Raw genomic sequence first — 144,179 nt, 5'->3', positions numbered from 1 at the left:
GTTGCGCAACCTATAGGGACGCCCGAACTCACCCCCGGCCATGCTGCACACTGCTCGCCACTCGCTGAGACCTCTGCCAGCTGCTCAACCCCACTTGCTGTGTGTGGTGGTGAGCTGCTGGTGAGCAGCACATGGCATCCCTCTCCTCAGCCAACAAGCCATCGTTCTGTGCAAAATGGCTACTTGGCCTTTTCTGTAAAGGCCAATTTTGCATAAATGGCGGCTGTAAAGAGGCCCATTTACACAACCTTACAGGCATAAATGGTCTAAACAGAGACAGGCAAGTGCAGTGGTCCATGGACCCCAGTCCAGGCAGCTGAGCTAGTGGCAATCCACTGAGCTTGAGCCCCCAACCGGGCTCTGCTGCCAACCCTAGCAACCTATTGCGAAATCCATTATGCAACCCTTTGTGCGTAACTCTTGTGCAATCCATTGTGCAACCCATTGTATAAGTGTAATGGGCAACCTCTTGCACAATGGAAAGATTCAGTGGAGCTCTGCTAGCGCTATTTGAATTTGTGGGATGATGACATCATTGGATACTGCTCTATAATTCCCAAGATCCCCTGGGAAAAGGGAACAGCAGTTTAAGTTCCTAGTATGGATGTTTCCAAAGAGGGAGTGAGTTGTTCATCCTTTTCCATAGCTTTTACATCTTGTCTGATGTTAAGCTTACCCTCATCTGGGAACACAGGGAAATGCTTACTACCCTTCAGAAAGTATTTATTTTATAACCTGCTTGTCAAAATGTTAAATACTACCTTTCTTTTTTTCTTCTTTAGAAGCTTACCTCTGAAAAGCCAACTTTAAGGACAAACTTCTCATGAGAAGAAATCACATTCTCCTGATGCTCTGGCAGGAATATGATTAATTTATATAATATATGCAGTTTATGTCAACTTATCCTTGCATCAGAAATACACAACATACATTTGCAAAGCTGCAAGTCATAGCTTAACCATGCGTTTATAATGAATGTTTCTGCAATCTAATGAGCAAGGTTTTTTTTTTTAATTTAAAAAGAACTTAGTGGCTTCTTTTAAATGTTAGAACTATGCATGAGCTGAATGCAGTGCCTCTGCCTTTGAGTTGGAGTCTGTAGCTCTATTTATTTAAATTTCTTGGGTGAAGGGATATGTTTGAAGGTTAGAAGAGAAAAAGAGAGAGAGAGAGAGAGAGAGAGAGAGAGAGATGATATAGAGATGATATTGATATAGATGCATAGATATCGATATGTATCAGTTACTGCCAAGGCTCAAAGAAAGTACATTGAAATTTCAGTGTGATCTGTTGTCTGAAATTCTGTGGGGAGAACATATTAGCCTCCAATATCTTGTGGGTTCTCCTCACAAAAAAAGGGCCCTGGAGGGGCCTTTCTGGCAGTGTGGGCCTCGACAGGACCACGCTCTATAGGAGGTGGCTATGATGTAGAGTTGTTCTGTAGTAGTTAAACAACCAACTGCTAAGTAAAAACTGACCATCCAATCTCTCTCTCTCTCTCTCTCTCTCTCTCTCTCTCACACACACACACACACTCTCTCTCTCTCTCTCTCTCTCTCTCTCTCTCTCATTCTCTCTAGTTAAACATAAATGTTTCTTTTCTTTATGAGTGAAACTGTGGGGGATTTTTTTTTATAACTACCCCTTGATTATAAATTGGTAAAAAACCAGCCAGAGGCCATATACAACTGCTCTGAGGTTGTTCACCCCTGTTGTAGCAAATTTGGCACACATGCACACACAGACAGACAAACCAAAGGTGGTTTAAAAACTCTCTTTTTAAATAAAAAAGAAGATAGATCTGTATATTTGCTCACCTATCACCAACAATGAGATTTATAGGCAAAACTTCCCTTTCCTCATTAAAATTCAAACTCAAATGAGATTTGTTGGCATGACCAACAGGCATGCTACCTTGGGTTGTGATCTTGTCAGATCTCATAAGCCAAGCAAGATTGGGTCAGGTCGACGCTCAGATGGAAGACCTCCAGGGGAAACCCAGGTGTTGCAAAAAGTGGCAGTGCTGATTCATTAGATGTCATTTTTTTCCTTGGAATCAGTGTTTGAATCAATGCACCAGCTTGGCATACAGGGATGTTTTTTCGGCAAAGCGCCACCCCCTAGATGAAATGTATAGCCAAGGTCCCGACCAGCTGTCATTAAAAGTCCAGTGGCACTTTTCATGAGAGCAAGGATGTTAACCTAGTGTCATGGCCAACTTCCAATCTCATTACATTGAGACGGTCTACATTTCTTCCTCTCACATTGGTAAGAAAAAAATAATTGTCCTCCATACAGCTCAAACTATTTAACAGTTTAACAACAGCTGTGTTCAGCACTGGTATGCTCACACGGACTTTTACTATATTAATTCAATGTCACTTATTAAAATTATAACTCTGTTGGGTATCAGATCATATAGCAGAGTAATTTGTGCTGTACAGGCACAGCAACCTTCCCCAACTTGGTGCCCTCTGGATGTTTTGGACTTCCATTCTTATGAGCCCTAGCCATCAAGGCCAATGGTCAAGAATCATGTGAACTGTAATCCCAAACATCTAGAGGGCAGGAGGTTGAAGAAGGATGCTTTATGGGCTTGCCTAGTCAACAGTCATTGTTGTTAGACAGAGAACTAACATGAAACTGTTTTCAGGGGACAAGTAAATGTATGGTGAGGCTCATTAGGTTATCATGAATAAAGGCCACAGACATATATCTATAACTTAGGGAGCAGTCCTATGGCCGCTAGATGGCGGCTAGACAGCCATAGGATAAACCATTTTCTGGGAAACAACCTCGGAGCCCACGCTCTGAGGTCAGTTCCCAGAGAACTGACTTACCCACACTTCTGCGCTGCCTCAGAAGCAGCACAGAACAGCCCCGACCTCTGAACTCACAAGAGGAGTGTGGAGCACCCAGAACGGGGTGTGGCTGGGGGCATTCCAGGGCAGGGAGAGCGCAGCTGCCTGTACAACACATCCAGTGTGTTGTACAGCAACCCCTCTCCCTGCTCCATGCTCCTGCAGTGTCAGGAGTGCCCTAGCTGCCTCTTGCAGTCCCCTCCAATAGCCAACTCAGGACACAGACGATGAGGATTCTTTCCAAGGCTTTATTCCTTTATTACTTTATGACTCTAACAGATATTAATTATTAGTGACTAAGCAAGGAACAGCACTGGGGAAAGACAGCAGAGTAGCCTAAGCTCCAGGTAAGGCAGTTGAAGGGGAACCATGGGAAGACTCTGAACTTATGGGCTATGGAGAGATCCTCCCTCTTTCCCTTGGGTCCTTGGGACGCAACCGTTGTTTGAGCACCAAACGAGCGGAACACCTCCTTTCTGCGCCCTCCATCTGTCGTCACTCCCTGCGTCTGCGCCGAACATCCAGCAAGCCCTCCTCCAGTGATCTCTCGCTGCCAGGGTCACTATCTATCCCAGGAATGCTGGCAGGAGGAATCTCTGCCAGCTGCTGTGCTTGTGAGAGATGAGCGAGCTCCTCTCCCACAGATTGCTGTTCTTTCTCAGAATCAGAACTGCTCTGGGGCTCTGTGGGCTCAGTTTCCACCCTGACATGCAGCTAGATGGCTGCAGCTGGCTGTCCAGCTGAAAAGCAGGGCAGGAGAAGTTCAAAGGGAATGATCCCCTCCGTGCTTCTCCTGCCCTGCTTTGGATAGGCAGTCATCTCCGAGTTTGGAGGCGGCCACCTATCTTGATAGGATTGTGCCCTTATACACATATACTGTATAGGTTCTCTGTTTGAGACAATTGGATGGATGTGTGGAGGTTAGGGATGGGGTCAGTGGAGGTCCCCAAAGTCCAGGGGTCGGTGGAGGTCTGTCACAGGGAAATCTAGCCAGCTTGGGCTCCAATTTCCCCAGATCCCTGTATACGTGTGCCAGATTTTGCAGGGTGCCTTTCTGGTTTTAAAGGGCAAGGTCCACAAATTGGGGACCTTGGGAAAATTGTGGCCATAAATGGCATATTGTATGCCTTCGGGGGCTGTAAAGCACTTACATCTATGTAAACCACAGCTGTAAAAGCATTACAGCCGCAAATGCAAAATTTACAGCTGTGGTTTTCCCAAGGTCTGCAAATGGCAGCTGCCATTCACAGACTGTATATTTTTAAAACCTAGAAGCTGTCCTGCTTGGGGTCTTGGGGCTGCAGAGGTAAGGGGTGCTGGTCCACTGTAGACCCTGCAGGTCAGATTCTTGGGAACCCAGCCTTATTTGAGTCCATAGTGGATTTCTGCAGTGGAAAAGAGTGCTCTACTCATTCCATGCCCCACGATGAAGTCAAAGGTTTCAACAATAGTTACATTGCCCCACTGCTGATTTGAAAAGAGTTATGATGATTCATCCACCCACGAGCACTTGTTCACTGGGGAGGTTGAAATAATAATTGTAAAACAACATTCTGAAGCAGAGCCTCTCAACAATTGTGCATCGCTAGTTTTAAAGTTCCTGGCATATAGAAGGGGAAGAAATGGAAGCAGTGACCAGTGACAGATTTTATTTTCTTGGGCTCCAAGATCACCGCAGATGGTGACTGTAGCCATGAAATTAAAAGATGCTTGCTCCTTAGGAGGAAAGCTATGGCAAACCTAGACAGCATAGTAAGAAGCAGAGACATCACTTTGCTGATGAAGGTCCGTATAATCAAAGCTATGGTTTTCCCAGTAGTAAAGTATGGCTGTGAGAGCTGGACTATAAGGAAGGCTGAGTGCCAAAGAATTCATGCCTTCGAACAGTGGTGCTGGAGAAGACTCTTACGCGTCCCCTGGACTGCAAGCACGCCAAATCAGTCCATCCTAAGGGAAATCAACCCTGAGTGCTCATTGGAAGGACAGATACTGAAGCTGAAGCTCAAATATTTTGGCCACCTAATGCGAAGAGAAAACTCCCTGTAAAAGACCCTGATGCTGGGAAAGACTGAAGGCAAAAGGAGAAGGGGACAGCAGAGGATGAGATGGCTAGATAGCATCTCCGAGGCAATGAATATGAACTTGAGCACACTCTGGAAGAGAGCAGAGGACAGGAAGGCCTGGCGTGCTATGGTCTATAGGGTCACGAAGAGTTGGACACGACTTAATGACTGAACAACAACAACAAAGTTTAAAAGTGTTATGTGGAGTTATCTATTATGCATAGCTATTGCGGAATAATATTGAACCAATAGTGATATTGCCAAAATATAACAGAAACATAATCATTTTATTCAAACAGTAATGTAGAGTTAGAACTTGCCCATAACCCGGGTCTGCGCGCACGCACATGTGTGTATTGGTTCTGCAGATAGAGTTTTATTATTCTGAAGCACTGGTAGCTGCTGCATGGTAATGAGGTCAAAGGTTTCAAAAATAGTTACACTGCATGAAGAAGAAAACCACTTTGGAATCTCATAAGCCAGAATATCATTCCTTCAGGTAATCAGAGGCATACAAAATTTATCAGTCCAAGTGAGGGCTTTGAAATGAGTATTTGACTTAGTTTGTCAAAATGCTCCTTATAATACGGAAATACTACAGACAGGGAGAAAACTGTCCTTGTACACTGGGACAACAGAGCAACAGAATATAATATTATTGGAAGTATTTTGATACACACACGGAAATAGAGAGATTTCCTGTTCCCTTCAAAAAGCAGATTTTCTAGTTTTATCTGATTTGTGTAGCATAATCGTATTGATACCTTTTTCTCCCTTGTTGTAACAATAATCCTATAAATATTTCATATGTTCTTTTTCTTTTTGTATTCTCTCAACATAAATGCCTTCATTTTTTCAGGATCACAATTTGATCTGAGTGCAAATAAGTTTTCAGCAGCAGGAGTTCAGAACAAAAAAAATATACAGTGTTGGGCTGATGAGGATACAAAGACACTTTAAACCAGTTTCTACCATTATTTGGCTGAGGACAAAAGCGCTTATGGTTTGTCGTTATATATACATGCGCATACACACAAAGGAAATAAAAATATTTTCTGTTGGATAAAATCAACATTAAATGACAGGGTTCCCACCCATCCAGCTACCCCACACCCCATACTGGCTTATCATAGCGACTCAGAATGGGAGTGTTAAGTGGAAAGAAGATTGCATTCAAGTCTTAACATATATGCATTGTTGTTGTTGTTCAGTCATTCAGTCATGTCCGACTCTTCGTGACCCCATGGACCATAGCGCGCCAGGCCTTCCTGTCCTGCGCTCTCTCCCATAGTGCACTCAAGTCCATATTCATTGCATCGGTGATGCTATCTAGCCATCTCATCCTCTGCCGTCCCCTTCTCCTTTTGCCTTCCGCTCAATTTATAAAAGCACTTTCAGATGATTTCTGAATGTGCATAGAGAGCAGTGGAGGCTGGTGTGGTGATGCAGTTTGCTAGACAGTTTTGCAGGCTGCCACGATGTGCTGATAGAGAAATGTGTGTCCTTTCATCACTGGGAGGCAATGATCGAGGTGGGCAGTTACGGGAGCTAGCACTGGTCAGACACATGATAGCTGGCTCAGTGAATGGTTCAGCACCTTGGATAGCTCCTTTAGAGTTCTGGCTGGTTCTGACTGAAACCCAGAATGGCTGATCATACCCACCAAAATTGGAGCCACCAGACTCCACTGAGGTCCCCCTCTGATGATGTCAGCAGTCTATGACCATGCTGGGGCAACCATTCAACCACCAATGGTGTGCTTGCTCGGTGCTGGTTTTGCCTCCTGCTTCCATCAATGCATTGCATTCCCAGCGATGCAATGTAAAGGTAGGAAGGTAAACACGAGCTCACTGAAGTTCTCCATTGTCCATCTTGAAGCTCATTCAATCTAACTCAAGTTCAGATCAGATTCAGAGCATTTTTTTTTCTTCTTCTTGCATGAAAATCAGTGTATTTCCATGCATATTTCCCCTCCAAAAAAATGTATGCATCAACTGTGTGCATCTTCAAACTGCACATATTCTTACCCAATTGATTAAAGTGCATTTTGTACGCATTTTTCACAAGTATGATTTTTTTCTTTCTTTCATCCACATTGTTCAAATGTATGCATGCATCTAATCATATTTTGGAGGTAGGGGGAGTGTCCATGAATCACATTGCAAGCTTGGGAATGTACGGACCTCAGCTGCATCTGAGTCCATCTTCAGTTCAGAAGGTGTGAACTGGGTAAAATCCTGATCAAAACCAAACTGAAACAAATTTCTCATATGTCCCTACTATTGCTAGTGGTTTTGCCTAGCAAACCATGTCACCAGGTACTACTGGTAGATGCGGGGACAGAACGTACATGCGTAGGATATTTCAGACATTACACTGAAAGAACATATGGAGTGGGGCCTCTGCATATCTTTAGGAAACCTCTGGGTGGACATAGAGATGATAGATTAGATGATAGATAGATAGATAGATAGATAGATAGATAGATAGATAGATAGATAGATAGATGAGAGAGAGAGAGAGAGAGAGAGAGAGAGAGAGAGAGAGAGAACAGCAGTTTCTTTTGTTATATATGTGGCTCAGGCAACACAAGCAACCTTAGAGTGCTACTTTCCCTTATGCTAGTCCTTGCCACAGAAAAGTCCAGCATACTGTGGCAGCCAGCAAAATGGCCCTCCAAATTGCATCTCCAGCCCCCACTGCTCTCTGTGCATATTCTGAAAATACCTGAAAGCATTCAGCCATGGATGCCTGGGATTATGTTCCAGTGTGGGTGGCATGGTCCAGACCCTAATCTGAGTGCCAGAAATGTCATTTCTTGGGGGAAAGAAGCAGCTACAAGAAAGCAAGAGCATCCTATGGTCTTGACATGTTGCAGTTTTGATCAGGAAGGGCTTAACACATAGGGATGGCTGTCGTGGGGAAATCCTGTTTGGTTTTGACTCGATGGATCCCCGTAGTGCCCCCAACTTGGTGAGCATTTGCAAGCTGAGTAGTACGTCAGTTCCCAAAACTTGGGAACCTTCCCGCCTTTTAAAAGAAATCCATGAGTCGTGATTTGCACAAAATTTGGGCTGTAAATAGTGCAATTAATGCAAAATTGCAGGCATAAATGACCATGTGTGCCTGAAATTCTGTGAAAATTGTGAATAGCCCCAATTTTGTGCAAAACTGTGCTTTCTGTAAATATACCTGCAATTTTGCACAAATCATGATTTACACAATGTTTTTTAAAAGCAGAAAACTGTGAGCTTGCCCGATTCAGTGCATGCCGAGTCAGGCCAGCCCGGCGATCCATAAACCAGAGTCAGGGACGGAGGGGGGACTGGATAAAACTCACTGAGTCTACCACCCAGCCGGATTCCTCCGACGTCCCTAATAACACCTGCAATTTAAGGAACATGGGAAAAGAAAAGGACAAGACACTATCAAGTTTTGAAGTTCCTCTTCCTGAGAGGCTTCTATAAGCCAAGTAATAAGAAAAGACTAGAGTAGAAGAACATACAACATTGCCTTATACTGAGTCAGACCTTTGGTCCATCTGGCCCAGTATTGTCAACACTGACTGGCAGCAGCTTTCCAGGGATTCAGGCAGGAGTTTTTTAAGCCCTACCTGGAGATGCTGGGGATCGAACCTGGGACCTTCTGCATGCAAAGCAGGGGCTCTACCAGTGAGCTAACCCCCCCCCATTATATTGTGTGACCCTCAAAATGAGTGGATGTCATATTGAGGATCACAGATTCAGAGGTAGTTCCGACAAGATGTGTTTAGGCCTTAATTCTTGGTTTGAGTTCCAGGACACCAGGACAAGTCTTCCTGAGTGATTGACTTTAATGAGACAGGACACAATATGTGTCAGTGATATACAGCTTGATCTTCCAATATCCAATTGAAAGCCTCCATTGGCATTAGGTGCGGATAGAATCTAGGGATCCGGCTTTTGGAATCTGCGGTGGAGCGGCACCACTTACCTCTGCCTCCCTCTGGAATTCTATGGAGCTGGCTCCTGTCTGCGGCGATTCCACAGACCGCAGGCCACCTCCTTATCCCTGCCGAATGGCAATACGGTAATGGCAGCCACTATTACCGTTTTGCTGTCGAATTAATACAGCTGTAGTGGACGCCACTTGCGGCCGTAAAGCTCTTAGATTAACCTAGTAAATGCAGCCAGCTCCATAGGATTCCAGTGGGGGGGGAACAGATTGCCTCCCCCCATGGGCGGATTCCCCCCGGAGCAGCAGGTAGGGAATCCACCCATCCCTATATGTTACACTCCAGCTCAGCCTCCCCCAACCTTGTGCCCTCCAAATGTTTCAACTCTAATTATCCCCAGCCACCATTGCCAATGGTCAGGAGTTACAGAAGTTGTAGTCCTGAACATCTGGAGGGCACCAAGTTGGGGAAGACTGTTCTAACCTTTCACCCCAGAGACCTGGCATTTACAATGGCAAGCAGTTAAAGTTTAACGCTGAAAGTGGCAATATGCACTCATCTGGCTCTGAACTCTCTAGCTGGGATTGAACTTGACTTTCTATGCAGATATTTGGCCCTGGATCCTGGAGGACTCTACAAGGTCCTGCTGTCCTAGGGACAGTAAGGATTCCCATTGACAGACAATGCGCCAAAGGAATTCCCTCCTGAGTAGCAGGGTAGGTTGGTGCAAGCGGCCACTGAACAGACTCCCAGAAGTGTCAATGTGTGTGCATTTTCAGAGAAACCCCAGGATTACATTTCTTAGGGGGGGACGGTCTCCAGAATATGTCCAGAATTAAACTCAGCCCGCGGGGAGGGGGGGAGGCAATCTGTGTTTGCTCATGCATCGGGTATAGAGTCATGAAACAGCAGAGAAGATATTCTCAGGTGCCTGAAAAAAAAAAACTTTTTATTTTGCATCATGTATTGAGACAGAACCTTTCTCCCCCTTTCCATGCACAGCCTATCACTACTGTTTGAAGTAAGGTGAAGATGCCTGCTTCAGGTAGCACTATGGAATAAGGGTGGGCAAAGTGGACTGTAGGAATTGCTGTTTGGATGGTGCAAGAAGACTTACTTTTAAAGTGATGGCCTTAGCACATTGGGAGGCATTTGGGCTCTGCTCCAGGCAGCAAATGCAGGTACTGCATGAATGTCAGATAGAAATAAATAGGAGATTATTTGTGTCTCTACTCTCCATGCCCACTCTTGCATCTTCTCTTTCAACCAAGCTTTCATCTGCACATCCATTTTGTATTCTCAACCAAAGTGCCCAGTCTTGGTTACAGCTCTATCTGCCTGACATCAGTCACTGGAGAATTCTTAGAAGCCATTTTAAAACTTCAATAACAAATCCCTTAGAAATGCACAGCTTGATCAACAGCCAGAGTATGGTGCTAAGTTTTTTTGTTTTGTTGTTGTTGTTGTTGTTGTTGTTTGGGTGGTACTTAAAAAGAAAATGGAGTTACTTTAAACACATTGCAGTCCTTTGAACAAACTATTGTCATGTCGGAAACCTTTAAAATGATATAACTCTCTCTCCCTCTCTCTCTCCCCCCCCCGCCCTCCAAAATGAGCTGGCTTTCAGTATTAGCAATCAGAAATTAAACAACCAAATTAAAAAAAGTTGTTAAAGGATTTAAAAAAAAAAAATACGAAGGGAAGCAAATGGCAGCTTTAACTTAAAAGGAGTTTTGTTTTTTGTTTTTTTTTTATCCAGAAGGGACCAAGAGAAGAGAGCAGAAAAAAGAGGGGAGGAATGAGATATGAAGCTCATTATTTTAAATGGGTTGACTAACATATCCATCCTTACAAAGACACAGCATCTGTCAAAGCTGATGAGAGAGGGCTAGTTTCCTTTTTAGTACGTTTATCTTCTGATGGACTTCAGATGATTAAAATAACCCCATATTCATATTTTCCCTGTGTGTTTGTGTGTGTTTCCTTTAACCTTATAATAACTGTTCCAGAAGCAGAATGGTAAGAAAGAGACAGATATATAATACAGACCTATCTTATTGCTGCAGCCCATTTGGAAGTCTACTTGCAAAATACAGCAATGTGTCATATGATAGCTCTCCCTGATACAGCCCTTAAGTGTGGAGGGGTCAGAGAGCTGGCCTGCCCTTGCTTCTCACCTGGAACCTGCTCCACCTGTAATATTTGAATAAGGCCAATCCAAGCAAAGTCCATCATTCATAGGCCAATTTGGGGTAGCTGATTTCCCAGATAAAATCCGATAATCAACCATGTCTTCTGGACTGTATGTTACAAGCACATTCTGTATTTGCATGATAGTGCTCTTCAAGTACTTCCAAGGTTGTCATAGAGAGGAAGGCCAGGATCTCTTCTTGATCATCCCAGCATGCAGGACACAGAATAATGGGCTCAAGTTACAGGAAGCCAGATTCTGGCTGAACATCAGGAAAAAAACCTTCCTGACCATTAGAGTAATACAACAATGGAACCAACTACCTAGGGAGCTAGTGGGCTCCCCCACACTGGAGGCATTCAAGATGAGGCTGGGCTGCCATCTGTCAGGGATGCTTTGACTTTGATTCCTGCACTGAGCAGGGGGTTGGACTCGATGGTCTTGTAGGCCTCTTCCAACCTATGATTCTATGATTCAATTCTATGATTCTATGACTGTATGTTACTTTTCTAGGTGGACATCTGCAAACAATAGTGGAGGGGTATGTGCAATTTTGGGAGCAGAAAGGGTGTCTGTGCTCTAGTTTCCTTTCACATGTATGTGCTAGATTGGGGAGAGGTATAATCCAATGTGGCCCTATAGTCATGAACATTGGACATGGTTTTTGCAGTGGGTGGTATTATGATGGATGGCCCAGTGAGCACCCAGCAGCCTTCTGTCCCCTTAGCGAGCCACCATTTTGTATATAAATGGCAGCTTGGGTTTTCCATAAAAGTAATGTTATGTAAATGGCAGCCATGAAGGGATGGGTGGCTGCCAGGTGCTCACAGACTATGTGGCGCTCAGCAAATGGTCTGGTAAGTGCACAGCAGCTCGGTGAATGGGGTTCAGAAAGCTGAGTGGGGGGAGTCCGCCAGACTCCAGCCCCCTCTTGGACTTCCACAACATCCTTAGTAAAGACTAACAAAGGTATTGCGGCATAAACATTTGTAGACTGGAGCCCATTTTGTCAGACGTATGTAAGTGAAAGATTACACTGGAAAGTGGGATCATGCAGTTAATTCATTGGAAGTGTATTCAAGACTGTAGCACAATCCACTGTCACACAAGATGCTCTAGCTTTAAAAGGGGATTAGGTGGTACAAATATGGCACATAGCAGGGTCATCAATGGTCTATGGGCATTTCTACACCAGCCTAAAATCCTGCATTTAAAACAGGGTTTTCTGCTTTCCTTTTAAATGAATGATCACAACTGACTCCCTTTACATATGCTTCCTCTCCGCCCCGCCCCCCCACACAGACTTCTCTCCATATCTGAGTCTCTCATTATCTAGCGCACTGTCTGCCATCTATTTAAAAATGGAACAAAGGGCATTTAGTGAACTGCCCAGAGAGCTTTGGCTATTGGGCAGTATAGAAATGAAATGAAATGAAATGAAAAAATAGATAGATAGATAGATAGATAGATAGATAGATAGATAGATAGATAGTGCAGGAGGGTCATGGGAGGGTCATGGCATCATGTAAAGAGCCCACAAATGCCAGTGAAGGAGCAATTTCAGTCTCAGGATAAAAAAGCTTCATGTGATGAAGCCCTATGTCAGCCCTTGACACACACACACCCATGAGTTCTTTCAATGTGTGTGAATGGTTATGTGAACCTCCCTCATGACAGCTAATGAATAAATAAATCACAACAGAAAAGGAAACATGAACCAGGTTAACATGTTGCCTGCACAGTCAACTGCAATAGCATTCACAGTGTCTGCTTGAATATGTTTCGCTACCTTAGCAAACAAAGCTTTTCTTAAGGACCACGATCTGCCAGTAACCAATAAATCTTCTCATAGATACTTCTACTGTGCAAAGATGCCAAAATCTGCCCCAAGAACCTCTCACTTGGGGGTTAGATATAAAGGGCAGCTCAATAAATAATGCAATAATGCAATAAATAATGCTACCTCTCCCAGAACTCAAATACAGAGCTGTAGGTTTCTTAAAATCTAACTATATCTTCTGTCCAAGAATGCTGTGGGCATGGTTTGAAAATATAGTTCTGTAAATGCAATTCTCAATGAAGCAAAAGTAAGAGTTTGCAGATATCGGGCTTTTCCACGATTGACTTTAAACAAGCATTACCATGGAGAGAGGGACAATGCAAATGTGATAAGCTCTAAGTCAGTGGTGGGGTACCTCCAGCTCCTGAGCTGAATATGGCTCATGGAGATTCCCAATTCAGCCCACGGCAGAAGGCCAAAGGTTGTAGTAGCCTGGGGGGTTGGTATAGGGCAGGGATGGAGAAACTCTTTCAGCCCCAGAGTTGACATCCATTTTTGGACGAGCTCTTGAGGTCCACATACAGAATTGCTTCTGTAAGTCAATGAGCTACTGCTGTGCTGAAAATTTCTCCCATTTTTTTTTTTTTTTACCATTCTCATTCAATTTGACAGAGGAGAAATTGCTGTCAAAAAGAAATTCAATACTGAATAATTTTTGGAAAAATTCTTAAGGGTTAGGTTTGTTTCTTGGGCTTACCTTACTTAGGCGGTGGCCGAGGAGTGAGCACACGTGCCCTGTCTTTCCCTGTACAGTCATCTATCTGGCCGCCTGTAGCCTCCTCAGCTTCCTACACTTCAAACAAAGCCCAGTTTAAGGCACCATGAGGTAATTCCTCCCATAAGGCTTTTTCAGATCAGGACATGCAGGAAGCCTGGCAGGCTAGCTGTGATTAGGTAAGCTCAAAAACACCACCAAAAGAAATTCAACATAAATTATAGACTCTCCTGAGAATGAGGCAGAACAGTGGAAACCTCTTTAATGGGGGAAGAAAACTTTCAGGAAATGGGAGGACAGATGTTGGCAAAGAACCAGCTCCACCTCATTCCTTGACACAACTTTGCCCCCCCACACACACACACACCTCAGAGACACCTGCATTGTGATGGATGCAAAATGGGGGGCACCCTGCCAACATAGTTAAGAACATCAGAACATCAGAAGAGCCCTGCTGGATCAGACCAAGGGTCCATCTAGTCCAGCATTCTGTTCATACTGTGGCCATCCAGCTGTCAATCGGGAACCCACAAGTAGGGCATGAGCGCAACAGCACCCTCCCACCCATGTTCCTCAGCAACTGGTGTACATAGGCTCACTACCTCTGGTACTGGAGGTAGCATATAGCCATCAGGACTAGTAGCCATTGATAACCCTTTCCCCCAGGAATTTGCCCAACTCCCTTTTAAAGCCATCAAAATTGGTGGCCATCACCAAAGTCCTTCCTTTTCTCTGTTCTGAATCTCCTACCAATCAGCTTCAGAAGAGATCCCATGTTCTAGTATTTTGATGAGAAAGGGAGAAAAATGTCTCCCTGTCCACATTCTCCACACCATGAATAATTTTCTACACCTCTATCATATCTCCCCTTACCCTCCTTTTTTCCAAGCTAAACAATCCCAGTTGTTTTAACTTTCTCTCATAGGGGAGATGCTCAAGCCCCTTGTCATTTGAGTTGCCCTTTTCTGCCCTTTTTCCAGCTCTACAGTATCTTTTTTAGGTGTGGTGACCAGAACTATACACCATATTCCAAGTGCGGTTGCACGATAGATTTGCATAGGGGCAGTATGATATTTGCAGTTTTATTCTCAATTCTTTTTCTAATTATGCCTAACATGAAGCTTTCCTTGTTGACAGTGTTCGCACACTGGGTTGACATCTTCATTGATCTGTCCACCACAACCCCAAGATCTCTTTCCTGGTTGGTCACCGCTAGCTCAGATCCCATCAGGCTATACTTGAAGTTGTTGTTTTTGTTTTTTTTTTGCCCCAATGTGCAAACTCTTACCAAAAAAGAAAGAAGCTGTGCTACAAGCCCTGCCAGTGGGGAGACCTACCTGTGAGAAACTGTTGAGAATTTCTCCTTCCCCTGGAGAAATTCAATGAAATTCACTCCCAAATTTCTCTGCCCACAAATAAGGTAGATAATTTTGAGAGGCCATCTGCGCACAGCTTTACAATGAGCCCTGTCAGCCATTCATCTTTTGTTGTGAATGGAGCTAATTATGTTGAGATTAACCTCAGAGAGTGATGTGGGGGGGGGGATTTACTGGGTGGACAAGGCCAATGGCATGAACAGTCTGGGTTGGGCCAAAAAACAAAACGAAGTAACAGCATAGTTCAGTTTAAAGCTCTTACTGCCAGGAACTAAGGGCACAATCCTTAGGGATGTACGAAAATCTGCCACGGATCTCGGAGAGGCCGAATGCCAGCGCATTCGGCCCCCCGAAATCAGTGGCGGAATGGCCTGCCCCCCCGCCCCCCCCCCAGGATGAGACTTACCTGGGACGGATCTTCCTGGCGGCAGCGGCTCTGGTGGCGATTCGGCGGCGGTTCGGCAGCGGCAGCAGCTGGTCTTCTGACCGGCTGCCGCCACCATTTCCAGTTAAAAAAAACACAAAAAACAAAAAAAGTGATAGGCTATGTAAAGATTTACGTAGCCTATCATGGCTAGATTTTTAAAAAGCACCGTGATAGGCTACGTAAATGTTTACGCACCGCTGCCACCGCCACCATTTACAGTTTTAAAAAAAAAGACGTGATAGGCTACGTAAAGATTTATGTAGCCTATCACGGCTAGGTTAAAAAAAAAAAACTGTGATAGGCTACGTAAATCTTTACGTAGCCTATCATGTCTGACTTTAAAAAAAAAAAAAACGCGCGTAGGCAAATGGTGGTGGCCACGGCCACCGCCATTTACGTTCCTTATTTTGGCACGTCTTAGTCTACGTAAACATGTTTTGTGTTTTTTTTAAGTCAGCTGTGATAGGTTACATAAACATTTGCGTAGCCTATCACTGCTGACTGTAGGGACGCAAACGGCGGCGGCTACAGCCGCCGCCATTTGCATCCCTGCTAGCCAGCGGCCGGATGTCTGGCTGCTGGCGGAGCCGGCCGGCGGCTCCGCAGAATCCCTGCGGAGCACAGCCAGCCGGCCAGGATTCCGGGGGGGGGGAGGAACGAAGTGCCTCCCCCCCACGAGGATTCCAGTGGGAGGGACAGAACACCTCCCCCCCAACCATAAACATAATCCGCGAAAGATAAGTGCCTTTCGTACATCCCTAACAATCCTATGGGGATAGTTGGGTGCCTCTGAACTTGGATGCGACCAACTATCCAATGCAGGGTAGGCAGAGTGTGAAGGGGATCCATGCTCTGGCCACCCTGCATTTGTGGCTAGATGGCTGATTTTGGCTGTCTAGCCAGGGCAGCTTGGAGCTGGGAGTGGGGAGGCTGGACAGTGCAAAGGAAGTGTCATGCCAGCGCTTTCACTGTCCCCTCCCCTCCCACCCCAAGGGACATCCCCTTTCCCCCTACTCTTCTGAGCACAGAGCCAAGGATGACTAGTGCTTCCTACAAGGTGGCAGGGGAGGGGGCAAGGAGGCAGGTTTCCTGGAACCAACCTCGGAGCACTGGCTCCGAGGTCAGTTCCTGAAAACTGAAAAGTCCTATGGCTGTCTAGCCACTTTCTAGCAGCCATAGGATTGTGCCCTAAGTTTTAAAAGAGGCTTTTCAACTTGTTAGAATGGAAGAAAAAACTGAACACAAGCCAGGAAACCATCAAATGATTTGTGGTTAGGGAAAATAGGTTAAGGCCAGAGGAGGGGAAGGGGGTGTAGCCTTCTGGGTACCCCCCAGAGGGCTTGTTTAGGACCACCTGAGGACTGGTTTAGGACCCTCTAAGGTTGGGACTCAGGGCCTTTTGGTATAAGATGAGACATTCCTTGAGGTAAGGGTTTTTGTGTACGAATACCAACACGTTAAACCTAGTGTGGTAGCTGACTAACATCAAAGCCTTCATTCCTTTGACTTCCAGCAGAAGAAAGAGATATGCTGACCTTTCTCTTTTAAATGAAAGTCTCTTCTATGTCTCAATAATTTCAAGTGAGGGACAGAAGTATATTCCTGCACAAAATCTAATTGAGAAAAAATAAAAATAAACGAGTTTCCGTGTGTGGAAGGGCACATCAGAAAGAGACAGAAAAGAAAAAGGAGCAGATCCAAAGTTGAGATTATTTATATTCTTGTAAAATTTCATATGGCAGCCTCTCACCCCCACCCCCTCTGCTTAAGCCGCATATGACTAAATGTTTGGTGTAGGAGATGAAAATAAGTCAATTAAGTCTATCCTCCTTCAGCGCCCCCATGCATCTTGTGTATTTCCTGGACACCCAGTGATATAGGATTGTCAGAATGCAGAGGTAATGGATGAGAAATTGTCTCAGGCCCCAGTGGTTCTGGTATATGATTATGTTACAGGCTAGCAATCATAGAAATTGCTTCAGAAAGCCATATACAACCCACCCATTCAGTAAGCTGTTCATGGAGGCCTGGGGAATTGGTGTGCTCCAGCAAGGTAGATGTTATACAGGAGCTATTTATAAGAAATTCTTGCAGATGAATCTCATTTCTATAACTCCTCCACATGGATTATTGCTTTCGAGGACAAAGAGAAAGAGTTATATTTAACTGTTCTGTAAGTCATTAGCTTTCCCTGATGTGGTACATTTCCTTTTGGGAGCAGAAAATATAATTGCGCCATTCTATCCCAGCCAAAGACATTGTAACTCCCATGGTTTTATTAGCATCAAGGCACAATTAGTAGTGTCCCACCTCTTCTTATCCTTATTGATTTACATTTTTTAGAATATAAGACCTAAATGGTGTGGGTCCTGGATACTTAAGTCCCACCTTATTACATGTGTCCCACCCCCCATGCTCTGGTCAACTAATGATGCCTGGTCCTGCCTTGACTCCTGCCTTGACTTTTTGCTGCCCTGCCTCTTGCTGCCTGGTATTGATCCCCATGGGCTTCTGCTCAGTCTAGAACAGGGCAATTGTGTTCCAGATTTCTCTGCCCACAAGTAAGGTGGAGAATTTCAGGAGGCCATTTGCTCAGAACTCTAAACTGAGCTGTATGGTTAAATAGCCTGACCTGGTAGAACACAACTTCCTTTACTGTCTCTTTGTGACCACACAGATGATTCAACAGTGGCATTGACTCATTTGTTGCTGTTGTTCAGTCATTCAGTCATGTCCGACTCTTCGTGACCCCATGGACCATAGCACGCCAGGCCTTCCTGTCCTCCACCCTCTCCCGGAGTGTGCTCAAGTTCATATTTCATTGCCTTGGTGATGCTATCTAGCCATCTCATCCTCTGCCGTCCCCTTCTCCTTTTGCCTTCAATCTTTCCCAGCATCAGGGTCTTTTCTAGGGATGTACGAAAGTCACTTACCTTCTTACGAAATTGATTTGCGGTGGGAGGGAGGCACTCCGTCCCTCCCCCTGAAATTCTGGCTGTGGGGGAGGCGCCCCGTCCCTCCCCCCCAAATTCTGGCCAGGGGGGCAGGCACCCCATCCCTCCCCCCCGAATCCTGGCCGGCCTGGTCCGCAAATGGCGACAGTCGTAGCCACCACTGTTTGCGTCCCTGCAGTCAGCCGTGATAGGCTACGTAAATGTTTATGTAGCCTATCATGGCTGAGTAAAAAAACAACAACGCGCGTACGCAAATGGCGGCGCCCATGGGTGCCGCCATTTGCGTTCCTTATTTTGGCACATCTAGTCTACGTAAACATTTACGTAGACTACGGCGAAAATAAGGGGAACGCAAATAGCTATATTTTTATAGCTACGCTATTTGCGTTCCCCTTATTTTCGCCATAGTCTACGTAAATGTTTACATAGACTAGACGTGCCAAAATAAGGAATGCAAATGGCGGCGCCCATGGGCGGTGCCATTTGCGTACGCGCGGTTGTTGTTTTTTTACTCAGCCATGATAGGCTACATAAATCTTTATGTAGCCTATCACTTTTTTTGTTTTTTTGTTTTTTTTACTGGAAATGGTGGTGGCAGCAGCCGGTCAGAAGACCGGCCGCTGGTGCCGCCGAACCGCCGCCGGAGCCGCCACTGCCAGGAGGATTCGCTCAAGGTAAGTCCCATCCCGTGGGGCAGACCGTTTCACCATCAATTTCAGGGGGTTGAATGCACTGGCATTTGGCCTCCCCAAGATTCGTGGCAAAATTCTCTGACATCCCTAGTCTTTTCCAGTTACTTTTCTCTTTGCATTAGGTGGCCAAAATATTTGAACTTCAGCTTCAGTATCTGTCCTTCCAATGAGCACTCAGGGTTGATTTCCTTTAGGATGGACTGATTTGACTTCCTTGCAGTCCAGGGGACTCGTAAGAGTCTTCTCCAGCACCACAGTTCAAAGGCATCAATTCTTCAGTGCTCAGCCTTCCTTATAGTCCAGCTCTCACAGCCATACATTACTACTGGGAAAACCATTTGTTGGCAAGGTGATGTCTCTGCTTCTTACTATGCTGTCTAGGTGTGCCATAGCTTTCCTCCCAAGGAGCAAGGGTCTTTTAATTTCTTGGCTACAGTCACCATCTGCGGTGATCTTGGAGCCCAAGAAAGCAAAATCTGTCACTGCTTCAATTTCTTCCCCTTCTATATGCCAGGAAGTGATGGGGCCAGATGCCATGATCTTCATTTTTTAATGTTGAGTTTCAAACCAGCTTTTGCACTCTCCACTTTCACCCTCAACAAGAGGCTCTTTAGATTCTCTTCGCTTTCTGCCATTAGGGTGGTATCATCTGCGTATTTGAGGGTCTTGATAATTCTCCTGGCAATCTTAATTCCGACCTGTGATTCATCCAACCCGGCGTTTCTCATGATGTACTCTGCATATAAGTTAAATAAGCAGGGCGACAATATACAGCCTTGTCATACTCCTTTCCTTTCCCAATTTTGAACCAATTGGTTGTTCCATGTCCGGTTCTTACTGTTGCTTCTTGACCCTCATACAGGTTTCTCAGGAGACAGGTAAGGTGGTCTGGTAATCCCATCTCTTTAAGAATTTGCCACAGTTTGTTGTGATCCACACAATCAAAGGCTTTAGCGTAGTCAATGACACAGAAATAGATGTTTTTCTGGAATTCTCTTGCTTTCTCCATGATCCAGCCAATGTTGACGATTTGATCTCTAGTTCCTCTGCCTCTTCGAAACCCAGCTTGTACTTCCAGTAGTTCTTGGTTCACATGCTGCTGAAGCCTAGCTTGTAGGATTTTGAGCATCACGTTGCTGGCATGTAAAATGAGTGCAATTGTGCGGTAGTTTGAACACTCTTTGGCATTGCCCTTCTTTGGAATTGGAATGTAAACTGACCTTTTCCAGTCTTGTGGCCACTGCTGAGTGTTCCAATTTTGTTGGAATATTGAGTGCAGCACTTTAACAGCATCATCTTTTAGGATTTTAAATAGCTCAGCCGGAATACTGTCATCTCCGCTAGCTTTGTTGTTACTAATGCTTCCTAAGGCCCACTTGACTTCACTCTCTAGGATGTCTGGCTCAAGTTCAGTGACCGCACTATCATGGCTATCAGGGACATTAAGATCTTTCCTGTATAGTTTTTCTGTGTATTCTTTCCACCTCTTCTTAATCTCATCTGCTTTTGTTAGGTCCCTGTCTTCTTTGTCCTTTATCATGCCCGTCTTTGCACAGAACATTCCCTTGAGATCTCTGATTTTCTTGAAAAGATCTCTAGTCTTTCCCATTCTATTGTTTTCCTCCATTTCTTTGTATTGTTCATTTAAGAAGGCCTTCTTGTCTCTCCTTGCTGTTCTCTGGAACTCTGCATTCAGTTGGATATATCTTCCCCTTTCTCCCTTGCTTTTCGCTTCCCTTCTTTCCTCAGCTACTTGTTAAGCCTCATCAGACAGCCACTTGGCTTTCTTGCATTTCTTTTTCTTTGGGATAGATTTAGTTGCTGCCTCCTGAACAATGTTATGGACCTCCATCCATAGTTCCTCAGGCGCTCTGTCTATCAGGTCGAATCCCTTATGATTCATTTAGGTCATACCTGAATGGTTTAGTGGTTTTCCCTACGTTCTTCCATTTGAGCCAAAATTTTGCAATAAGAAGCTCATGATCTGAGCCACAGTCAGCTCCAGGTCTTGTTTTTACTGACTGTCTAAGCCCAGGGCAGAAGGATAAACACTCACCTCCTAAGACAATGGATTGAGGACCTCACAATGCTTTCAACATTTGAACAGATGGTATATAGATGCCACTTGTGAATGGATACCTATATGGATATTTGGTCTACTTCTTGTTGAAGTTTATGTATAATTCTTAGGAAACCTTATGTGTGCTTGTGTGTGTGTGTGCATGCATTTAAACTGATATATTCAAATATATGTAGCTACAAATTTTCTTGATCCCTTTTTTGGTTTGGTTTTGTGGAAATTTTACAATAAAAAATAAAAAGATTTCTCTAAGCCAGGGGTGAGCTTCTTGCAGCCCCCCCCCCAGCTTTTTTTGCATCCCCAAATTTGGTGGGGCAGCAGCCCCCAAAGGCTGATACTGCATTTCCCTATTATTTAGAGGAACCAAGCAACAGTTTGCTCCTGAACTTTGGTGGTGCAGTGGCCATAAAACAGGGGGAAATCATTATTTTGCTGTTGCACCACCAAAGTTTGGCAGCCAATAAGGCACCACAGTGGCACTGGGTGGCAGGGTGCCCCCTCCGACCCTCAGAAGTTGCCCACTTCTGCTCTAAGCACAAGGGTTTACTGCCAGACAACCCAAACAATTAAAATGACTTCGCTATCTTACAAAAACATTTAGCAGGAATTCCAGGAATGTAAAGAAATCTCAAATGTAAAATAATGGCCAAACACCATATAATTATAACTTCTTGTATTGACCAGCTGACCCCCCATCAGCAGTTTGAGTGTGATTGCATTACAGTCCATTAACTGCCCCAGTCATAGTAAATGCACCTTCATCTCATGCTGAAAGTTGTGGATGAAGCAAAGATAAACAAAAATTAGTCTCACCATTTTCTTCTTCTTCTGCATCTTATAGTGTCTTCTTATTGCAGAATCAGCTTAAATAATATTAAATCCTTCTGACCCCCCCCCTCCACCACAAAGACATAAAGACTAACACTTAAAAGAATAAGGTTAAGAAAACAAGGACTCGGTTTCATTGTGATAATGCTTATGATACTCAAATTGAGAGCCAAAACTACATGGTGCTTGCTCCCCTTAGGAACATTGCAGAGCTGTCTGTCTGTCTTTCTTTCTTTCTTTCTTTCTTTCTTTCTTTCTTTCCTTCCTTCCTTCCTTTCCTCCTCCCCCTCTGAAATAAGTCTCTAGCCCTTTAGAAGGGCTTCTTCTAAATAAGGGTGCAATCCTATGCATGTTTAGACAGAATAAAAGTCCTACACCTCCCAGCATTCCCCAGCCAGACATGCTGGCTGGGGAATGCTGGGAGTTGTAGGGCTTTTTCTGTCTAAACATGGATAAGATTGCAACCTAAGTCTCTAGCCCTTTGGACTAAGTCTGTATATAGATCGTTGGCTCCTGTGTCCCTAGAATGAAGGTTTCATCATCCCATTTCTTATTAGCAAACTCATTCTCTGACTCAAAATGGCATCATACATGCCCAAGAAGGGGAGATCAGTGGGACTGAGGGAAACACAAATTTTGCAGATGTACACATACACACATGCGTGCAGTGGAATCCTAAAGAGAGGGGAACCCCATAAACAGCCCAATGAAGACCATGCATCTTCAGTGGCTAAAGAACATTGAATGCCTCTAGGGAACAACAACAACAACAACAACGAAAAGTGGGGGAGGTATAGGGAGGGAGAAACTCGCCATGCTGGAGATTGCCAGGAATCTCCAAACATCCTCTTGCTGCTCATCTTGTTCTCAGCCCCATTCACATTTGAGATTGCTGCTCGTGCTGTGCAAATAGGAAATTTGTGCAAATAGAGCAGCAATCAAATTGTATATTTGCACAAATCTCCCCAAACTTATGCAAATCTCCTACTCTGTGGAAGTTTCCTCAATAGAATGCAAATTATGCAAATCTCCTACTCTGTGGAAGTTTCCTCGAAGTTTCCTAAAACAGGGCTGATTCAGTCTATTGAGGAAGTTTGTGCAAATTAGGAAATTTGCACAACTCAAACTGGGAATTGGGAACAAGATGAACACAAAGACTTGTTCAGCCATTTGTGAATATTCTCAGTGGATACTTGCTCATGCTTGTGTTTGGAGTGGCAAGCAATACATCCCTAGGAAGGTAGAATCTAGAACGGAATGGAGCATCCTGGAAGAAGACAGGGCTCTTGGGCTAGATTCCTGAATAGAAGCACTCAAAGCTGCAATATTTTGTTGTAGTGCCCCTTGTTTGTACCCAGTTGTTCATGGAAGAGTAATGCAATTCATTAACTTTAATGTTTTATTAAGCTACCTCCATTTATGTTTTGGCTTTGATGAAATCCTTCCTTATATGCCCTTCATTGAAATATTTCTGTCTGTTTCCCTCTTCACTTTGAAATTTTGCTCAGTTGCAACTTAACTGAAGAGCCTGCAATTGCATGGGGATCAGTCTCTCTCCATTTTGTGTGTGTGTGTGTTGCCTGTAGAATCAGGCAGAAATACTTCTGTTCCTGGAGAGTGTGCATGGTACCTGTCATTAATGGAATCACTTGGAGATATTGTTCTTGAAGTGTGTGGAAACATATCTGATACACACTTCTTTTTTTCAAATGTACATTATTTCCCCATTGAATAAAGCATTGTGCATTTTTTTCCCTAAATGCGTGCATTTTTTTTATTATTGTACTAAAATGAAACACTGGAGACTCAGGCAGATACCTCACCAACCTCCTAAGTAAGATAAGCACAAGAACCCTGAACCCAGCCCATGAGAATTTCACTCATTTTTTCTTCTGTTTTGAATTTCTTTTTGAAAGCAAAAAAATAAATGAAATGAGAATGGGGGTGGGAATGATGAGATGATTTTTCGGCACAGCACAGGTTGTAACATGATGGAACAAAGATCTGTTTGAAAACATGCAGATAGTGAAACAGATAGATCTGTCCTTCCGTAGGCTAGATGGACCAACCACCAAAACATATACTCAAACCCTGTTGGGCATGTTGTGCTTTGAACTCTGCTTGTGACAGCATCTATCTATCTTATCTGGAGGCTTCAGCTCGTTAAAGACAAGAGAATTCATAATTACAATAAAAGTCTTCTTTTATGTAATGATCTGCACAAAGACTCTATTTACCAAGCTTTTTATTGCCTACCATGTCTGCATAAGTCACATTCTTGCACACTCCATAAAACAGGGCACTGGTTTTTTTATTATTATTTTTAATGTGGCATATTTACATATATATTCACTGACATGTCATTCTGGGGTTGCTACAGAACAATTCCTTATTAGTGGAAGGGTTTGCAATGGAATAAGAAAGGTGTGTGTGTGTGTGTGTGCGCGCGCACGTGTGTGCGTGTGTGTGTATGTGTATGAATGACAGATGTGACTCTAGCTTTCCTGTAATAGCAGAGGTGGAAATGCCCGCGAAAGATCTCCCACTGCAACCCATATTTCTCAATTCAGATATTTACTTCAAGTATCCTTAATCACCAGCTTTGTCTTTCTTAACCCTCTATCCGGGAAGCTGAACTTCATACACAACTGCACTGTAAAATTAATATCAAAACACACACAGCCATCATGTTGCACTAGATGAATATATATATGCATATTGCCAAACGATTTGGATTCCAGGAATATTGACAGTGTTATAAAAGCAGAATCAATGCCAGTGTAACAAGGCCCAAGAAAAGTGTTTTGGCATGACTTTGCCGCTTTCCTAAGATTATTTCTCTCTCTCTCCCCCCCCTTTCTTTTCTTTTCTTTTCTTTTCTTTTACAGCAGTCATAAAATAGATGCTAATCAGGGAAATTCAATTAGAATGTTTCCCAAATCCTCTGCAAAGGGCAGCCAGTAACTTGAGTGTTGATGGCCAGGAAATTTCATTGTAAGAAACTGGTGTAGTCCTGGAAGAGGGGTGAGGGGAGACTAGAATGGAAACTCAGTTTATCAAACAGTAATTATCCAGGGGATGAAATGTTGGAGACTTGGATTTAACTCCCACCTCTGTCATTGGGTGACCATGAATGTCACTAGAATCTGAACCTCATTATGTCAACTGTAAAATAGAATTATTAGTTGATCATCATTGCCATGGGATGCCACATGCAAGACAGAGCAGAGTTGCACTCAGTTGCTCCAGAAATTAGGACTAGGGTGAATGGGTGGAAATTACAAGGAAGCAGATTTCAGCTAAACATTAGAGGAAAGTCCCAAATGGCAAGAGCTCCTCAGCAGGGGAACAGTCTGCTTTGGGAGGTGGTGAGGTCTCATTTGCTGGAGTTATTTAAGCTGGATGGGACACTGTCAGGGGTGCTGTAGCTGTAAGATTTGTGCATTATAACAAAGTCCTGCATAGAGCAGGGGGCTGGACTTGATGACCTCCAAAGCCCTTTCAACTCTTAAAGTTTGATGATGATGATGATGATGATAATGATGATGATATCCCATCATGAAAGCATTTGAAATATCAGAGAACAAGGCCCTGACTCAGGAATGACAACAGAGGAAGGAGAGGGAAATGGGGGCAGGGTAAACACTGGGGAATCTAGTTACTTTAGGCACACGTATTTAAGCTCAGTTAAAGTAGAGCATTTGAGGACAAGGGGGTTGTTCCAAAGGTTTCACATAAAAGGTGGGTTCTGAGGAGGGAACTGAAGGAAGTAAAAGTATTGGAAGTACAGGAGTTCTGAGAGACAGTTCCGGGCATAATGGTCAGGAAATGGAAATTTAAAACCCCTTGTACAGGTGTTGTGAGTGTAGTCCCGGCACTGATTGCTAATTGCTGTGCAAATTAGACACAATATAGAAATGATTAATAGGAGCTGTAGATCTTTTCAAATGTTGGTCATTAAGGCAATATATTAATATTCATTTAAAGTACCTTATTTGGTTATTAGATGAAGTGGGCATAAATGCAGGGAAGAATGTACCTCAGTCACTTCTACCATTACTTCTATATTTATCTTCTTTTTTAAGCGATACTGTGAGCAGAACAAGACTTTTGAAGTCTCGCAAGGTTCCTCTACCACCACCACCACCACAACGGACAGAACTGAATCACAACTAGGGATGGTGGAGAATTCCGCCACGGATTTCAGTGAGGCCGAATGCGCTGGCATTCGGGCCCCCGAAATCCATGGCAGAATGGCCTGCCCCCCCATCCCCCATGGATCCCCCCCGGGACGAGACTTATCTGGGGCTGATGTTCTGGGTGGCGGCAGCGGCGGCTCCAGCGGCGGCAGCGGTGGCGGCTGATCTTCCAACCAGCTGCCACCGCTGCCATTTGCAGTCTGGTCTTTTGTTGTTGGTTTTTTTGTTTTTTTTTACTCAGACATGATAGGCTACGTAAAGACTTATGTAGCCTATCACATCTGCGTATAAAAAAAAAAAAGCATACGCAAATGGCAGCAGCTACGACAGCCACCATTTGCGTTCCTTATTTTCGCCGTTTTAGTCTACGTAAATATTTACGTAGACTATTACGGTGAAAATAAAGGGGAACACAAATAGCGTAGTGGGCGCTATTTGCGTTCCTTTTTGATTCGCTGTTTTTATTCCTTTTTGACTCGCTGTAAATATTTATGTAGGCTAAATCGGCAAATCAAAAAGGAATGCAAATAGCACCCACTATGCTATTTGCGTCCCCCTTTATTTTCACCGTAATAGTCTACGTAAATATTTACATAGACTAAAACGGCAAAAATAAGGAACACAAATGGTGGCCGCCGTAGCCGCCGCCATTTGCGTACACATTTTTTTTTAACCCAGACATGATAGGCTACGTAAATATTTACATAGCCTATCATAGTTAAATACAGGCAGCCGCCATTTGCTACGGCAAATAGGCTACGGCAGCCGCCATTTGCATCCCTGCTACCCAGCGGCCAGATGTCCGGCTGGTGGCAGAGCCAGCCGGTGGCTCTGTGGAATCCCCACGGAGCGGAGCTGGCCGAGCAGGTCTCCGGGGGGAGGGACGGAGTGCCTCCCCTCCGTCAAGGATTCCAGGGGGAGGGACGGAGCACCTCCCCCCCACCGCAAAGCAGATCCGCGAAATGGTAAGTAACTTTCATACATCCCTAATCACAACTGATTTGGCTGGCAGGGACTGGCAGGTGTCCAAAAGCCATGCTCCTTGATTCCATTTGAAAGAAGGACCATCCCTATGGTGCTTGCAGAATCTGTGGGATAAAAGGGTGAATTGGCAGACAGCATATGATGTGATCATATAATACCAGTTATTCTCCATCTACACTGGCTGCCAGTCTGTTTCCGGGCCCAATTCAGTTTTTAATATTTAAAGCCCTAAACAGCTTGTGGCCAGGTTACCTGAGGGAACATCTCCTCCCATATTTACCTACTGGGGCATTAAGATCATTGCCTGAGGCCCTCCTCCAGGTGCTCCTGCCAAAAGTGGTGTGGTGGTTGGCTAGAAAAGACATGGCCTTTTCAGTGGTGGCACCCCATTTGTGGAAGACTCTCCCCAGAGAGGCTTGCTTGGCACCTATGTCTTTCCAGCAACCAGGGGAGAACTTTTTATTTCCCCAGGCATTTAAGGAACAATTTTTACTCCCTTATATACTCTATTCTGCTGTTCATTTTAATTTGGTTTTATGATGTTGTTTGTAATGGTTTTATTCTTTGCTGCTGGTTTTATCTTGGTTTTATTCTGCACTGTTTAGAGTGTTTTAATGCTTGTACGGTATGTTTTGTGTTTTTTTTTTAGTGTACTGCACACCACCCAAATAATGTTGGTTATTGTGCAGTTTAAAAGTACAGCACATAAATAAAATAAGAAGGATGAATGGGGGTACTAGTGGGACCTGATGGCTGTTGACACATTATGTTCATTGAAAATTATGGTCCTGAAACCTCCTGGGAGTGCAGTTTTGCTCATATGCATACACTCACCTGGCAACTTGTTTCAGTGAAAAATAGTGGAGGGGTTTGCTGCTGCAGGAAATCTTTTGCAGCAAAATTAGTGGCACAGCAGTGTCAGTTCTGGTGGCAGCTGGGAGGGGTGTCCCCCCGGTTAGTTCCAGTCGGGGATTGTCCCCTGGATCTGCTGAAGTTGCCCACCCCTGTTGTAGAGAAAGTAGGCAAGTTAGATATACAGGAGAAAGATGAGTGGAGGCTGGTGGCTCTGATGTCAATGGGACAGTGAATCTGCTCTGGGTTTCACTCAGAACCAGCCAGAACTCCAAAGGAGCTATTCAAGGTGCTGAACTTATTGGGTAGGATTAAGCACCTTGGATAGCTCCTTTAGAGGTTTCTGGCTGAGGTTTCCGACTGAAATCCAGAGTGGATTCACTGCCCCATGACTAGAGGTGTATGAACTCCACTCACCCGTCCTGTTCGGGCATCCGCGGGGGGGGGGGGAGGTGATTCCATCCGGGAATCCTCCCCGGCTGCAGCCGGACTTCAGCCTGCTGCCAGTCTGCGGCCGCAAATGGCATCTGGCATAGCGAATGCCATTTGCGTCCCTGCGTTAGCTGTGATAAGCTACGTAAATATTTACATAGACTATCATAAAAAGAGTAGTGACACAAATGGCATAGCGGACAGCATTTGCATCCCTGCTCTTTGCCATGATAGGCTACGTAAATATTTATGTAGTCTATCATGGCTAAAGGAGGGACACAAATGGCATTCGCTATGCCAGACACCATTTGCGTCCACAGACTGGGGGCAGAGGACAGCAGTGGACAGACCCGGACCGGCCAGGGGCAGGTAGGATCTGTCCAGGGAGAATTTTGCAGAGTGGTGGGGGGGAGTAGTCCATTCTGCCACGGACTCCTCATTGGAGTCCGTGGTGGATTTCTCCACCATCCCTACCCATGACTTTGGAGCCATCAGCCTCCTTTGAGCAAGACTATGGAGACCAGGCTTCCCTAACCTGATGCCCCCAAGTTGTTTTTGACAACATTCCCAGCCACTATCGATGCCTTCTTGGGCTGGTTGAAACTGTAATCCAAAAGCTCTGGAGGTCACCAGACTGTGGAAGGCTGACTGAGTCATTGGAAGGTCGGTGCAAGAAGCATAAAGTGAAGATGAGAAGTAAGGAGATGCCAGTGAAGAGAAGCTCTCCTTTCTTCCTTCCTTCCTTCCTTCCTTCCTTCCTTCCTTCCTTCCTTTCTTTCTTTCTTTCTTTCTTTCTTTCTTTCTTTCTTTCTTTCATGCCAGTGCTGTGATATGCCATATCCTTTGGACTCCAGACACTGCTAACATAGCAGCTGGTGATGTATAGCCTCAGCATCTCATTGGTGTGTTCCGAGAGCCTATTACGCTGCTATATATCATCAGAGATCCATCTCGCCCAAGACAGATTATGACTATATATCATTAGGAGCCATGGTGGGATGGAACAGGAGTCCCAAAAAGGGATTCTGAAAGTTTTATAAGAAGAAAATCTATTGTTTCTGAGGTGAGATGAAGAAGATTTTAATACAATGAATGAGATTCTAGTAATTAATCTATGCCAGGTATGTCATCCCACTGAGTTTAAAACCAGTGGTTTCATAGAGTGTAACTGATGAGGGCTCAGAAGGTCAGAAAGGTGGGCAATACATTTAATAAGTAATAAATACTTTATTTATACAGGGTTTGGGTATAGTGCCGTATTACTTGTTTACCTCTGGAATTGCCACTATGGGCTGGTGGGTCCACACATCAGCATTTATCACGCACTGGCTGTAGTGTATGCATGAGTGATGCTAGGTTAGTAACCGTAGAGAGAATTTGCATCTCAGGTCAATGCTTTCGAATGGAGACAGTCCACACTTTCAGCTGTGACTCAGCAAATGAATAGTAATCATGTGATGAGAGATCTGCTAAAGCACATGTGTATCTGAATCAGCAAAGTTCTGCAGGATCTGCACCCTCCCACGATTACAGTCTGCAGCCCCAGTGGAATGTTTGTATTTCTTTAGACACATTCAAAAGTGATGTAGGTCAGTGGTGAGAACCACAGACTACCACTCCTCCCTACATTATTTGCTACAGGGATAACTTTGCCAACATTCACTTTGGTGAATGGTAAATGTTAGGGATGTATGAAAATCACTTACCTTTTACGAAATTTGATTTGCAGTGGGGGTGAGGTGCTCCGTCCCTCCCCCAAAAATTCTGGCTGGAGGGGAGGCATCCCGTCCCTCCCGCCCAAAATTCTGGCCGTGGGGGAGGCGCCCCGTCCCTCCCGCCGTGAATCCCGGCCGGCTGGGTCTGCAAATGGCGGACCGTAGCCGCCGCCATTTGCATCCTTGCAGTCAGCCGTGATAGGCTATGTAAATGTTTACGTAGCCTATCACGGCTGAGTTTTAAAAAACAACAACGCGCGTACGCAAATGGCGGCGCCCATGGGCGCCGCCATTTGCGTTCCTTATTTTGGCATGTCTAGTCTACATAAACAATTACGTAGACTACAGCAAAAATAAGGGGAACGCAAATAGCGTAGTGTCTACGCTATTTGCATTCCCCTTATTTTCGCCGTAGTCTACGTAAATGTTTACGTGGACTAGACGTGCCAAAATAAGGAACACAAATGGCGGCGCCCATGGGTGCCACCAATTGCGTATGCGTGGTTTTTTGTTTTTTGTTTTTAACTCAGCCATGATAGGCTATGTAAACATTTACGTAGCCTATCACAGTATTTTTTAAAAAGCTAGCCATGATAGGCTACGTAAATCTTTACGTAGCCTATCACTTTTTGGTTTGTTTTTTTTACTTGGAAATGGCAGCGGCGGCAGCCGGTCAGAAGACCGGCCGCCGCTGCTGAACCGCAGCTGGAGCCACCGCCGCCAGGGAGATTCGCCCAAGGTAAGTCCCGTCCCAGGAGGGGCGGGGGGCAGAACATTTCGCCACCAATTTTGGGAGGCCAAATGCGCTGGCTTTCAGCCTCCCCAAGATTCGTGGTGAAATTCTCTGACATCCCTATAAGGGATAGAGCTATGCTGACAGCCTTGTGCTGGACAACCAATGGTACGTGTATGGCAGGTTTACCATGCCCATGCTGCCCCCATTGGCCTCAGCATTGAGTGAAGTTACAGCCCATTGATCTGATTTCTAGCAGAGCAGAACTTAGGAACTGAGTAGGAATTTTGGGTTTGTTGCCCTGTTTGACAATAGAAAAGGACTGATTTCTCATTTACTCTGCACTGCTGGCAATAGTAGTGATAGGAATTGTTTCACCGGTAGGGCCTTGCAGATTTCTTGATTGTAGGGATGTAGGAAAGTCACTTACCTTTTCGAAGGGTGACATTCGTGGTCGGGGGGAGGTGCTCCGTCCCTCCTCCTGAAATTCTGGCCAGGGGGGGAGGCCCTCCATCCCTCCAACCCGGAATCCTGGCCGGCCGGCTCCGCTCCACAGGGATTCTGCGGAGCCGCCAGCTGGCTCCTCCAGCAGCCAGACATCTGGCCGCTGGCTAGCAGGGACGCAAATGGCGGTGGCTGTAGCCGCCACCGTTTGCGTCCCTGCAGTCAGCCGTGATAGGCTATGTAAATGTTTACGCAGCCTATCACGGCTGATTTAAAAAAACAAAAACGCGCGTACGCAAATGGTGGCGCCCATGGTCGCTGCCATTTTCGTTGCTTATTTTGGCACATCTTAGTCTACGTAAACGTTTACATAGACTAAGGCGTGCCAAAATAAGGAACGCAAATGGCGGCGTCCATGGGCGCCGCCATTTGCGTATGCGCGTTTTTTTGTTTCTTTTAAATCAGCCGTGACAGGCTACGTAAATGTTTACGTAGCCTATCATGGTGTTTTTTAAAAATCTAGCCGTGATAGGCTACGTAAATCTTTACGTAGCCTATCACTTTTTTTTCTTTTTTTTAACTGGAAATGGCGGCGGCGGCAGCCGGTTGGAAGACCGGCCGCCGCCGCCACCAAACCGCCGCTGAACCACTGCCGAATCGCTGCCGGAGCCACCACAGCCAGGAAGATCCGCCCAAGGTAAGTCCCGTCCCAGGGGGGGGGGGCAGACCGTTCCGCCACCGATTTCGGGGGGCCGAATGCATTGGCATTCGGCCTCCCCGAGATTTGTGGCAGAATTCTCTGACATCTCTACTTGATAGATGAAAACACCCAAGCACATTACAGGCAGGGGTCAGGGGAGAAGAGTAGGGCACATTGGTAAGCACCTTGGGGAACAGTACCGATGAAGAGAGGAATATCCAGATGAACTGCTCCCAGTTTTTTGTTTCAGGGGAACTGGGAACCCTTTGGAACTGGTGTCCTCATTGTCCCCAAACACCCACCAGCTTATATTTGGCAATCAGTGATTTAGGTATGAGTCTTGGCTTTTTGGTGAGACAGCAATGAAGATCATGGGTCAGTTTCAGGACTGATATGAAACTTCAACCCAAGGTGGGGTTGTCCAAGCATGGCAGACAGAAAGAGACAACAGATTCTAGTTCTCACTTTAGAGATCAGTGCCCACACAAAGGAAGGAAGAGGGAGTTCAGTTAGCTATGTTTCATGGCAGATCCTATTAAGCTGAGGAGTAAAATTATGCCTCTTATTCCAAACTGTACATCTTGTTTCAAGTGCTAAGGATCTGTAAGTTTTGTTTTCTCTCAATTTCTCCTTTTTCCAGACTTAAGTTCAGTTTATCTTTCTTTTTAATGTTTACATGTGCATGTTTCTCCTAATACATACATTTTGTATGCATTTTTGTCTAATACACCTATTTGTTCAAGCTATCTTCCTAATATAATGCTTCCTTAAACATTATTTTCCCTAATGTACATTTTTGTACACATTTTTGATAGAACTGCATTGCAAAATTTGATGTGTGAATTTTGAAGTATACCTATGTTTTGGTTCACATAGCAGTTCCAAAAGTGTGAAATTAAATGAGCTCATGTTTTAATACAAACTGAAAAAATTTCTCCCCCATCCCTGTTCATGTCTAATTCAGGTTGTGTGTGTGTGTGTGTGTGTGCACGTGCGCACGTGTGCAAGTTAACAGGCCATGTTCCCTCATGAAATGTAAATATGCAACCTAGAATGCACCCACAATTCACAACAAGTGCACTCAAGGGCTCTTCAGCACCCAAGCCAAGGGGGGAAAGGATTTCCCTGAAGGTATAAAATGTAGACACTACAGTTCTAGGCCATCATGCTTGTGAAAAAGGAGCATTATTATCATGGCATCACCAAAATGTAGGGATGTACGAAATAGGGATGGCGGAGAATTTCTCCACGAATCTCGGGGAGGCCGAAAGCCAACGCATTCGGCCCCCCAAAATTGTTGGTGAAATTCTCCGCCACCCCCCCCCGCCACCCCCCGGGATGGGACTTACCTCCCTCGAATGTCCCTCTCAGCGGCGGGTCCCGGCGGGAGTTCGGGGGCATTTCGTCGGGGGCGGGGGCGGCGGCCGGTCTTCTGACTGGCTGCCGCCGCTGCCATTACAAAATAAAGTAAAAAAAAACACACCCGTGATAGGCTACGTAACGATTAACGTAGCCTATCACGGCTAGATTTCCAAAGTCAGCCGTAATAGGCTACGTAAATCGTTACGTAGCCTATCACGGGTGACTTTGAAAAAAAAAAAAAAGCAAGTACGCAAATGGCGGCGCCCATGGGCCGCTGCCATTTGCGTACGCGCTTTTTTTTTTTTCAAAGTCACCCGTGATAGGCTATGTGAAGATTTACGTAGCCTATGATGGCTGACTTTGGAAATCTAGCCATGATAGGCTACGTAAATCGTTACGTAGCCTATCACGGGTGTGTTTTTTTTTTTTACTTTAGTTTTTTTTTTTTGCAATGGCGGCGGCAGCAGCCGGTCGGCAGACCGGCCGCTGCCCCCGCCCGCGCTGAACCGCTGCCGAACCGCCGCCAGGACCTGCCGCCGGGAGGGACATTCGCCAAAGGTAAGTCCCATCCCAGGGGGGGCGGGGGGCAGAGAATTTCACCGCCGATTTCGGGGGGCCGAATGCGTTGGTGCTCGGCCCCCCGAAGATTCGGGGAGAAATTCTCCGCCATCCCTAGTAAACATTTAAGTAGCCCATCACGGTGTTTTTTAAAAATCTAGCCATGATAGGCTATGTAAATCTTTATGTAGCCTATCATGTTTTTTTGTTTTTTGTTTTTTTTAACTGGAAATGGCTGTGGTGGCGGCCGGTCAGAAGACCGGCTGCTGTAGCTGCTGCCGCCGTTTGCGTCCCTGCAGTCAGCCATGATAGGCTACGTAAATGTTTACGTAGCCTATCACAGCTGATTTAAAAGAAAAAAAAGTGCGTACACAAATGGCGGCGCCCATGGGCGCCGCCATTTGCGTACGCACATTGTTTTTTTTTCCTTTTAAATCAGCCGTGATAGGCTACGTAAACATTTACGTAGCCCATCACGGTGTTTTTTAAAAATCTAGCCGTGATAGGCTATGTAAATCTTTACGTAGCCTATCACTTTTTTTGTTTTTTGTTTTTTTTAACTGGAAATGGCTGTGGTGGCAGCCGGTCAGAAGACCGGCCGCCGCAGCCGCAGCCGCAGCCACCGCCGAACCGCTACCGGAGCCGCCGCCGCCAGGAAGATCAGCCCAAGGTAAGTCCCATCCTGGGGGGGGCAGACCATTCCACCACCGATTTCGGGGGGCCAAATGCCAGATCTTGGGATCTCCCCGAGATCCGTGGCAGAATTCTCTGACATCCCTACCAAAATGGGCCCTGCTCTTTCATTGCTCGATTACAAGCAGAGAAATAGAAGGGCATTTTGATGAGTGTGTGTGTGTGTGTGTGTGTGTCATGTCATTGTGGGTTAAATCAGGAAGAGGCCTGCTTGCCATCCCCACCACTGCAAAACTGGAAGAGGTGGTGGCAGCGAAAACAGTGAAATAAGGAGAGTGATCTCATTCCTTTTTTTTTTTTGCATCTTTATTCCCCCTACCCCCACCCCAATTTCAAGTGGAAAATTCTCAGCTGCGAACTTTTGGCTTATCACTAGCACTAGCCTCCCTGCACACCCACACACCGGTTCTTCATTGAGGTTCAGCAACCAGGGCACAGACTATTATTTCCCTCCTTTATTGTTTCTGTTAATTTGGATTTCATTATACAGCAAATCTCCGTGAGAACAACATAGGCTGCAAGCGGTCTCTAATGATACTTTGCCTTGTCATCATATCTATCATCAAGGCTTTTTACACAGATTAATTGATTGGGCTTCATTATTGGGCTTAATCTTTGCTAGGTAGTTAGCACCCCCTCAGAGGGATGAGAAGTTGTTTAGGTATGATTTATTCACAGCAGAACGGACTGACATAGACCAACTTCCAAAACTGAAGCCAAATAGCAAAACGCTCTAAATATTTGTATTTATTTAGTATATTGGTTTCTCTGCTTTACTCCAAAGCAGTGTACATGTGTGAAGGGTTGAGGCCTACAGAGGCAAGATAACAAGGTGAGGCCTAGAGGCCTGGGTTTTGGTTTTGGTTGGTCGGGGGGGGCAGGTGTATCCCTGAGAGTACTTCCATTTCCCTGGTTGGTTTCATTTTCCTCAGTTAGGTTTCATTTCTCCAGGTTTGAATCAGTACTTTTTTTGTTTGGGGGAAGGAGGGCATATAGAGAGCCAATGAGGGGGAGACCAGAGAGAGAGGGGGAGAGAGAGAGAGAGAGAGAGACCAGAGCCTGAAGACAGAGCAGGAAGAAGCAGCCTTGAGAACATGTTTCTCACCCTGCCATTTTATCTCCACAACAACCTTGTGAGGTAGATTAGGTTGAGCAAGGTGACTGGCCCAAGGTCACACAGTGAGCTTCTTGGCTGAGCAGGGATTTGAACTCAGATCTCCCCAGTCCTAGTCTGGCACTCACAACTATGATCAAGAGACTGGTCTGTGGCCACACAATATGTTATGGTGGTAAACCTAACCGTTTGAACATAAGAACACATTATACTCGCAGACCACTGGTCCATCTAGCTGAGGGCAAAAGCTTGGGAAAGGCTGGTCTACTCAGACTGGTAATAGCTCCCCAGGTTTTAAGCAGAGGTCTGAACAGACTGAATGTTTTATTTTCATGTGGCATGGAAGGATCCAACCTAATCAACTTGGCATGTCAAGAATCCTGTGAGATATTTCACTAGTCTAACTGAAATTTTTACCTTTCTTAAAATCCAGTCCAATGGGTGTACAGGCAACTGCCTGGGATGGCAGAATTGTGAGCTCTTAGCTCAGACACTCCCTTTACCCCAAATCTATACAGGTGAATAAAGCAAAAACATTCTGTTTGCTCTATTAACTTGTATGGAACATGGAAGAGGAATCTGGAAAGCCAGTCAGATAGAAACACAACCGCCCACCTTGGTATATACACAATATGCATTGGGAGGGTTGATTTTTTTTGCCTAGCTCAGCAGTATATGGGAAGGGCTGTAGCTCAGTATCAGCAGCAAGAGTGAAGATTCTTTAGGGAACAACTTGTTGAAACGGTTGTAGTTGTGTGGTAGAACACATTCTTTGCAGGCCGAAGGTCCCAGGTTCAATCCCAGCCATCTGCAGCCATCCCAAGCGCCAATGTGTTCGGCCCCCCGAAGAAGTTTCGGGGAGAAATTCTACGCACCCCCCCGCCCCCTGCACCCCCCCCTGGACGGGACTTACCTTTCCCGAATGTCCCTCCCAGCGGCGGGTCCCGGTGGCGGTTCATCGGGTCTTCGTCAGGGGCGGGGGCGGCAGCCGATCTTTCGACCGGCTGCCGCCACCGCCATTCCAATAAAAGTAAAAAAAAAAACACGCCCCCGTGATAGGCTACGTGACGATTAACGTAGCGTATCACGGCTAGATTTGCAAAGTCAGCCATGATAGGCTACGTAAATCGTCACGTAGCCTATCACGGGTGACTTTAAAAAAAAAAAAAAGCACATACGGCTAATGGCGGCCCCCATAGGGAGCCACCATTCACGTTCCTTATTTTCGCCGTAGTCTACGTAAAGATTTACGTAGACTACAGCGATCAAATAAGGAACGCGAATGGCGGCTCCCTATGGGGGCCGCCATTTGCGTATGCGCTTTTTTTTTTTTAAGTCACCCGTGATAGGCTATGTGACGATTTACGTAGCCTATCATGGCTGACTTTGCAGATCTAGCCGTGATAGGCTATGTTAATCGTCACGTAGCCTATCACGGGGGTGTTGTTTTTTTTTTAAAAAAAACTTTTTATTTCGCGGCCGGGCGAGGCGAGGCGCCTCCTCCCCGGCCAGAATTTTGGCCGGGCGAGGCGGGAAGCCTCCCCCCCGGCCTGAATTTCGGCCGGGCGAGGCGGGAAGCCTCCCCCCCTGGCCTGAACTTCGAGGGGAGAGCAGCGAAGCGCCTCCCCCCCACCGCGAAAAGCTTCGAGACCAGGTAAGTGGGTTTCGTGCACCCCTAGGTGGGGCAGTGGTCATAATCTGCTCTTCCCATTTCAGTAGATGCAGCCCATCCTAGTTCTGGTTTGTGCTGGTATCTGGAGAGAATGGCAAGTTCCTATCCAGTGCTTCTTCTTTCAAAGAGGCCTTCTTCAAACTTCATTCTCCTTCACTTTCTCTATTTCCTGAAAATAATGGATTGCCACCTAAATCTTTCAAAGCCAGCCATAAAGAACTCCCCTTTATCCTATATATGGGGGCAGAAAGAGAGAGAGAGAAAAATCCCATTTGATTCAATATCAGTCTTTTAAAAATTAATTTTGTTTCGGTATGACTCCAAGAGTACGAACTGCTCGGGATTTGCTGTCACTTGATGACAGCCACTCTTGATCTAATGCATAACTGGAGACAGCGCTGATAAACTGTAGAACTTTTTTGCATCCTTACAAATTGATAGTGAAGGCGACAAAGCCTAGCAAAATGGGGAAAGAATGATTGAAATCAGGCTGGGGCGTTATCTGTTCACCTGATCACTTTCCAGACATCCAGGAGATATATGCAGTTTTGCGCATTGGGTATCTCTTTGAATTTATATACCTTCTTGAATTCGTATGGGCCTATTTGATTTCCTTTCATTCTTTCCATATATTCTTATAGATCAGTAAAGATTATGATTGCTTCCCCACCCCCCTCTGCCTTTTCCCATTTTTCTGGTGATATCTGCACAAAGCAACACATTAGCATGGACTTTATAGGTGCATTAAAATAGTAGTCTTTAATGTTTTCAGATCAACACCTAGGTCCAACATTTAATCCTAACCTCTTACATTATACCTACTTTTAATGTCTTTCTTTCTTTCTTTGTTTCTTTCTTTCTTTCTTTCTTTCCTCTCTCTCTCTCTCTCTCCCCCCCCTCTGTCCTGTCCTATCTTTCTGCCTTATCCTCTCTCTTTCCCCTTCTCTTAAAACAAAATGTATACATTTTACATTTATGTGCTTTTGTCCCTAGCAAATTCCACTTCAGATGGCCCATGACAACTTTTTGGGTCCTGATCCCAGTTGAAGACTAATGTGTTCTAAGATGAGTAATAAATACATGCTCATTTGACCCTTGATGGCTAAGGAGCTGGACTTTGTACCTGGGAGACTTGAGTTCTTCAAATCCCATTTCTCCTGGCCTGTGGCAAATCCCTATAAGAAGAGCCTTGCTGGGTTAGACCGAAAACTGGTCTAGTTCAGCATTCTGTTCCCACAGTGGCCAGATGCCTATCAGAAGCCCTCAAGAGAGATACAAGCACTATACCACCCTTGCTCATGTATTCCTTAGCAACTGCTATTCAGAGGCATATATACTACATATATTACTACATAGTTAGTAGTAATATGTAGCTATCATGACTACTAGATAGACAAATTCATGGAGGAGATGGCAATTACATCACCAGCTTCCTTTTCTTCCCTCTCATGGACGTAGAGATGGCTGTTGTGGGGCCCTTTTTAGGCTTTTCAGATTTCCCTTGAGCCCCTGACTCAGCTTGCATTTGCGAGCTGAGCCATGGGCTTTTTCCCGGAATCCAGGAACTCTTCTTAGACTTCTTTTTTTTCTTAAATCGGCTACAATTTGTGAAAATTAAGCATACTGCAGCTGCAATTTGCACACATTAAGTAAACAATGGCTGAAAATTGCACAAAATATGCCCAACATCTGCATAAATGTCAATTTAAGGGGGACCCCCCCAATTCAAGAACTGGCTTGACTCAATCTGCATTGAGTCGGGCCAGCTCACAGGTAAGTGAGCTGAAGTCTGAGGGGCCAAGCTGATGAAAGCTCAGTGGATTCTTCTGGCATCCCTACTACTTGCCTCTTGTATGAAAATAACTGCACCAAAAATGTTCAAGTCTATGTCTCCCTCCACAGGGAACTCTGCCATGCCCCCTCTTTAATGAGTTTCCACCACGCACTGAAAACATGGTTGTTCAGGCAGGCATTTGGGGTGGGTTAGGGTATTTTAGAAATGTGATGTTTTTAATGTAGTATTTTATTGTTTTAAATTGTTCTTGTTGTACATTGCCCAGAGTGGCTGGGTGACCAGCCAGATGGGCGATTAATACATTAAATACATACATACATACATACATACATACATAAATGTCTGTGTTCACTGTCTCTGAAGTGAGATAGGTGGGCACACAAGACAGGGCCTTTTTGGTGAGGCAGGGGGCACACGAGACAGGGACTAAGGAAGGACAGTCTGTCTCAAGCACAACTCATTTGGGGTGGGCTGTGAAAACCTGGTCGTGGTGTTCAGAAGGGCCTTTGGGAGAAGGGCAAACTGAGACTATACCACTGCTACTAATGTAATGTGTGCTGTTTTAACCTGTATTAGGGTGCAATCCTATACATGTTTAGGCAGAATGCTGAGAGCTGTAGGACATTTTTTTCTATCTAAACATGTATAGGATTGTGCCATTAGATGTGGGATGTGTAGCTTGTTTTCTGGTCTTATCTTTAAACATGTTTTAAGTGCTTTGCTTTCTCTTACATTGTTTTAATATGATTCTTGCCATAAGGCAAAGTAAGAAACAAAGGCAAGAAATAAATAATAGAACTGAGACTCAGTCCTTAAATGCCGAATCTTCCCCCAAACCTACCTCCTGGAAATTCCAACTCCACACGGGGTTTCTCTCTGATCTCAAAGACTGGGGAAAAAAGTAGGAAATGGATGAGTTTGCAAGGGGCTGGCTGTTGCAGGGGAGAATAAGCAGACAGTGGAAGAGCTAATCCCCTGCCCCCTTTCTATGTCTCCTCTGCATTACAAGGAGAACAGATTTGGGAACCCAGTTTTGGCTCATAATGGGCAGTTCTACCTTCTCTAAAACTCATTCCTATTACCATCTTAATGACAGTACTTAATATAAATGTTTTCCCACAATTCAGGTTTTAGTTCTAGAAACACTGTACATTTGATGTGGATTAATTTTGAAAGAGAGCTCGTAACACTCTATCATAATGGTAGCATCAAAACAAACAAATTACAGCTGCCATTTCCACTAGAAGCAACTTTTTTTTTACATTTCTTAATTCAATCATGCAGAGAAAGAGAGACATGTGTCTCGTCGGATGTGTTCCATCCCTGAAAATAATAAGAGAAACAAGACAGCATGCTCCAGAAGCTCAAGCATAATTTAACATTCAGTGGGCCATTCTATATACAAGATGTTTACTAATTACACATTAACGATTATGGAGATGACCTCACAATGGTGTTATGACCTTGGGATTGTGTGAAGGCAGGTTATATATGATGTGCTCTAAATCTAGTCATGTAGTTGTTATGGGGAATGTCAAGACAAGCTGTTGATATGCAACAGAACTCTATACAAGGCAGGATTTGCACTACATGTATGCATTCTAGTTGGTATAGAATGAAACCAGAAGAATCTGTGGTTATGCTCTAACTGTAGCCAGTCTTGGGGGCACTGCTTGGCCTCATCACACATGAGCAAAGGCCTCCATGGTGCGTTACCATTCACTTAGATTAAGGATGTATGGATTTTATTAAATCCGTTATGTCTGTGTTTTGTGGATTGTCAGGCATCTTTCATTCTGTCATCCACTCGGTGATGGAATCTGAATTTTTGTAGGAGAATTTCACTGTACTTGCAATTAATTCACATTAGCGCTAATGTGCACTTGTGCAAATGTGGATTACCACATTGTGCAAGTGTGCAAGTAGTGTGAATCCTCCAAGACAGTGAAAACCAGTCTGCAAGTCCTCAGTATCCATGTGACTTGGAAAAGCTGGTCTGCTGTGGAATATTCCGGTTGGATTCAGAAATATCTTCAGCCATTTGAATCTGCTGCTGACTTCTCCAACATCCTTAACTTGGACAATGCTTATTTATTTATCTATTGTTGTGTACTCCCAGGTCCAACCCAAAACATTGCATTGCCTGTGGCAAAAGGCATGCTGGTGTGTTGTCCCCTCTGCCCAATTCCATGTACAAAAGCTGACCAGACCCAGACTGGCTCTTGATTCTTGTTTCAACACTGGCAGCAGGACAATATCTTCCCCTGAACCAGAGGAAGGGAAACAGAGTAGCTTAGGGGGCACAGAGCAGGTCATGTGGCACATATAGTTTTATCCATTCCATGACCCTTAGCATCTACTGCCTGGGGCGGGGGGGGGGTGATGAACGAGTTTCGAGAAGGAATTTAAACAGCTTTGGAGAGTTTGAGTTTTGCTGATTTGCACATCCCTAGCATGGATGAATGCTTTCCACATATTCATATGGGAACAAGTCAAGTGCTGCACTTGGAGACATACTGATATGATGACAAAACCTGCCTTCCACCCTTAACATTGGGTGGCCTAACTCTCACTGACTGGGGACCTGCAAAGAAATGCAGGGGAGCTGTAGTTCAGTGGCAGAGCACTTGTTTTACAGGCAGTAGGACCCAGGTTCAATTCCTGGCATCTCCAGGTAGGGCTAGCAAAATAATCCTGCCTGGAATCCTGGAGACCCACTCCTAACCAGTCTCAACAATACTGGACTACATGGACCAATAGCCTAGCTCAATAAAAGGCCACTTCCTATGTCCTTATCCACAAAGCATGAAGAGTCACACATATCCTCACACTCTACCTGTTATAATGATGGGCCATTGCAAACCATACATAAAGAATATCCCTCAGGGATCAGCATTCCATAAAGCTTCTCCCTCATTATTGTATTACAAAAGTCCTAAGGAAATGCATGGAGAGGTCAGGTTTGTTTTATGCACACTTAACCACTGAGAAATATAATTTTTATAGCTTAATTTAAAAATCAATCATTGAAAGGGAGAGTAAATGGCAGGCTAGTGCATCAGGGTGGTTCTTTTGGTGTCTTGTCTTTGTATCATTCCTCCAGCTTTGCAGCGTCAGTATTACACCACCGGGACTCTTCTTCCTTCAACCAATTTCCCTCCCTACAGATGTAAATGAAGGTCTTTGAGTCTTGATGAGCCATTACTCATGTTTATGCTTCCTATAAGCTGGGGAAAGCACTCCTCAGCATCACATGTCCAAAAGCTTCTTTAATTTCCAGTTATCTCCATTTATGACCCTTGGTCCAATTTACAGAAAATTGTAATTCAGCCTTGCATTATTTATACTATTTAATATCACAAGGCTATACTGGTCTTGTCTGGTTTTCCAGTAGCAGAGGGACTGTTGCACTTACGATTAGGATGGTATCACTGGGCAGCTAAAGTTAACCTAATTCCATGCCCCTTTGCCCAACTGATCAAAGAGACAGATGAGAATGTTAGGATGCTAATTACCTCTATGGTCATGTTGAAACAAAATAAAGGACCCTTGAGATATTTATGAAGCTCCTGCTTTTCCCAGGATATGACCAAAAGACATAACAAATGTGGATACACTTCCTGGCTTTAACAGGATCACTTAGTGTAGACTCAGTGCTTGCGAGACCTTGTGGATATCTATTCCATTATCTTTCTGAATGTCCTTTATACCACTCTGTTTCCCTTTTTTTATGTTTGGATAATTGGTTTTGAAAAGTACCCCCTAAGTTTTGAATCAAACATTTTGGTGTGGAAGGCAGGGGTGGGGGGGGTTCAGGTTTCCTGAAGTAAACCTGGGGCACAATCCAATGTATGCTAAGACAGAAAAAAAAGTCCTACAACGTGATGTCAGGGTTGTATCTGAGCCCACAGAGTCCCAAAGCAGCTCTGATTCTGAGGAACAGAGGCAACTCATGGGGGAGGAACTCTCTCAGACTTCAGAGGTGCAGCTGGAGGGGGAGCCCCCCTGCCTTCCCACATTCCTGGGAGTGACAGCGAACCAGGCATGGAAAGGGAGGGACAACCCGAACTTTTAGACACGAGGCGCAGACGCAGGCACAAGCGAGAGATCACAGGGGCCGAGCTGCGGCGCTCAACCAGATTGGCTCGACGTCAACAGCTGCACCCAGAAGCATCATGGGAGAGGGAGAGATCTTCCCCACCCACCCCTTAAGTTCAGAGAATTGCTGCCCTTTTCCCAAACAGAGATCAACTGACGTACTAACCCTTTGAACCCCTAGATGGCTGTTCCTTTGTAGTTTCTCTGAGTCTCAAGCAATTAGCTTCTGTATGCCTCATTAAGATAAATGGAATTGAAGCCTTAGAAAGCAGCCCTTTTGTCTGAGTGTTGATTTTGGCTATTAGAGTATTCAGTAGGCAACAAGGGAACCTTGACAGTCCCAGTGTTTCCCAGCCAGCCATGCTGGCTGGAGAATGCCAGTGGTTGTCGGGATATTTTTCTGTCTAAACATGCATTGGATTGTGTCCTTAACCATTTAATCTCTAGCTGTGTGGTCCCAGCTGATCAGGGAGATTACATAAGCACCATAACAATGTCAGAATGCCATGTAGTCAGATTTAGCTCATGACTGCATCATGAAGGAAAAAGGTGAGGGAAAATGGGCAATCAATAAGAACATAAGAAGAGCCATACTGGATGAGACCAAGGGTCCATCTAGTCCAGCATTCTGTTCACACAGTGGCCAACCAGGTGTCGACCAGGAACCTACAAGCAGGGCATGAGCAAAATGGTAACCTCCCACCCATGTTCCCCAGCAACTGGAGTACATAGGATCACTGCCTCTGGTACTGGAGGTAGCTCATATAGCAATCAGGACTAATAGTCATGGATGGCCTTTTCCTCCAGGAATTTGCCCAACCCCCTTTTAAAGCCATTCAAATTGGTGGCCATCACTATATCAATTCTGACACCAAGCAGCCAATCAGAATTGGTTATGTGAAGACATCACAAAGCCTGTTAGAAGGGCAACGCTTCCTGTCCTTTTCTGAATGGGCTAAGATTTTGCAACTCTTCACAGCTCCCCCCACCCTCACTCAAATCACCCTCATTCATTTTACAGGGCACTGATAAATTCAAGAGTTGAGGGGTTATGTTGACAGAGATAACTAAAATCAATTGTCAAATTATTAAAATTAAAGTTGACCATAAAGAGAGTGATTGAGATGCCTTTGTCAGTTTAGTTTCTTTCTTTCCTGTTCAGTGTTGTATATCCCCCCCACCCCCCCGATTGTTATCACTTTGAGGTAAACAATAGAGGTTTGACATGATTTGGATAAACTGCAAAAATTGGCTTCCACTTTTAAGCTCTGCATCATTTCAGTTTTCTCTGTTGAGCAAAACCAGGGGAATGCAGTACATGGGTGTGTGTGTGGGGGGGCAGAAACAAAACACAAGTGCAGAATATTCAGTTACATTCACCCAATATGTTGTGATTGATTGATTGATCTCTCATACACACACACACACACACACACACACACACTCTTTCTTCCTCTAAGGACCATAGACTGGAATGTGTAGCTTTTCCACTTTCTCATCCTTAAAAGCCTGTGAGTTGTTAGGCTGGCCCAAGGTCACCAAATGGATTCCATGGCTAAGCAAGTTTGAAGAACTGAGGCCCCCCAGTCAAAGTACAACTATATTTGCTCCAGCAAGGTTGGGCAGTGAGCTCACTTCATCCTGCTGGGATCTACATTATTATTACTATTAATATTATTATTGCCATCCCAAGGTCCACCAACAGGAGCCAGTTCAAAACACTAGCTTGGGGTGGTGGTGTAGTGGCTAGAGTGTTGGACTGGTACTCTGGAGTCCAAGGTTCTAGTTCATAGTCACCCATGAAGCTTACTGGGTGACTTTGGGCCAGTCACTGACACTCAGATAGGGATGTACAAAACTCTTACCTGGCTCCGCACCAGACAATCCATGGTGGGGGGGAGGTGCTCCATCCCTCCCCCTGGAATCCTCCCTGGCTGGATCCACTCCATGGTGACTCTGCGGAGCCGCTGGACATCTGGCCACTGGGCTGCACAGGGACGGAAATGGTGGCCGCCGTAGCCGCCACCATTTGCATCCATGTCTTTAGCCGTGATAGGCTACGTAAATATATACGTAGCCTATCACGGCTAAAGACACGGACGCAAATGGCGGCGGCTACAGCGGCTGCCATTTGCATTCCTTCCTATTGCTGTGATAGGCTACGTAATATTTATGTAGCCTATCATGGCAAAAGACAGGGGTGCAAATGGCGGTGGTTACGCCATTTGCATCCCTTCCCTGAGCTGTGATAGGCTATGTAGATACTTATGTAGCCTATCACGGCTTGCCAAGGATGCAAATGGTGGCCAGTGTAGCGGTCGCCATTTGCGGCCGCAGCCTGGCAGTGGCTGGAGCTGCCAGAGCCTCTGCTGGAGCCGCTGCCGCCGGAGCTGCAGCCAGGTAGGCTCCGTTTCGCAGGACTTTTGAAGGGTGGTGGGGCGGGTTGCTCCATTCCACCACAGATTCCGGGGGGCCAAATTCACTGGAATTCAGCCTCCTTGGGATCCGTGGCAGAATCCTCTAACATCCCTACTCTCAGCCTAAAGAGAGTTGTGAGGATAAAATGGAAAGGAAGAGGAACCTGTAAGCTGCCTTGCATACCTTGCAAGACTAGATAGACCCTTGGTCTGATCCAGCAAGGCTGCTCTTATGTTCTTATGATGATGATAGTGATAATTACAGTAACAACAATAATGTCTCCTTAAGCATATACTCAGCCCAGGAATTTGTTTTCGGTACCAAAACTGAGCTCACAGTCCACTCACACAGAAATGCACTCCTGGTTCCCCACCCCAACCATCTTCCATCTCTGCAACCTAATTTAGATTATGGGGGGGGGGGTGTTTTGTTGCTTTTTTTTTAAAATGGAATCAGAAATCCTTGATGATCTACTGCAAATCACCAAGAGGGGTTTCCAGTTAAAAATCTCCTGTATACCTTCTCCCTAGCCATTCACAACAACCTCCACTAGAATCTGCCCCCACCCCATCCCAAATACATTGTCACCTTCATGTACACTGACACATTTGCATTCATTTACAGATCATATGTGTGTGTGTCCTATTTCTAATAGGTGATGTGTTCGTAATAGGGAGCATTTTTAATAGGGATGTGCTGCTGCAAATCAGCAAAACTCAAGCTCACTGAGAACCTCTGAACCTCACCTCAAAGCTCATTCCAGGTCATGTCCTTATCAGATTGCAAGCTTTGCTTTTGTTTTCTGGATGGAAATTCATGTGTGGTTTTGTGCACATTTTTCAAATGTACACATTTTCTCCTATTAATTAAAGCACATTTGTGTGCAGCTTTTAAAAGTACTATTTTTGTATGAGCATCCCCCTGCCCCCCCCGCCATGAATCACATCACATAACAAGCTCAGAAATGCATGGACTGGCCACAGTTTGCATTCATGACCGTGTTCATGTCTGGAAGGTGAAGTTGGGTTCAGAGAGTGAAGCAGAGAAGAGAAGAGAAGAGAAGAGAAGAGAAGAGAAGAGAAGAGAAGAGAAGAGAAGAGAAGAGAGGAGAAGAGAGGAGAGGAGAGGAGAGGAGAGGAGAGGAGAGGAGAGGAGAGGAGAGGAGAGGGGAGGGGAGGGGAGGGGAGGGGAGGAGAGGAGAGGAGAGGAGAGGAGAGGAGGAGAAGGAGAAGGAGAAGGAGAAGGAGAAGGAGAAGGAGAAGGAGAAGGAGAAGGAGAAGGAGAAGGAGGAGAGAAACAAAAGGGAAAGAAATTAATATGCCCTTAACTATCATGTTATTGTGATTAGATGTAAAGAATTCCAAAGGCAACAATATCTCTGAAAGACTAGGCAACTGACAGCACCATATCATTTTTTCCCCCATCCCTCCCTGCAACTTCTAATACCGTTATCTTCATTTGTGGTAATCATCAAAAGGAAGGTTAACTTTTCTCATCCATTGCATGATTCTAATCAGTGACTATATCATCAGAGCTGAGCTATCTTTATCTCGTATTCCCACTACATCAGTGCTATCTTTGCCATTAGTGGATTCCTCAAGCAATTTAACATGGCAGACCACCCTCGTTGTTAACCCATGTGCACGTGGCAGCAAGCTGCTCTCCAGTTTGGGTGCTGTAGTATTAGAAACCAAAGTCAGGGAAATGCCCCTCACAAAAGAAAGACACGCCCTCGTCCCTGCTGGTACCCTTGCACCAGCAGCAGGAAGTCAGGTTGCATGAGCCGCACTCACTGTCAATGGACAATGGCAGAATCCCCAGTATTAGGGTGGCAAGGTGTTCTACTTTACTGAGGACTGTCATCTATCTGAAAGTGTCCTCTAGTTTTGAAGGACCGTTAAGTCCAAAGCCTGTTTGAAGATAAAGAACCATAAGAAGGGGGAAGCAAAAAGAGCCTTGAAGTTTCCCATCAACAGTGAGCTCCTGGAAAACACCTGACTGTGCAGGCACAACAGTCACCTAGTCCCAGACAGTCTTCCTCATGATGGTCATATGTACTATAATTCTACAATTCTAGTATTTTTTTTCTAAATTTACATCTATACATATAAATTCGATTATGCAAATGTTATGCAAAACTGTCATCTTTTATCCCCTTTTTTGGTGATGCCTAAGTAGCCGCCCTATCCAGTGTATGCGGGGCTGCTAAAATCCCATGGATTGCCTGACTATAAAACCCAATGTAAGCCCCATGTAGATCTGCCTTAAGGCAACAGTGACATGCTTGAATCATTAGAGAGCATTTGAGTAGGGATGTTAGAGAATTCCGCCCCGTAGCCAAAAGAGGCTGAATTTCAGTGAATTCAGCCCCCCAGAATCCATGGCGGAAAGGAGCAACCCACCCCACCATCCCACGAAAGCCCCGCATAACGGAGCCTATCTGGCTGCGGCGGCAGTGGCGGCAGCGGCTGCGGCGGCGGCGGCTCCAACCATTTGAGTCCCTGGCAAGCCATGATAGGCTGTGTAAGTATCTATGTAGCCTATCACGATTCACGGCTCAGGGCAGGGACGCAAATGGCATAGCTGCCACCATTTGCGTCCGTGTCTTTAGCCGTGATAGGCTATGTATATATTTACATAGCCTATCATGGCAAAAGACAGGGGCGCAAATGGCAGCAGCTATGGCGGCCACCATTTGCGTCCCTGTGCAGCCCAGTGGCTGGATGGCCCCGGCTGGCGGCTCCGTGGAGTTGCCGCGGAGCGGAGCTGGCTGGGGAGGATTCCGGGGGGAGGGACACAGCACCTCTGGTAGCTGCCACCAAATAATGGCAGCAACCAGTGGGAGCCCCATATCCCCCCAGAATGAAATGACATAAAATGTGTAGGGGGATACTACCAGCCACACATATGCACACGTGCGCGCACACACACACATATCAGCTTGAATTATCTATCTATCTATCTATCTATCTATCTATCTATCTATCTATCTATCTATCTGTGTTGTGGTGTGTGTGTGTGTGTTGGGGTGTGGGGTGCTGGGAGTTGGGAGTTAGGGGTGTGGGGTGGATGTGGGTGTGTTGAGGTGAGATGGGAGGTGGGGTGGGGTTCTTGCTTTTACAGCATCTCTCGAAATGTTTCCAAGAGGCAAGGGGGGGGTGATTTAAGAAGCCACCAGAAAACAGGGGCTCTCCCTGGTAAATAGGGGTACCTGGAGTACAGGAAGCATACTATCACACTGTGTTTTAGAAGCCAGGATAAGCTATTCCAGAAGTAGATATATGCAATGTAGGAAAGGTAGAAAAGAGCTTAATTTGTGTTAGTGGAGGGGTTCATGAAATGATCTTGAGTGTGATAACAGAAGTGTTACATGTACCAAGGTCCTGTTTTTGTCTGCAGTGTTTTGGAGGATGTGGGGATCTCATGCACTTAGAGTCCAAGAAATGACCCAGAGCAAGTCATCAGTGGAAAGCAAGGATGGGCCATAACTAAGTGACAGAGCACTGCTTTCATTCAGAAGAAGGTCCTACTAGAGATGGCAGAGAATTCCGCCACGGATCTCAATGAGGCCAGTGCATTCGGCCCCCCGAAATCTGTGGTGGAACGGCCTGCCACCCCCCGCCCCCCCGCGGATGCCCCCCAGGATGAGACTTACCTGGGGCGGATCTTCCAGGCAGTGGCGGCAGTGGCTACGGTGGCTGGTCTTCCAACCGGCTGCCGCCACTGCCATTTGCGTTCCTCATTTTTGGCCGTCTTAATCTACGTAAATATTTACGTAGATTAAGACGGCGAAAATAAGGGGAACGCAAATAGTGTAGTGGACGCTATTTGCATTCCCCCTTATTTTCGCCGTCTTAGTCTCCGTAAATATTTACGTAGACTAAGACGGCCAAAAATGAGGAACGCAAATGGCGGCTGTAGCCGCCGCCATTTGCGTACACGCGTTGTTGTTTTTTTTTAAGCCAGACGTGATAGGCTACGTAAGCCTTTACATAGCCTGTCATGGCTGACAACAGGGACGCAAACGGTGGTGGCTACAGCCGCTGCCATTTGCGTCCCTGCTAGCCAGTGGCTGGATGTCTGGCTGCTGGCAGAGCTGGACAGTGGCTCCGCGGAATCCCCGCAGAGCGGAGCCAGCTGGCGAGGATTCCGGGGGGAGGGACGGAGTGCCTCCCCCCCAGCGGAACCCGGCGGAGCGAGGTAAGGGGAGTTTCGTACATCGCTAGGTCCCACTTCCAGTTAAAAAAGACCAAGTAGCAAGTGATGGGAAAGAGCTCTGCCTGAGATCCTGAAGAATTGTTTCCAATAGTTGACTAGATGGACAAATTGTCTGATTCGGTGTAAGGTAGATCCCTATGTTACATCTCATGTTCCTCTGGTTTGTGGCAGTTTAGGATGCATCCAGATTATCATGCCCAGTTCTGGGTGCAACAATTTAAGGACGAGATTGACAAACTGGAGCATGTATGGAGGAGGATGACCAGGGCCTGGTTGAAAGGAATGGTTGGAAGAGCTGGGTGTGTTAAGCCTGGAAAAGAAAAGGTTAAGGGGAGACATGATAATGGTCTTCAAATATCTGAAGGGCTGTCAGTGTCACTACAGAAGATGGAGCAGACATAATCTCTGTTTCTCCAGAGGGTAGGATTAGGACGAAAGCATGGAAATCGCAGGGAAGCAGATGGAGAGTGGAACAGGCTGCCCAAGAGGTGGTGGACTCTCCTTTGCTAAACGTATGGTGAAGAGGAAGAGCGACTCCAGGGGGCTCTTGTCAGTGGACCCCTGCTGGGGTGTGGGCTCTTGGCAGGTACCTGACCATGCTTAACTTTGATGCTGGCCCTGACATCAGTGCTGTGCTGAAAATCTTGACTCTTCCTTTTTTTGCATGGGGGGGGGGGATGAAAACTCTGGAAAAAGAGGCTGGGAGAGGTGAGAATTTCGGAGAATTCTGCCTTGGGGAGGGGAACAGGGTTTCCACAGACCTTTTTAAGTGTAGGAAAGTTTTGAGGGGTCTTCCTTCTACTTTTGTAAAAACACTAGGGATGTATGAAAGTCACTTACCTTTTCACAGCTTGGATTCGAGGTGAGGGGGAGGCGCTCCATTCCTCCCCCCAGAATCCTCCCTGGGCAGGCTTTGCTCTGCAGCAGCTCCGCGGAGCCATCGGCCAGGGCTGTCTGCAGCCAGAGTTCCGGCCATGGATGGGCTGCTGTGGACGCAAATGGTGGCCACCATAGCGGCCACCATTTCCATCCAGTGAAGCTGCCGTGATAGGCTACATAAGTATTTACGTAACCTATCACGGCAAGCCAAAAAACCCAAAAAAACTGTGTACGCAAATGGCGGTGGCTACAGTGGCCACCATTTCCGTTCCCTATTTTTAGCCGTTTTAGCCTACGTAAATATTTACTTAGGCTATTACGGTGAAACAAAGGGGAATGCAGTGGGCACTATTTGCGTTCCTTTTTTTTCACAGTAATAGCTTACATAAATATTTACGTAGGCTAAAACGGCAAAAAAAAGGAACGCAAATGGCGCCCACTATGCTATTTGCATTCCCCTTTTTTTTGCCATAATAGCCTACGTAAATATTTATGTAGGCTAAAACGGTGGGGGGAAAAGGAACGCAAATGGTGCCCACTACATTATTTGCATTCCCCTTTTTTTCGCCGTAATAGCCTACGTAAATATTTACGTACGCTAAAATGGTTAAAAATAGGGAACGTAAATGGCAGCTGCCGTAGCCGCCGCCATTTGCATATGCTGTTGTTTGGGGGGGGCTTGCCGTGATAGCCTACGTAAATACTTACATAGCCTATCATGACTATGATGAAGAAGCGAATGGCGGCCGCAGGGCGGCTGCCATTCGCAAGTCAGCATGGACGGCAGCAGGTAAGTGCTCCGTTTCGCGCGCCTTTCGTGGGTTGGGGGGGCAGGGGCTTCATTCCACCACAGATTTTGGGGGGCTGAATGCACTGGCATTCAGCCTCACCAAGATCTGTGGTGGAATTCTCTGACATCCCTAAAAAACACCCCCTGCACTTGCAGGAGCCCAGGACTCTTCTCCAGCCCAGCAGTACTTTCTGGACTCCCAGGAGACCATGTGGCCTCACCATCTCCAATAGGCATTCATGAAGAATTCTCAGCTGGTGGAGAGGCCTCAGCTGCTGCAAGTGCAGGAGGCATTGTCTTTCTTTCTTTTTTTCTTTCTTTTTTAATTTTTTTTAAAAAATAGACAGAAGAACTACACTTAATACAAAAGAAAAGGTATGTGGATATCCTGTCCCCCTCCCCAAGGAGAAGAGTCTCTGAAATTCTCCTCCTCCCTGCACAAGAGGCAGAAAAAAATAATGCCTCTTTAGCAGGGAGAGAAAAAGTTCCCCCAAATAGGGGGCAGGGTTCGACACAGCACTACCTGACGTCATCTGCCACCCTGTCAGGCTTCCTTGTTCACTCCGAGCTTAGCTGCAAATCTCACAGTAGCTGTTGGGGGATAGATTTTCCCAGCAACAATATATATTTGGTGAGCTATCTGTGTTGTAATGCAAAGTATTCGGTGGTGTCTTGGTCTCAAATGGGCAATTAAGGCCCCTTAGCTTTATAAAAAGAACTGCTCCTGGTGGAGATGAAAACTGCTAGAACTAGTTTGTTGAGATGGATCAACACAGCTGCCGGCATTTTCAGACTCTCCCTGAGGCGATGGAGGCTGTCATGATGAGTGCCTGAACTTCAAAATTTACCTTCACACCACCGGGTGGCTGTCAGAAATCCACCAAAAAGGAGTACAAAGATGAATGAGCACCATATTCAGCAGTATATAGTTTCTTTCCATGCCACATCCACAGCATTTTGTTTTACTGTTTTCCAGGCATCTGGATGATTTGTTTATGCTAGGTATTGTTGAACAGATAGCTTAAATGTGTGCCATATGAAATACCCCAAAGGGTTCTTCCTTGTAATATGACAGCAGCACAGCACATATGATCCCAGGCTTTAATAGTCCCGAGAGCATTTCAAAGCAACATGAACCAACAAGAAGTCGCTGCAGAAACACTGATGGCTGAGCAGCTGGTGCTCATCTAAGGGTGCTGCCACTCTTATCATGCTCCCCATCCCACCTGTTCATGCTTACCATCTAGATAAAATGGGAAATGAAATAATTTTGGTATGGCTTGAAAATGCTAGGGACAGAGCCAAGGCTGCTGCCATTGGTCGACATGCTTGGGTACCTACCTACCAAGGCCCAGAGCCCTGTAGAGGGCCGAGCACTGACCTGAGATACTGGGTTGCTCCCCTATTTGCAGACAGAAGTGTCTAGTGGCACTGAAACAGCAGCTTTCTCAGGCTCTCCTCCACCTGTCAGAGCCCTAACTGGAGATGTGGGGGAGAGAGGAACAGTGTCATGATGGGGGGGCGGGGCAGTGGGTATGGATAACCTACTTTTGAATCCCACAAGCCCAACCCCTGAAATTTAGGGGTGTACGGAACCCCGCTTAGCTGGCTCCGCCAGGTTCCGCAGGTGGGGGGAGGTGATCCGTACCTCCCCCTGTAATCCCCGATGGGGGGGAGGTGATCTGTTCCTTCCCCCCCGGAATCCTGCCTGGCTGGCTCCGCTCTGCAGCCAGGCCATGGAGCCGCCGGTAGGGATGTACAAAAGTCACTTACCTTTTCGCGGAATTGATTCGCAGTGGGCGGGGAGGCACTCCATCCCTCCCCCTGGAATCCTCGATGGGGGGGAGGCGATCCAGTCCTCCCCCCCCCGGAATCCTGCCCGGCCGGCTGCGCTCCGTGGCAGCTCCATGGAGCAGCTGGCCAGGGCCATCCGCAGCCAGACTTCTGGCCGCAGATGGGCTGCTGCAGAAGCAAATGGCAGCCGCCGTAGTGGCCGCCATTTGGATCCAGCCAGGCTGCCATGATAGGCTACGTAAATACTTACATAGCCGTAAATCACGGCTGGGCACACACACAAAAAAACAACGTGCACAAATGGCGGCGGCTACAGCGGCCGCCATTTGCATTCCCTATTTTTCACCGTTTTAGCCTACATAAATATTTATGTAGGCTAAAACGGCAAAAAATTGGGAACACAAATGTTCCGCCGTAGCTGCTGCCATTTGCGTACGCCGTTTTGTGTGTGTTTTTTTGCTTGGCTTGCCATGATAGGCTATGTAAATACTTGTGTTGCCTATCATGGCAAAAACCAGGATGCAAATGGCGGCCGCGGCAGCCGGTCGAAAGACCAGCCGCTGCCGCCGCCACCAGCACTGGAGCTGCCACTAGAGCCGCTGCCATCCGGAACATCCACCCCAGGTAAGCTTCGTCCCAGAGGGAATCTGCGGGGGGGGGGGCTGGCCGTTCCGCCATGGATTTTGGGGGGCCAAATGCCAGTGCATTCAGCCTCACTGAAATCCATTGCGGAATTCTCCACAATCCCTAGCTGCCAGCCAGCCAGGCCAACCCACAGTGAGGCTTCCAGCCGCTGCCAGGCTGCTGCAGACACAAATGGCATCCTGCATAGGGGATAGGGATGGCGGAGAATTTCTCCCTGAATCTTCGGGGGGCCGAGCGCCAACGCATTCGGCCCCCCCGAAATTGGCGGTGAAATTCTCCCCCCCCCGGGATGGGACTTACCTTTGGCGAATGTCCCTCCCGGCAGCGGGTCCCGGCGGCGGTTCGTCGACCTTTCGTCAGGGGCGGGGGCGGCAGGCGGTCTTCCAACCGGCTGCCGCCGCCGCCATTACAAAGTGTAAAAAACAACAACAACCCCGTGATAGGCTACGTAATGATTAACGTAGCCTATCATGGCTAGATTTCCAAAGTCAGCCATGATAGGCTACGTAAATCGTTACATAGCCTATCACGGGTGACTTTGAAAAAAAAAAAGCGCGTACACAAATGGCGGCGCCCATAGGGCGCCACCATTTGCATTCCTTATTTGGTTCCGGTAGTCTACGTAAAGATTTACGTAGACTACACCGTAGTGTAGCCACTTCTGAACTTTTTACATTTGCAAAAAAAAAGGCAACTGTGATATTGTTAGAAGTGCTTTTCTAGCTCTAGTTTTGCTGTGTTTCTCTCACCACCCCCACTACCGACGTGAAGGGATGTACAAAAGTCACTTACCTTTTCGACAGGGGGGGGAGGCAATCCGGTCCCCCCCCCAGAATCCTGCCTAGCCAGCTCCGCTCCTCGGTGGCTCCACGGAGCAGCCAGCCAGGGCCGTCCGCACCCGGACTTATGGCCGCGGGTGGGCTACTGCGGACGCAAATGGCAGCCTCCGTAGCGGCCGCCATTTGCATCCAGCCAGGCTGCCATGATAGGCTATGTAAGTATTTACGTAGCCTATCGTGGCTGGGCAAAAAAAAAACAGCGTACGCAAATGGCGGCGGCTACGGCGGCCGCCATTTGCATTCCCTATTTTTCACTGTTTTATCCTACGTAAATATTTATGTAGGCTATTATGGTGAAAAAAAGGGGAACGCAAATAGCGTTGCCCTTATGTTCGCCGTAGTCTACGTAATCTTTACGTAGACTACAGCGACCAAATAAGGAACGCGAATGGCGGCTCCCTATGGGGGCCGCCATTAGCCATACGCACTATTTTTTTTTTAAGTCACCCGTGATAGGCTACGTGACGATTTACGTAGCCTATCACGGCTGACTTTGCAAATCTAGCTGTGATAGGCTACGTTAATCGTCACGTATCCTATCAGGGGGCGTTTTTTTTTTTTACTTTTCTTGGAATGGCGGCGGTGGCAGCCGGTAGAAAGACCAGCTGCCACCCCCGCCCCTGTCGAAGCCCTGCCGAACCACCTCTGTGACCCGCCACCGGGAGCGACATTCGGGAAAGGTAAGTCCCATCCTGGGGGGGGTGCGGGGGGCAGAGGGGTGCGGAGAATTTCTCCCCGAAACTACTTCGGGGGGGCCGAATACGTTGGCACTCGGCCCCCCGAAGTTTCAGCGAGAAATTTTCTGACACCCCTAGACATGAGGACAGCAGGCCAACCCCACATTTGTTCCCTAACAACTGTTACCCGGTGGCATGCTGCCTCTGATTCTGGAGTTTCCATATAGCCATCATGTCTCATCACCATTCCTGTTTTTGTGAGCCAGAAAGATAATGACCTTTATCTTGGCTGCTTCTCCTGGCCTTAAAGAGCTTAAAGCACAAGCCACCTTAGTTCCTTGATGTTCTTTCCAGCAATGGCTAACTACAAAGAGATGTTTCCATTCATCTCCTCACCCAAAGGCATACGCTATTTATCCCAAGAGGAGTGCCTCTGCCTTTTATTCCTTGTTCTGTTCGAATCATGACTCTCCCTCCCATAATGCAGGGCCATAGCTTTTGTTTTATGGCATGAAAGCTCTGCCATGAAAACTCTGTATAATATCAGTCCTTCTGCAACATAGTGCTGACAATTATTCTGAATTATCTGTTGCTGAATTGACTTCATGGTTCCCTTTCAGTTCATGGACATAACAGTTTGTTCCACAGCAAAGAATCATTCAGGCTTTGCAGCAAATATGCCACTGGAGCTCTTGGGTGGGTAGGTATATTTCCCTAAGAGAGTCCAAAGGGCAACTATCTATCTCAGAGACCCTTACAAATGCTGGATGTATGCTTTACCTGATAGCTTCACTCAGCTGCTGCTACCCAGCGGAACTCATGCAGTATATTTAAAGCAGCCGGTGGCATTGTTACTTGAAATAAAGCAAGCACAATGACTGTACATCACAACGAACAGTTTCATTGATTAATTGATTCAAATAAATTTGGAACGAGGCGCCCCCTGATTATATTGTACATCTGTCTCCACAGTGCTAGTAGGAAGGGCGGGCAGACTGCTGCAAACAGAGACCAAAACACAACAGATTTTGCTTGCATTAAAATTGCCATCTCCCAATTTAGCTGAAGTAGCTCAGAAATGAGAGTGAAATAGTAACAACAACAACAACAACAAAATCATGTATATTCCAGGCAGACACAAAAATGTACACACAATGCACACATTCAGTTTGTGTGTTGGCCAAATTTTCAACTCCCTTTACATTTAACTGTGGTTTCATCTGTCAACATTAGCAGGTGATAATGCTGATTATTTCCATTGGAAGTAGAGATGGGGTAATAAAGAGATGGACATACATGCCTGGACGCAAATGGGGCCACTTTTAATTGAAAATCTGCACAAGGGAAACCCAGGACGGGCACTAAACTGTGCCAGCCGCTAGCTGACACTGCAAATGGGCGAAAAAATATCCACAGCCTGAGGAGTGGAGTGTCAACATCACCAGCCAATGGGGCTACCCCTTAGGGTGAAGGTAGGCCTTCCCTTATCACCACCCCTCAGGCCACAAAACATCAGGTGGGTGAGGTGAGTTGGCCTTACAGGTAACCCTTATTCCCTGATGGGCTGACAAAACCCAGAGCGGAGGCCTCAGGCATCAACTGTCACCGGAACAGTGCCTCTGAATGCTCACCATCCCTATTCTCATTCCCATTGCGCATCCTAGCTGCTCCTAAAAATATGACCAGCTAAGGAAAATTAGACGAGATTCACCAAAGGATGCGCTGACCACATTTACAGTGTGACCTAGGCAAAAAGACATACAACCACCCATGCCAATCAGACTGTGAGCCAAAAATTCCTACTTGGCCCCCCAAAGGGGGACCAGTAGGGATGTACGAAATGTAGGGATGTCAGAGACGTCCGCCACAGATTTCGGTGAGGCTGAATGCCAGTGCATTTGACCCCCCGAACTCCATGGCGGAACAGCCTGACCCCCTGCCCCCCCACAGATCCCCCCCTGAGATGAGACTTACCTGGGGTGGATCTTCCGGGTGGCGGCGGCCCTGGCAGCGGCTTCGGCGGCGGCAGCTGGTCTTCCGACCAGCTGCTGCAGCCGCCGCCATTTCCAGTGTTGAAAAAAAAAAAAAAAACACGTGATAGGCTACGTAAAGATTTACGTAGCCTATCACGTCTGACTTAAAAAAAAAAAACGCATACGCAAATGGAAGCGGCTACGACCTCCGCCATTTGCTTTCCTTATTTTGGGCCATCTTAGTCTACGTAAATATTTACGTAGACTAAGACCGCCCAAAATAAGGAATGCAAATGGCGGCGGCCGCAACCGCCACAATTTGCATACGCGCGTTTGTTTGTTTTTTAAAGTCAGACGTGATAGGCTACATAAAGATTTACGTAGCCTATCACGACTGACTACAGGGATGCAAACGGTGGCGGCTACAGCCTCCGCCATTTGCGTCCCTGCTAGCCAGCGGCCGGATGTCCGGCTGCTGGCAGAGCCGGCCGGCGGCTCCTCAGAATCCCCGCGGAGCAGAACCGGCCGGCCAGGATTCTGGGGGGAGGGACGGAGCGCCTCCCCCCCCAGCGCAACCTGGCGGAGCCAGGTAAGGGCAATTTCGTACATCCCTAATGAAATGACTTACCTGTTCCGTTTTCTACATCTGCGGTGGGGGGGGGATGCGCTCTGTCCCTCCCTCTGAAATCCTCGACGGCCGGCTCTGCTCTGCGGCGACTCCACAGAGCTGTCAGCCAGGGCAGCCCGCAGTGACATCCAGCCGCTGCTGGGATGCCCAGGGACATAAATGGCAGCTGCTGTAGCCACCGCCATTTGCGTCCCTCTTTTTTTGCCATGATAGGCTATGTAAATATTTACGTAGCCTATCACGGCAAAAAAAAAAGGGAACACAAATGGCAGCGGCTATGGCATTCACTTCCCGATCATAGCCGTGATAGGCTACGTAAGTACTTACATAGCCTATCATGGCTAATACAGGGACGCCTTTTGCATCCCTGCGGAGGCTGTGATAAGCCACGTAAGTATTTACTTAGCCTATCACGGCAAGCCAAAAAAAAAAAAAAGAACAGCATGTGCAAATGGCGGCGCCTCCAGCAGCCGCCATTTGCGTTCCATATTTTGAGCCATTTTAGTAGGGATGTCAGAGAATTCCGTGACGGATCTCGGTGAGGCCAAAGGCCAGTGCATTCGGCATCCCAAAATCAATTGCGGAACGGCCTGCCACCCCCCGCCCCCTGCGAATCCCCCCCGGGACGAAACTTATCTGGGGCGGATGTTCCGGACCATGGTGGTTCCAGCTGCAGCTTTGGTGGCGGCAGCGGCAGCTGGTCTTCTGAATGGCTGCCACCACCGCCATTTGCAGTCTATGTCTTCCCCCCCCCATAGACGTGATAGGCTATGTAAAGACTTACATAGCCTATCACGTCTGGGGTTTTTTTAAAAAAAAACGCATATGCAAATGGCGGTGGCTATGGCCGCTGCCATTTGCGTTCCTTATTTTTTGCCGTCTTAGTCTACGTCAATATTTACATAGACTAAGACGAAGAAAAGAAAGGGGAATGCAAATAGCGCCCACTACGCTATTTGCATTCCCCTTTCTTTTCTTTGTCTTAGTCTACGTAAATATTGACGTAGACTAAGACGGCGAAAAATAAGGAACGCAAATGGCGGCGGCCATAGCTGCTGCCATTTGCATATGCGTGTTTTTTTTGTTTTTGTTTTTGTTACCCAGAGCCCTCTGCGGCTAGAAATCCGGCTGCGGATGACCCTGGCCTGCGTCTGGACAGCTGTTCACGGAGCCGCCGTGGAGCACAGCCGGCCATCGAGGATTCCGGGGGGAGGGACGGAACGCCTCCCCCCCCATGAACAGAATCCGTGAAAAGGTAAGTCACTTTCATACATCCCTATGTTTTAGCCTACGTAAATATTTACGTAGGCTATTACGGCAAAAAAAAAGGGAACGCAAATAGTGTAGTGGGTGCTACATAGTGGGCGCTACATAAAACGACTTAAAATAGGGAATGCAGATGGCGGCTGCCACAGCCGCCACCATTTGCATACTCTTATTTTGGGGGGGGCTTGCCGTGATAGGCTACGTAAATAGTTACGTAGCCTATCATGGCAGCTTCGCAGGACGCAAATGGCGGCTGCTACGGTGGCCGCCATTTGCATCCGCAGCAGCCCATTTCGCAGATCTCCAGCTGCAGATGGCCCTGGCCAGTGGCTCCGTGGTTTAGGATTTCGGGGGGAGGTGCGGATGCACTAACCACTACACCACACACACACATAATGGAAGAATATAGTTCTTCATATTCCCTGGTTCTTCAAATACTCTTTAAATTCCTCATTTTGTCCATTCCCTGAGCAAGTGCAGAGTGTGCTTTTTATTCAAACAAAGAGAAGATTTCTGATCTTTCCGTTCATCCTGCATTTGTACAAGTGAAGTGTGACTGCTTCAGAAAGAACTTTTCATTATACTGTCTCTTTTTCTTCATGAGTTTCATAACAGAAGTATGATCTAGTGGTTAGAGTTCAGCCCAAAGTCATATACTAGGGATATCAGAGTATATCAAATATACTAGGGATGTCAGAGAATTCTGCCACGGATCTCGGGGAGGCTGAATGCCAGTGCATTCGGCCCCCCGAAATCGGTGGCGGAAAGGTCTGCCACCCCCCCACCACCCCCAGGACGGGACTTACCTTGGGCGAATCTTCCTGGCGGCGGTGGCTCCGGCGGCAGTTCGGCGGTGGTTTGGAGGCTGCGGCGGCTGCGGCGGCTGGTCTTCCGACCAGCTGCCGCCGCCACCATTTCCAGTTAAAAAAAAAACCACAAAAAAACATGATAGGCTATGTAAAGATTTACGTAGCCTATCATGGCTAGATTTTTAAAAAACACCGTGATAGGCTACGTAAATCTTTACGTAGCCTATCACGGCTGATTTAAAAGAAAAAAAAAAGTGCGTACACAAATGGCGGCACCCATGGGCGCTGCCATTTGCGTTCCTTATTTTAGCACGTGTTAGTCTACATAAACCTTTACGTAGACTAAGACGGTGAAAATAAGGGGAACGCAAATAGCGTAGACTATTTTTTTTTTACCGTTCTCATTCAATTTGATAGAAGAGAAGTATCTTCCCTTACTTAGGAGATGGCCACGGAGTGAGCACAGGTGTCCTGTTTCTCATTGTACAATCATCTCCTTTTTGCCGTAGTCTATGTAAAGATTTACGTAGACTACAGCGACCAAATAAGGAACGGGAATGGCGGTTCCCTATGGGGGCCGCCATTATCCATACGCGCTTTTTTTTTTTTTTAAGTCACCCGTGATAGGCTACGTGACGATTTACGTAGCCTATCACGGCTGACTTTGCCAATCTAGCCGTGGTAGGCTACGTGAATCATCACGTAGCCTATCACGGGGGCGTTTGTTTGTTTTTTTCTTTTATTGGAATGGCAGCGGCGGCAGCCAGTCGAAAGACCGGCTGCCGCTCCCGCCCCGGACGAAGACCCGCCGAACCGCTGGCCGGACCCGCCGCCAGGAGGGACATTCGCCAAAGGTAAGTCCCGTCCCGGGGGGGTGCGGGGGCGGGGGGGTGTGGGGAATTTCTCCCCAAAACTTCTTCAGGGGGCCGAACACGTTGGCGCTCGGCCCCCCGAAGTTTCGGGGAGAAATTCTCCGCCAACCCTACTTGTGTGCACGTAGAATGTTGGACTCGGAGTCGGGAGACCCAGGTTCTAATCCATAGTCACTCATGGAAGCTCACTGGGTGACTTTGGGCCAGTCACAGACTCTCAGCCCAACCCACCTCACAGGGTTGTTGTTGTGAGGATAAAATGGAGGAGGAGGAGGTGGAGGAGGAGGAGGCGTATGTATGCTGCCTTGGGTTCCTTAAGGAGGAAAAAAGTCAGGACATAAATGGAATGAATGAATGAATGAATGAATGAATGAATGTTTCAGTGCCTCTCCTAAGGTTACTTACTAGATGTAAGGAGCTTCAAATTCAAATATGCTGGTATTTTTGGTCCCACCTCTTTTGTCTTCAGCTCCACCCACCACTGCACCCCCCCCCCATCCTGCCAAAACCTTATCTTTGAAATGGAATTAAGCATTTGGGCTGAAAAAAGTTTCTGCACCCATATTTTAGGTAACAATAATCCAGATGGGATAGGGATTGGGATTGGGATTGGGATTGGGAATGCCAGCTTCAAAGATTTGCCTCAGACATGTGAGGTGAGCATTACAGTTCCATTATTCTGCTCTAGCTCAGGTATGAGGTGCGCATTACAGTCTCATCTTTCTTCTCTGGAACCCCAGGTAGGAATTCTGCTCTTTCTACCTCAGTTAACTCCCCACACTTCCCTTACAATCCTTCCCTGCAACCACCCCACCTGCTTATCTTCATGCTGCTCCAACAACGGATACTGAGAGGGAGGTCTTCTGGTGCTGGTTTGGTGGGGGTGGGAGTAGATGGAGAAACTGTGTGTCTGTCATATCTGACTCATTGGTGTGTGCTGAACTCTTTTTCTCTAGGTTGCCGGAAGAAAATGTGTAACAATTATTCTCATTTCTGGAGTGCCTATGTTAACTTGGCACTATACATAAATCAAAAGAAAGATTTATTTTTTCCCCCTCAGGCTTACATTCCAAAAGACTAGACACACTAGGGAAGGGAAAGGAACAGATAGAGGAGGAAGATGCTTCTGATACTGTTCAACTGATAGAAGAGGTGAGGCGGGTTTGTGTTCTTGGTGTATTTGTTTTCCTTTCTAAAATGCTTTTATTTTATTTATTGTTTCAGATACATTCAAACACAAGCAACCTCTGAATTCTTAATGGGTATTCAAATTCAGCAGTGGTACATAGCTGACCATCCCTTGCTACAGTTCTTGCCAGGAGGGAGGTGGTGCAGAGATAGCCAGAAGTAGAATGACCACTTATGCATTAGCAAAAAGAGGGCAACAGAGGACATCAATTACCATGAAATGTGTGTGTGCTGATTTACATATATACATGCAATTTTAGGCATAATGATTAGAATTTAAAGAAATTCAGTTTCATAGAGGAGAAGACTGTGACCTGGGATAGATCTACACTAGTGCTTTTTAACAGTTTGGATGCGCACTGATAACCCTAGGGACGCATTACCTATTCTGCATACCACTTTTCTGGAGTTATTTCCCACTTTTTATTCCATATTATCCAAATAATAGAACAGATGACATTGTGTGTGCTACGAGATATAAATGCACAAGAGAGAGATAGTGTTACCATGATGGGATTGTATCAATATGACCCACGATGTAGATCTGGCCCTGGTGACCTGTGTACCTGCCTAGTCAGTCCACTGTCCAAGTGCCAACTACTGAGAAAGGCAATTATAACATCCCTGTATGATCCCGTCTTATGGTTCTTTATATTTAAACCAAACTTGGACAGGATGGACCTTGAAACAGAGGTCACCTTCAAATAGAGATGGCCGTTTGGCAGCCCTTCAGACAGAGGTCTGTCCTCTGTAAAAGAGAACACATAGCCACACTAGCTAGAAGCCTCTGGTCCTCCACCTGGTGACTGGGACCACATTGTCCTTCCTTTCACCTCTGCAGTCACAAACATAAAAGCAAGACCATCTTCCCATCTGTACTTTGGACGCTCATTTTTGGAAATCAAAGCAATGAGCTCTAGGCCCATCTTCCAGTAGGGATGTATAGACTATGTAAAATCCATTCCATCTGTGTTTTGGGAATTATCTAGGGATGTCAGAGAATTCTGCCACGGATCTCAGTGAGACCGAATGCCAGTGCATTCGGCCCCCCGAACTCCGTGGCGGAATGGCCTGCCACCCCCTCGCCCCCCCGTGAATCCCCCCTGGGACAAGACTTACCTGGGGCGGATCTTCCAGGTGGCGGCGGCTCCGGCGGCGGCTCCAGCGGTGGCTCCGGCGGCGGCTCCGGTGGCGGCTCTGCCACCGCCATTTCCAGGCTTGTGGAAGAAAAGAAAAAAGATGTGATAGGCTACGTAAAGATTTACGTAGCCTATCATGGCTATGATTAAAAAAAAAAAGACAAAAAAGACGTGATAGGCTACGTAAATCTTTACGTAGCCTATCATGGTTGGGGGTGGGTTTAAAAAAAACACAACACATACGCAAATGGCAGCAGCTATGGCTGCCACCATTTGCATTCCTTCTTTTTGGCCGTCTTAATCTACCTAAATATTTACATAGACTATGAAGGCAAAAATCAAGGGGAATATAAATAGCGTAGCGGCGCTATTTGCATCCCTTTTTCATTCACCGTTTTAGCCTACGTAAATATTTACGTAGGCTAAAATGGGGAATCAAAAGGGGATGCAAATGGCACCCGCTACGCTATTTGCGTTCCCCTTGATTTTCGCCGTCATAGTCTACGTAAATATTTAGGTAGATTAAGATGGCCAAAAAGAAGGAACCCAAATGGCGGCGGCTGTAGCTGCCACCATTTGCGTATGCATTTTTTTTTTGTTTTTTGTTTTTACCCAGAGCCCTCCGTGTCCAGAAATCCGGCTGCGGATGGCTCTGGCCTGGCCAGGCCGGGCCTGGCCAGTTGCTCCATGGAGCTGCCGCGGAGCACAGCCGGCCGTTCGAGGATTCCGGGGGGGAGGAATGGAGCGCCTCCCCCCCCGGCCAGGATTTCGGGGGAGGGACGGAACGCCTCCCTCCCCCACCATCAACATAATCCGCGAAAGGTAAGTCACTTTCGTACATTCCTAGAATTATCAGGAGCCTTTCATTCTGTCATCTGGGCATTGATGGAGTCAGATGTTTTGTTTCTAGCTCTGCACCAATTTGCATTTGCACAAATGCAAATTTTCACAAAGGTGCACATGTGAAAAGGCTCACATTTGCCCCAAATGTGCATTTTCACACTTTAACCTAAAGGACAAATGCACATTTTTGGCCATTTTTTTTTAAAAAAAATATTTTGAATATTTTTTACAATGAAATTTGTGCAACATTGGGGAAAGTTAGGAAAAAAATTCCACAAGTCTGCAAAATCTGCCCGACAGCAGGAAAGTCAGTCTGCTGCGGAATCCATGGGTCAAATTCATGAAAATCCAAACTCATTTGGTTCTGTTGTGGATTTCTCCAACATCTCTATCTTTCAGGCCTTCTTTCCTGTGTTAAAACTTAATCTTGGGCCAAAGAGAGATTGTTTTTGTTTAGTCACTGAAGCAACAACTGTAGCAAGAAAAGAAATAAAATGCAATCAGATTGTGAATAAGGATGCTATGGGGCTTCACTGGACAGTCAAATAGACTTTCTAGAACTAGAAAGTGCACTGGGGTCTAATGGAGAATTGGATAAAGGAACTTGTCAGCAGCGATCAAAGAATCCCATTGCTATAAGGGAGCCAGCAGTTTTCCAGCCCCTCATGCCAAAGCTTTCATCTGCAGTACTGGAAAATGTGAAAGGCAAGCCAATGACACATCACAAATGCTTCTTATCTTGAACCACAAGACAGTAGTGCAAAGATCTCTCTCATTCTCCCCCCCCCCTCTTTTTTGAGATGTGGGTATATCCATCTTTCTCTTATTTTTTTTATATATTTTGTGATGGGGGTATATCTATCTCTATCTTATATTTTTTTTGTAAAAGTGTGGTTGGCCTGATGAAGACTGGAACCTCACCAGCAGAGTCAACTATCTGGTAACACCTGGTTGATGGGGTTTATCCTGCCCTCTAACATATAACATGTTTCTTTGAGAAATGTAATTACTGGTGTTTGGGCCTTTGAGCAATTGTGGCTTCTAAACCCTATTTGTGTTCTGCTAATTCTTGCCCTGACAAACACCATGCTGGGCTTGACAGGCAGTGGTAATGTCTTAAATTTCCCTACTCTCTGCTTCATTTAACAGCCAGCCTGATGAAGAGCTCTGGAGAAGCTAAAAGCTGGTTCAAGTTTTGTGGGGGGTTTGTTGGTCCTAATAGAGTCAATTTTGTATTAAACGTGTTTGCACTCATCACTGGGAATGAAGAGACAAGACATGGATCATTGGGTGAACTAGGTCCACAACATTATTAAAGTCGTAACTAAAGATGCTGGAGAAATTCAAGATGGACTAAAAAGGGCTCAGATTTCTAAGAATCCGATCCGTGGAACCTACTGCAGACTGATCCCCTCAGGACACACAGAGTCCATGGACTTCGGGATCTTTTTGTTTACTTTCCTGAAATGTACGCATATTTATTCATACAAAACACTCAAGTTTCTGCTGAGACTGGTAAATATATGCGGCGAAAAGGTGAATAGGATGGGACAATATGCTACATGTTAGTACTAAGGTAAATTATGTAAATTGTTACAAACCCTCTTACAGAATGATTTGTGTATTTTTCTGCTTAACCAAAAATGAAAATGAATCTGTCTGTGAACAGACAATGGAGAACAAGTCTCCAGACAATTCATAAAACAAAGACTGAGTGGATTTTATATAATCCATACATCCCTAGCTGAAACTCATTTGCAACGATTTGCAGCATCCTAACCCTGAGCAGGGGTTTTCTCAACTAAAGTAGTGACCTTAGTGCTTATACCTGCATAGAGTAAGGGCAAGCTTGACTTGGCCCTGGGTTGATGGTTGTCTGCTTTGGATCATGCCACCACACCCTCATTGGCTATACCTGTTCAGATTTTGAGGGAGCCTTTCTTATGAGAGCTTCAGCTATTGGGCAGCATAGAAATAAATAAATAAATAAATAAATAAATTTATGTTGCTCCCTCCCTGCCCAGGTCCCATTGGTCCGTATAGCTTAGTATCATCTACACAGATAGACAGCAGCTCTCCAGGGTTTGGGCAGGAGTCTTTTCTAGCTCTATCACTGAGCCCAAAGTCAGGCCACAGTCCAGCAGAACAGTTTGTTAAGCTTAACCCTAATTAAATAAATGGGTTTAAAAATGGCTAACCCCAAGGCTGTAGCCACAGATGGGTGCCCTCTTAGGGATACTCCAGGCCCGTCTCGGAATGTTTAGCTTTCATTAGAAACACATACACCTGAAAGGGGGGGGAGTGCAGAGAAGTATTCTACTCTATTGTACGCTAGTAAACAGCAATACAGTCAAGGTTGCAATTAGCGACGTATGGATTTTATTAAATCTATTCCATCTGTGTTTCATGGACTGTCAAACATCTTTCATTCTGTCATCTGCTCATTGACGGTATTGTAATTTGTTTTAGGGATGTACAAGAATTTTGTTCTATGTACTAATGCACATTAGTGCAAGTGAGAGATTGCACAAACCTTACCACCCCTACCTATTAAAAAACAAACAAAAAACAAAACAAAAAAATCAGTTGGCAAATCCATGGAATCTGTGTGACTTGGAAAAAGCCAATCCAATATGCAGATTCGATTCATAGTAATTCAAACTCATTTGAATCTGTTGTGGATTCTTGTCAATTCCGACAGCATTCGTTGCAATCCTATGTGCATTTGCCAAGAGAGAGATGTCTCATTGAGTACTTCTGCATAGACATGCATGTGACTATGCTATAAACAACTTGAAAGATAGTAGGCTATCTGGCTGCATTCTGTTCCACCTATTCTACAATAATCTCCTGGTCTGTTAGGCCTCATCATCACAATGTGTCTGCCTAGAGGCTGCCTAGCCCTTTGTTGAATAGCAGCTCAGTCTAAAACAACAACAACAACAACAATCATGCTTTTGACCCAGGTTAGCATTTTGCCTTTCTCTAAATACACAGCATTTTCATTCTCTGAAGTTTTATCCATATGCTACTTGAGAAAGAGGAGCAGAACATTTTGTAAAGTAGCCAAATGGCAGATTAAAACAAAACTTGCAACCTCTTGCAGGGCACACTCTCTCTTTTTAAGGCCATCAAGGGCTACTGGTCTTGATGGCTCTATATCACCTCTAGTAAGATAAGCACTCTGCCTCTCAATGCCAGTTGCTGGAGAACATGAGTGGGAGGGTGGTATTACACTTCTGTCCTGCTCACAGGCTTTCCATGTGCATCTTATTGGCCATTGTGGGAACAGAATGCTAGACTGATAGGCCTGTGGCCTGATCCAGCTCACCTTATGGAAATCTTGAACTGTAAATGGTATGTGATTATAATTCTTTTCTTTTTTTTCCATAGCATGCACTACTAGCACACTTGTGTATGTTACTTGTATGTCTGCACATTCTTTGTTGCTTACAGTCACATTTCATGGCATTTAGAAGTCTGTGCAGAGTGCCAGGAAAGAGTCAGAACTGGAAATTCGACAGTAGTAATGCAGAAGAATGTTCTGTTCAAGCTTCACATAAGACCTCGCTTTTTGAATTGGCTAACAACACAATGCAACTTTTTTATGACTTGAATTTTGAACTGCACAAATGTTATTTTGGAAATGCACTCCCCCACCCCCGGAACTTCACATTTTGTATCCGGTTGCATATTTTAAAAAGCAGTGCTTTATAGGTGAAATGTCAGTTTTCTACTCCTGGCCAAGATACCAAGCTGTTGTGACATGACATTAATAGAATACCACTAACAAGACTGTGTTTCAGCGGGGATGCTACGGCCTGATCATGCATGCTACTGTGACAATTCAGTTTGACACAGGGCTGAAATTTATTTATTTTATTTTATTTTATTTCTATACCGCCCAATAGCCGAAGCTCTCTGAAAACTGTGTACTAGTCCAATGCTGTCTATTATGGAGAATGGATTCCTCAGTTCTGTTAGTGCACTGAATTTCGCAGTCCTAGCCATTTTAATATGCATTGTTACAATAAAGGCAACAGCCATATGACACATAAATATGAAAATGTGTTATCCTATCTGTAGGGAAACATATTTATTTGACATCCAGATTTCCATACTTGCCTAGCAAGGCTTGTTCATCTTGCTTACTGAGTCTGGCAGTGTGTTTTTGATCCTGTGAACCAAAGATACCTCATTTGCCTCTTGAAAATCTCTGACTGCAATCCAAGAGTTGAGCCGAACTCATTAAAGTTTTGGTTGATGCTATTTTTTTTCAATATCTTTAATATTTTTAAGAGCATAAAGCTCTTAAAGCTGGTACATTACTAATGGCATTCATGTGAAAGAAAATGAGATGGACTGACATCATTTTTTTTTTCATTCTCTTATTATCGTTCACCGGGGTTAAAATAGGTGCAGTTTTGTGTTCCAGAACAACAGATCACAAGAGGTAACTCACCACAAGTTTGTGGAAAGCTGAACAAAAAGGTAGGCCTATCATTAATGATTCCACTCTTTTTGGCAGGCCTTGTAGTCTACAGGATCTAGTTTGGCCCTGCCCTGATGGGAGGCATGCCAGGCACCTCACCTCTAGGAAGAACTCCACCGGCCTTCCATTCTCAAAAGACTGGCAGGTGTGTAAAAATTTGGCTGATCCAAGGCAAAGAGTCTCCTCAAAGAAGCAATCCTTAGTCTTCCTCTCACACGTGGATCTGGGGAAGGGGCAGAAATTATTGCAATTGCTGAAGTAATACCCATCCATGTCTGCAACTCCAGTGGTGGGTGGGTGGATGGTTGGTTGCTCATCACACTTTCCAGAGAGGAGGGACAGGAGAACCAGGGATATTCAGCATCACCGACATTCTCCAAACTTCATTCTGAAGGTCATTTTAGCTCTCTCCCCTTTTCATTTGTAGGATGTCTTTCACCTTCATTTCTGTTCCAGAAGTGCACAGTTTCCCCCATGTGTGAAAATGTGTAATTTTTTTTAAAGCACATTTCAAAATGAGCATAAAAGTTTGAGAACATGAGAACATTTTTTTGGGGGAAAAAATTATCCTGTGTACATGAAGGTTGTGAATGGAGGAAGTTCAGAGATTTGTGAACTGAAACAAAAATGTTCATCCATCCCTACCTCACTTGTCATGGCAAGCAAAACATGTGTATGTCTGTAAATAGTTGAGATAAGAGTTTCACTTCATGCTCTACTATGAAAGTTTGAGGTCTACAGAGGCAAGGAAAAAAGGTTAGGCCTAAGGGCCTGGAGGTTTTGTTGTTGTTGGGAGGGGTATCCCTGAGAAGAGTCATTTCATTCCCCTGGTTAAGTTTCATTTCTTCAGGTCTGAAGCACTACTTTCAGTTCTGAGGGAGGAAGGTATACAAGGAGAGCAAGAAAGGCAGTTTGAGCAGAGTCAGGTAAAGCAGAGCCTGAAGAGAGAGCAGGAAGAAGCAGCCTGGGAAAGTATAGTTAGGGTAAAGGAACTTGCATTTTGCAACTGTTATTTTCTAATGCCTTTTGTATCACTCAGCTCTTTTGTGTAAATACCTTTAGTTATGATTTGCTTGCTTTAGTTTACCAGTAAACTGTCATGGTTAAACTGTTGTGGTGTCTAGAGTGTCAATCACCCTACAGCCTAAACTACATGTTACTGAGAAGGGGAAGTTTAAAAGAAGGAAGGTGGGACTCCTAAAAAAGCAAGAGATCCTTAAGGAGTTGCTCAGGGGGGTCCAGGTCATAAGGGAAACCCTGACACCCACAGTTCATAAAACTGATGTAAGCTTTGCAATTTATGTATAAAAGGAAAGCTACACATTTCACTGGGAACAGCAACACCATGTTCACTTCCTACTTCTGATGTACCAGCATTGAAAATTCCCATCTTGTGTGTGTGTCATTGGAATGAGAAGTGTTCTCCTACCCACACACACATTCATTATGTCTTTGTGGATATTCACCATGCTTTTCTCCAACATTAGCAGCACTGCCATCGTAATTACCGTTTGCCACTTTAGAAACTGACAACACCAAGAGATATCCCCTCACTGTCCGAGTCCAACCTAATGGAGTTTGTGGTGTTGGCAGCAATGTGGCTGAACCAGGGCGGAGGCAGGGCATGGAGTTACATGGCATGAAGACACACACAACATGGATGCTGGCTGAGGGTGGAGCATGTGAGCCCTTGGCCAGCACTCTTTGGATCTTCGAAGCACCCACCTTCCTAGTGTAAGTTCACAGTGTAGGCTTTGCTGGTGGCATCTGGGCCAAGCAGGATTATTTTTCCTCTCTCCACCAAAGGAATTGGCTGAGATTCAAAGGGGTTTTTTACATTGAGAGCCAGGAGGTGTAACCGTTACTTCAGGGGAGGTGGAAGCTAGGTGATAAACAGGGCATAGGCTATAGATGAACACTCAGAGTGGTTGGGGATACCTGAGACTCTCCATTCAAGGCTGTTGGACCAGGGTGTGTGTTGAGAAGCTCTATAATGTAGCTTCACATGTGCATATATGCTCAACACAAAAGAACTGATGCTCCAACTGTCCTATTTACTAGGGACAATCCGTCTTCTTGCCTTTGAGGAGGACTTGTTAAAATATTAGTGTGATTTGGCAACATAGTAGGGATGTCAGAGAATTGTAGGGATGTCATTCGGCCTCCCCAAGATCCGTGGTGGAACGAAGCCCCCCACCCCCCCACGAAAGGTGTGCGAAATGGAGCACCTACCTGCTGCTGTTACACTGCTTTGCAAATGATGGCCGCATCTGCAGCCGCCATTCACTTCTTCGTTATAGCCGTGATAGGCTACGTAAGTATTTACGTAGCCTATCACGGCAAAAAAAAAAAAGGGGGACGCAAATGGCGGCGGCTGTGGCAGCCACCATTTGTGTTCCCTTTTTTTTGCCATGATAGGCTACATAAATATTTACGTAGCCTATTATGGCAAAAGACAGGGTGCAAATGGCTGCCACTACGCCATTTACGCCACTGTCTTTTGCCGTAATAGGCTACATAAATATTTATGTAGCCTATCAAGGCAAAAAAAAAGGGGGATGCAAATGGCGGCGGCTGTGGCAGCCACCATTTGTGTTCCCTTTTTTTGCCATGATAGGCTACATAAATATTTACGTAGCCTATTATGGCAAAAGACAGGGCGCAAATGGCTGCCACTACGCCATTTACGCCACTGTCTTTTGCCATAATAGGCTACATAAATATTTACGTAGCCTATCAAGGCAAAAAAAAAAAGGAACGCAAATGGCAGCTGCCATAGCCGTATCCATTTGCATTCCTTTTTTTTTTTTTTGCCATGATAGGCTACGTAAATATTTATGTACCCTATCACGGCAAAATACAGGGACACAAATGGTGGTGGCTACAGCGGCCTCCATTTGCATCCCTGTGCAGGCTGCCCAGCAGCCAGATGTTCGGCTGTGGGCAGCCCCAGCCAGCAGCTCCGTGGAGTCACCACAGAGTGGAGCCAGCCAGGGAGAATTTCGGGGGGAGGGACGGAGCGCCTCCCCCCCCACCGCAAATGTCAACCTTCGAAAAGGTAAAAGACTTTCGTACATCCCTACAACATTGTCATTCTTTTCAGCTTAGCTTTTCCCCAGGGTTTCCTTAGGTAGATGTCTGAGCAGGAGGGTCAGACATCTAGGGATGGAGCAACTTACTGCCATCTGGTTTCACCGGGCGGGCACTCACCAAGCCATCCTCACTTGCTCCTCCTGGACCCACTTGCCTAGCTTCTGCACGCACCCAGACCCATTCACCAAGCGGCTGAGCACCCAGTGACCAGATCTGGCAGCTGCCCATCCTCTTAATGAGCTGCCATTTTGAGTAAAAATGGCAGCTCAGGGATTTTTATAAATCTAATGTTGTGTAAAGGGGCATTTATGCAACATTACAAGCATGAGTCCGCCAGACTCCACCCCTTTCCTGGACTCTCACACCATCCCTAGATATACCTTCACTAGTCCCCATGCACCAACCCTAAAGGCACCATGCAGCGTACACCTTGTCATTTCTCACACTACAATTGCTGAGAGAGAGAGAGAGCACACTGTGATGGCACCTTCTTGCTTTTAATAGATTTATGCATTTATCATAAGCTGAACATCAAGAAACATCTTGGCATTTGAATAGGCCGAGAACAGGCTATTGTAGAGGAAATAAATCCTTGGGAAGTGGACCCTATGCTGTGGTCTATCGCAAAACAGTAGGAGTGGCATAAGCATGACCTCCCTGTTTTCAACTGTAACATGTTGAGTTTCTGTAGCTCTCAGTAGTAAAGACCTTCTATGGCATGGGTGGGGAGCCTCTTTCAGCCAAAGGATTGAATTCAGTTTTGGAGAAGCTGGGGGCGGGGGGAGAGACATGCCAGTGGTTGGTGCCACCAAATGCAAAATGAGGGTGAGGCCAAAATATTTAAACACACACACACACACACACACACACACACCACCCAGCATATTTCAGCTTAAACCTCTTACTGGAACAAGTAACTAAGCCTTAGGAGAGGCATTCTGAACTTTTAGAATGGGGGGAAAAAACTGTTCAAAAGTCTGGAAACCAACCAACGATCACTGGTCAGGAGAAAAGGGGTGGGGCCAGGAGGGATGTGTGTGGTCATCTGGGACAACTAAGAGAGCCAGTTTGGGCTCTCAGCCCTAAGGTTTGCCACTCCTTCTCCATGGAAATGCATGCATGTTTTTAAAAAATTCCCCCGTTAAGTGAAACAAAGAAGGCAGGAAAGAATACTATAATCACTTGCATTCTGTAATGTTATCAATTGCAGGTGTTCAGATTTTATTCCAGGTTCTTCCCTGCCTGCAGAAAGTTCTCTATTTTAGGTTTGATGTTGCTTATCAGCCACATACCTGCAGTCAGATTAAAAAAAGAAACATCTAGAAGTTTTGTTTGTGTGATTAAAGGCACAAAGTCTGCAGTACTCCTAATACATCTTGTCATTTCTTCCTCTCATTTTAAAGTTAGCTAAAATTAACCTAGGCAGCATTTATACATTTCTCTCTACAGGTTTTTTTTTAAACATATATGCATCTTCTGGTTTCATATTCCAGATAGGGATGTACGAAATACTTACCTGGTTCCGGTCGGGGCATCTGCTGGGGGGCGGATGTGCTCCATCCCTCCCCCCAGAATTCTTGATGGGGGGGAGGCGATCCGGTCCTCCCCCCCAGAATCCTGCCCAGCCGGCTCTGCTCCGCGGCAGCTCCATGGAGAAGCCGGCCAGGGCCATTCACAGCCAGACTTCCGGCCACAGACGGGCTGCTGCGGACGCAAATGGCGGCTGCTGTAGCGGCCGCCATTTGCATCCTTCCAGGCTGTCGTGATAGGCTACATAAGTATTTAGCCTATCACAGCATGTCCCTCCAAAAAAACGGTGTACGCAAATGGCGGCGGCTATGGCGGCAGCCATTTGCATTCCCTATTTTTCGCTGTTCTAGCCTATGTAAATATTTACGTAGGCAATTACGGTGAAAAAAAAGGGAACCGCAATAGCGTAGTGGGCACTATTTGCGTTTCTTTTTTTCGCCGTAATTGCCTACGTAAATATTTGCGTAGGCTAGAACGGTGAAAAATAGGGAACGCAAATGGTGGCAGCCGTAGCCGCTGCCATTTGCGTATGCTGGGGTTCTTTGGGGGGGTTAGCTGTGATAGCTATTTCAGCTGCAAGGACAGCAATGGTGGCCGCAGCAGCCTGGCCGCGGCTGGCCAGGAGACCAGCCGCCGTCGGAACCGCCACCGCCAGCAGAACCACTGCTACCGCATCCGCCCCAGGTAAGTTCCATCCCGGGGGATTCCGCAGGGGGTGGGGGGGCAGGAGTCCGTTCCGCCACGGATTCCGGGGGGGGCGGATTCTACAGAATCCGGCCTCACTGGAATCTGTGGCGGAATTCCCTGCCATCCCTGATTCCAGAGCAGTAACATTATTAACCTGTTGAAGCCGCCCCCTCCCCCAAGCTGGGTATCCTCCTCAAGCAAAGAGCTAGAGAAAGCGGCTCAGAGGGAACTGTTAGCCCAGCAAACTTCTGGAAGGAGATGGAGGGTATATATTCATGCTTGCAAGTTCAGCAGTTGCAGCTGGGTCTGCTTTCTCATTGTCTGCAGCTAGAACATTTCCTCCCTCCCAAGGAGACACCTACTCCTGAGTAGATCTTTCCTGGGTGAAAGGGTCTTCTGACAGCCAGGTGGACACTCTAACAAAGACTATGACTCTCCCACTTGGTTTGTTGCCTCCTGTGCTCTGGGGAGCTGCAGGATGAGAGAGTAAAGTCAGAAAACCAAACAAGAGTTTGGAATGGGGGTCAAAGGGCTTTTTCAAGAAGCCAGGCAAGGCATCCCTGTGATGGGACACCTCAGGCTGTCCTGCACCTTCTGTTGGAGTAGGATTAGGTGAGATATTTGCTCTGTCAAATTTTTAAAATGGATTTACCCAATCTGCACCTCCTGGAATTCAGTGTGAAAACTGATAACATTTTTGATCAGAAATCTGTACTTTTCCAGGTTTGTGATGTGTTCTCCAAAAGAAAGAAAAAACTACATTCAACATCATACATGTATGTAAGTTATGTGTAAAAAATGTTGCATACATTTACAGAATGTGCACAAATGTGCTTTAATTGATCAGGGGCATGCCTCCATTAATGTGTCCATTTGAAAAATGTGTACAGAAATATGTACAGAATTAATTTTCTGAGAGAGAGAGAGAGAGAGAGAGAGAGAGAGTTGCATGGATCTGGCACTTGGAAGTGAGAAAAAAAGTGAAAGTACGCAGAAGTGGACTCGACATATCTGCCTATCCCAGTACGGGAGTGGGGATTTGCTGTAAGAGAGATCCCAGCCCTCCTCCTCTGAAGAGATATCCTGTAAAGATATCCATCGGCGAAAGCTGGAAAACCCATTTCACTTTTTGCTCGATGGATATCTGTGATGTACCCAACTCGGCTTGCATTTGAGGGTGGAGCTGCAGGTTTTTCCCAGACTCTTGGAACTTTGCAAGCAGTAATTTGTGCCAATAGAGATTTGTACAAATTGCACCCACAATTTGCATAATTTGCTCAAATAGCGGCCAGAATCTGTGTGATTTGCACAAATTAAAACATACGGAAAATCCACAAACTGGTCTGATTTGAATGCAAATTGAGTCAGGCTCCACAGCAGCAAATGGGCTGAAGTCCAGGGGGACTAACCAAGGGACGATTGTTGAGGTCCACCTCCCAAATGGATCCCTCTGAAATCCCAAATGTCCCCTGAGCAGCCTGTTAATGGTCTAACCACCCTTTTAATTTCCCACAATGTTTTTGTTACATCATCATCATCATTGTGATGTTGTATTTCACTTTTATTGTATTATCATGTAACTTCTTTTGTGCCTTTCGTATACCACCTTGACATCCTAGGATGAAGGTCAGATTAAAATTACTTTCATTAAATAAATAAATACACCCTACATGGCCTTTACTTTAAGTGGTGCACTGAGCATAAGCCTGAAATGCCCTGCTATGCAGTAGGGAGGGGAGATATATTTTGCTCAAGGTAGGAATGTGGTCCTCCATAGGGATGAGAGAATCAGTAAAGCTCAAGCTTGCTGAGGTTCTTTGAGTTCCTCCTTGAAGCTCTGTCTTCCTCATTTCTGTTCCCAATTGCAAGATGTCGTTGTTGCTGTAGATTTGGGAAAAGTTTAAAGAAATATGCATACTCCCCCATTAACTAAAGTGTGAAAATGTAATCCCCCGCCCAAATGTGTGTGTGCATTGTTCTGCAGTACCCATATTTTGAACCACCTTCACAAGCTTGGGATTGTGTGAGACTTACCCCCAAAAAATGTGCTCACATTTGGGGATGTGAATGGAACAAATTCTGGTCAGAAACGAATGAAGACAAAATCTTCGTACATCCCTAGTCCTCCATTCAACTTAGCGGAATTATTAGGAGTGCACGAAAGCCACTTACCTGGTCTCACAGCTTGCTTCACGGTGGGGGGGAAGGCGCTTCGCTGCTCCCCCTGAAGTTCAGGCCGGGGGGGGGAGGCTTCCCGCCTCGCCCAGCCAAAATTCACCTCGCCCAGCCGAAATTCAGGCCGGGGAGGAGGCGCCTCGCCTCGCCCGGCCGCGAAATAAAAAGTTGTTTTTTTTAAAAAAAAAACACCCCCGTGATAGGCTACGTGATGATTAACGTAGCCTATCACGGCTAGATCTGCAAAGTCAGCCATGATAGGCTACATTAATCATCACGTAGCCTATCACGGGGGCGTGTTGTTTTTTTTTTACTTTTATTGGAATGGTGGCGGCGGCAGCCGGTCAAAAGACCGGCTGCAGCCTCTGCCCCTGTCGAAGACCTGACGAACCGCCGCCGGGACCCGCCGCCGGGAGGGACATTCGGGAAAGGTAAGTCCCATCCCGGGGGGGGGTGCGGGGGGGTGAGGAGAATTTCTCCCCAAAACTACTTCGGGGGGCCAAACACATTGGCACTTGGCCCCCCGAAGTTTCGGGGAGAAATTCTCCCCCATCCCTAATTAGTATACACCTTTGTGGGAGTCAGTGATACTCCTTTCACCTCTCAAAAAAGAAAGAAAAAGAAAGAAAAAACACTCTTCAGGAAAAAGAAGGGAGATACTTATCTGCAAACAAATTTTTCAGTCTTTTTCATAAGCCCATTGGAACGTTGATGATAAAACTGCTAGTTTTATAATTATGTGTATTTTACTCCACTTTTTAATGGGGACTTAGGGGAGGGACTGGTTATTAAATTGCACTGCATTTAGCAAATCTATATAAATGGAGAACTATGTGAGCTGAAACAAGCCAACTTTATAGGGACATTTGTTTGGGGGGAAGGTACCCCATTGGGACCTCCGTGCTTGCATCTTCTTGGCTTGTCTCCCACTTAACATATAACTGGCCCAGGAACAGACTCGTGGATTTAGAACTACTGCACTGTGCATGTCCTGGACATCTGTATTTCTGAACAGGTTATTAAACAACAGCTCATAATTGTTCTGTAATATTTTCATTAGTGTTATAGTGCAATTTTGCTAATGAAGATGTTTATCTTCATATGGTTTCACATTGTTTCACATGCTGGCTTTTCTTTTTTAGTGGGTTGCAATTAGGGATGTTGGAGTAATCCATAATGGATTGAAATTACTTCAGGTTTCTGTGAATCTGACCTGCAGATTCCAGAGAAGACCAGCATTTCCCAAGCTGCACAGATTCTGCCAACTTGTGGACCAGTTTGGCTGTTGCTGTTGTTGTTGTTGTTTAACTCTGGGGGGGGGAATCATGTAAATGTGCACTTGTGCTAATACATATTAGTGCTAATGTACAAATGAAATTCCTACAGAAATCCAACTCTGTCAATGAGCAGATGATGGAATTTAAGATGCTTGACAATCTGCAAAACACAGACAAGATATATTTAGCAAAATCTATACATCCCTAGTTGCAATCATGGATGCTTATGAAATGCACTTCTTTGTGAATTTCTCACTGAATTGTACTTAGGATGGATGGAAGGCACCAAGTGCTACTGATTTGAAGTCATTATGCAGCTATCTGTCTTTCCCCCTTTAACAAATTTTCTATGGCAAGAAAAGAGATGAAAGAAGCAGTTGGAAATCACACAAGGATTATGAGTGGAAGATAAGGACATCCAAATGATGTGAATGAGTCAGAGTGACAGCCTCATAGAAGCCTCATCTGGATCAATACCCTTGATCATGTTTCTGAAGGGCAAATGATTCATTATAAAGCAAGATGGGCAGATTTGTTGATTTTGGTTTCTCCTATATTCAAATGCTTCAAATCCAAAATACGAAGACATTTACAATTTTCGGTAAATTCTTATCAAAAATGAACTGAAACAAAAATTTCTACCCATCTGCATCAGCCCAATTACATAGGTGCAGCTATTCTTAACGTGGAGAGGAACATGTTGTATCTGCCTGCAATATAGCTGTTGCAAATGTGTAAGAAAAAAAGAGGTGGCGACCTAATTCCGCACTAACATAGTTGAATACATAGGCATTCAAACCCAGAATTTTAGGAGCTGAGCACTCAAAGCTCTGGGCCTGGATGGACAGATGTCAGTTTCAGTTTTGCCCACATCATCATCATCATCATCATTTTAAATTCTCAAATTCTTTCCATCCCAAATATTAAGAAACCTGCAAATTTTGGTAGATTTTTATTTTAAAAAGGAAAAAAAAAGCTGAAACAGATTTCTTATCCATCCCCAATTATGAATTATCCACTGTTCCCTTTAATAAATTAATAGATAAAATGTCTGATTATTATTGTTATTATTTTCAGAACACTGTGTGTAGCCAGTTTTCTGCAACTTTCAGTTAATGTGTATCTTTATGCCAATTGATTAAAGACCTCTAAAAAAGCAATCTTGATGGGATCATATGTGTGAGGCCACCAAATCCTTTGTGCGGTAAATGATCATATGCATGGTTAGAGATGTGAAGGCCTGGAAAAAAACGAACAGAAAAATTCAGAAAAAAAATCATTTTTGCATCGTTTTCCACCCGAGGGCTGGGTTGTTGTTGTTGTTGTTGTTGTTGTTTTGTTTGTTTTCTGAGAAAGTGGAAAAACTGAACATCTTTGGATTATGAAATATTTTCATATAAAATTTAAGATGAAGTATTTATATATTGTTAGCCAGTCTTTTCTTCCCCCAAAATGATTTCTAAAACTATGCAATAAGAACATTTTCATAGAAAGACTAGAGATGTAAAATGTCTAGAAATACTGAAGCCATGGGGAAATTTATATATATATATATATATATATATATATATATATATATATATATATGTTGTTGTTCAGTCATTAAGTTGCATCTGACTCTTCGTGACCCCATGGACCATAGCACACCAGGCCTTCCTGTCCTCTGCTCTCTTCCGGAGTGTGCGCAAGTTCATATTTGTTGCATCCGTGATGCTATCTAGCCATCTCATCCTCTGCCATCCCTTTCTCCTTTTGCCTTCAATCTTTCCCAACATCAGGGTCTTTTCCAGGGAGTTTTCTCTTTGCATTAGGTGGCCAAAATATTTGAGCTTCAGCTTCAGAATCTTACCTTCCAATGAGCAGTCAGGGTTGATTTCCTTTAGGATTGATTGATTTGACCTCCTTGCAGTCCAGGGGACTCGTAAGAGTCTTCTCCAGTAGGGATGTACGAAAGTGACTTACCTGTCCACGGAATTCATTCACAGTGGGGGGGAGGCACTCCGTCCCTCCCCCCGGAATCCTCGATGGGGGGGGAAGTGATCCGGTCCTCCCCCCCAGAATCCTGCCTGGCCAGCTGCACTCTGGGGTGGCTCCGTGGAGCAGCCAGCCAGGGCCAGCTGCAGCCGGACCTCCGGCCGCGGATGGGCTGCTGAGGATGCAAATGGCAGCCGCTGTAGCAGCCGCCATTTGCATCTACCCAGGCTGCCATGATAGGCTATGTAAGTATTTACGTAGCCTATCATGGCTGGGCAAAAAACACAAAAACTAAAACCAGCGTATGCAAATGGTAAAAAAATATTTACATAAGATAAATCGGTGAAAAATAGGGAACGCAAATGGCAGCCGCCGTAGCCACCGCCATTTGCATACACTGGGGGGGTTTGCTTGTTTTTTTACCCAGCCATGATAGGCTACATAAATTCTTATGTACCCGATCGCAAGCCAAGACAGCAATGGCACTGCCAGCAGCCCGGCTGCGGCCAGCCAGGAGACCAGCTGCCGGAGCCGCCGCCGCTGCATCTACCACATCCGCCCCACGTAAGTACCGTCCCGGGGGGATTTCGTGGGGGGCGGGGGGCAGGAGGCCGTTCTGCCATGGATTCTGGGGAGCCAGATTCTAAAGAATCCAGCCTCACTGGAATCTGTGGCGGAATTCTCTGCCATCCCTAAGGTGATGTCTCTGCTTCTTACTACGCTGTCTAGGTTTGCCATAGCTTTCCTCCCAAGGAGCAAGCATCTTTTAATTTCATGGCTACAGTCACTGTCTGTGGTGATCTTGGAGCCCAAGAAAATAAAATCTGTCACTGCTTCCATTTCTTCCCCTTCTATATGCCAGGAAGTGATGGGGCCAGATGCCATGATCTTCGTTTTTTTAATTTTGAGTTTCAAACCAGCTTTTGCACTCTCCACTTTCACCCTCAACAAGAGGCCCTTTAGATCCTCTTCGCTTTCTGCCATTAGGGTGGTATCGTCTGCGTATCTGAGGTTGTTGATAATTCTCCTGGCAATCTTAATTCTGACCTGTGATTCATTCAACCCGGCATTTCTCATGATGTACTCTACATATAAGTTAAATAAGCAGGGCGACAATATGTAGCCTTGTCGTACTCCTTTCCCAATTTGGAACCAATCAGTTGTTCCATGTCTGGTTCTTACTGTTGCTTCTTGGCCCTCGTACAGGTTTCTCAGGAGACAGGTAGGTTGGTCTGGTACTCCCATCTCTTTAAGAATTTGCCACAGTTTGTTGTGATCCACACAATCAAAGGCTTTAGCATAGTCAATGAAGCAGAAATAGACGTTTTTCTAGGGGTGTCAGAGAATTTCTCCATGAATCTCGGGGAGGCTGAATGCCAGCACATTCGGCCCCCCGAAATTGGTGGAGAAATGGTCTGCCACCCCCCGCCCACCCTGGGATGGGTCTTACCTTGGTCGAATGTCCCTGGAAGCGGCGGCCCCGGCAGCAGTTCAGCAGTGGTTCGGCGGCAGCAGCAGTGGCAGACGGTCTTCTGACCAGCCGCCGCCACCGCCATTTCCAAGTAACAACAACAACAAGCAAACGTGATAGGCTACATAAAGATTTATGTAGCCTATCACGACTAGATTTTTAAAAAACACCATGATAGGCTAAGTAAATGTTTACATAGCCTATCATGGCTGACTTTGAAAAAAAAAAGTGCGTACGCAACTGGCAGCGCCCATGGGCACCGCCATTTGCGTTCCTTATTTTGGCACGTGTAGTCTACGTAAACATTTATGTAGACTACAGCGAAAATAAGGGCAATACAAATAGCTTTGCCCTTATTTTCGCCGTAGTCTACATAAATGTTTACGTAGACTACACGTGCCAAAATAAGGAACGCAAATAGTGGCGCCCATGCGCGCCACCATTTGCGTACGCGCTTTTTTTTTTTAAGTCAGCTGTTATAGGCTACGTAAACATTTACGTAGCCTATCACGGCTGACTGCAAGGACGCAAACAGCGGTGGCTACGGCTGCCACTATTTGCATCCCAGCAGGAGACGAGGTTTCGCGGCCGGAGGGACGGGGCGCCTCCCCCCCCCGGCCAGAATTTCGGCGGGGAGGGACGGGGCGCCTCCCCCCCACCGCAAAGCAAGTGTCAGGATCAGGTAAGTGTCTTTCGTCCATCCCTATGTTTTTCTGGAATTCTCTTGCTTTCTCCATGATCCAGCTAGGGATGTACAAAAGTCACTTACCGTTTCGCGGATCTGCTTCGCAGTGGGGGGGGGAGGCACTCCATCCCTCCCCCCAGAATCCTCAATGGGGGGAGGCATGCCATCCCTCCCCCCAGAGTCCTGCCCTGGCAGCTCCGCTCCGCGGGCATTCTGTGGAGCCACTGGCCGGCTCGCCCCTCAGCTGGACATCCGGCTGCTGGGCAGCAGGGACGCAACTGGCGGTGGGCATAGCCACCACCGTTTGCATCCCTGTACTTAACCGTGATAGGTTACATAAATATTTACATAGCCTATCACAGCAAAGTAAAAAAAAAAAAACGCATACGCAAATGGCAGCAGCTACGGTGGCCACCATTTGTGTTCACTATTTTTCACCGTTCTAGCCTACGTCTAGAACATAGAACGTAAAAATTAAAATTTTTATTTTAAAAATAAAAATATTTACATAGGCTAGAACAGCGAAAAATAGCAAACTCAAATGGCGGCCGCCGTAGCTGCCACCATTTGCGTATGCTACGCCCGGTCGTGGCCGGCCGGGAGACCAGCCACTGCCGCATCTGCTGCTGCCGCACCCACCACCACCTCCGCACCCACCACCGCTGCGCCTATCACTGCCGCACCCGCTGCTGCTGCCGCCGCTGCACCCCCGCCACACCCACCGCCCCCGCCGCCCCCGCCGCACCCGCTGCACCCGCCTCACCCGCCGCACCTGCTGCACCCACCGCACCCGCCACCGCTCTTCTAACTCCTCTACTTCACTTTGCTGCTGTTTTTCCACCATTCTGTCCAAGGACTCTTCATGGTCTCTTATTCCCTGGAGGGTCGACAGTTGCCACTCCAGTCCTGTTACTTTTTCTTCCATCAGTGTGATCAACTTGCATTTGTTGCAGGTGTAGGCCATGTTGTTCTCAGGTAAGAAAACAAACATGGCACACACCTGTCATGGTGGACACTGAGCCCATAGAATCCCAGAGTAGTTCTGATTCTGAGGAAGAGCAGTCGCTCCTGGAAGAGGAGCACGCTCCTCTTTCCCTGGGCCAACAGCTGACGGAGATTCCTCCCACCAGCATTCCTAGCTTAGATAGCAGTCCTGGGAGTGACAGAGTGTGCATAGCAGACTTGGTGGATGCGCGACGCAGACGCAGAGAGCGGCGCCAGATGGAGGGCGCGGAAAGGAGGCGTAGTGCCCGGTTGGTGCGCAAACAATGGCTGTGCCCAGAGGATCCTAGGGATGCACGAAAGTCACTTACCTGGTCTCGCAGCTTGCTTCGCGGTGGGGGGGAGGCTCTTCGCTGCTCCCCCCGAAGTTCAGGCCAGAGGGGGGAGGCTTCCCGCCTCACCCGGCCGAAATTCAGGCCGGGGAGAAGCGCCCCGTCTCCCCGGCCACGAACTTCAAAAGAAAAAAAAATGCCCCTGTGATAGGCTATGTAACGATTAGCGTAGCCTATCATGGCTAGATCTGCAAAGTCAGCCGTGATAGGCTACGTTAATCGTCATGTAGCCTATCACGGGTGACTTTGAAAAAAAAAAAGCGCGTACGCAAATGGCGGCCCCCATAGGGAGCTGCCATTCGCATTCCTTATTTGGTCCCTGTAGTCTACGCAAAGATTTACGTAGACTACGGCGAAAATAAGGGCAACGCTATTTGCTGCACCCGAGTCGAGAATTTTGTCGAGAATTTCTCCCCGAACAACTTTCGGAGGACCGAATGCGTTGGCACTCGGCCCCCCGAGGTTTTGGGGAGAAATTCTCCCCCATCCCTAGAGGATCCACAGGAAAAGGAGAGGGACTCTCCCTAGCCCTTAATTTCAGGGGTCTGCCAGTAATTCCCTTTCAAACGGGTAGGGGTGCACGAAAGTCCTTTAGCTGTCCTCGAAGCTTTTCGCGGTGGGGGAGAGGCGCTTCGCTGCTCCCCCCGCGAAGTTCAGGCCGGGGGGGGAGGCTTCCCGCCTTGCCCAGCCGAAATTCAGGCCGGGGAGGAGGCGCCTCGCCTCACCCGGCTGCGAACTAAAAAGTTAAAAAAAAAAACGCCCCCGTGATAGGCTATGTGATGATTAACGTAGCCTATCACGGCTAGATCTGCAAAGTCAGATCAAAGCCTATCACGGGGGTGGTTTTTTTTTTTTAACTTTTTAGTTCGCGGCCGGGCGAGGCGAGGCGCCTCCTCCCCGGCCTGAATTTCGGCCGGGCGAGGCGGGAAGCCTCCCTATGGGGGCCGCCATTATCCATACGCGCTTTTTTTTTTTTTTAAGTCACCCGTGATAGGCTAAATTTAAAAAAAAATAAAATAAAAATAATGTGTGTGCGTGTGTGTGTGTTAGGGGCCTTCCCCTAGACCTCCCCTGCTGAACTCCCCTGGCCAACTCCTGTTTGCTCCCCTGTTTGCTAGCTCTCTGGGAGCTTGCTTGTTTCTATAGTCCCTAGACCAGCTGGAGCAGCTTCCTCTGCTCTGCTCTGCTCTGCTCTGCTCTGCTCAGCTGGGAGGTGGGAAACAGACTGAAGCTTCCTGCCCACACAGGTGCTGGGAGTACTCAGGCCACCCCCATCCCCAATTCAGTTGGAACTCTCAGGAGCACCTGGTGAGCTCACAGCCACTCAGAAGGAGTAGGAGAAGAAGAAGGACAGCCCCCTGGGTTGGGGGACAGCCCCCATGATAAGTAAAAGTGGCTTCAGCAATAACTTTTTATTTAGATGAATTCTTTAACCTCCAAGGGCATAGCTACCATCGGCGACACAATGGGCCACCATTGTTTGCGACTGAATGATGTTATGGCAGGACGTAGCATCATTTCAGAGGCTGTGAGGGGGGAATGGTCTCTGCTCCCTGCAACTTACCTTGTTGATGATCTCTACTGCCACTTCTGAACCATCCTCAAAAAATACATTGCAGATATGGAATTTTGATTTTAATGTATGAGAATTTTGGTACTGTCCACAAATCCTGTTTGTATCTCTGAATACGAACATGAGCAGGAGTGTAATTCTTGGGAAATTTTCACAATTCTCTGTGCTTGCATCAACATTCAGAACTGTTCACTTGCACAAATGCACACTTCTAAAATGTGTTTTAAACACACACACACACACACACACACACATACCAAAGGGCATATTTATACTTTTGCCTATGGGTTGAAGTAGGGATAAAGAGGGTTTTGTTTGTGTGTTTTCCAAATCTGTTCTGTCTGCATTTCATGGATTGCCAGATGCCTTTTGTTCTGTTGTCCGTTCCTTGGTGGAATCAGCTTCTTTTTTCATCCCCAATTTCCCAAATTTGCTCTCATTTGCATTTCTGCAAATTCACACTTGCAAAAATGCACAAATCCCTCAGAAATGCACAAATCCCACCAAAATGTTCATGTTTATGTTTTAGTTTATGGGGAAAATGTGCATTTTCAGCTTCTTCTTCTTTTTTTAATGTATTTTTCTATGACTAAATTTGCAAACAATTCCAGAAAGTTTTAAAAAAATGGTCTGCGAGTCCACAGAATCCTTACGACTCCATAAAAGCCAGTCTACTGCAGAATCCACAGGTTGGATTCATAAAAATTCAATCTCATTTGATCCTGTTGTGGATTTATCTGACATCTTTAGGAGGAAGTGCACATTTGGAGTGCATGCTTTGAAAAGTGTGCATTTTCTCTGTTCAAAAATGTGCACTTTCCTGTTCAAAAGCAAAAAAAAGATGCTCACATTTGGGAGTGGGAAGAAGGTGAGATTAACACTGAGGTGGAAAATGCAGAACCTTGATGAGCTCAAACACCACTTGTTCTCCCATCCCTAATTTTAGGAGTCTCAACAAGAGGTTGTTCAAATCAAGGTGACTGAGGATATATTCACAGCCCTTGAACTCACCTGCATAGTCAATCACAAACTAGCAAATCTCCCCAGATGGCCAACATAATCAAAATTAAACATTGACTGAAAGTAAACACACAGGCAAAGCATACCATCTAAAGCTCCAGTTTTGAAGAACCAGAATATAATATTGTACCTGGGAATCACATTTTTAGTTGTAGATGTCAGAAATATGGTGGGTCTTATGTATTTATCTGTCTCTGTGTGTGTGTAATAAATCAGCATAAACCCCACTAGCAATAAATGCTAGGGAACTGATTCAATACTGAGTCAGTTGAAAGAGGAGAGCTACTTAATCTCCATTACTACTGCCTATAAAATCTATATGCTTCTTGGAGGACTCCAGTCTAAGTATTTGCAACATACGATCTTGGGTAATTTATGGAGTGGATGTAGTGTTGCTACCATTGCTATGGATATTTACAGTACTCTCACCCCCCCACCTTAAAACAAACAAACAAAAAACTTAATTCTAATTCTTTTCTACTATAAGATAGACAAGGTAGAGTGAAGAAGTAAAACAGCAGAAAAATATCAGTAAACACAGATATTCTCCTTTTTCATCAGTAAACACAGAGTTCACCCCCCCCAAATGCCCAAATTGCTTAGCTAGATCAGAAATTCTGCAAAAATGAAGCAAGCAAGCAAACACCAGAAGGACTTTAGCAGTTCTTATTGTGGGGAGAGTTCCATAATAACTATACTGCCACCACAGAACAATCCCTGTCCTCAGTACCATGAGATTTAACTTCTGAAATATTTTTCCTATAGCAGCCTTTCTACCCCACTGTAGATTTTACAGGGTTAGATTCTACCCCTAATTTATGATGTGCTCCATATGGGGGAGATGTTTCCATTGCATCTCCCCCATCAGCTGCTGCCTCCCCCTCCCCCCTTTCCCTTCCTCCTCCCTCCCACTGCAAGGCCAGGCATTGGCGGGGAGGTGGTCCTGGAGACTGCCTGTGCTGCAACAATGGCACAGGCAATCTGAAGCCACCTCCTCTCCAATGCCTTTCTATGAGGAAGGACCCCTCACAGCAATGCATTTTGGCTGGGTGGGCGCTCTGAAGAGGTACTCTGTCCACTTTGGGGGAAGGGATCCTGAGAGAGCTTAGCACTGGACAAGCGGTGCTCCAAAGAGCTGCACCAGGTGTTCTAGGGGTACAGTCAGTGTGGCTTTCCAGACTGCTGGGCAGGCCGATGCCTCAGTCAAGGCATTGCCTCATTGCTGCAGAGTCACACCAGTGCTCTGTCTGCCTGTAGCATTTTCCACAGCAGGAGAGCCGGCTGGCATGGCTCTCTGGAGCAGACACCCACCTGTGCATGGGGTATGCAGTGGCTGCTCTGGAGAGCCCTGCCAGCCTGCTGTCTTGCTGAGGCTGCAGAAAAGTGGCCAGTAGGGGCTAGAATAGCAGGGCATGCAGCTCTCCTGGCAGTGGAGGGGCAGGCTTCCATCTCACTTCAGCCAGTTTTTGGCAGGGGAGGTTTTCAAATGAAAATAAATATGGCAGAGAGACCCAGAAAAATCATTTGAAAATGTGTTTGGTTATTTTGGCTATGGTTAATTCACAGATATTAAATGCAAATTAAATGCAAATGGGGCTCATATTTATTTTTCTTTCAAATTAAACAGATGCACATCCCTAGTTAAAATCATAGAGAAAGCAGGTGCCTTGGCTGCCCAGGCAAGGAGGAAGAGCAAGCAGAAGATGCAGAACATTATTCTAGGGAGTTAAAGCTGATGACCAGAAAGGAGGTTCACCACTAGCCAGAAGGACATGATCCAAATAATAAGGGGAACCCACATTTCGACTGGAGACAACTTTATGCTAGAATCAAGAAGTAGTATCTCTGTCCTGGTGGTGGTGGACTCTGGGGCTACTACCAGTTTCATGGACGGAACATTTGCTCAACAAAGCAACATTTTCTGCTCTGCTCCTACCTACCCCCTTGAAAGTGGAGACTATCGATGGCCGTCCTCTCTCTTCCAGAGCAGTCACTTGGATTACAACTCCAGTCACCCTGCGACGCGTTCCCGAGGGCAACTTTCGTAGCTATCTTTTGAACCCCCTGAAGGCATTTCCTTTGTAGACTGAGAATCACTGAGAATTTGCATCTGTATGACCCATTGAAGTAAATGGATTAAAAGCCATGGATTGAGTCCTCTTGTCTGTGTTTGATTTGACGTTTGAAGTTCAGTGGGGGCAAAAGGAATCTTGACAATCTCCATCTGCTCCACATGGAGCTGTGACAGAAGAACAGGTAAATATTCTACATATAACTATGAATTATGCTGCATAATTTAGTAAACCTACACATGGGGAATTTGTAATAATTCTCATCATAGAAATGGAATGGAATTTAACATGAAAAAAACTGTGAAACAAAGAAAGAACAAAAAATATATTATTTCAAATTTCCTATTTTTTATGTTTTACAAAAGTATTTATTATTTCCCTTTTGACTCAGAAATGACAGTCAAGGTGACATATGAAACAATACCATCATACATAAGATAGTAAACACATTAAAACAGAGGGGGAAATAACCTTTAAAAATGGAGCACATAATTACATTTAAAATCATTGAAATGCCAGCAGGAAAACAAACAAACAAACAAACAACAAATTAAACAATGAAGGAGCTAATCTAACCTCCCTAGGGAAGGAGTTCAGCAACCAGCGTGCTTCTCATGTTCCTACCAACCCAATCTCTCTTGGTTGTGGGGCGTGTAAAAGGGCCTCTAAAACAGTACTCAAACAATGGGCAGACTCTTATGGGCAGGAGCAGTCCTTCAGATATCCTGTCCCCAAGCCATTTAGAGCTTTAATAGGCAAGTACCAGCACCTTCAGTTAGCCCAGGAAACAGAATTTGGCATGGAACTGCTGTAATATAGTCAGCAAGCTGCACACCAGAAAGCAATCTGGCTGTCACATCTTGCATGATCTGCTGTTTCTGAACACCCTTCAAGGGCAGCCCCAGATACAGTGCATTGCAGTAGTCTAAACTGGAGGTGATTAAGGCATGGATTCTGAAAGGCGGTTTACAAAACAATTACACAACACACTAATCCTTGGTTAAACTTCTTCTCTCCCCAGCACTGTGTTCTCTATTCTAATGCCACCCGCACAGTAGCTGCATTTTCTGTCTTTTCTTTTCTTTTTTCTTTTTCCCTGTAAAGACACATGTGGTTTTGTCCCCATGATTTCAAGTAACCAGCCAAATTTTGGCGTCAGCTCTTAAATGCTATATTTTAAAATGTCCTGGGGCTGCATTACCCCCTTCGAAATAGCTCAGTAATGAAGAAACCAGAACTCTCCTTCAATTCCTTCTGCACACTGAAGGTTTTTTTCTTTTCTTTTTTTAATGAACATTTCAGGCTAATCTTCTGCAGCAGTAAATATTCTAAAATTACCACAAACAATTTCCTATGGCTTTGGCAGGCTGTGCGAGAGGAGTCCCTGGGGCCTCCTTGAGAAGAGAATGAACTGCCTCCTAATCCTTCCAAAACTTCACAACTGAAACAATTGGCAAGAGTGTGTAGGGGGATTTTGCACTGGTTCTTCTTTGGCATATGACAAAGAAAGCTGCATGCCCTCATATTAGTGGCTACCCTTCAAATAGCCTGGTAAAAAGAAAATATTATAATTATCAGGCTGTAGTAGAGTGTTGTAATTCTGAGGCACTTGTTGCCTCCTAACACCACTAAAAGGACTGCTTCTGGGAGATAATTTGTGTTTAGTAAAATGTGGGCACACCCAGGTCAATAACAGGAGGAAAAAAAATAACAGGGAGAAATATCCTTGTTGGCCCTAGTTCAGCATGCTAAGCCCCAACACAATTGGACCCATGTTAGGGAGAGTGGGGATTTGTATGCTAGCTCTGCCCCCATTGCAGGGTGGTCATGTATCCTGTTTACCCTCTATTTGAAGGGTTGTGAGAGGGCACACCTTTATTTGAAGGGCTGTCCAGTCCAAAGCCTCATTAAAGATAAAGAATCATAAGAAAGGAGGGAGCAAAAGGGGTACTGAAGTTGCCCATCAGCAGTAAGCTGGACAACAGCTGACTGAGTAGGCACAAGGGTCAGTGGTCAAAGACTTCCCCTCTATGGTCAGATGCATTGCATTTATATTTAAGTTATAGTGTGTGTGTGTGTGTGTGTGTTTAATGCATCTAAAATATAAATTCATGTATACAAAGGTTACACAAATCTAAGTTATCTTTCCTCTTTTGGGGGATGCCTAAGTAGCCACCTTACTTCTCTGTCACCATCCCTGTAGCCTTTCATTATTTGGGCATAAGAAGAGCTGGGGTGGATCAGACCAAGGGTCCAGCATTCAGTTCCCAGAGTAGCCAGCCAGCTGCCTGCAGGAAACCTGCAAGCAGAACATGAGTGCAACAACCCTCTCCCACCCATGTTCTCCAGCAACTGGTATACACAGGCATACTGCCTCTGATACTGGAGGTACCATATAGCCATAAGAACTAATAGCCACTGATAACCTTCTCCTCCATGAATGTGTCCAATCCCCAAATTTGTCAAATCCCCAATTTTAAAGCTACCCAAATTGGTGGTTATCTCAACATGGTTGGGCAGACTATGAGCAGGTGATTTGTATGCCAACATGTTCAGCCTGCTGTCCAGATACTAACTTTTGATGGGCAACAGTTCTTATGGTTCCTTATCTTTAAACTGGAACTAGACTGGAAAACCCTCCAATAGAGCACGTTCAATACAGGATGGTCCTCTCACAGCCTTTCAAAATGGACTGTCTTCTGATAAAGAGGACACATGGCCACCAGGGAGATGCTCTGGCTGCTGCCACCATGTTTCTTCTTCCCCAGAATGCTCATGGATTGATGCTAGCATAGATGTCATATGACATTGGAGGGCACTCTGGGTAGCAGGAAGCAAAGGGGAAACAACAACAACAACAACAACAACAGCTAAATAGCTTTTAAATGGTTTCTAAAAAAGGAAGTTAGGCCATGGCCACTGCTTTGAGATATGCTCCCTCCTGCTTAAATTGCTCTGGGGGCTGAATTTCATCTGCCCACCCCCAAGTCCTCACCAGAATGGGCAATGCAATTCACCATTTGCAAATTAGAGGGTGGGGAGAGCACCTTTTGATTGGCCATAAGACCCGACGTTGAATTTTGAGATCCAAGTTTAGAAATCCAGTCTTTTTTTTTCATGATTGTATAAGCAGATGGCCTCCCCCTGTGTTGCAGTGTCCATACACTTGCAATCCTATGTTTTCTGGACCCTTCCTGCATACTCAAATTTAGCTTCTGGAACCTTGCCATCCGATGCTTGATGGAAGGCTATAAGAGGCGAGCCCTGTGAGAGTGAGAGGTATATATTATCAGGCTGCTGCCACTACTTCAGGAATTTTCTTCTGTTCTCTGTACCCTCAGGTAGGGATGTATGGATTCTGTAAAATCCATTCTGTCTGTGTTTCATGGATTGTTAGGGGCCTTTTGTTCTGTCATCTGCCCATTGATGGAATTGGGTATTTTTTAGTTTCCAAATTTGTGCAAATGTGCAAATTTGCATTTGCACAATTTTACATGTGCAAACAAATACACGAATTTGCTGAACTGGACATTTATACACTTTTAGCCTGTGGGGGAAAGTGAACATTTGGGCTGTTTTTTGTTTTATTTTGCATATTTTCTACAATGAAATTTGCACATAATTCAGGAAAGTTAGAAAATTGGTTCACAGCTTGGTGGAATCTGCCCCACAGGGGGAAAAGCCAGTCCCCTGCAGAATCTGTGGGTCAGATCCATGAAAATCTGACCTCATTTGGTTCCATTGCATATTTCTCCAACATCCCTACCCTCAGGAATCTCAAGGTAACTTTGGTGCTGCCATGAAAACTGTCAGCTCTGATCATCCAAGCCACACTGGATACATAGCAATGTATTAAAAAGAAAAGAAAAAAATAACAACTTTTATCATCCTGACAAAGCCAAGACAATAAATCAGACCAGGAGAGGTGAAGACATTCTCCTCCCTCAGGTGTTACCATCAGTAACCATTCCAGCAGGCTGAGCTGAGGGAGATGAAAGGGAGAGCAGAACCATTCCACCATCTCTGCAGAAAGAATTATTTCCCCCCTCTTCCCTCCCTCTTCCTTTTTTTTTAGACTGTAAGAGTGCAATCCTCTGCATGTTTAGACAGTTAAAAAGTCCTGCAACTCCTAGTATTCCCCAGGCAGCCATGGATTGTATAGGATTGTGCCCTCAATGTTTCTTTCAAGAAGATGCCAGGGTGAGAGCAGGAAGAACTGCTTCCTGCTTCCTCACTTGTTGTGATGACATAATCCTGAAGCCAACTTTTATTTGAGTGAGGGCAGAGTGTTCACTCCATCGCCACCAGAACCACATAAACAAGCAGTGACAAGGAGTAGCAGCAAGAATGCTGCGTAGAAGTTTCAGGAACCTCCTCCACTCCTACCCTAAACATAGTCCCCAAGTTTAAGCTTACTACATTCTTTCCAGAAGCTTCAGTTTAACTCCAATAAAATGTAATATAATTGCTAAATCGGGGGGGGGGGGATGTAGGGGACCCACCAATTTACTCACTGAATCAAACCTTTTAAAATGCTTTCTCTTCGTGACATGTATGTAACATTTCTGTCAAAATACATATTTCTCTCACTTATTCAGGAGCGGGCAGGGTGTTACTAATTTGAGAAGCATGTCAATTGTCAATTGTCAGGTATTCAGAAATATATTAAGTGACATTCTGGGCATAAGTACATTTTTAATGTAACTCTTCAACCATCAGAGTGGTGTGGCAATAAATAACACCTCCAAACTTTATGTTAATCAGTGCCATTATTATTTTTTAAAGGCTCCGAGATAAATTAATTCCAGGAAGCAATAAAGGTTGGGTAGCTCAATATAGTATATAAGACCTTTTGGAAACTCAGTGTCTTGCAATTAGGATACTAATCAAAGCATATTTCAGATTCATTAGGCTTATTCATTCTTGCAGTTTGGAATGATTATATTCCAACATATTAAACATATGCATGAATCACTGTATTAACTCCTCTTAAGCCTGAGATATATGTAACTCCCTTTAGGAGCTAGTGTGGGCTTCTTCTTCTTCTTCTTCTTCTTCTTCTTCTTCTTCTTCTTCTTCTTCTTCTTCTTCACTTGTGGTTTATGATGTACCTGTTTCAATTTCTGCATGTATTTCCAGCCCCCATACCACCCCACCAGGGATGGTCATGTCAATTTCTTTCTGCATGTGTTCATAAGTCTGTTCCATCTGATTTCCACATCAATCTGCAAATTATTTATTTTTTAAAATTTCTATGGAAAGTTGCATTTAAATACATATTAAAAGTAAAGATGCATGAGAAATCCATTTCAGTTAACTTTTATCAGGATTTTACCCAGTTTTCCCTTCTGGATTGAACATGGACTCAAAAACATCTGCAGCTGAAGACTGTACATTTCCCATTTTGCAATGTGATTTGGGATCCAAAAAATGCATTCGACCACATGCGTACATTTGAAAAAATGTGCATGAAAAAAATGTGTAATGTTGAAAAATGTGCATAAACATGCTTTAATCAATGGGAGAAGAATGCATACATTTCAAAGATGTACACAATGGATGCAGACATTTGGAAAATATGATCAAAAATATGCACGTATTTTAATGCGAAAAGAAACAAACCTTGCAATCTGATGTGGACTTGAGTTGGAATGAGCTTTCAGATGGAATTTGGAGAACTTTGGCATCTCAAGTTTTGCTGATTCACACATTCCTATGAAAAAGTGAACTTTCGGAGAAGGAGCTTGGTCTTCCTAGGCCCCCATGCAGGTCTGACATGGAAACAATCCTATCCACAGCCCATTGTGCATTGACAGACTGGCTTTGGATTACAAAAAAAGAAGATGTGGTGGATCAGAGAGCACTTTTTTTTCATATAGTCTGAATAATTGCTGAGGATGCTTTAAATGTATGACTAGGGGTATCTGGGAATGTGCCTTTTTGAGACAGTCCTTCCAGGATTCAAAAGATGGTGCTTGATGACTTTACCCACCATTGTCTGAACACTAATTTTTGATTTTGTTTATAGTATTTTGCAAAGGGAGAGTTGCTAAGGAACCATCTGGATTTATGCACTTATATGTATGTTTTTCATCAGCTAAATCAAAGCTTGAAATGCAAACTCTGAAGCTCAAGGACATCCTGTGGATTTGTGACATTTCCTGGAGGAATTGCAGGCCATAAACTAGCAAAAAGGATTGATACAATGGAACCTATTGTAATTGCCATAGCTTCATCTGTGACAGATAAAAAATCTCTCCCTTTGAGTCTACAATCTTTGTTTAAAGGGAAATATACACAATTTCCCAGACCCTTTGTTGTGGTTATTTTTAATTCCCAAGATGAAAACAAATCTGATAGTGGAATAAATTTTCAATGGTGCTCAAATGACCATTCCTCTTTTCAAATAAATGTTACACTTTGTGTTGGAAAGGTCTTATTTACACTTGTCACAATATCTGGAAACTGCATTTATAGCATGTATTAATGTTTTAAGAATCAGACTGTAGGAGCTCTTCCTTCTTTGTCTATTCTCTGCTCGGTATTCCCATGTTGGCTCAATCATCTTTGCAACCAGATCCCCAGTAATAATGAGGCAAGACATGGACAGCTGGATAAGCTTGGGGCACAACTTACTTAATTTTACAAGAGATCTGCCAACAGTGGCTTCACAAATGTATGCATTTTTGTGTGCACATTTCCCTAATATACACATTCTTGTATGAATTTAAAAAAAAATGTAGAACTCCATTGCAAAATTCAGAGAAGTTAGAACTATCAAGGGTAACTGGGTTTAGGTTTGCATATTGGGTTGAAAGTGCAAAAGTTAGGTAAATTATTTGCATTAAAATGCCAACCAAATGAATCCCTTCCCCCATCCTAATAATGGGTCAAGGATCCTGTAGATAACCAAGTTCAGACACACTCATGTAAGAGATAGGGAAACAGCTCCCCAAATCCATAGTTGTAACTGGTAAACTGTTCTAACCCTGTTTTATTTCGGTTCTAATTTTCTAACCTGAAGGTTTACTCCTGTCCTGGATGCAGATTCAAGAAAACATGACCCAAGATGATTTATTAGAGCTTCTTTCAGAAAATGGAAGTCTTGCCCAAGTGAGGAAAACAAAAGGTTGCACAAAGATGATGCAAGCAGACAATAAGAGATGAAAAAAAGCATTTTGAAGAGCATTTCGCTAACAACATCAAGGACAACAATAAAAACATATTCAAATATATAAGGATCAGAAAACAAGCTAGGGAGGCAGTTTAACCATTAGATGACAATGGAGTTAAACGAGTACTGAAGGAGGACAAAGATACGGCAGAGAAGCTAAATGAATTGTTTTCATTCATCTTCACTGCAGATGATATAGGACCGATACCATACCTGAACACATGTTTTCAGGAAGGGAGTCTGAGGAACTGAGGCAATTAGTGGTGACAAAAGATGAAGTTGTCACACTTACTGATGAATTGAAAGCAAATAAATCACCAGGCCCACTGCTTTTCCCCAGTAGTATATTGGACACCTTCCGACCTGAGGGGCTCATCTTCCGGCGTCTTATCTTTTAGCCTTGTGATATGTTCCATGGGGTTTTCTTGGCAAGAATACTGGAGTGGGTTGCCATTTCCTTCTCCAGTGGACCACATTTTGTCAGAACTCTCTGCCATGACCTGTCCGTCTTGGGTGGCCCTGCACAGCATAGCTTATGGCTTCACTGAGTTACGCAAGCCCCTTTGCCACAACAAGGCAGTGAGATGGCTAGATAGCATCACCGATGCAATGAATATGAACTTGAGCATGCTCCGAGAGAGAGTGCAGGACAGGAAGGCCTGGCGTGCTATGGTCCATGGGGTCACGAAGAGTCAGACACAACTGAACGACTGAACAACAACAACAAAATCATCGGGCACAGATGGCATCCATCCTAGAGTTCTCAAAGAACTCAAATATGAAATTGCTGATCTTCTAACCAAAAAATGCAAGATGTTCCTAAGATCAGCCTCTATACCAGAGGACTGGAAGATGGCCAATGTAACACCAATTTTCAAAAAGGGATCCAGGGGGGATCTGGGAAATTACCGGCTGGTTAGCTTAACATCTGTTCTTGGTAAATTGGCTGAAGGCATTATTAAAGATAAAATTAGTAAGCATGTAGAAGGAGAAGCCCTGCTGAAAAAGAATCAACACAGCTTCCACAAAGGAATAGCGTTGCCCTTATTTTCGCCATAGTCTATGTAAATCTTTACGTAGCCTACAGGGACCAAATAAGGAACGCAAATGACGGCTCCCTATGGGGGCCGACATCTGCGTACGCGCTTTTTTTTTTTTTTCAAAAGTCTTGACTTTGGAGATCTAGCTGTGATAGGCTACGTTAATCGTTACGTAGCCTATCACGGGGTTTTTGTGTTTTTTTTTACTTTCCTTGTAATGGCGGCGGAGGTGGCAGCCAGTCGAAAGACCGGCTGTCACCCCCGCCCCTGACGAAGACCCGACGAACCGCTGCTGGGACCCGCCGCCGGGAGGGACATTCGTGAAAGGTAAGTCCCATCCCGGGGAGGGGGTGGGGGGGGCGGAGAATTTCACCGCTGATTTCGGGGGGCTGAATGCATTGGCACTCGGCCCCCCGAAGTTTCGGGGAGAAATTCTCCCCCATCCCTACTGCAAACAGGGTTCCAAATGTATGTTGTTGTTGTTGTTGTTCAGTCATGTCCAACTCTTCGTGACCCCATGGACCATAGCACGCCAGGCCTTCCTGCCCTGCGCTCTCTCCCGGAGTGTACTCAAGTTCATATTCATTACATCGGTGATGCTATCTAGCCATCTCATCCTCTGTCGTCCCCTTCTCCTTTTGCCTTCAGTCTTTCCCAGCATCAGGGTCTTTTCCAGAGACTTTTCTCTTCACATTAGGTGGCCAAAATATTTGAGCTTCAGCTTCAGTATCTGTCCTTCCAATGAGCACTCAGGGTTGATTTCCTTTAGGATGGACTGATTTGACCTCCTTGCAGTCCAGGGGACTCGTAAGAGTCATCTCCAGCACCACAGTTCGAAAGCATCAATTCTTCGGCGCTCAGCCTTCCTTATAGTCCAGCTCTCACAGCCATACATTACTACTGGGAAAACCATAGCTTTGATTAGACGGACCTTTGTAGGCAAGGTGATGTCTCTGCTTCTTACTATGCTGTCTAGGTTTGCCATAGCTTTCCTGCCAAGGAGCAAGCATCTTTTAATTTCACAGCTACAGTCACCGTCTGCGGTGATCTTGGAGCCCAAGAAAGTAAAATCTGTCACTGCTTCAATTTCTTCCCCTTCTATATGCCAGGAAGTGATGGGGCCAGATGCCATGATCTTCGTTTTTTTTTAATGTTGAGTTTCAAACCAGCTTTTGCACTCTCCTCTTTCACCCTCAACAAGAGGCTCTAGAGATCCTCTTCACTTTCTGCCATTAGGGTGGTGTCGTCTGCATATCGGAGGTTGTTGATAATACTCCTGGCAATCTTAATTCCGACCTGTGATTCATCCAACCCGGCGTTTCTCATGATGTACTCTGCATATAAGTTAAATAAGCAGGGTGACAATATGCAGCCTTGTCGTACTCCTTTCCCAATTTTGAACCACTCGGTTGTTCCATGTCTGGTTCTTACTGTTGCTTCTTGTCCCTCATACAGGTTTCTCAGAAGACAGGTAAGGTGGTCTGGTACTCCCATCACTTTAAGAATTTGCCACAGTTTGTTGTGATCCACACAATCCAAGGCTTTAGTGTAGTCAATGAAGCAGAAATAGACATTTTTCTGGAATTCTCTTGCTTTCTCCATGATCCAGGGAACGTTGGCGATTTGATTTCTAGTTCCTCTACCTCTTCGAAACCCAGGTTTTACTTCCGGTAGTTCTCGGTTCGCATACTGCTGAAGCTTAGTTTGTATGATTTTGAGCATAACCTTACTGTAGGGGTGCACGAAAGCCACTTACCTGGTCTCGCAGCTTGCTTCGCGGTGGGGGGGAGGCGCTTCGCTGCTCCCCCCGAAGTTCAGGCCGGGGGGGGAGGCTTCCCACCTCGCCCGGCCGAAATTCAGGCCGGGGAGGAGGCGCCTCACCTCGCCCGGCCGCGAAATAAAAAGTAAAAAAAAAAACAACGCCCCCGTGATAGGCTACGTGACGATTAACGTAGCCTATCACGGCTAGATCTGCAAAGTCAGCCGTGATAGGCTACGTTAATCATCACGTAGCCTATCACGGGTGACTTTAAAAAAAAAAAGCGCGTACACAAATGGCGGCCCCCATAGGGAGCCGCCATTCGCGTTCCTTATTTGGTCGCTGTAGTCTACATAAATCTTTACATAGACTACGGCGAAAATAAGGGCAACGCAAATAGTGTTGCCCTTATTTTTGCTGTAGTCTACGTAATCTTTATGTAGACTACAGCAACCAAATAAGGAACGTGAATGGTGGCTCCCTATGGGGGCCGCCATTAGCCGTACGCGCTTTTATTTTTTTTAAGTCACCCGTGGTAGGCTACGTGACGATTTACGTAGCCTATCACGGCTGATTTTGCAAATCTAGCCATGATAGGCTACGTTAATCATCACGTAGCCTATCACGGGGGCGTTTATTTTTTTTTACTTTTATTGGAATGGCGGCGGCGGCAGCCAGTCAAAAGACCGGCTGCCGCCTCTGCCCCTCTCGAAGCCCTGCCGAACCGCCGCCGGGACCTGCCACCGGGAGGGACATTCGGGAAAGGTAAGTCCCGTCCTGGGGTGGGTGTGGGGGCGGGGGGGCAGGGGGGTGGAGAATTTCTCCCCGAAACTACTTTGGGGGGCTGAACACGTTGGCACTCGGCTCCCCAACTTTTCGGGGAGAAATTCTTCCCCATCCCTACCTTGCTGGCATGTGAAATGAGCGCAATTGTGTGGTAGTTTGAACACTCTTTGGCGTTGCCCTTCTTTGGAATTGGAATGTAAACTGACCTTTTCCAGTCTTGTGGCCACTGTTGAGTGTTCCAGATTTGTTGGCATATTGAGTGCAGCACTTTAACAGTATCATCTTTTGGGATTTTAAATAGCTCAGCTGGAAGACTGTCATCTCCGCTAGCTTTGTTGTTACTAATGCTTCCTAAGGCCCACTTGACTTCACTCTCGAGGATGTCCGGCTCAAGTTCCGTGACCACACTATCATGGCTATCAGGGACATTCAGATCTTTCCTGTATAGTTCTTCTGTGTATTCTTGCCACCTCTTCATAATCTCATCTGCTTCTGTTAGGTCCCTGCCTTCTTTGTCCTTTATCATGCCCGTCTTTGCACAAAACATTCCCTTGAGAACTCCAATTTTCTTGAAGAGATCTCTCGTCTTTCCCATTTCTTGTTTTCCTCGATTTCTTTACATTGTTCATTTAAGAAGGCCTTCTTGTCTCTCCTTGCTATTCTCTGGAACTCTGCATTCAGTTGGATATATCTTCCCCTTTCTCCCTTGCTTTTCACTTCCCTTCTTTCTTCAGCTACTTGTAAAGCCTCATCAGACAGCCACTTGGCTTTCTTGCATTTCTTTTTCTTTGGGATGGATTGAGTTGCTGCTAGGGGTGCACGAAACCCACTTACCTGTCCTCGAAGCTTTTCGCGGTGGGGGGGAGGCACTTCACTGCTCCCCCCGCGAAGTTCAGGCCGGGGGGGGAGGCTTCCCGCCTCGCCCGGCTGAAATTCAAACTGCGGGGTAGGCTTCCCGCCTCGCCCGGCTGAAATTCAGGCCGAGGAGGAGGCGCCTCGCCTCGCCCGGCTGCGAACTAAAATGTTAAAAAAAAAACCTCCCCCGTGATAGGCTACGTGACGGTTAACGTAGCCTATCACGGCTAGATCTGCAAAGTCAGCCATGATAGGCTACATTAATCGTCACATAGCCTATCACGGGGGCGTTTTTTTTTTTCTTTTATTGCAATGGCGGCAGCGGCAGCTGGTCAAAAGACCGGCTGCCGCTCCCACCCTGGACGAAGTCCCGCCGAACCGCCGGCCGGACCCGCTGCTGGGAGGGACATTCGGCAAAGGTAAGTCCCGTCCCGGGGGGGTGCGGGGGTGGGGGGGTGCGGAGAATTTCTCCCCGAAACTTGTTCGGGGGGCCAAACACGTTGGCGCTCGGCCCCCCGAAGTTTCGGGGAGAAATTCTCCGCCAGCCCTAGTTGCTGCCTCCTGAACAATGTTACGTATCTCCGTCCATAGTTCCTCAGGCACTCTGTCTATCAGGTCTAATCCCTGAAATCTATTCCTCACCTCCACTGTATATTCATAAGGGATATGATTTAGGTCATACCTGAATGGTTTAGTTGTTTTCCCTACGTTCTTCAATTTAAGCTGAAATTTTGCAAGAAGCAGCTTATGATCTGAGCCACAGTCAGCTCCAGGTCTTGTTTTTACTGACTTTATAGAGCTTCTCTTATTATGCTGCCTCCATCGCGTCTGCAGAGTGCTGCCCCAGGAGGCTGTTCCAAGTGGTCCGGAGCCTGGTCGGTCCTGTGGCTCCGGAACCACTGGAGCATTCTAAAGCCTCCTGTGAGGCTTTGGCAAGGCACTTTGCAGATAAAATTGATCAGATTAGGTGTGTTACTCTGCACACTGTGGATACAGTTAGTGAGCAAGAGGCGGCCTGTGGCAAACCGGTTTTGTGGGATCGGTTCCAGCTTCTTCCTCCTGATGAAGTGGACAAGGTGCTTTCATCTGTAAGGCCAACCACCTGCTTACTTGATCCTTGCCCATCTTGGCTCATTATGAGCTGCAGAGAGAGACTGGGTGAGGGGATCAAGGCGGTGGTGAACGCCTCCCTTGAGGAGGGAGTGATGCCATCAGCCCTCAAGGAGGCAGTGATAAGACCGCTCTTAAAGAAGCCCTCCTTGGATCCTCAAGTTCTGAACAACTTTCGCCCAGTCTCAAATCTGCCATTTTTGGGCAAGGTGATTGAGCGGGTGGTGGCGGTGCAGTTGAAGGCACACTTGGAAGAAACTGATTATCTAGACCCATTTCAGTCGGGCTTCAGGCCTGGGCATGGGACAGAAACGGCCTTGGTCGCCTTGGTGGATGATATGAGGAGGGCTCTGGATAGGGGTGAATGCTCCTTCCTTGTTCTCCTCGACCTCTCAGCGGCTTTTGATACCGTTGACCACGGTATCCTCCTGGACCGCATGGAGGGGTTGGGCATTGGAAACACTGTATTGCGGTGGTTCCAGTCCTTCCTCTCTGGCAGGTTCCAGAGGGTAGCACTGGGAAAGGAGGTTTCGGACCCGTGGCCACTTACTTGTGGGGTGCCACAGGGTTCCATCCTCTCCCCGATGCTATTTAACATCTATGTGAAGCCACTGGGGGATATCATCAGGAGGTTTGGGGTGCAGTGTCATCAATATGCGGATGACACTCAGCTCTACCTCTCATTCAAATCTTCACCAAGGTTGGCCGTAGAATCCCTGTCCAAATGTCTGGAGACGGTGAGTGGCTGGATTGGGAGGAATAAGCTGAAGCTCAACCCTGACAAGACCGAGGTACTTTTGGTGGGAGACAAGAGGAGGCTGGGGGATGTTGACCTGGTGTTGAATGGGGTACAGCTACCCTTGAAAGACCAGGTCCGCAGCCTGGGGGTCATTTTGGACTCCCAGCTGTCCATGGAGGCTCAGGTGTCAGCTGTGAGCCGGACAGCGCTGTATCAACTCCATCTGATACGGCGGCTGCGCCCCTACCTTCCCGACCATCTGCTCCCATCGGTAGTAGATGCCCTGGTCTCCTCTCGTTTAGACTACTGTAATGCGCTCTACGTGGGGTTACCCTTGAAGACGGTTCGGAAACTGCAGCTGGTACAGAACGCGGCGGCTCGCCTGATTAAAGGCAGCCGCCGGCGAGATCACATCACTCCAGTGCTGAAGGAGTTGCACTGGTTACCAGTTGTTTTCCGGGCCAAATTCAAGGTGTTGGTTTTGACCTTTAAAACCCTATATGGTTCCGGCCCAGCCTATCTTAAGGAGCGCCTCCAGCAACACCAGACAGGCCGCTTAACAAGATCAGCCTCGGATGGCCTTCTGTCTGTCCCATCAGCCAGGACAGCTAGACTGGTGGGGACGAGGGAGAGGGCCTTCTCTGTGGTGGCCCCCACTCTGTGGAACTCCCTCCCTAGGGAACTCCGTCATGCCCCCTCTTTAATGAGCTTCCGTCGTGCATTAAAAACGTGGTGGTTCAGGCAGGCATTTGGGGTGGGTTAGGGTATTTTTTTAAAAAAAAAATTATGGTAAAATTTTATTGTTTTAAATTGTTTATGGTGGGTTGTACATCGCCCAGAGTGGCTGGGTGACCAGTCAGATGGGCGATTAATAAATTTAATAAATAAATAAATAAATAAAATTCTCCATCTTTGACTGCAAAGGACATAATCAATCTGATTTCGATATTGACCATCTGGTGATGTCCATGTGTAGAGTCGTCTCTTGTGCTGTTGGAAAAGAGTGTTTGCTATGATCAGCATGTTCTCTTGGCAAAACTCTATTAGCTTTTGTCCTACTCCATTTTGTACACCCAGGCCATGCCTGCCTGTTATCCCGGTGATTTCTTGATTTCCTACTTTAGCATTCCAATCCCCGATGATGAAGAGGACATCTTTTTTTGGTGTTAGTTCTAGAAGGTGTTGTAGGTCTTCATAGAACCCATCAACCTCAGCTTCTTCGGCATCAGTGGTTGGGGCATAGACTTGAATGACTGTGATGTTGAATGGTTTGCCTTGGATTCGTACTGAGATCATTCTATCATTTTTAAGATTGTACCCCAGTACTGCTTTTCCCACCCTTTTGTTGACTATGAGTGCTACTCCATTTCTTCTAAGGGATTCTTGCCCACAGTAGTAGATATGATGGTCACCTGAATTAAATTCGCCCATGCCTGTCCATTTTAGTTCGCTGATTCCCAAGATGTCGATGTTCAGTCTTGCCATCTCATGTTTGACCACCTCCAGCTTACCTTGATTCATTGATCTGACATTCCAGGTTCCTAAACAATATTGTTCTTTACAGCATCGGATTTTCTTTTCACCACCAGACACATGCACAGCTGAGTGTCCTTTCGGCTTTGGCCCAGCTGCTTCACTCTTTCTGGCACTACTTGGAAATACCCTCTGCTCTTCCCCAGTAGTATATTGGACACCTTCTGACCTGAGGGGCTCATCTTCCGGTGTCATATCTTTTAGCCTTGTGATACGTTCCATGGGGTTTTCTTGGCAAGGATACTGGAGTGGGTTGCCATTTCCTTCTCCAGTGGATCACATTTTGTCAGAACTCTCTGCCATGACCTGTCCGTCTTGGGTGGCCCTGCACGGCATAGCTTATGGCTTCACTGAGTTACGCAAGCCCCTTCGCCACAACAAGGCACTGATCCATGAAGGGGTCCAAATGTATATGTTTATTTAATTATTATTTTGCTGAAATCTGTCCTCAAATTTTCTTCTACTATGAAAGAGGCTTACATCATAGGGCAGTTTAAAATTTAGTTTGGTGGTTATTAGGGATGGCTGAGAAATTTGTTCCAGCAAGGGTTTGTTTGTTTCATGGACTTACCCCATTCGTACCTCTCAAGCCCTTCAGCACCTGGAGATGTGTTCTGAACTCTGCGTTTTGTGAACTTTCTGATAGGGATGTTATGTTAGAGAATACCACCACGGATTCCAGGAAGGCCAAATTCCAGTGAATTCGGCCCCCTGGAATCGGTGGCAGAGCGGAGCAACCCACCCCACCACCCCGCGAAAGCCCCGCGAAACGGAGCCAACCTGGCTGCGGTTCCGGCGGCAGCTCCGGCAGTAGATGAAGCGGCGGTGGCAGCAATGGCACCGGCTCTGGCCGCTGCCGAGCTGCTGCTGCTGCAAATGGTAGCCATCGTAGCGGCCGCCATTTGCATCCCTACGCCGGCCCGTGATAGGCTACATATATATTTACGTAGCCTATCACAGCTAAAGCAGATGCAAATGGCGTTCCCTATGCCATTTTTGTTCCCGCTTTAGCCATGATAGGCTATGTAAATATTTATGTAGCCTATCACAGGCCAGCGTAGGGATGCAAATGGTGGCCACTATGACGGCCACCATTTGTATCTGCAGCAGCCTAGCAGCGGCTGGATGCCCCACTGTGGGTTGACCCGGCTGGCAGCTCCACAGACTGGCTGCAGAGTGGATCCAGCCAGGCAGGATTCTGAGGGGGGGGGGAGGAATGAATCGCCTCCCCCTACCTGCGGACCCCAGCAGAGCCAGCAGTACACCCCTACTTTCTGATGCCTCACAACTTGGGGAAAATATGTATAACAAAGTGCATATTAAGTGCAAATGCAATAGCATATCAACAATGTACAGTGCTGAGGGGGGGCATAGATTTAAAGATGCATAGATTTAAAAAGCATAGTTTTTAAAAATATGTACATTGATGTGTCCATTAGGGGGAAAATGTGCATTAAATAGTATACATTTCTAGGTGGAATTTTTCTTTTAAAATAAAAATAAAACTCAAGCTCGTGAGGAAGTGGGATAGAATGAAGTTGACCCCCCACAACGGGACAATCTCAGTGAGACTGAAATCGACAGATATGTCTATTCTGTATGCTTGTGAGGTCGCTGAGGGCACTCTGATTCCCCGCCCCCCCTTTCGAGACATCTCTCTGATACCCTGCAGCCTCTTTAGCTATCTGTGCTTCCTGATAAGGTAGAGAATTTCAGGAAGTTATTTTCACTTGTGTTGAGGAGGTGAACAACTATATGTTAATATATGATGGGGTTAATTAATTGCTGATTATGAAGAAGGATGTTTTCTGTAGAGGGAAGAAAATTGCTTGAGCATGGGGTGGAGGGAATGAAGAAATTTCTGCATTTTTGTAAACGGCAGGTGTATGCACTGTAACAGAGTGACATGACAGGGCTGTGTGTTAGACAATATATACTGCATGCTCTGCAAATGAATTAGGAGTAAACTTTCAAAATGTCACACTCTAGCCTCTTATCAATATGTATCAACATCCTCAAGCTACTTCTCCGTAGTAAATGTCAGTTGAAATTTTTATGGCTTTTATGGCTTCTGTGCAATTTGTAATAAGCTTGGTGCATGACCCATTATTTTATGAGAGGGGACCAACTGTCAAATGAATGCATTTGTAATGTCAGGAGTTCCATTAGAACATGACCAGAGGCTGAAGGCAAGGGTCTGAGATACCACCAGGTTTACATCTTTTGACCGTACTTCAGTGAAAAAAGGGCTGTGTTTCTCCCAAATTCCATTACTTTTTTGTATGTGGCTACCTTTTAAAATTAATAATTTAACTTACATTTCTTATAGCCTCATTATCACACCACTATTTCATTAACTAATCATTATGGCATTGCATTTTATAGCTTTTTCCGACAAAGGGACCAGAAGCATTAACTGGTAGCTCTGAGTTACAAAGAGGTAGCTCTGATTTGCAAGTTGTGCCTGGAGCAGTGCAGATTTTATGCCATTAGAAATCTTTCTCTCTCTCTCTCTCTCTCTCTCTCTCTCTCTGTTTTATTTAAAACAGAAAAGATTTTTAATTCTTCCTCAAATGATTCATATCCTGTGGATTTTTCCTGTTAGGCAATGAAGCTATGATATTAAGACTGAGTGTATAAATAATTCGCATAATTCCTGGAGAAGAAGAAAGTGAAATAATTACCTCCTGAACATTTCATTATGAATGGAATTCTGTCAAAAGTTTTAGAAGGGGGCATTAATACAAATTAAAGTCTTATGGACCCATTATTTTAAGATATATAAAATAAGAATTAAGCAACTTTGGCCGAGCCAACAAGAGGCTTTTCATGTGCAAAATGGATTGCGTTGTTGGAGGTGGATGGGTATAAAATATTAAAGATGCCATTTTGAGACTTTGAAGATCTTTTATAGTTTTGATGATTGGATAAGGAGGAGTGAATTTATATAACCTTCCAAGCTCTGCAGGGGGGGAAAAAATGCAAGAATGATAATTGGGAGTTGGATATTGTTGTGTCACCTGCTCTCAACTTTCCAGAGTAGTGAGACATTGCAGGGGTAGAACTGATGAATTTGGTGTCTTTGGGGGATGAGTGAAAGCTAGAGATTTAAGGTATAATTTCTAATATTTTGAGTGTTAATGACCCTACCATTAGACAGACTGAGGCATGCTAAGCCAGGGGCAGAATCCAACAGGGGGAATATGCCCCCACCTATTCTCCTTCACCTCACCAATTGTGTTGTGCAAGCGGCCCCCACTACATCTTCAATGGCACTTCTGGGACAATCTGAAATGAGCAGCAACACGCATTTCTGGAAGAGGGCATACAGGGAGCTCCGCCCCCTGCCTCCTTCCAGAAACAAGCATTTCCGCTCATTTCAGGACTTCATTTAGGAAGGACTAAATCTCCCTTGTGTAAGTGGTGGGTCCCATGTGCACAAGGCAATTGACAGGGCCCACTGCTTGCAGAAGGGAACAAATGGGGTGGAAAAGAATCGGCGGGACATAAGCGCCCTGTTAGATTGTGCTCCAGCAGTTCAGAACTCCTTCCAGCTGAAGAGCCAAATTCTGCTTTAGAGAACTGTTCACAGGCTGCATTCCAGTGGTGGGTGTGGCTGTGTCAGGGTTGGATCAGAGCCCATAGAGCCCCAAAGCAGTTCTGATTCTGAGGAAGAGATAGAAACCGTGGGAGAGGAACCTGCGTGCTCTTCAGAGGTGCAGCCGGAGGGATAGCCCCTCCCTGCTCACATTCCTGAGAGTGACAGTGACCCTGGCAGGGAGAGGGAGTTTCAACTGGAGCTTCTGGATGTGAGGCGCCGGCGCAGGGACAAACAAGGGGTTGCGGGCACCAAGAAGAGGCACTCAGCCTGCTTGGCGTGATGATAACAGCTGCGCCCTGATGCCCCATGGGAAAGGGGGGACTCTCCCCTCTTACTCCTTAAGTTCAGAGAGTTGCCACACTTTTCTCCAAATGGAGACCAACTGACTCCCTAGGGCTAGAACCCCCTGGTAGGCTGCTCCCTCTTAAGTTTTCCTCTTAAGCTAAGGCAATTAGCATCTGTAAGCGTCATTAGGTTGAATGGAAATAAAGTCTGGGAAAAGAGCCCTTTTGTCTGCGTGTTGATTCTGGGCTACTTGGGGATTTCAGAAGGCAGCAAGGGTGTCCCCCACAGGCTGAAGGCAAAAGGTATGAAGCCAAAACAGCAATCATGCCAGCATATTTTAGCTTAGATCCCTTGCTGCTCTAAGGAAGTGTGTTTCAACCTTTGAGGATGGGGAAAAACTGCACAAAAGCTGGGAAACTAGTGCCGTGCCGAAAATGTATCCCACATTGTTGTAGTTTTTTAACCATCCTCATTCAATTTGATTGGAAAGAAACTGGTTTCGAAAAGAAAATTAAAGGAGAAGAAAATTCAGAGAAATTCTCATGGGTTATGTTCAGGATTCTTGGTGTTTGTTTGTTTCTTTACTTAGGAGGTGACTGAGGGGTGTGAAGGAATCTCCTGTCTTTCAGCATACAATCGTTTCCCTGCACATGCATTAGAGATAAAATGTAGCTGCAATCACCCCTCCAAAATTTAACATTTGGGAAATCCTGGGGAAAGTGCTTAGCCCTAAAGAATAACAACTAGAGCTGAGCCAACATTTCTCAGAGGACTTGTGTTTTTTCTCAGAAAAATCCTGGGATTTTTCTTTTTCTCACCCCACTAGAAATAAAAGGCAGAATTTCCCCAGATTTTCTTCCCCGTGTTTTGGTAGAATTTACCTTCTCTCCCCCCATCCCAGTCCTGGAACAATGCAAGGAATGGGGTATCATGAAGAATGCAAAATGGGGGCCAGGCAGCCAGCACACATGCTGCTGCGGCCAATTGCAGGGGCTATGCAAAAACAAAAAAAAGACCCTTAGGGAAAAAATAGGAAGAAGCTGTGCTACAACCTTTGCCAGCAGTGAACCCTCCCTGTGACCAATTGCTGGAGAATTTCTCCTCCCACTGGAGAAATTTGGTGAAATTCCCCTCCCAGTTTCTCTGCCCACAAATAGAGTGGAGAATTTCAAGGGGCCATTTGTGCACAGCTCTATGGGGAACCACTAAACAAACAACTGTTGGGGTAAGTAATGGGGTGAGGAGATGGGGGCGTGGGAGGGGAAACCTCCATTGTCAGAGGTAGTATAGCTTCCAGATCACGTGAAGTACTAGTTCCCCTCTACTCAACACTGGTTAGGCCTCATCTTGAGTACTGTGTCCAGTTCTGGGCACCACACTTTAAGAAGGATGCAGACAAGCTGGAGAGGGTTCAGAGGAGGGCAACAAAGATGATCAGGGGACTGGAAACAAAGCCCTATGAGGAGAGACTGAAAGAACTGGGCATGTTAGCCTCGAGAAGAGAAGACTGAGGGGAGATATGATAGTGCTCTTCAAGTACTTGAAAGGTTGTCCCAGAGAGGAAGGCCAGGATCTCTTCTCCATCATCCCAGAGTAAAGGACACAGAATAATGGGCTCAAGTTACAGGAAGCCAGATTCCGGCTGAACATCAGGAAAAACCTCCTGACTGTTAGAGCAATACCACAATGCAACCAATCACCTAGGGAGGTGGTGGGCTCTCCTACACTGGAGGCATTCGAGATGAGGCTGGACAGCCATCTCTCAGGGATGCTTTGACTTAGATTCCTGCACTAAGCAGGTGGTTGGACTTGATGGTCTTATAGGTCCCTTCCAACCCTACTATTATATGATTCTATGATCTTGAGCAACAGTGGAGGAGTTATCATCTTCATGCTCTGATGGCGGACTCCTGGAGGCATCAGTGTGCTTTATTAGATGGACCTTTGGTCTGATCCAGTAAGGCTCTTCTCACATTCTGTGCCCACAGGACCTGAACCACCCCCCACCCCACCCTTAAGCAACAGACATTCATCTTGCTCAGTCACCCTTAAGCAACAGACATTCATCTTGCTCAGTCACTTCATGTTTCTGTTTCTGATCCATCAAGAGCCAAATGTGGTGTAATTGTGAGAATGTTGGACTGGGACTCGAAAGAGCTGGGTTCTAGTCACCACTCAGGTCACTGGTTGACTTTGGCCTAGTAACTGAGTCTCAGCCCAACTCCTACCTCACAGGATTGTTGTGACCATAAAATGGAGAGGAGGATCATGTAAGCCACCTCAGGTTCCTTGCAAGAGGGGGAAAAAAGGCAGGATAGAAAGGTAATAATAAATAATAAATAAAATCTGGATCTGCCTCCTGGCAGACAGTTGGCAGCTGGGAAAGCAGGTGAATTAAAATCGATTAAAAAGACTAGGTTGAAGTGATGAGAAATACTCACTTTGATTAGCAACCATCCTGCTGGTACACCATACCATTTTGCATAGTTTTGCCAGCTCTGGAAATTATTTTTTGTGCAGTTCATTGCATTTGTAATTTTCAGTGTGACAGCTTCAGAGATGAGGTTGAGCAGGGTAACCAAGCTAATGTGCAGAAATTAGCTATTATAGGTAGGGTCACAGAAAACCGTACAAATTAACCCCTGTAAGTGCCGCCCAGCATTGCATTAGATTAGATTATCTGGTGATGGTAGGAGGTTGCTGTTGAATGACAGGGGGAAATCACATCTTGATGCGCAGATCCCATTTGTATTATGTATAGCAAAAGTTTTGGCGAGTTCCATCTTCCCATCTGAAGAGGCAAAGTTTGTTTTAAGAGGGTTTTTTTTTAAAGCATTCCCAGGTGTACTTTTTCATCCGACACGGAGACTCCCTTCTTGATGAAATGGCTGTTCCGTGCTTTGCTCAGTGCTCCTTTAAAGCCCCTCTGTGCTCTGTTAATTTCTAAAGGTTCAGAATATCGCAATGCTGTCCAGCACATTTGAATTATAGACACCTTTCGATCTGTAAGCATACTGTAACTGTAATAACTGCTAAGTACTCATAAAACTGAACTGAAATGAATTTCAGGAGAGGAGAAACGCTCAAGCAAATTGTCCTCATATCAATTTGCTGGGGAAAAAAAGTTTTCTTAATTCAGATTTCTCAGTCGTGGATTAATTCTGCTGAATTTAGGGGACCATGTGCTCAACCTCTGAGTTATGCCCCCCACCGGATGACACAATGGGCTATTCCTGCTCCTTTGTAATGCATCTGACAAATAGCTATCAGCTTGAGAACCAGAGTCCATCCCAAGAGAGCTATGGTAGGGATTTCCAATTGTGGGGTCGATCTCAATGAGCTTTCATCAGCTCAGCCCCCCAGACTTTCGTTTATCTTCCACTAGTTGTTCCAGCTCAGTCTGCTGCAGTGAGTTGGACCAGGTAGTGGATTTTCATCATCATCATCATCATCATCATCATCATCATCATCATATATTTGTGGCTGCAATTTGCACAAATATCTATTTGTGCAAAAAAAAGAGGGGGACATTCCCATTTTTTTAGGGGGGAGGAATGCAGCTCAACCCACAAATGCGAGCTGAGTTGGGTGCAGCACAGAAGTTGAGTAAAGTGCCAGATTTTCTGGCAATGGACATCCCTAAGCTACAGCTAGCTATTGGGCAGCAGAGAAATATAATACATACATACATACATACATAAATGGCTGCCAGAGACCACCACCCTCTACTTGAAGGTAGGGATGATGCAGGCACCTGACTGTGTCTGAAAACCCACCAAATCCTCTCCAGCCTGCACCCCCAAACCCAGCTCGGTTCCCCCCCCCATGAGGTCAGCAGGACTCACCACAGCCACCTGGCATCCATGAATGTGTCCATTTCTGTGCAAGATGGGGCTCTGTATTTGTATACCTACTGTTTGTACAGTAGATCTACACAATAGACAACAGTGGCTGTAAGGGTTCATTTCTGCCATAGGAATGAAGTTTCACAGCCACCTTTGTATAGTTCTGCTGTGCAAACAGTAGATTTATGAAAATCCAGAGCCCCATCTTGTGCAAAAATGGTGGCTTGTCAAAAAAATGAGAGTCACCAGATGGCCCAGCAGCTCACCCCATACTGCTCACCAGGTCAGGTAATAGCAGGGGTTCAGCGAGCAGCAGGCGGGCAGGCAGGGGAGGTTTTGTCCATCCCTGTTTGAAGGTATCCTCGCCACTATTTGAAGGACAACCCTGTCCAGTTCTGGTTTGAAGATAAAGAACCATACGAATTGTTGCCCATCGACAGTAGACTGAACAGGCAAGCACACAGGTCACCTGGTCACAGTCTTCTATACTATGGAGAGATCAACCATATTTCTATTTCAGTTATAATAAGGATGTCTTAATTTGCATCTGTATATATAAATCAGCATATGGAAATGTTTATTTAAATCTGTGTCCTCTTTGTTGGTGATGTATGCTCTCTGTTTTAGCTATTCATAAGGGAACACCCTAAATTCCGGCAAACTAATGGCAAGTTCTGAGGTTAAGAACAACCCTTTCTCCCTCCCTCTGAAGCTAAGCTATGTTCCTTGGTTGCCTTTGAGGGATTAGTGAGGCAGCGGGGAGCTTGATGTCCTCACAAAGAGCACCCCAAGAGCATATTTTAGCTTGGGGGGTGAACAGAAAAGGACTTGGAATAATTTTTCACAAAAACTTCATCATACAATCAATGGATTCTAGGGGTCTTTGTAGCTCATGTAGTTCAACTCCCTGCTCAGTGAAGGATTGTAACATAAGTAAAACAGCAATAATGAGGTGAGACACAGAATTATTGTGAAACTAGGACAGGGGTAGGCAACATTGTTCCTATGAGCACCAATGTGCACTAGACACCTGGTTTTGGGAATCCACCAAAGTGTCCTATGCCTCCCACTTAAACACAAGATGTAGTGGTGGCCACCAGTTTGGATGACTTCAAATGGGGTTAGACAAATTCCTGAAGAAGAAGGCTATAGGGCTCCTAGTCCTGAAAGCTTGATGCTACCTCCAGTATCAGAGGCAGTGAGCCTATGTACACTAGGGTTGGCGGAGAATTTCTCCCCGAAACTTCGGGGGGCTGAGTGCCAATGTGTTCGGCCCCCCGAACAAGTTTCAGGAGAAATTCTCCGCACCCCCCCGCACCCCGCACCCCCCCCCCAGGACGGGACTTACCTTTGCCGAATGTCCCTCCCGGCGGCGGGTCCGGCCGGCGGTTCGGCGGGTCTTCGTCAGGGGCGGGAACGGCAGCCAGTCTTTCGACTGGCTGCCGCCGCCGCCATTCCAATAAAATAAAAAATAAATGCCCCCGTGATAGGCTACATGACGATTAACATAGCCTATCATGGCTAGATTTGCAAAGTCAGCCGTGATAGGCTATGTAAATCGTCATGTAGCCTATCACGGGTGACTTTAAAAAAAAAAAGTGCGTACGGATAATGGCGGCCCCCATAGGGAGCCGCCATTCCCATTCCTTATTTGGTCGCTGTAGTCTACGTAAAGTTTTACGTAGACTACGGCGAAAATAAGGGCAACGCTATTTGCGTTGCCGTTATTTTCGCCGTAGTCTACGTAGAGATTTACGTAGACTACAGCGACCAAATAAGGAACGCGAATGGCGGCTCGCTATGGGGGCCGCCATTTGCGTACGCGCTTTTTTATTTTTTTTTTAAGTCACCCGTAATAGGCTACGTGACGATTTACGTAGCCTATCACGGCTGACTTTGCAAATCTAGCCATGATAGGCTACGTTAATCGTCATGTAGCCTATCATGGGGGCATTTTTTTATTATTTTATTGGAATGGCGGCTGCGATGGAATGGCGGCTGCAAATGGCGGAAATCCGGCTGTGGATGGCTCTGGCCTGGCTGGGCCAGGCCTGGCCAGCTGCTCCGCGGAGCTGCCGTGGAGCACAGCTGGCCGTTCGAGGATTCCGGGGGGAGGAATGGAGCACCTCCCCCCCCGGCCAGGATTCCGGGGGGAGGGATGGAATGCCTCCCCCCCACCCTCAACATAATCCGTGAAAGGTAAGTCACTTTTATACATCCCTAGATGTATGAGAAATTTCTTTCATTTCATTTTTGAGCAGGATTTACTCCATTCGCACCTCCTGGGCTGAACACAGATTTGGACACAATATGCAATCAAAGCCCATACATTTCTGAGTTTGCAATGTGATTTTTGGACAAAAAAACAATGCATTAAACAGCATGTGTACCTTTGAAAAATGCACATGAAAAAAGGGTACTTTTAAAAATGCACACAAATATGCTGTAATCAATAGAAGGACAATGCATCCATTTCAAAGATACACACAACTGATGTGTACATTTGGCAAAATACTAGGGGTGCACGAAAGTCACTTACCTGGTCTTGCAGCTTTTCGCGGTGGGGGGGAGGCGCTTCTCTGCTCTCCCCCCGAAGTTCAGGCCGGGGGGGGAGGCTTCCTGCCTCGCCCGGCCGAAATTCAGGCCGAGGAGGAGGCGCCTCGCCTCGCCCGGCCGCAAAATACAAAGTTTTTTTAAAAAAACGCCCCCGTGATAGGCTACGTGATGATTAACGTAGCCTATCACGGCTAGATCTGCAGAGTCAGGCGTGATAGGCTACGTTAATCGTCACGTAGCCTATCATGGGGGCGTTTGTTTTTTTTTTTAGTTTTATTGGAATGGCGGCGGCGGCAGCCGGTCAAAAGATCGGCTGCCGCCCCCACCCCTGACGAAGACCCAACGAAACGCTGCCGGGACCCGCCGCCGGGAGGGACATTCGGGAAAGGTCAGTCCCGTCCCGGGGGGAGGTGCGGGGGGCGGGGGGGCAGAGAATTTCTCCCCGAAACTTGTTCGGGGGGCCGAACACGTTGGCGCTCGGCCCCCCGAAGTTTCGGGGAGAAATTCTCCACCAACCCTACAAAATACACAGGAAAAGAATGGATGAAAATAATGGATGAGAAAAGTGTACTTTTAAACATGCACACAAATACGCTATAATCAATGGAAGGAGAATGCATCCATTTAAAAGATGCACACAACTGATGTGTACATTTGGCAAATACACACACAAAATGGATGAATGATCTTGCAAAAAGGAGAAGAAAACACATTTTGCAATTTGATGTGGACATGAGATGGAATGAGCTTTGATGAGAAATTTCACGAACTTTGATGAACTCATGTTTTGCTTGTATGCGTACCCTACCTCAAAGGAAGCCTGTACCTTTCCCCAGGGTCCCACAAGCCTGGATATGAGATGACGGGAATCCCCTTAAATGTGCCTTCTGATACTCATTAAAATTCCTACTTGCTCAGCAATTCCCCACCACCATCACATTCTTCCCCACATTGTGACCACTCTAGTCCCTCTCAAAGAAAGAGGTCCACCTGACATATCCTGACTAGGGATTACATTGTGGAATAAGCAACATCTCCTCCTCAATGCCCCCACCCCACCAGTAAGCTAAGGCCATCCTTCGTGCAGGTTAAAAAATCCTACTTAGTCCATCTGAAAGCAGCTAAAAATCCCACACTAAACCCAGAAGGGAAAGTTGGCATGCAACCCAAAAGAATGAGAGGCTGGGACTAGGGTGAGGCAGACTTACATTTCCCTCTAGGCCCTGCCCCGGGCAACAGTCATGGTGGATCATACAGACATGTGCATATCCTAGGTGCTCCACCCACCTCCATACAGTATCTCACAGGTGCCTGCATGAGCTCCCCCCAAGTAGAATGATGGGTACTTGGATGGCAGTCTTGAAGCTCCTGCCTGGCATGCCATCTCCTCTTCTCCTGTGGGCAGGGTGGTATTGTGGGCAGGGTGGTCCAAGAGGCAGCAAATAACCCAGGCATCCGGCATATGGCTGTCATGTCTACATCTGAAGGCTCCTCATGGTCATTGTGGGTGCAGGAGCCTTCTGGGAGCAGTGGTCCTGCTCTTCCTGTTCATTCTCTGAGGAGACTCCAGGTTCCAAGTCTGGACAGGTATAAACCCTGGCAAACAGCACTCTATTGGCATTATACTCCGAGAAAAAGGAGCAGCTCTCTGAGTGTGAGGTGCCCCAGTGACAAAGCATCTCAGCCCCAGTGACAAAGCATCAGCAAACAAGCGAGTTAAGCAATGATGAGAGTTTAGCAACAGGGCAAGGAAACCAGGGCAGTGAACTCTACCCTCCTTACTCCGTGCTCACAGTAAGTAACTGAAAATAAGTAACTATAAATTATTTCCCCACCTTCTCATAGTCAACAAGTAAGTTTTCCAGGGAACCATGGAGGTGGCTATCTAGGGGAGGGGGCTATCTGGTGTATTGCACTGAGTGCCACATGTATGACTATCTACCTGCTGTACGGATGTATGAATCCCCTTACCTTGAATCCACGGGGGGTCTGCAGGGGGGTGAGGCAATCCATTCCTCCCCCCCCCCCGGAATCCTCTCTGGCTGTCTCTGCTCCATGGTGAGAAACAGGAAGTGATCCAGATGCAAATGGCATCTGCTACACTGTTTGCGTCCCTGTTTCTTCTCACAATAGGCTATACATCTGTATTTACACAGCCTATCACATGAAAAAACAGGGCTGCAAACAGGGTAGCAGATGCTATTTGCATCTGGATCACTTCCTGTTTCTGCTCAGCAGTGATACGGACAGCAGTGGCAGCCATGTCACTTGCGAAACAGAGCTGCCGGTGAGGAGGATTCAGCTCCATGATGGTCCAGCGGGAGGCAAAAGTGAGTGGGATCATTCTGCCACAGACTCCGGAGTCCATGGAGTCCATGGCGGAATTCTCAGACATCCCTACTGCTGGATGGAAGTCATGGATGTGTGCTCAGTGTAATGAGCTCCTGGTTCTCAGGGAACAACTGTGTTCCTTTGAGGCCAAGGTTGCTGACCTGGAGAAGTTAAGAGAGGCAGAGAGGTTGATGAATGAGACCTTCAGGGGCTCATTAGCTGTGTCCCACTCCAAGGGTGACAGCTTCTCTGCTGTCATGGAGAATGTAGGTCTCGGGGAAGGAAGTTGTCATTCTGAGGAAGAGGGAAATTATCCATTAGAAGGAACCCATTTCTCAGAAGATGAACAAATATCCTCTCATGCTAAGGATGTGCCTCTGGAGGGTGGGGAGCTTGTGGTAGTAGGAGATTTGATCATTAGACACATAGACAGCTGGGTTTGTGATGGGCGTGTAGACCACATGGTGAATTACCTGCCTGGTGTGAAGGTTGAAGATATCACGCACTGTATAGATAGCCTAGTAGGTAGTGATGGGGTGGAGTCCGTGATCATGGTCCATGTTGGTACCAACAATGTGGGGAAATGTAGTCATGAGGTCCTCGAAGCCAAATTTAGGTTGCTAGGTAGTGTCAAGAGCTCCTTGGAGGCCTCTCTCAGTCTAATCCAGTAGCCAAGTCCAGACACAGACAAAGGAATTCCTTTCAAAGCTTTATTCTTCTTTTACAACTTAGCAACTATACTGATTGCAACTAGATCTGAGCAGCACAGTACCTATGCCCTACGTTGGAACAGTTGGTCCCTGTTTGAAAGGGAATTACTGGCAGACTCCTGAACTTAAGGACTAGGGAGAGTCCCTCCCCTTTTCCCTTGGATCCTCTGGGCGCAGCCGTTGTTTGCGCGCCAACCTGGCATTACGCCTCCTTTCCATGCCCTCCATCTGGCGCCACTCTCTGCATCTGCATTGCGCATCCACCAAGTCTCCTATCTGTGCCTGGTCACTCCCTGGACTGCTAACTAAGCTAGGAATGCTGGTGGGAGGAATCTCCATCAGCTTTTGGTCCTGGGAAAGAGGAGCGCGCTCCTCTCCCAGGAGCGACTGCTCTTCCTCAGAATCAGAACTACTCTGGGATTCTATGGGCTCAGTGTCCACCCTGACAGGTAGGAGGTTGAAATCCAGGACCACCAAGGTGGCTTCCTTGGAAATGGTACCTGTTCTACATGCAGGGCCAACTAGACAGGCGAAGCTGAGGAGTCTCAATGTGTGGATGAGACAGTGGTGCCAGGAGGTGGGGTTCAGATTTGTTATGCACTGGGAAACATTTTCGGACAAGCCAGGCCTGTACAAGAGGGACAGTCTCCGCTTGAACCAAGATGGAACCAGACGGGTTGTTCCCCTTTGCAGCAGGGATGGATTGGTGGTTTCACACCCCAGCAGGGGGTATCTCAGGGTTCCCTTCACTGGGTCTACCACCCCACTGTCCAGGATACATGCTCCCGGCCCACAGCTATGCCACATGACATGGGGCCACTCACGTCGCTGGCATCCCTGTGTCTGCCCAACCCCACGGGGCCTTAGGCCCTGCTTCAAACCCTCCTTGCAGGGTCGAGGGGGGGAAACATCCACTGCCCCCCCAGCTGCTGAGCCTCAAGCAGCTAGTGACAGGGAGGCTCCTCAACATGCCCCATCTGCCACGGCTGCTTGTGCTGCCATATGGCGTGGCCCCGTAGGCGAAGGCTCTGATGAGCATGGGGTGAGCAATAAGAACCCTTATGCCCACATAGATAAAGGGGCAATCCTGACTGGAGGGACATCTACCTCCCTGGGATACCACCTATTGCCCTCCACTAGGGAAAAAATTCTACGGGGAGACTTTGTCGACATCTTTTCCCTGCTATTCTGGGAGTCAGAAACAAAGGAGGGGGAGAAATCTGGTGACAGGGATCAGGAGAGGGTCAGGCGTAAGAAGGTGGCCCGCACTTGGGCCAACTGGCTGCCCAGCTTCTTAATCTATATGGGTGTCATTCAGCAAAAGCACCCGGAGCGTTGTTGGGTCCTCACTAAGTATTTGGATATCATATATAGGGCCTATAGCGAATACGGAGGTGGAGCTTGGCTGGCCTACGATGAATCTTTTTGTATGTGGGCCACATTTGACCCCACACTGCGCTGGGACACCAAGGATCAGGATCTTTGGCTGCAGTTTATGACTCCTGCCAGGCCAGGTTTTGGTGATCGGTCAGATAGTGGGTGCATCTTAGCTTAGCTGACGCCAGCCTCAGCCCCTAAGGTTGGGGCGAGACAGGTGGTTCAACACTGCGTGCTCTGCTGGGAGTCTGGCTCCGAGGGCGTCTGCTTCAAGAATCCATGCCAATTCCACCATGCATGCTCTATTTGTGGGGACAACATGGCTTCATTGGCTGCCCAAAGGCCAAAGGTTTGTGGGGCCCAAATCAGGAATAGCAGGGTGGCAGAAAGTCTGGCAGTGGCCCACAACCTCCGCCAAAAGGGGCCCAGTCTAATTAAGTTGGGGCCCCTAGGGCGCCTTTTGAAGCGATACCCACACCAGGATAACGCCTGCTATTTGGATGAGGGATTTTCACTGGGTTTCAGGATTCCATTTCTGGGCCAATGCCAGGCCCAAATGTCCTGGAATCAGAAATCTATCACAGGTTTCGAACGGTTGGTCATGGATAAGATCAATAAGGAGGTGGCCGTGGGGTGAGTCATTGGCTCATTTGATTCCCCCCCTTTCCCTGATCTCAGGGTCTCTCCATTGGGCATTGTGCCAAATAAGGCCGCGGGTGAATACTGGCTGATCCACAACCTGTCCTTCCCCAAGGGTGGATCGGTGAACGTTGCCATCCCTGAGCACCTATGCTCGGTCCATTACACATCATTTGACTCAGCATTATCCAAGGTGAAGGCGCTGGGCCCCGGTGCCCTCATGGAGAAATGCAATATTAATAGGGGTGTCAGAGAATTTCTCGCCGAAACTTTGGGGGGCTGAGTGCCAACGGATTCGGCCCCCCGAAGTAGTTTTGGGGAGAAATTCTCCGCCCCCCCCGCCCCCCGCCCCCCCCGGGATGGGACTTACCTTTCCCGAATGTCGCTCCCGGTGGTGGGTCGCAGCGGCGGTTCGGCAGGGCTTCGACAGCGGCGGGGGCGGCAGCCGGTCTTTCGACCGGCTGCCGCCGCCGCCATTCCAAGAAAAGTAAAAAAAAAAAAAAACGCCCCCGTGATAGGCTACGTGATGATTAATGTAGCCTATCACGGCTAGATTTGCAAAGTCAGCCGTGATAGGCCAGGTTAATCGTCACGTAGCCTATCATGGGTGACTTTAAAAAAAAAAAAGCGCGTACGCAAATGGCGGCCCTAGTAGGGAGCCGCCATTCGCGTTCCTTATTTGGTCGCTGTAGTCTACGTAAAGATTTATGTAGACTACGGCGAAAATAAGGGCAACGCAAATAGCGTTGCCCTTATTTTCGCCGTAGTCTATGTAATCTTTACGTAGACTACAGCGACCAAATAAGGAACGCGAATGGCGGCTCCCTATGGGGGCCGCCATTAGCCGTACGCGCTTTTTTTTTTTAAAGTCACCCGTGATAGGCTACGTGACGATTAACGTGGCCTATCACGGCTGACTTTGCAAATCTAGCCGTGATAGGCTACATTAATCATCACGTAGCCTATCACTGGGCGTTGTGGTTTTTTTTTTACTTTTCTGTTGAAGTTCACGGATGGGGAGACGGGGCGCTTCTCCCTGGCCTGAATTTTGGCCGGGGGGGAGGCAGGAAGCCTCCCCCCTGGCCTGAATTTCAGCCGGGCGAGGCGGGAAGACACCCCCCGCTCGCATGAACTTTGGGAGGAGAAGCGAAGCGCCTCCCCCCCACCGCGAAAAAAGCTGCGGGACAAGGTAAGTCCCTTTCGTACATCCCTAGATATTAATTCCGCATTCTGCCTCTTGCCAATTTGCCCTAATGACTTTGACCTTCTGGGATTCCGTTTTTTCGGTAAATTTTATGTCGATAGGCCCCTACCCATGAGAAGTTTGGTATCCTGCGCTATGTTGGAGAGGTTCAGTTCCTTCTTGGAATGGGCTTTGATTGATAAAACCAGGTCCCATAGTATCATGCACTACCTTGACAACTTCCTATTTGCGGGCCCACCTGGCACCCCCCAGTGCGCTCGGCTAATGTGGGAATTTTCCACCCTTGCTGATGAGCTGGGTGTACCTTTGGCGGAGGAAAATACTGAGGGCCCTTCCCCCTCTATTAAGTTTCTGGGCATTGAACTGGACTCTGTGAAGCAGCTTTGTAGGCTGCCAGCTGACAAACTGTAGGCCCTAAAGGATAAGATTCTGCACATGCTGCATTCTAAGAAGGTCACGTTACTGGCCCTGCAGGAAGTAGTCGGTCACCTTAACTTCACTTGTCGGGTAATTGACCCTGGCAGGGCCTTCCTTAGATGCCTCTGTAATGCCATGTGGGGTCTGCGCTCACCACACCATCAGATTCGTATCATCCACCATGAAGGACGATCTCTTTGTTTGTCTGCATTTCCTCAACACTTTCAATGGCGTTAGGGATGTATGAAAGTCACTTACCTTTTCGTGGATTGTGTTCGTGGGGGGGAGGTGCTCCATCCCTCCCCCCAGAATCCTTGATGGGGGGGAGGCAATCCGGTCCTCCCCCCTGGAATCCTCGATGGCCAGCTCTGCTCCGCGGCGGCTCGGCGGAGCAGCCAGCCAGGCCAGGGCCATCCACAGCCGGATTTCCAGTCGTGGACAGGCTGGTGCAGATGCAAATGGTGGCCGCCATAGCAGCTGCCATTTGCATCCAGCCAGGGAGCCGTGATAGGCTACGTATGTCTTTACATAGCCTGTCACGGCTGGGTAAAAAAAAAAAAAATGGTGTACACAAATGGTGGCGGCTACGGCAGCTGCCATTTGCGTTCCTTATTTTTCGCCGTTTTAGTCTACGTAAATATTTATGTAGACTATTAAGGAGAAAAAAAAGGGGAACGCAAATAGCATAGTGGGTGCTCTTTGTATTCCTTTTTTATTCACCATTTTAGGCTACGTAAATATTTACTTAGGCTAAAATGGCAAATAAAAAAGGAACACAAATAGCGCCCACTACGCTATTCTCATCATTTTTCTAGGGATGTATGAAAGGCACTTACCTTTCGTGGATTATGTTTATGGTTGGGGGGGAGGCATTCCGTTCCTCCCCCCAGAATCCTCACCCGGGGGGAGGTGCTCTGTTCCTCCCCCCCCCGGAATCCTGGCCGGCCGGCTGTGCTCCGCAGGGAGCCGCCATTTGCATCCCTGCAGTCAGCCGTGATAGGCTACGTAAATGTTTATGTAGCCTATCATGGCTGACTTAAAAACAACAACAACGACAACGTACGTATGCAAATGGTGGCAGCCACGGCTGCCGCCATTTGCGTTCCTTATTTGGGCATGTCTTAGTCTACGTAAACATTTACGTAGACTGAGACGACGAAAATAAGGGGAACGCAAATAGCGTAGCAGACACTACGCTATTTGCGTTCCCCTTATTTTCGCCGTCTTAGTCTACATAAATGTTTACGTAGACTAAGATGTGCCCAAATAAGGAACGCAAATGGTGGCGGCCATGGCCGCCACCATTTGCGTACGCACGTTGTTGTTGTTGTTGTTTTCTTAAAAGTCAGACATGATTGGCTATGTAAATATTTATGTAGCCTATCACTTTTTTTTTTAAAACCTAGCCGTGATAGGCTATGTAAATCTTTACGGAGCCTATCACTTTTTAAAAAAAAAAAAAAACCTGGAAATTGCGGCGGCGGCAGCCGGTCGGAAGACCGGCTGCCGCCGCCACCGCCAAACCACTGCTGGAGCCGCCACTGCCAGGAAGATCCGTCCAAGGTCAGTCTCATCCCGGGGGGGGTGGGGGGTGGCTGGCCTTTCCACCACCGATTTCGGTGGGCTGAATGCACTGGCATTTGGCCTCCCCGAGATCCATGGCGGAATTTTCGTACAGCCCTACATTTCCCCCCCCATCCACCCGCAACCAGTGGGATACGGTCATCTCTGGACATAAACTCTATTGGAAGGACAGGGAAGGGTATATTGAGGGAGGTGTTGTCCTGTATGTCAAAGAGGACATAGTGTTGAGTGGACTAGAACACCTAAAAGAGATAGGCTTTTCCACAGAAGCACTGTGGGTGATAATGCCAGGCTTCAAAACTAATTTAGTGCTAGGAACATGCTATCGTCCCCCAGAACAGAATGCTCAGAGTGACCTTGAGATGGAAAACAAAATCAGGGAGGCCTCCAAACAAGGGAGTGTTGTGATAATGAGAGACTTCAATTACCCCCACATTGACTGGATAAATGAATGTTCCAGCCACTACAAAGAGGTTACATTTCCCGATGCCCTAAATGATTGTGTCCTAGAACATTTGGTCATGGAAAAACCAGAGGGGAGGCAACCTTGGATTTAATTCTAAGTGGTGTTTGCCAGGTTCCAATATGAGATGTGAATGTTGTTGAACCAGTTGGAAGAGTGATCACAGCGCTATCAGATTTAATTTAATATGCATTTCAGTGGAAAATTGCCCAGGAAGTCCAACACAGTCCCATTTGACTTCAAAAGAGGAAACTTCTCTCAAATGATGGGACTGGTGAAAAGGGAGTTGAAAGGGGGAGTAAAGAGGGTTATCATTTATTTATTTATTTATTTATTTATTTTTCTATATTGGCCAATAGCCGAAGCACTCTGGGCGGTTCACAAATCGAATGGTGATTAAATCCCTTTAGATTGCTTGGAGATTACTCAAAACCAAAAGAAGCCCAGCATGTAGACCACAGGTTAGGAAAGGTGGCGACAAGTCCAAGAGGTCACCGGTATGGTTAACGAGCAAGGTTAGGGGCGCTATTTGAGAAAAGAGAGATTCTTTCAGAAAATGAAAGTCTTTCCCAAATGAGGAAGACAAAAGGGAGCACAAGCTTGCACATACACAATGCAAGCAGACAATAAGAGATGCAAAAAAAAAAAGCATTTTGAAAAGCATATTGCTAATAGGGTTGGTGGAGAATTTCTCCCCGAAACTTTGGGGGGCCGAGCGCCAACGTGTTCGGCCCCCCGAAGAAGTTTCGGGGAGAAATTCTCCACACACCCCTGCCCCTGCACCCCCCCCGGGACGGGACTTACCTTTCCCGAATGTCCCTCCCGGCGGCGGATCCCAGCGGCGGTTCGTCGGGTCTTCGTCAGGGGCGGGGGCGGCAGCCGATCTTTCGACCTACTGCCACCACCGCCATTCCAATGAAACTAAAAAAAAAAGCCCCCGTGATAGGCTACGTGACGATTAACGTAGCCTATCACGGCTAGATTTGCAAAGTCAAATCTTTGGCTATTTGCGTTGCCCTTATTTTCGCCGTAGTCTACGTAAAGATTTACGTAGACTACAGCGACCAAATAAGGAACGCGAATGGCGGCTCCCTATGGGGGCCGCCATTTGCGTACACGCTTTTTTTTTTTTAAAGTCACCCGTGATAGGCTACGTGACGATTTACGTAGCCTATCACGGCTGACTTTGCAGATCTAGCCATGATAGGCTATGTTAATCGTCACGTAGCCTATCACGGGGGCGTTTTTTTTTTTTTACTTTTTATTTCGCGGCCGGGCGAGGCGAGGCACCTCCTCCCCGGCCTGAATTTTGGCCGGGCGAGGTGGGAAGCCTCCCCCCCGGCCTGAATTTCAGTCGGGCGAGGCGGGAAGCCTCCCCCCCCAGCCTGAACTTCGGGGGGAGAGCAGCGAAGCCCCTCCCCCCCACCGCGAAAAGCTGCGAGACCAGGTAAGTGACTTTCGTGCACCCCTAAATTCGCTAACAACCTCAAGGCCAACAATAAAGAATTCTTCAAATATATCAGAAGCAGAAAACCAGCTAGGGAGGCAATTGGACCACTGGATGACAATAGAGTTAAAGGAGTACTGAAGGAGGACAAGGAAATTGCAGAGAAGCTGAATGAATTCTTTTCATCCATCTTCACTGCAGAAGATATAGCACAGATACTTGTGCCTGAACTGATTTTTTCAGGAAGCGAGTCTGAGGAACTGAGGCAAATAGTGGTGACAAAAGATGAAGTTCTCAACCTTATTGATTAATTGAAAGCAAATAAATCACCAGGCCCAGATAATATCCAACCTAGAGTTCTCAAAAAAACCCAAATATGAAACTGCTGATCTTCCAACCAAAAAATGTAACATGTCCCTAAAATCAGCCTCTGTACCAGAAGATGGCCAATGTAACCCCAATTTTCAAAAAGGGATCCAGGGGGGATCAGGGAAATTACAGGCCAGTTAGCTTAACGTCTGTTCTGGGTAAATTGGTTGAAGGCATTATTAAGGATAAAATTAGTAAGCATATAGAAGGAGAAGCCCTGCTGAAAAAGAATCAACACGGCTTCCGCAAAGGTAAGCCCTGTCTCACTAGCCTTTTAGAGTTCTTTGAGAGTGTCAATAAACATGTAGATAGGGGTGATCCAGTAGGCATTGTTTACTTGGACTTCCAAAAGACTTTTGACAAAACTCCCTCACCAAAGACTCCTGAGAAAACTTAGCAGTCATGGAATCAGAGGACAGGTCCTCTTATGGATCAATAACTGGTTAAAGAACAGAAAGCAGAGAGTAGGAATAAGTGGTAAATTCTCCCAATGGAGGGAAGTAAATAGTGGGGTCCCACAGGGATCTATATGCTTTTCAACCCATTCCTAAAAGATCTTGAATTAGGAGGGAGCAGTGAAGTGGCCAAGTTTGGGGATGACACCAAATTATTTAGGGTGGTTAAAACAAAAAGAGATTGTAAAAAGCTCCAAAAGGATCTCCCCAAACTGGGAGAATGGCCATCTAAATGGCAAATGCGGTTCAATGTAAGCAAGTGTAAAGTGATGCACATTGGGGCAAAAAACCCCGAATTCAAGTATAGCCTGATGGGATCTGACTTAGCAGCGACTGACCAGGAAAGAGATCTTGTGGTGGACAGCTCTATGAAGATGTCAACCCAGAGTGAAGCCTCTGTAAAAAAGGCAAACTCCATGTTAGGCTTCATTAGAAAAGGGATTGAGAATAAAACTGCCAACCCCATATTGCCCCTATACCAATCTATGGTGTGACCACACTTGGAGTGTTGTGTACAGTTCTTGTTATCACACCTTAAAAAAGATATTGTAGATCTGGAAAAGGTGCAGAAAAGGGCAACTAAAATGATCAATGGGCTGGAGCATCTTCCTTATGAAAGAAGGTTATAACAGCTGGGATTGTTTAGCTTGGAAAAAAGGAGGGTAAGGGGAGACATGATAGAGGTGTACAAAATTTTATGCATGGTGTGGAGAATGTGGATAGGGAGACAGTTTTCTCCCTCTCACAAAATACTAGAACCCAGGATCATCCTATGAAGCTGATGGGTGGGAGATTCAGGACAGATAAAAGGACGTACTTCTTCACACAGTGCATAGTTAAACTATGGAATTTGCTACCACAGGAAGTAGTGACGGCCCCCAGTTTGGATGGTTTTAAAAGGGATTTGACAAATTCCTGGAGGAAAAGGCTATCAATGGCTACTAGTCTTGATGGCTATGTGCTACCTCCAGTACAAAAGCAGTGAGCCTATGTACACCAGTTGCTGGGGAACATGGGTAGGAGGGTGCTCTTGCACTCTTCTCCTGCTTGTGGGTTCTGGTTGACAACTGGTTGGCCACTGTGTGAACAGAATGCTGGACTAGATGGACCCTTGGTCTGATCCAACATGGCACTTCTGATGTTCTGATGTTCTTACTATGGTTAACAATATCCAAGAGAGGCTTTTACAGAGTTCCTCATCCATCTGAAACACAGTCTATGGTGATGGGAAAGCAGGGTCTTCTCTATGTCAGCCCCTTTTGGTGTAATTCCATCCTGAAAGACACCTGAATGGCCCACTCCTCCCAGTCTTTGGGTGGAGTGGGGAGGGGTTACTATTTCACAAGGAATTTGATTTTGGTGACTGAGTGATGTGTTAGGTAATTTCTGCCACTTGATAATTCTTCATTTGAGTTCTGACTTTTTTTCTTTCTTTTATTAATCAGTCTAATTCTTGTATTATTCTTTTAAGCCTTTGTAATCCACTTATTCTGGGGCAGGGGTGCTTTTTGAGCTGAAAGCATTTTTAAATTTAAAGGTTGGTTAAAATATATATAGTATGGAAAGCAGTATTGTGTATCTAGCAAAGCTATGATGGTGGATGTAACTACCCTGAGAGTTTTGGCTGTAAGGCAATATAGAAATGTAATAAAATAAATAACTACATGAATAATAAAATAAATAAAATGAATATAACACATTGCACCTTTTTTTCTTTTTTCTTTTTTTTTGCAAGCAAATAAAAGGAAGAGATGTTGGGAAATGCTGCATGTGTTTCTGGAATGTTTGTTTTTGTTCTGGTCAATAAGTCATGCCAGTTCAGTCCTCGTTGTTGATCAAAAATTTATGGCAGCAAACAACTGGGGTCATTGAAATGCATGTAGTGTATATATTTTTTATTATTTTTGCAGGGTTCAGTTGTGACAGCTCTGAGCAGTATTCACATTTGCCTTTTTAAAAGGACATGGGACTTTATTGTGATAAAGTATGGTGGTGTCGCTCTACTCCTGATTTTTGGATATGGTACTTTTATTCATGTTTATGGAAATAGTTTAGACTGAGATGCTGTTAGTGGGTGGTTCTTCTGACTGGTGGAGGGTATTTCTGGATGGGGTTGCACTCCCCCTAAAGGACCAGTTTCATAGGCTGGGGGTTCTCCTGGAGTCGTCACTTGAAGCCCAAGTGGCCTCAGTGGCACAGATTACCTTCTACCAGCTGTGGCTGGTAGCCCAGCAATGTCCCTATGAGGTCAGGGATAGCCTTCCTTCAGTAGTCTAAGCTCTGGTAACCTCCAAGTTAGATTACTGCAATGAGCTCTACGTGGGGCTGCTCTTGAAGACTGTTCAGAAGCTACAGTTTATGCAAAATGTGGCAGCTAGATTGATAGTGGGGCCTAGAAGGCCTGACCATATAATACCAATTCTGGCCTGCTTGCACTGGCTTCCTGTACATTTCTGACCCCAGTCCAACATGCTGGCTTTGACCTATAAAGCCTTACATAGCTTGGGACTGCAATACTGGATGGACACCACTCCTGATAGGAACCTACCTATACACTCTGACCAACATCTGAGGCCTTCCTTCAAGGGCCTCTTCTGAGGGAAGCTTGGAGGATGGCCACAGGGGAGAGGACCTTCTCAGTGGTAGCCCCCTGATTGTTGAATGCTTTCTCGACTGAAGTCTACCTGGCACCAACATTATCATTGTTCTAACACCAGGTTAAGACTGACTGTCTTTTGCACCTAGGCATTTGACAGCATATGATGTCAGTGTTTTTATCAAGCTAAATATCTTACTATAACTGCTTTTAGCTTATTGAAATTGTTTTATTATTATTTTTTCTATCATATATATATATATATATATAGAGAGAGAGAGAGAGAGAGAGAGAGTTTTATCATGTTGTATTTTGGGTTTTAATTTTTCTGAACTGCCCAGAGAGCTTTGGAAACTGTGATAATTAGAAATTAAATACATGAAAAGAAATTATTTCAGTGGAGCTACTCCCAGGTAAGTAGGTACAGATTGCAGCCTAACTGCATCAGACTATTTGGGAAGTGCAAAAGACACTGGATAACTAAGTTACAATCTATACTAGGGATGTCAGAGGAATGTGTTTGGGGGTAGAGCTCAGCAAGTTTTCACCAGTCCCCCCCCCCCGCCCAACTCTGTCTTGCTTATTCGCGAGCTGTCCCAACTTGTCATGCGAGTTGGGTCAGTTTGCATTTTTCCAGGTTTTTTTTTTTTTAAATTGTGCAAATCAAGACCTGTGAAAAATTGCAGCTGTCAATAATTATGGAAATCAAATCAATTACAGAAACCAAAATGTATGCTTTTTGGTTTTAATTTTTGTGAACCACCCAGAGAGCGTTGGCTATTGGTATAGAAATAAATGAATGAATGAATGAATGAATGAATGGTGATTTGCACAAAATCATGGCCATAAATAGCACAATTTGCACAAAATTACAGGTATAAATGCATTATTGTCAGGAGCACCCTAGCTGCCTCTTACAGTCCCCTCCAATAGCCAACTCAGGACACAGATGATGAGAATTATTTCCAAGGCTTTATTCCTTTATTACTTTATGACTCTTACAGATAATAATCACTAGTGACTAAGCAAGGAACTGCACTGGGGTAGATAGCAGAGTAGCCTAAGCTCCAGGTAAGGCAGTTGGTCCCCGTTTGAAGGAGAACCACAGGAAGACCCTGAACCTATGGGCTAGGGAGAGATCCTCCCTCTTTCCCTTGGGTCCTTGGGACGCGACCGTTGTTTGAGCGCCAAATGAGCAGTATGCCTCCTTTTGGTGCTCTCCATCTGTCGCCGCTCCCTGTGTCTGCGCTGAGCATCCAGCAAGCCCCCCTCCAGCATTCTCTCACTGCCAGGGTGACTATCTATCCCAGGAATGCTGGCAGGAGGAATCTCTGCCAGCTGCTGTGCTTCTGAGAGATAAGCGAGCTCCTCTCCCACGGATTGCTTCTCTTCCTCAGAATCAGAACTGCTCTGGGGCTCTAGGGGCTCAGTTTTCACCCTGACATTTATTTATGCCCACGATGTTGTGCAAATCACAATTTCTGTAAATATTTACAGCCACGAAGTTGTGCAAATCGCTTTTTTTATAAAAAGCCGACAAAGTTCCTGTGTTTTGGGACCTGACCCACTGCTTGGCTTGCAAATGGAAGCCTCGTCAGTTCCACCATGGGGATCTGTCAGGTCCAAAAAGGGCCAGACTTCCCCATGATGGAGAACCCTTAATCCATACATTAATTCTGGAGGTGAGGTCAGATTAGCTCAGAATTCATGAAGATCAAATTCCTCAAGTTTCCCTCATTATGAAAATGTTAGGACTTTTGGGGGGCAGGGAGAAGTGCTGTTGTTAAAGTAAGTTTTCAGCCCCTGTCAAGTTGATGTGGACTTTATTTGTCTGTAAATGCATTGCAATTATCCAAAAGCCTTAGCAATTAAATTGTTTAAATTAGGTGGTAACAATAAATTTACTTCTGTTCATGAAACTGAACTTTTTTTTTCTTTTTTTGTACCCTAGAAGAAAACTATCATAAAGGTGTTTGTATGAGAACCTTAATGAGTTTTGCAAAGGACAGAATGAACTAATGCTATGTCCGTGTTTATTAGAGATATGTGCAGGTTGGGTCTATCCTCTCCTGGATTTTAATCTGTTAGATATTTAAAAAGACCCTGCTAGTTTCCATCAACTGTAATCATTTCCATAGAAGCCATTAGAACAGACTTCTCCCACCTGGTGCAGTCCAGATACTTTGAACGAATGATATCTCCCATTAGCCCCAGCCAGCAGGAACAATAGTCAGGGATTATGGGAGCTGTTGTACAACGAATCTAGAAGGACTGTCTTCTGGAGTAAAAAGAGGATTCCATAGCCACTTTTAGCCACAATGCAGGCATTACAAAATGGAAAGTCTGGGAAGGCAAACAGGAGATGCACTGGCACTCCACTCCCATTCCATTCTGGGCACCCACATGTTCTTTGCGGAGTTCTGAAGAGAGCCTGTAACTACATTAAATAGATACAGTCCTCCCTTTGGTCAGGAACTCTGATAGTGTGGGGCTTCCAATCACACAGAGGTCTGTCACTAGGGATGTCGGAGAAATCCTCCATGGACCCCAATGAGACTGGATTCTATTGATCGGATCTCTTACCTCCGTCTCCCCACGAAGTCCTCGCCAGCCGGATCCTGCCTGCCGCTGTCTCCAAATAGGGATGTCAGAGAATTCCGCCACGGATCTCGGTGAGGCTGAATGCCAGTGCATTCGGCCCCACAAACTCCATGGCAGAATGGCCTGCCACCCCCCTGCACCCCTGCAGACCCCCCCCACGGAACGAGACTTACCTGGGGTGGATCTTCCGGGTGGCAGCGGCTCCGGCGGCGGTGGCGGCGGCGGCGGCTGGTCTTCCGACCGGCTGCCGCCACCGCCATTTGCAGTCTTGTAAAAAAATAAAATGACGTGATTTACGTAGCCTATCATGGCTGGGTTTAAAAAAAAAATTAAAGATTTACGTAGCCTATCATGGCTGGGTTTAAAAAACAGCAACAACAACCGTGTACACAAATGGCGGCGGCTATGGCCGCCGCCATTTGCGTTCCTTATTTTTGGCTGTCTTAGTCTACGTAAATATTTATGTAGACTATGACGGCGAAAATAAAGGGGAACGCAAATAGCATAGCAGGTGCTATTTGCGTCCCTTTTTGATTCCCCATTTTAGCCTACGTAAATATTTACGTAGGCTAAAACAAGGAATCAAAAAGGGACGCAAATAGCACCCGTTACGCTATTTGCATTTCCCTTTATTTTCGCCATCATAGTCTATGTAAATATTTATGTAGATTCAGATGGCAAAAAATAAGGAACGCAAATGGCGGCGGCCATAGCCGCCACCATTTGCGTACACGGTTTTTGTTTTTTTTCCTCCTCCAAAGCCCTCCGCAGCCGGAAATCCGGCTGCGGATGGCTCTGGCCTTGCTGGGCCTGGCCGGCTGCTCCATGGAGCTGCCGCGGAGCACAGCCAGCCGTGGAGGATTCCAGGGGGGAGGAACGGATTGCCTCCCCCCCATTGAGGATTCCGGGGGGAGGGACGGAACGCCTCCCCCCCCCCACCATCAACATAATCTGCGGAAAGGTAAGTGACTTTTATACATCCCTAGCTCCAAAGCCCCAGAGATATGGCTGCCATTGCCATATCACTGGCTGGACTGACGGACTGCAGACGCAAATGGCACCTGCTATGCCTTTTGCGTCCCTGCTCTTCGACATGATAGTCTTCACAAAACCTATGTAGCCTATTGCGTGAAAAAACAGGGACACAAATGGCGTATTTGCATCCCTGTTCCTTCACACGATAGGCTATGTAAAGATTTACATAGCCTATCACGTCAAAGAGCAGGGATGCAAATGGTGTCCGCTACACCGGACACCATTTGCGTCCACAATACATCAGTCCAGCCAGTGATATGGCAATGGCGGCTGTATCGCTGGGGCTTCAGAGCTGGCCGGTGGCTCCATGGAATTGCTGAGGAGTGGAGCCAGCCAGCGAGGATTCCAGGGGGAGGAATGGATCGCCTCCCCCCCCACGGACCGCCCCGCCAGAACGGCAGGTGAGAAATTCGGACATCCCTGTCAGTAGGGATGTACAGACTGTGTAAAGTCCACTCTCTGTGTTTTGCAGATTGTCAGGAGCCTTTTGTTCCACCGTCCACTCAGGGATGGATGCAATTTTTTGTTTTCCTCTTTGGGAAAAATATTAAAATAATTATGTATGGGGTTTCATAAGAATTTACATAATTTACCTTGGTACATAACATTTAGCATATTGTCTCCCATTCCATTCAACCTTCCCTCTATGAATAAATATGCATACGTTTTGGGAAAGTAACACACACACACACACACACACACATCTGAAAGTCCACGGACTCCATGCAGCCTAAAGGGGTCACTCTGCAGTGGATTCTGCAGGTCAGATTCTTAGAAATCCAAGCTCATTTTAGTCCATCTCGAATTTCTCCAGCATCCCTAAGTCTGTGTAAGGCTATGGTTACTTCGATGTGCCACTATCTGCCCTCTTGATCTTGGACTCAGTGAAGCTTTGCTATATTAACAAGGCATCACTGGGAACCAGACTGAGATTTTTCAGAATACAGAAGCTGGTGTTACTGAGCCACAATACCTCCTCCATTTCACTTCCAGTTTCACGGGCTGCAAAATGGTGTGTGGGGGGGAATTTCAGCAATTTTCAGGGTAGATCTTATTTTAAAGGTGGGGAGGTGAAATGTACCTGGAAGCAGCAGTTCTCCTTTGTGGTGGAGATATGGATTGGGATAGTGACACCCGGGGGATGTTATCTTTCATTTCTGTGCCATCGTCCAAATGAAAATTGACCCACAAGGCTATTTGTCTGAGTGGGAAGCTACCATCAGCACCAGTGTTGCCACTAAAAGTGCACAGCCCTGCCAAGGTGATTCAATCATGAGTCTAGAGATGGGCAAATTTGTCAGATTTTCTTTCTTCCACATTCATTAATATATATATATATATATATATATATATATATATATATAGAGAGAGAGAGAGAGAGAGAGAAGTAGATCCAGAGCCTCCTGGTTGCTTTGTTGTGCCACTTTACATCAATCTCTCAATACGCACACCACACACACACACACACACGCACACACACACATGTTTGTGTGTGTATACACATAATATATAGTTCTTTCTATCCTTAATCTCAATATATTTGCAAATTTTGGTACATTATGAAAAGCAAACTGAAACTAAGCTCTCACCCATCTGCACTAGCCAAATTCAATTAGTACAGTTATTCCCAGCCTGGAGAGGACCAAGATGTACCTGCCTGCCATATAGGTGTTAAGCAATAATTATGTGGGTGAATTATGTGGGTGAATACACAGAGATTTGAACCCAGACCTTTAAGAGCAAAGCACTCCAAGCCATGGGCCTGGATGGACAAATCTGTCTGTTTCAGTTTCTCCCGCATACTTCAGATAAAGTGTTTAAAATAAAAATCTCAAGTTCTTCTTGTCCCCAATATGAAGGACTTTGTAGATTTTGGTAAATTCTTATCAAAACCAAACTGAAACTGAAACAACATTCTCACCTATCCCTACTTGTGATGCACTTCTGATGGACTGGATTGTGAGATGCTGCCTTTGTCCTAGTACTGGAAGCTGCAGCCTTGTTTTGTGCTGACTTCCTGCAGTATGACAGCTACCAGAATGTAGTTTTTACCATAATCCCATCTTGCTCCTGTCTGTTTTGTTTTGTGTTGTTGTTGTTGTTGTCATTGTTGTTGTTGTTGTTAATGTAAAAGGCAATTTCCAGCATTCAGGACCTCATTTGCTACTGCATTTTCAAACTTATGTCTTCTGCTGAAGTTGCTGTTTAGCCTTTCACACTTTCACAAAGAAGCTTAACTGACCTTGTTGGGCTAGTTTTCCTCTTCTTCCCCGACTGTTTTTTTGGTGGGCTCTTTCTTCATCAATGGCCTAATGAGCAATTTCATGCTTGAATTGGAAAAAGCAAAGCCTATTTGGATGAGTGGCAGTAAACCTGCAAGCTGGAGAATGGTGCTGAACCTGCTTTTAGCAGTCCTGCTAGCCTAGAAACCAGCTGTTTGGCTAGAGAACAATATTCTAGAAAACAACCGCTAAAGCTATGCTTACTGCACAGGTGAAGAACTTGAAAACCCTTGCATGTTGCACACTCTGGAGCAGCTGAAATGGGGTGGCCAACTATCCCAAATTGGATTGCACCCTAAATGTATTTGACTTATTTTTAATGTAAGCTGTCTTGGAGGTCATTCTTGATCAAAAGGTGGGATTGAACTAGAATAAACAAATAATGTGCAACGATATACTGCAATACCTACCTATATATCAGATATACTTTCTTTATTTAATTTTCTTTATTTAAATTAGTCTCATTTTTTTTTTTTAGACACACATGCACACACACACATGAAATATAGATAGATACTTTAACTCAATACTGACTGCATCCATAGTGGATGCAGAACTTGCTTGCTACTTTGCTGTTGTACTGCTTTACACCTCTCTCTCTGTCTCTCTCTCTATCTCAATGTGGCTAAAAATGAATTCATACAACAAAATTCAAAAATAAAACAAGAATATAAAATTAATAGGAATACATGAAGAGACAGAATGTCAGATAAGTAAAAACTTCAGAGGCAATATAACCTGTAGAGGCTAACTAAGAGCTTGGCTAAACAGCATGGTCTTAATGAGATGATGGAAAGGGAAAAGTGAGAGGGGCAGAGATGAACCTCCCATGGCAGACAGTTCCACGGCTAGGGTGGGGCAGTAAAAGGTCTTGCCATGCATACCAACCAATGTTGTGCCAGCCTATATTGGAATACTGGGAAGCATGCATCTCTCCTTCAGATCTTAGGGTATAGGAAGGATGGTGCGAGAGGAAGCATTCCTTTAGTGTGCAATCCAATGGGGATAGTTTTTCACCTCCAAACTTGGAATGCAGCATGGGCAGAGTGCAGGGGGAACCTTCTCCTCCACACTCCGTCTGCCCTGGAAGTGTGGCTAGATGGCCGATTTCAGCTGCCTAGCCAGAGTGCCTCAGAGCAGGGGGTGGGAAGCTGGAAGGCACATAAGAAGCATCTTGGGATTGAGAGGGTTGGGGAGGGATGGGGAATTGGATTGTTGGGAACCCAGCTCAGAGCGCCAGCTCCAAGCTTGGTTCCTATCAACTGAAAAATCCTATGGCTGTCTTCTAGACACCATCTAGCAGCCATAGGATTGTTCCCTTTGGTGCCTTAAAGCCAATCAAATTAAGGGCTCATAGACAAGGTAATAACCAGCACTTGGAACTGTGTCTATGTCCCTAAATCAACATCTAGCTTTGGAAAGCTGAAGTTGCCTCACAAATGTAGGTTGGTATACATTAGTGTCAGTCCAGGTGTCAGTTTTTCAAACTGAACAACATCCTATTGATTTCTCTTTTTATTTCTGCAAACAAGCTCTGCCTCACACTCCAAATTAGCTTTGATTTACAGAGGCTTGCAGGAGAGTAACAGCAATGCCCATGGTGGTAAGCTGGTTGACAAGACATTCTGACCTCTGTATTTATTACAGCAAACACATCTGGATTCAGGGTTTCCAGAGCTGTGGGTACAACCTGAGTGTGGCTTGTTAGAAGAACCCAAAAACTCATGGATTGTGTTCACTTTTCACGGATGCCTGCTGTGAAAGTGTGTGTGTGTGTGTGTGATTGATCCCACAACAGCCTTTTTAATTGCAGCCTTTTTAATTGATTCTGAATGAGCAAAATCAGTTGCTACTGATGTGTTAACTGCTCACTCCAGAACATATTTGAATCCAAACAACATAAAAATACAGTTATAATTACTCAGACTAAGGTGTGTGTTTTTTGTTTGTTTTGTTTGGGGGTATTATTCAAGGCGAAATGCGAAAGAACTATAGGACATCACTCTGTGTAGTTTTTAGACTGCTATAGCTGAAGATTACATGCACATTTTTTTTTAGTTTGTGTATTATTATTATTATTATTATTATTATTATTATTATTACATGACAGATGGTGTTTTACCAATGTGTGAGGGCACTCATATGTATCAGGAAAACATCAGGCACAAATAATCAGGATGTAATCATACATTCAGTCACAGTAAGATTGTTTTCTTTTTTGCAGTGTTTTATTAATGTGCATGCGACAGTATGTATGATTGTGTCCTGATTACTTTCATGCAGTGTTTTATTGATGCACACAAACACCTTCACACATTGGTAAGGCACTATGAAAAAAGAATCTGGATGTGATCCCACACATGGATTTTTCTTTGCAGTGCATTATCATCATTCTATAAACTAATAGCAAACTCATTCTCCAATTTCCAAACCAGAAGGATGCATACCACACTGTAATATTTTGTTGCAGATCCTGTGTTTGTGTGTGGCTGTGTGTGGCTGTGTGTGGCTGTGTGCATGTGTGTGTGTGTGTGTGAGTGTGAGAGAGAGAGAGAGAGAGAGAGAAGCTTTCCCCCAAATAAACTTCACAACAACCTACTCCAAGTTCATCCTTCTCAAGTCTTCATTCCATCACTTTAGGAAAGTCCCAGAAATGGGTGGACACTTCAAAGAATATTCCATTTAAACTCCCCCAATGAAGATTGAGAGAGAGAGAGAGAGAGAGAGAGAGAGAGAGAGAGAGAGCACGTGCTTTTTGGGAGGCATCAGTGCCACTCCAGGCTTTCAATAATGCATTGCGGCTGGTGCTTCAGGCTATGGTACTTCCAATATATTTGAACAGTCAGCCTTTGCCATCTCTGTGGGGAACACTGAATTATGGATGGGAACAAACTGCACTTTCTGATGGCAACGTGTCAGCACCAAATAAGCCCTCTTCCTTCAAACCTTTGTTCTTTTCAGAAAAGGAATGTTTGTAAGTGGACAGCGGTTGCCCTATCATATTGGTGACAAAGATTCCAATATCAGGATTCTATGTGTCAGTACTAATGGACTTGATCCTTGGCCATGTGATGCACTCTTTATTTTCTCACTTGGGAGCTTTTGTTTGTCCTTGGGGCTACAACTACCATCTCAATGCTGCTGATGCTCATCTCTCTTTTCCCACCCCCCATTCTTGTCTTGTCAGTTGTTTCTCCCCCAGGGCCAGCATGAGAGTTAGGCATCACTGGGTGCTGCCATCAGGAAAGAAAGTCCATGTTGAAAGAAGGAAAGAAAGAAAGAAAGAAAGAAAGGGAGGGAGGGAGGGAGGGAGGAAGGAAGGAAGGAAGGAAGGAAGGAAGGAGGGAGGGAAGGAAGGAAGGAAGGAAGGAAGGAAGGAAGGAAGGAAGGAAGGAAGGAAGGAAGGAAGGGTGCTACCCCCCTCCCACTGGTAATAGTGGGCCCCACACCACTGTTAGCAGTTGGAGAATTTCTCTCTCCCCCCGCCCCAAGAAATTCAGTGAAATATTCCCCACAGTTTATCTGTGCACAAAGAGGGTGGAAAATTTCTGGAGGCCATTCGCACAACACGCTAGTGAAGAAGGGAATTTTTACCTATTGGAACTCAACTGTTACAGGGTATGTCTTGGCACTGCACAGGGTTGCATGGGCTGACTCAGAGGGAGCGCACCAATAGGAATTAATCCCATCTTACTGTAACTCTAGCCCTCTTCATGCATTCTCCAGAATAGATGAGGGTAAAACAATAAAGGTAGGGATGTGGCCAGGCAGGCACACTGGTTCAACCCCCAGTGTCCCTGTGTGCATTGGTGCTGAGTGGCACCCAGTGTGTCTTCAGTATCTCTGTGTGCTGTGTTGAGTAGCAAGGGGGAGTTCTGTTCATATTCACCTGAATACAAGGAGATCTCTGTGTGTGACTAGGGACACAGAGAACATAAGAACATTCATCACACATAGAACATAATAAGAGCCCTGCTGGATCAGACCAAGCGTCCATCTAGTCCAGCATTCTGTTCACACAGTGGCCAAGCAGCTGTCGACCAGGAAACCACATGAGTGCAACGGCAACAGCAACTGGTGTGCATAGGCATACCACCTCAGGTTCTGGAGTTCTACTCACTTCAAAGTGGGTGTGAACAGAACTCCCCTGAAGACCTTTCTGCTCAGCATGGCAAGGCTGGGGATCTGAGGGACTGGGGCTGACACACATGGGGATGTTCAAAGTGTCGCCATTGTTAGCATTCACATCTTCTGGAGAATGTGTGAAAATGGCATCTGTTGGCTTTCTGCAAAATTATGTATACATCTTATTCAATTTATATCCACCCTCTTCATCATGTTCCCAGCTGACCCATGCCCAAGGGAGAATTTTTTGGAGGGAGAATGATTTCAGTTCCTCAGCACACTTCCCTACTGGAGAGGAGAGACACAAGGTGTCTCAAGGTGTCCTCTTGCAGCGTGCCTTACCTGAGGTCCCAAAGAACCTCTTTGACCCAGCCTGTGGTCCCAAATCTCCCCCTCCCTCCTCATCCCATGGCTCTCCAGACCACCACCACTGATGGACCAGGAGAATACATAAGAGTTGATGTTGGAGTGCTTGTCTGGCCAACAGATCCTTTTACCCAGGGTCTACTCAGGAGGAGGGTCTACTGAGGAGGATGACGATCTATCCAGCTAGAGCCAATGAAGACTCAAACTCAGCTACAACTGATGAATCAGGGTCAGCAAATATATAAGCCCTGAGTCTTCACCCAGACCTTGCTGGGTTAACAGCTCACATTATGCTACCTTACGCTGGACATACAGTACTTCCAAGAAGTTCTGGGATGTGTACATCCCATCCCACCCCACACAAACATTTTTTTTATGAACCTGGTATGTGGGTTAGACTGAGAGAGAGGTTCATTGGCCCAAGGTCACTGTGAGCATGGTTGAGTAGGGATTTGAACCCAGGTATAGCTACTATCCCAGTGTGGGTTTCAGGGATTGGAAGATGAATGAGAACAAAGACTTAGATCTACACTAGTGCCTTTTTATCAGTACTGAAGTGCACTGATAACTGTTGCGGCACATTACGTGTTCTATATACTGCTTTTTTTATTTCTGCTTTTTTTCCAGAACAGATGTCATTGTGTGTGCTACGAGGTAAAAATGCACAAGAGAGACATAACATCATCAGTATGACATGGGGTGTAGATCTGGCCTTGGTTTGAATGTGCACAATGTAGCCACTTTGCTGAAGCAAGCTAAGCAGGTTTGGTTCTGGCCAGGACCTGTTTGGGAGATGGTCTGAGAGCCCCATCCATGCTGCTATGGACTGCATGATGGAAGAAGGACAGAATATAAAATCTGCTAAATACATAAAATGTTCTTGGGGACTCTTTTGATCCTTATTTCTTATTGTACTGTAAAGCATAAAAATCAAACTATCGGTCCCTTCTTACGCGCACGCCCACACACACACACATACACACACAACCTAAGATGCTTCACCTGGGGAATAACCCCTAAATTAGCTGTGCATGTTGTTTGGGGGAAAGTTTTGATGGTAACTCTCTCTCACGCACACCTGGGCCACTACTAAAGTTTTGCTCACACAAAATTTCTCACAATATTTTATGCACATCTGTGAAATGTTCCATCTACATCTAGATTGTCATAACCAATTCTGAATACTTCTACTGTGCTGCTTGGTTGGTTGGTTGATTGGTTTGCTGGCCCTATTTTGTCCTGAGTGCACTTTTCATTGCAGAATTTACACAGTATGTAGATGTGCAATGTAGTCCTTCTCGGATATTGTCACCTGTACAGTAGTAAACAATGCCCCCATATTTCAGTCTCAAGCTATTTATAGTTTTCTCTACACACACACACACAATTGCCTGGGCCAAAACAAAACAACCAAATTATTAGTTTGGGGATATTTTCTGCTCCACCCAATGGGATGTGTTGGGGTAAAAAATATTGCTAACAAAAACTGATCCATGAAAGGAGATTGAGTCCCATCCTATGGGTTGTGTTCCCAGTTGATGGAGGGCTCTAGGATAAGAACCCCCCCATCTATCCTATGCCTTGCCAGAAAGAGCTAGTCAGGATGGGAGGAGTGACAAAGGCAATATTTCACATCCTGTTCCTCTTTCAAACAAAATCAGCTAGACCAGTTTCTAAGGGAGCAATCCTATGGCCTCTAGACAGTGGCTAGACAGCCATCGGATATTCTGTTATCTGGGAACCGACCTCATCGGGCTCGTGCTCTGAGGTTGGTTCCCAGAGAACCAGCCTCCCCCCACTTCCATGCTGCCTTGCGGAGGCAGCACATAACAGCCCTGTCCTCCGGGCTTGCAAGAGGAGTGTGGAGCGGCTGAAAAGGGGCATGGCTATGGGCATTCCAGGGCGGGGAGGGCAGAAATGCCTGTACAACACATCCAATGTGTCATACAGCAGCATCCTCCCCTGCTCTATCCTCTCATGGCTAGACAGCTGAAATCAGCTGTCTAGCCAAAAATGCAGGGCAGGAGGAGCGCAGAGGGAACAATCCCCTCCGTGCTTCTCCTGCCATGTTTTGGATAGGCGGTTGCCTCCGAGTTTGGAGGTTGCCGCCTATCTGGATAGGATTGTGCCCTAAGTCTATCTAGCTCATTTATCAGTGGTGGGTGAAGACAGAGGTGGAAAGGCTGTAGGATCCTGTGGATCCTGGCTTCTCCTTTCTCCTGTCCTTCCTGCTCATTCGAACACCCCCTTCTTGTATTTTCTGGAGTCACATGAGTTTGCTGTTGCAACTTTGGAAGAGCAACCACCATGGGGAGGGGAAGAGGCCAATTGTGGATTCCCACTCCCATGACTGTAGGAGTGTCTATGGGTTTGGGAGGGGGGATCTATTGTATCCTATGGGCCCTGGAACCATAGGGTTGCTCTGTTCAGCACCCATACAGAGCTTTCTTTCTAAAAACAAAGAAGAGTTTAAAAGAAAAAGTATCACAAGAAAGTGTGTGTGTGTGTGTGTGTGTGTGTTGGCCATTTTTTTTTTTTTTTTTGGTAAAAGCCAATGGAAATTATTGGGGTAAAAAAAAAAAAAAAAAGGTCCTACAATGAAAGTAAGCAGAATCAAGCGCACTTCTTATGAAATCCCCTACATGACTTTGTTTTGGAGTATTTTCCTACCGCACAGTACATTTGAATGTAGCTTGGTGTAGTAAAATACCCCCAAAAAACCATTTATGTCAGATTCATTGGTTTTGTTCCATGAAGGTTAAGATCAAGACATTGTGATTCATAATTGTTTCCCTCTTTTGGATTTACCTGGATGCTGCTTTGGTCTGACCTAGTTTTCTGAATTGTTTCTTAACCAGCAGCAGTGATACACATTATTTGAATTCATGCTTTGGCTGTGTGACTAATTGGGGAAATTCGTAATCTTGCTGTCTCATATTGGCATTACATTGTATCACTCCTTATTAAAATAGCCTGGCTCTTTTAATCTATGGCTTACAGATATTTATGTCTCTTTGCTTTCATATTAATATTATTGTATGAAGGCTGCTTGGATTTTTTTTTATGTTGTTGCCTGGAAGGGATCACTTCAGTGCAGTTTATGTTAAATTTAACAGAAAATGGAAATCTATATCCTAAGTTTTTTACTGTGATCTCTATTTTCATATAGGAATGGACAAATCTGTCTGTTTCTGGTTGATACCATTTTCTGGTCCATGCCATATTTTACCCATAATTCTGCTCTGTTTCCGCATTCATCTGCAGGTGTTTGGGGTTTTTTTAAGCATACTCTCAAACTGTGTATTTTAATGTGTACTTTGATACATTTAAGCTGTCAAGAACAGTGTCAAAACAACTGCAGAAGTACAAGATGCAGTGAATAACTGAGTTCTGGTCTAGACATTTGTCTGAGAGGTGCAGGTCAGGTTGCTTTGTACAGGAATTTTGAAGGGTCAAATACCTCAAGTATGAGTCCATGGGCATAATCTACTGGGATGTTTTTTCTACAAAATTCCCATAGCAGCTGTGCGAGAATCTTTAATTCCATATGATTTCTGAGGAGGGGGGATGACCATCAAATTCTAAATGCCAGACATTATCTAGGCTAAAAACTGTGCCAATAGATAAATAAGAAGTCATGTTTCTGTAATGCAGACCAAATACTTTTTTCTTCCCTCAAACAGTGCAATTCTGTACATATCTACTCAGACGTAAGACTTACTGAGTTCAGTGGAGCTTACTCCTGTGTGAGTGGTTATAGTATTGCAGCCTAAAGAAATATTTTCAGGGTGTATTCTCCTGAAACATTAATTTATCATGGTGTATAATTTTGAATTTCACAAATTGAATATTATACCACCTCCCACAAAAAATGTACTGAAATATTTAGCATATTGTTTAAGAGTGGGTTTACAACAGATGCTCTAAAAATTAAGTGTTTGGACACATTTCAGAAGTCATCAAAACTTTATGTGTGTTTTCCAAAAATTCTGAAGTTTTGTCATTCCATAATGCCAAGCATATGTCTATAAAATTACTCTAAGGCAAATGATATAATTGAGATTTATTCTTCAAAGAATAAAGATGATGAGAAACACCTTAATTACAATCCAAAAGTTACATTTATTCTGAATTACTGTTGTCATTCTTAATGTAGATATCATTTTACCAAATATACCAACCCTCAGTTGATATCAAATATACCAACCCTCAGTTTTACTGTATTATTTTTATACTTCTCATGCAGCAAACCACAACTGGAAACATCTTCTATGTTAATAGCTCTGTGAGCAGGGTTTAGGGCTGGAAAACATTGCTTTGAATTTAAACAAAAAACAAAAAACATAGCCTTACCAAAAGGAAAAGTATCTTTGCAGGCAATGGTGTCATGGTAAATTTCAAAGCGCAGGCACACATCATGATAGTCCCCATAGCCACATCCCCAAGGATAGTTCAGAAATGGAGGCAGCTGTGTTGATCCATATCAACAAACCCATTTTTGTAGTTATTTCCTCCAGAAGCAGATCTTTTGTAAAGCTCATGGGTCTTCATTGCCCATTCCAGATCAAGCCACCATTACAACGCGGAACAATATACTGTTGTTGAGAAAATTAATTTCCCATCAACTACTGTGAGGATTGCGGCTAAGCTCAGAATAGTGATGGAGGGTGGCAGATGACATCAGCATCCCTGCTACTTCAGCAACAACAAAATGTCACTGCTGTGTCCCTGGAAGCTAGCACTGTGCTGAATTGTTCGACCTATTGATTTTCAACCATTTGCTAGGAGGAGGGGCAAAAAAGAAACTGCACCTGAACATTGTGGGAGGGGTGAGAATTTCTGAGAAATTTCTCATGGTGCAGGGATCCAGTGCTTACTTTACTGTAAAGAGGTGGAAGAGGGGTGTGTGTGCTCTTTCTTTTACTACCCCCCCTTCTGTCCTTGCAGCCTCTCTGGCTGCTTCAGTTTCTCAGAAAGCCCACTGGAGGACTTAGCCAGAACTTCCTCCCTTGGGTCTTTCCAGTGCTGCTGCCTGAGGAGTGCCTGAAAGATAAGAGATGATTTGTTGTTATTCTTATTCTTGTTGTTAAAATGACTTTTCATAACAATAAAGCAAAAAAAGGGGGGGATGCCCCTTTTGGCTTTCAGGAACTCAGTGGGCAGCAGCATTGGAACCCCCCATGGGAGGAAGTGCTGGCAAGTCCTCCAGGGGGCTTTCTGAGAAATTCAAGCAGCCAGCCAGAGAAGCAGCAAGGACAGAAGGGTGGTGGTGGTAAAAGAAAGAGTGCACAGGAGCCCCTCTGCCATCTCCTTCCAGTAAGGTACACACTCAAGCCCTGCATTCTGAGAAATTTTGGAGAAATTCTCAATATCCCCCCCAAAAAAGGCAGAAAAACAATGGCATCTTTCACAGGGAAACAAGAAGGTTGCAAAAGGGCAGGTGGGGTTTTGGTTTCTACTACACCACTGAGTGGAAAGGGATTTTTAGAAGAACAGAACCACCACAATAGACAACTGTCCTGTTTGTAGGACTCATTTTGTTGAGGGCCCCTGCTGATATCCAAAACCACTTTGACAGGCAGGGTGGGAAAATAAAGAATTTTTCTATTATTTATATTGGCCTCAATGTACATGACAACATACAGACTGGCAAGGGATCCTTAATTTACTAGCACAGTGAAAACTGGAATTCTTGCTTGCTTGCTTGCTTGCTTTCTTCTTATATTTTAACCGATCATGAATTTCTTCACACCCAGAACTATCCTGATATTACCATAAGTCAATACCTTTGGGGTTTGAAGTTTGAATGACACTATCTACTCTGACTTAATTCAGGGATCTCCCAAAAGCCATTGCTGGATGGCAGCATGTGTCACAAATGGCATGGATGCTCAGAGAATTTGGCATATCATCTTCTCTTTGGATGCTATAACTATCTTGGAGATCTTCTTTTTTTGCCCAGTGACTTCAATTTCCTCTGCTTGACAGACCTTATCTTATCAGTGGCTTAAACCATGTTTACAAATAATGATGGTAGGACTGTGCTTTTGATGACAAATTATTCCATAAGCTGTTGATCTTTATTACAGATTTCCTGCATGTTACAGTGTATGATGGTAATTTTACAACTGGTCTGTTGACATTGTGTAGAATTATTATTATTATTATTATTATTATTATTATAGCTCCTGTTTTTGTCATCCCCAATCATCAAGTTAAATATGATGCTGTATTCATCTATTAAATTATTGATCTCAATTATTCACCCATTTCAATTAAAACATCAGGGCCCCTAAACCAAAATCTCCTGTACTTCTTCGATGTTTAGTGGAGGGGAAGTTGAAACATTAAAGAATGCTCACAGGTGCTGAGCTGGGGAGAACAACTGAGGGGGGGGGAGATGGGTAATTATATAAAGTGTTGGAAGGCTTTCTATTTAGAATTTGAGCTTGAAATACTATGCACACTTTGCAGAGAACTTCAGTGAGGTTTACATCTGGGTAGGGGTGGGGAGAATTGTGTTTGGCCGACATTTTTAAGTGAGCTGACCTCATTTGCACTTCTTGGTCTAATATGGGGATCAGAACACAGCTATCATGTAGATTGTACATTTCACAGAATTTTGCAGAGCAGTTCTTGACTCAAAACTGTGTACAAAATGCATGCATTAGGTAAAGTTGCATACAAAAATGTGTATATCAGGGGAAATTGCATTAAATGCATATATTTGGAGATACTGCTTATGAAAATAAATAATAATTTCTGCATGTATTTCTTTTTAAAAATTGCAAACTGATACAGAAATTGGACAGAACATGCTTGCGACCGAATGCAAGCAAAACAGATACAGACCAGAAGTAAACTGATTTGTGCATCTCTGTTTCTGAGTGGACATGCATAGGATTGTGCTGTAAACATCTTACACTTTAGCTGTTTACTGGAATTTTATTTAAGCTTTTGAACTGAGATGATGGACAACAACATGCATAATAAACCAAAGAATATGGTATCTCTAATATCACCTTGAAGCACTGACTGCCTCAAAACTGTATTGGCTTGGCTGGCACTCACCTCTTGTCTGAATATGCACTTTGCCCTTAATGTGAGGGCTGCACAGATACCCCATGACCAGTTCTGCAAAATCCTTAAAATAAAATCCTTTCTGAGAAATGGTTGCATGTGGATAGTGTAATTATATAGTTTAGAAACTAGGTGGCACTGG

The 144,179-nt window shown here is 45.7% G+C and overlaps 1 long non-coding RNA gene across 1 annotated transcript; it reads left to right on the top strand.

Annotated features, from left to right (window-relative positions):
- Nucleotides 1-28,727: 28,727 nt before the first annotated feature.
- LOC146338461 (uncharacterized) lies at nucleotides 28,728-87,756 on the top strand. Its single transcript, XR_014784753.1, has 7 exons — nucleotides 28,728-28,797; nucleotides 59,278-59,428; nucleotides 62,181-62,272; nucleotides 64,064-64,269; nucleotides 68,819-68,927; nucleotides 74,816-74,872; nucleotides 87,229-87,756. It is a non-coding gene; the product is annotated as an uncharacterized LOC146338461 (long non-coding RNA).
- The last annotated feature ends 56,423 nt before the right edge of the window (nucleotides 87,757-144,179 follow it).

This window comes from Heloderma suspectum, chromosome 9, assembly GCF_057233095.1.
Source record: "Heloderma suspectum isolate Gila_16-S chromosome 9, 16-S_ref, whole genome shotgun sequence".
NCBI classification, from domain to species: domain Eukaryota; kingdom Metazoa; phylum Chordata; class Lepidosauria; order Squamata; family Helodermatidae; genus Heloderma; species Heloderma suspectum.
The sequence above is the reverse complement of the archived record's forward strand: the minus strand, read 5'-3'. Positions and strand labels throughout refer to the sequence as shown.